Source organism: Myxine glutinosa, chromosome 5, assembly GCF_964187855.1.
Source record: "Myxine glutinosa chromosome 5, kmMyxGlut1.1, whole genome shotgun sequence".
NCBI lineage: Eukaryota > Metazoa > Chordata > Myxini > Myxiniformes > Myxinidae > Myxine > Myxine glutinosa.
The window spans coordinates 24,700,421-24,819,629 of record NC_136265.1 but is presented as its reverse complement, the minus strand read 5'-3'; the positions used below and the strand labels follow the sequence as shown (position 1 = coordinate 24,819,629).

The window sequence follows — 119,209 nt, the reverse complement described above, 5'->3', positions numbered from 1 at the left end:
AACACCCTGCAGGACACTAACCCCGCCCACACCACAAACCCGACCCCACGTGACACTCAACGGGTTAAGATGGGGAGGGAATACAACGGGGAACTCCATCACGTGGAGGATTTCAACAATCACAACGACATCTTGACTCTTGACAAATCCCACAACTTAGAGAATCAACACAACAGCTCACACCCACAACTACCTACAATCAAGTAGCAACACACATAATTACTAATCTCCAACTTTTAGTGAATACAAACTTTGTCATTTTCCAATTTTCGTAATTCCCTTTTTCCCAACACACTTTGTCATTGTCAAGAATTCCCACCTGCAATTCCCCAATATCAATTACTAGGGGGAAATATATATATATTATCAAAGTTACAACGGAATTTCAAATGACTGAGTAAAATTACTCACCCGCATCTATTTTTACTAAAAAATAAAAATTACTAATGTCTCTATTTACACCGATCATGATACAAACATTTATTTTATACAAATTTATTACTTTTTTTGGGGGTTTTTTTTGTATACAAGATCGAGGCTCGTGAAAGAGCGAACATTAATCACACAACAAGACAAACCGACACACAAAACACAAAAAACAAGGGGAGCGGCAGACAAGATGGGGAGAGAGGGGGAAGGACACAAACACAACATTTGAGAGCAGGGACATCGGGAGGACTTGGGGGGAGGTGGGAGAGGAATAAAACATATGAACACTGCAAGGACTCTGGGGTGAATTACCGGGGGTAGAAAAGATCAAGGTTTTCGATGGGGGAAGATAAGAGATGGTGGTGAAGATAAGAGATGGTCCCTATATAGGATGCCCACGTTCTCCATTAACCCCACATTGTCCCCCTTTTTAGGTTGCCCACGTTCTCCATTAACCCCACATTGTCCCCTTATATAGGTTGCCCACGTTCTCCATTAACCCCACATTGTCCCCTTATATAGGTTGCCCACGTTCTCCATTAACCCCACATTGTCCCCCTTTTTAGGTTGCCCACGTTCTCCATTAACCCCACATTGTCCCCTTATATAGGTTGCCCACGTTCTCCATTAACCCCACATTGTCCCCCTATATAGGTTGCCCACGTTCTCCATTAACCCCACATTGTCCCCCTATATAGCTTTCCCTCGTTCTCCAGTATCCCCACCTGCTCCCCCATATAGGTTGCCCACGTTCTCCATTAACCGCACATTGTCCCCCTTTTTAGGTTGCCCACGTTCTCCATTAACCCCACATTGTCCCCTTATATAGGTTGCCCACGTTCTCCATTAACCCCACATTGTCCCCCTATATAGGTTGCCCACGTTCTCCATTAACCCCACATTGTCCCCCTATATAGCTTTCCCTCGTTCTCCAGTATCCCCACCTGCTCCCCCATATAGGTTGCCCACGTTCTCCATTAACCGCACATTGTCCCCCTTTTTAGGTTGCCCACGTTCTCCATTAACCCCACATTGTCCCCTTATATAGGTTGCCCACGTTCTCCATTAACCCCACATTGTCCCCCTATATAGGTTGCCCACGTTCTTCATTAACCCCACATTGTCCCCCTATATAGCTTTCCCTCGTTCTCCAGTATCCCCACCTGCTCCCCCATATAGGTTGCCCACGTTCTCCATTAACCGCACATTGTCCCCCTTTTTAGGTTGCCCACGTTCTCCATTAACCCCACATTGTCCCCTTATATAGGTTGCCCACGTTCTCCATTAACCCCACATTGTCCCCCTATATAGGTTGCCCACGTTCTCCATTAACCCCACATTGTCCCCCTATATAGCTTTCCCTCGTTCTCCAGTATCCCCACCTGCTCCCCCATATAGGTTGCCCACGTTCTCCATTAACCGCACATTGTCCCCCTTTTTAGGTTGCCCACGTTCTCCATTAACCCCACATTGTCCCCTTATATAGGTTGCCCACGTTCTCCATTAAACCCACATTGTCCCCCTATATAGCTTTCCCTCGTTCTCCAGTATCCCCACCTGCTCCCCCATATAGGTTGCCCACGTTCTCCATTAACCGCACATTTGTCCCCCTATATAGGTTGCCCACGTTCTCCATTAAACCCACATTGTCCCCCTATATAGCTTTCCCTCGTTCTCCAGTATCCCCACCTGCTCCCCCATATAGGTTGCCCACGTTCTCCATTAGCCCCACATTTGTCCCCCTATATAGGTTGCCCACGTTCTCCATTAACCCCACATTGTCCCCCTATATAGCTTTCCCTCGTTCTCCAGTATCCCCACCTGCTCCCCCATATAGGTTGCCCACGTTCTCCATTAACCGCACATTGTCCCCCTTTTTAGGTTGCCCACGTTCTCCATTAACCCCACATTGTCCCCTTATATAGGTTGCCCACGTTCTCCATTAAACCCCACATTTGTCCCTCTATATACTTGCGAAAATCCAAGATTTTTTGAGTATATTGGTTGGTCTTGTGCATCATTGTCTGTCTGTTTGTCTGTCTGTCTGTATGTCAGTCACCTACAGGTCTCAATTTTCAACCGATCCTCACGAAACTTCACCAAGTGGTGGAGTTGGTCATAAGGAAGAAGCCTATTGTTTTTGGGGTCAAAAGGTCACCAACTTTGTCAAATTTTTTTAATCCTCAATTTTCATCCGATTGACTTGAAATTTTAAGAGGATTTGCATATCTGGTCACTGAATTCAATCACCAATTATACTTTCGGGCAACATAGGCCAAAAGGTCAACCTCGGGCAAAAGGTCAACATGGGCCCAATTTTTAAAATCCTCAATTTTGATCTGATTGACATGGAATTTTAAGAGGATTTGCATATCTGGTCACTGAATTCAATCACCAATTATACTTTCGGGCAACATAGGCCAAAAGGTCAACCTCGGGCAAAAGGTCAACATGGGCCCAATTTTTAAAATCCTCAATTTTGATCTGATTGACATGGAATTTTAAGAGGATTTGCATATCTGGTCACTGAATTCAATCACCAATTATACTTTCGGGCAACATAGGCCAAAAGGTCAACCTCAGGCAAAAGGTCAACATGGGCCCAATTTTTAAAATCCTCAATTTTGATCTGATTGACATGGAATTTTAAGAGGATTTGCATATGTGGTCACTGAATTCAATCACCAATTATACTTTCGGGCAACATAGGCCAAAAGGTCAACCTCAGGCAAAAGGTCAACATGGGCCCAATTTTTAAAATCCTCAATTTTGATCTGATTGACATGGAATTTTAAGAGGATTTGCATATGTGGTCACTGAATTCAATCACCAATTATACTTTCGGGCAACATAGGCCAAAAGGTCAACCTCAGGCAAAAGGTCAACATGGGCCCAATTTTTAAAATCCTCAATTTTGATCTGATTGACATGGAATTTTAAGAGGATTTGCATATGTGGTCACTGAATTCAACCACCATCTATTTTTGAGATAATCATTGGCCAACAATTTATTTTAGGGATTCTGCAAGTATCGTGCTATGCGAGACATATTTCTTGTTTGTAATATTGGTGATGCTATTTATTTGTAATCTAAAAAGGTCCAAGTGGTCCAAAGCTCTAAATGGTCAATGATCCAAACTGTCTAATGGATCTAAAGCGTTTTACAGGTTTTTAGGCTCTTAAGGGTCTTCATAGTCTTTGTGCCTTTTGGGTTTTTGGGGTATTTTGGATCCTCGAGGTCTTTTGGGTCTTCAAGGTCTTTAATGGTCTTCGGAGTTTTTGAGTCTTCGGGGTATTTTGAGTCCTCGAGGTGGCTTTTTTTTCTTCTTTTTTTTGTATACAAGATCGAGGCTCGTGAAAGAGCGAACATTTATCACACAGAAAGACAAACCGACAAACCGACACATAACCGACAAACCGACACATAAAACAAATAACATCGGGAGCGGTAGACAAGATGGGGAGAGAGGGGGAAGGACACAAACACAACATTTGACAGCAGGAACCGAGAGACATGGAGACATCGAGAGATCTGTGGGAGGGAGAGGGCTTTGGGGGGGAGGCATGGGAAAGGGGGTGGGAGAGGCATAAAACATATGGACACTGCCAGGACTACCAGGAAAGAAGTTGGAATTACAAACAAGGTGGATCTGGGGTGAATTAGTGGGGGTAGAAAAGATCAAGGTTTTGGATGGGGGAAGATAAGAGATGGTGGTGAACAGCTGTTTTAAAGACCTGGAGGGAGGAGTGGGATTGAAGGGAGTGAGGGAGTTTGTTCCAGAGGCGGGAGAAAAGAGGAATGAAGGAGTGAAGGTGAGCAGACAGCCGAGATTTCGGCAGTTTAACCATCAGAGGGTTGCTGGCAGATCTTGTGCGACCTGTAGGAATATTTGGGGGACAGAGCACAGAGAGAGCTGGGGGAGCAAGGCCGGAGAGGAGTCGGTAGAAGACAGAAAGACCACCTACCTGCCTGCGGTGAGTGAGTGAAAGGCCCTCAGAGATAGCTTCATCGCGGGAGATTCCAATGATTCTGAAAGCTTTGGATTCAACAGCGTGAAGTCGAGCCAGGTGTGAGGCAGGAGCACCGGCCCATAGGGGAGAACAGTATTCCATTGAGCTGCGGATGAAAGCCTTGTATGTGGTGAGGAGCTCAGGTGTGCCTAGGAAGGACTTCGCACGACGGAGGATGCCCAGTCGGCGACTGGCTTTGCAGGCCAGCTTGGAAATGTGGTTTTCCCAAGAAAGATCATGGCAGATAGTGAGACCTAAAAGCTTGAGCGACAGAACTTCTTGGAGAGGATTGTTGAGAAAGTAGATGGGAGGGTTGTCCAGTCGATCTTTTCGGAGAGACATAGTAAGAGTGTGAGATTTGTCAGGATTGAAAGACATGTTCCACTTGTTTGACCAGTCTGTGATTTTGTCCATGTTTGCAGAGAGTGAGGAGGCTGCAGACTGCCGATCTGAGGGAAGAGGAATGGAGTGGCAGAGAGTGGAGTCATCAGCAAAGAGATAGAGAGGATTTTCCAGAGAGTCGGAGAGATCATTGATAAAGACCAGAAAAAGCACAGGGTCCAGCACACTGCCTTGGGGAACTCCAGCCTGAACAGGAAGGGGAGATGAGAGAAATCCATTCAGGGCCACACGTTGGCTTTGGGTATTTAAGGGTCTTCAGGGTCTTTTTGGTCTTGTGGGTATTTTGAGTCCCCTGGGTCTTTAATGGTCTTGAGGGTCTTGTGGGGTGGGGGAGTGGCTTAATGGGTCTTCAAAGGTATAAGGGGTCTCACCAGTCAAAAGGGTCAAAAGGTATATTTCAACAGCACCTAATTAATAGACAGGATGCAACCAATGTTCGAACAGGACGTAATTAATAGATATACAGTCACACGGCTTCACCACCTCACTGCTTCATGGACCGTGTTTTTAGATTTTATATATATTTGAAGAAGAAGACGTTTTGATCACAAATATACACACCTAACCCTATATGTTTGTTTGTTCCATTATAATAAGAATTCATATTCACCTTTTTGCTTGCTTGGGTGTCATGGTTGGATCGTCCACTCTGAATCTACTAGGCCAGCAGTCCAAGCTCTGATGGAGTCATACCAACGGTGTTTTTTAATGGGACGAGCTGCTTCCTTGCTTGACGCATATATTTATAAAAGGCTAGAGCACAGACAGCAACCATAGGTTGGCAACCATTGCTCAGGCTTGATGGGCCTAATGGCCTCCTCCTTCCTCAAAGTTTCTTGTAAGGAAACTCTTGTTATTATTACGTCACATGTTTCGAAGTCGAATATGATATGCTAAATAATTTGATAATTTTCAAAGGTCATATGACCTTTGTTGACCTGTTGAACAAGAAATTGAATCGGTTCATCTGTCATCTGTGTATTGCATTCCATACTATTCCATACTTCTATAGAGACCGTATATCCTTCTGGGGGGCCTCCATGCGCTGAATGAGGAGGCAGAGCCACTGGGATTACGGGTCTCCTGGGTCACAACTAAGATCCGTGCTTTCAACGACATCTTCCATTCTGCTATCTTGCCTGTACCTGTCTGTGGTGAGGATGTCGAGATCACAGAGAGATCAAATTACCTTGGCAGTGACATTCATTTCTCCACATCTTGTGAGCCAGAGGTCGATAGACGCCTGGGTCGGGCCGTCTGAGTCCTGAGAAAGACCCAGATGAGATTTGTTACCTGTATAGTCTGTGAGTGTCAGCTGCGGCTGTATGGGCATGTGGCTCGTTTTCCTGACTGATCCTGCTCACCAGATTCTCTCAGCGGGGGACCCTAGTGAGTAGAGGAGGCCAATGGGCTGACCACATGCCTCCTGGTTACAGCCGGTTGATCAGCATCTCAAGGAGATGGGGATGGGCCAGGCTTCTGCCTGGGGAATGGCCAGATGGAGGTCCATGGAGGCCAGATAGAGGATGGAGGCTGAAGGCCAGATGGAGGTCCAAATGGAGGTCAGATGGAGGTCCAGATGGAGGTCCATGGAGGCCAGATGGAGGATGGAGGCCGAAGGCCAGATGGAGGTCCAGATGGAGGTCCATGGAGGCCAGATGGAAGATGGAGGCCGAAGGCCAAATGGAAGTCCATGGAGTACCATCAGAAAGTAGACGCGCTGCTCCGGCACATGCTCCCTTACCTGACCTGACCTGTCTTCGCCTTCGGCTCTGCTGTTGGTGCCCCCCCCTCCCCCTCTCTCTCTCTGCTGTTCCTTTTGTCCTGTTGCATCCTGATTCAGTCAATGTTCTTGTATTACCTCTTCCAAGCATAGACTATGTGTACAAAATAAATAAATAAATAAAACTTCGTCCTGCTCACACGGGCACTTTTAACACGCCATTGCAAGCATAAAATGTGGAGTTAAAATAGGCTTTTAAACAATTTTCAGCATGTAGACAAATGATTGGCAATTTTTAAAATGGTTAACCATAATTGTTGTTCCTGAATGTAAATCAGACTTGCAAAAACATGACGAATATGTGTAGATGAGGTGTCAAGTTCGTACCACTTCCTGTTACGACAAGTAAGCGGTGGCAGTGGATATAACACATATGGACAGAGGCTTCTCCTTTTACCAATAGATGCAAAAATATCGTATAATTTATCTTATATCTACGAACGATACAAACAACAACAACAACAACAACAACAACAAATATATTTATATATCTTACTATAATTCACCAAATGTCCGTCTGTCCGTTCGAAGGTACCGCAAAAACGGCTGAACCAATCGCAACGATATTTTGGGTGGGTAAATCTGGGACCCCCTGGAATAAAATAGGCTATACTGTTTTTCCAATTTTCCAGTTTTTCCAAACACGATGGAATAATATTTACCGATATGACCAGTGATGTGGCTTTGTTGAAATTCCACAAATACTGTTTATTCTACGTACCAGGAGAGAGTAGATCGACTCCTGACGAACTCTTCCTATATAAACGTGCGGCTCCGAAGAAACACGGTAGCGAGTGCAAAGCCACTGAGAAAGACGTGTAGCGGCCGCTTCCGTTTTGCAGAATTCAATCTTTTTTTCAAAATGGGCGCCATGTACTGTTTAGATTTTGATGATTTGCGTGTGATATGATTCCGCGGATGTTTATATGAATCGTTTAAAATTAAAAAAAGCCTTCAATTTCCGATATTTTTCCTTTTCATTTGGGCTTCCCAATTGAAGCGCTGCCCATAGGGCAGGTACCGTTGCTAGTATTTATAAATGCACTTGCAGCCCATACTGCTTCCACTCCCCCCACCCCCCACACTTTCCAATCATCTAACCTGCCATGTTCACACGAGGTAATCCCGCAAGGTTCACAGGCCACTCGCTGGCAGTGAGGGCTGAAGGTTTGGGTTGAATGCGCCCATCTCAACCTTCAGGCTTTGCACCAATCCACATCCTCAGGAGCTTACAGTACAGGAAGCTGCAAGTTACCAGTTTTTTGTTCGAGTTTAGAAACTTCTCCAACTCTTTTGTTGTGCAGAGGGACACTCATTTCTCGCAGGTACATTTCCATGTATTTTGAGCTTATTTTAGAAGCTTTGTGAGCCATTTTAGGTAACAATCCTTATCTCGTACACACCGCTGTTTTCATGGTTTTCTGCACATCCGCACCAAGCATTGTGGGGTGGATTATGTCATTTTAAAAGTTGTGTATTAAAGACATCAGTGAACATACTCGCAGGTACATTTCTCACATCAGTGAACATACTTTCTCGCAGGTACATTTCCATGTATTTTGAGCTTATTTTAGAAGCTTTGTGAGCCATTTTAGGTAACAATCCTTATCTCGCACACACTGCTGTTTTCATGGTTTTCTGCACATCCGCACCAAGCATTGTGGGTGGATTATGTCATTTTAAAAGTGGTGTATTAAAGACATCAGTGAACATACTTGAAGGTACATTTCTCGCATCAGTGAACATACTTTCCCGCAAGTACATTTCCATGTATTTTGAGCTTATTTTAGAAGCTTTGTGAGCCATTTTAGGCAACAATCCTTATCTCACACACACCACTGTTTTCATGGTTTTCTGCACATCCGCACCAAGCATTGTGGGGTGGATTATGTCATTTTTAAAGTTGTGTATTAAAGACATCAATGAACATCATCCTTATCTTTCTTTTCGCTAAAATATCATCCTTGTAATTTTGAGACAAAATTCACATTATTGGCTAATACATATCTCAGAATTTACTTTGCCTTGTCAAGTACGATAAAACCGAAAATTCCTCAGCATCCCCTGTCCATCTCGTGAACGACGCCCCACTGCTACACGACACAAACCATTTCGATCACAATTAAAAGTGATAAAACACGCTAACACGTGACGCAGTGTTGAATATGATTGAGTAACAAAATGGCGCCTGAAAAATCACATGACGTGGCTCGGCCAATGACGTTGCGAAGCAGCGAGATCAAAAAACGACCAGACTTTACATACGGCACAGGGACCACCTGTCTCACTGCACTCAGCCAAGTATTTCTTAAGGATGAATTTGCTCCTCTCCGTGAACCTTGTATGTGAAATTGTGATTGGCTGATTTATACGAAGAAATACCCTCATTACAAAAATCTAATAAAGGTCAGGTATCCTCAGTATAACTGACGGTTCAAATCAGATGAAGAAAATGGTAACTTTCAGGTGTCTGGATTGGTTGGTGTTTTCTAAATCCTTGCAGTAAGAGTTCTGCTTGCACTTGGTGACAGGTGACTTACTCACGTAGGTTGCTTGCACTTGGTGACAAGTGACTTACTCACGTAGGTTGCTTGCACTTGGTGACAGGTGACTTCCTCACGTAGCTTGCTTGCACTTGGTGACAGGGGACTTACTCACGTAGGTTGCTTGCACTTGGTGACAGGTGACTTACTCACGTAGGTTGCTTGCACTTGGTGACAGGTGACTTACTCACGTAGGTTGCTTGCACTTGGTGACAGGTGACTTCCTCACGTAGCTTGCTTGCACTTGGTGACAAGTGACTTACTTACGTAGGTTGCTTGCACTTGGTGACAGGTGACTTACTCACGTAGGTTGCTTGCACTTGGTGACAGGTGACTTACTCACGTAGGTTGCTTGCACTTGGTGACAGGTGACTTACTCACGTAGGTTGCTTGCACTTGGTGACAGGTAACTTACTCACGTAGGTTGCTTGCACTTGGTGACAGGTGACTTACACACGTAGGTTGCTTGCACTTGGTGACAGGTGACTTACTCACGTAGGTTGCTTGCACTTGGTGACAGGTGACTTCCTCACGTAGCTTGCTTGCACTTGGTGACAAGTGACTTACTCACGTAGGTTGCTTGCACTTGGTGACAGGTGACTTCCTCACGTAGCTTGCTTGCACTTGGTGACAGGTGACTTACTCACGTAGGTTGTTTGCACTTGGTGACAGGTGACTTACTCACGTAGGTTGCTTGCACTTGGTGATAGGTGACTTACTCACGTAGCTTGCTTGCACTTGGTGACAGGTGACTTCCTCACGTAGGTTGCTTGCACTTGGTGACAAGTGACTTACTCACGGAGGTTGCCTGCACTTGGTGACAGGTGACTTACTCACGTAGGTTGCTTGCACTTGGTGACAAGTGACTTACTCACATAGGTTGCTTGCACTTGGTGACAGGTGACTTACTCACGTAGGTTGCTTGCACTTGGTGACAGGTGACTTACTCACGTAGCTTGCTTGCACTTGGTGACAGAACTCACGTAGGTTGCTTGCACTTGGTGACAGGTGACTTACTCACGTAGGTTGCTTGCACTTGGTGACAGGTGACTTACTCACGTAGCTTGCTTGCACTTGGTGACAGAACTCACGTAGGTTGCTTGCACTTGGTGACAGGTGACTTACTCACATAGGTTGCTTGCACTTGGTGACTTCCTCACGTAGGTTGCTTGCACTTGGTGACAAGTGACTTACACACGTAGGTTGCTTGCACTTGGTGACTTCCTCACGTAGGTTGCTTGCACTTGGTGACAAGTGACTTACACACGTAGGTTGCTTGCACTTGGTGACAGGTGACTTACACACGTAGGTTGCTTGCACTTGGTGACAGGTGACTTCCTGAGGTAGGTTGCTTGCACTTGGTGACAAGTGACTTACTCACGTAGGTTGCTTGCACTTGGTGACAGGTGACTTACTCACGTAGGTTGCTTGCACTTGGTGACAGATGACTTCCTCACGTACGTTACTTGCACTTGGTGACAGGTGACTTCCTCACGTACGTTACTTGCACTTGGTGACAGGTGACTTCCTGACGTAGGTTGCTTGCACTTGGTGACAGGTGACTTACTCACGTAGGTTGCTTGCACTTGGCGACAGGTGACTTCCTCACGTACGTTACTTGCACTTGGTGACAGGTGACTTCCTCACGTACGTTACTTGCACTTGGTGACAGGTGACTTCCTGACGTAGGTTGCTTGCACTTGGTGACAGGTGACTTACTCACGTAGGTTGCTTGCACTTGGTGACAGGTGACTTCCTCACGTACGTTACTTTCACTTGGTGACAGATGACTTCCTCAGGTAGGTTGCTTGCACTTGGTGACAGGTGACTTCCTCACGTAGGTTGCTTGCACTTGGTGACAGGTGGCTTTCCTCACGTAGGTTGCTTTCACTTGGTGACAGATGACTTCCTCACGTACGTTACTTGCACTTGGTGACAGATGACTTCCTCACGTAGGTTGCTTGCACTTGGTGACAGGTGACTTCCTCACGTAGGTTGCTTGCACTTGGTGACAGGTGACTTCCTCACGTACGTTACTTGCACTTGGTGACAGGTGACTTCCTCACGTAGGTTGCTTGCACTTGGTGACAGGTGACTTCCTCACGTAGGTTGCTTGCACTTGGTGACAGATGACCTCCTCACGTAGGTAGCTTGCACTTGTTGACTTCCTCATGTAGGTTGCTTGCACTTGGTGACAGGTGACTTACTCACGTAGGGTGCTTGCACTTGGTGACAGGTGACTTCCTCACGTAGGTTGCTTTCACTTGGTGACAGATGACTTCCTCACGTAGCTTGCTTACAGTTGGTGACAAGTCATGAACTTGGTTTCCATTCTACTTGAGGATGTTCATCTTACCTGTAATCAATCCACACAGCGGGTTCCTCGTCCCAGAGTAGCTGGTATGCATTGATGGAGCAGCATGGCTTTGTTAACTCGTTCCCTCCCCCCAAACTGGTGATTCTTGGAAGTAACAAGGCGATTTGTGTTCTACAGTGTTCAAGTATATAATTAAATTTCAATAAAATAAAGATAGTAAGAGTCGTACAAATAAATTAATTCCGAAATTTACTGCCGTTTACGCAGTGTCTATTACACCGCCCTATCGAACATGTTACATTGGTCCTTCATGCCTGTTGTATGTGTCCTTTATGACGTCCTTAAAAACTAGGAATAATTTTCAATTTTGCTTGACTGGGGGCGGTTGGGGGGCATAAAACCACTATTCAGCCACTTCTTCTCAACAAACGATCCATTACATCCGTGCATGTATCTCACCAGGTACTCATGATCAGCAGTAGGCACATATAGTCCTTGAGCCAACCGGCCATATTTTGAAGTGAATGCTCCGGCGGGGGGAGTAATTCTCATTATGATTTTCCATTAGACCAATGTCTCAAGTGTCAGAAAAGGTGTGATGGACATCTGAGAACGGTAGCTTAGTGCCCGGATGGACGCCATCTTTGAAACCACCCAGCTCGAAAATGCCCATTTGGTGGGGTACATTGTTGCACGTGTATCTGGACTTCTATACTAGCTATCGATGTGCGGTTGACGACTAAATATACGTCCGATGTGTACCGTCTAAATAAAAAATAATATGAAGCATTTTGTTTTAGATTAATTATTATAAAAATCAATTATCGAAAAAAAATCATATATTTTTCAATATTTTATTATTAGACTTGTACTTTTTTTAGTGAAACAACACTGGTATGATTTTCCAAATTATGCATTGTGCTACACCGTTTATCTGTCTATAAAAATAACTCAAAAACTAAAACATATCATCCACCACGAGTGTACACAAAAAATATATGAAAAGGCATGCACTTTCCACAAACCGAAACTATGTCAGTTGGAATTTCCCGCCGATAATCAACCCACAGAACCCAGTGCCGAAAGTGACGTCAGTCTATTCTATATCTATATTCTATATTCTATATCTCAGTCTGAGATTTGTTGCGGTGACCTGATTAATTTCTGAGGGGGGGGGGGGGGGGGGGGGTGGGTGGCTTAAGAACTAAAATTGAACATGTTAGATGGCGCCACATACAACTCTATTATAGAGTTGTATTGTGGCGCCATCTAACATGTTCACTGACTTGGATGAGTATGTCTATGTAAGCTGGCGAGCTTTTCGGATATCGGAGTAATCTAACGTCAGTCTTTTTGTTCTTTCAGCTGAGATGGCCGGTGTCGAGGCGAAACGGGCGAAGATTGAACCTGAGTCCGGAACGTGCATCCTGTGCAGCAAGAAGTCGCCACTCTCTGAACTAAGCAAGGCAGCGGGCAACAGTTCTTGGAAGACATTGTGTGACGCAGCCGCAGTTAGAAACTTTTATCCAATTCTAAAGCTAGTCCAAGAAGGCGCAGTTGAACTTCCTAATATTCCAATATTATACCATAGGGCTTGTAGATCAGACTTCACTCACAAAAACCACCTAGCTACTTTGACCAATGCAGCTAGAAGTTCTTCAGTTGATACTGGCGATGCGGTGCGACGGCGATCATCACGGGAAGAGACAGGATCAACTTCAACGGTCTACGATGATAAATGCATTTTTTGCCAGCGTGCTTCAAAATTCATAAAAGGCAGTCGTACCCGTGAAACAGTTGTCTTGGCTGTTGAACTTCGAGCAGATAAGACAATAAGAGATGCTGCGACAGCTCGCAATGATGAGAGAGTTTTGGCATTGACTACACGAGATATGGTTGCAGCTGAGGCTCACTACCACTTCTCCTGCTATAGAAACTACACACGGCCCCAAAAACCTCAAGTAGAAACTGACATTGAAGATAATATCGAGAAAAAAGAAATGATACGATGTATATTCAATTTCATTCGCACTGACTTGTTCTTGAACCCGAGGATTGTTCCAATAGTTGATGTTGCAACAGATATCCTGTCTTCAGATACATTTTCAGTTGATGTTCGTGACTCCATCAAGAAGAATCTGCAGCGCACATTACAAAGAGAGTTTGGAGAATCGCTCATCTTCTTCAATGTGAAACACCGTGTATACTTGATGCCCGATAATCTGACAAAGCGAGAGATTGCTGCAGAGTGCGTAAACCTGAAAGCAGAAGTGAAAGCATTTGAACGAACGGACGGTGAAAGTAACATTGTGCGTGCAGCTACTTCACTGCGACACCAGATCAAAGATGCTCATTACAATGAACGTTGGCCGCCTCAGCCAGCAGAACTCACTTCAGATTACGTGAAGATACCAGATTCTCTTCGTGTATTTCTGCATACTTTGATTTGCGGGAGTGGGGGTAGCTCACAGCTATCTGTGATCTACTGGAAAATGACTGGACCAATCCATTCGCCGATGATCCGTCATGTCTTCTCAGTATATCTACCGGAGCGGCTGCGAGGGAGGACGTTTCTAATGACCTACTCAACACCCTGCAAAAGGGGGAAGCGGCGTATCAAAGCTTCCAGAAACGTCTTGAAGAGGGAACAGGCTTTCATGACACATTGAACAAGCTAAACTTGAAGACCTTTGGTAAGATCAAGCAGAAAGTTGTGAAGGGCACAAACAAGGAGATCGTCCTGAGAGCTGACAGACAACTGTTTGCCACCATGATACTCATCGCCAAGACAAGGAACCTCGACATGCAACTTGTCCTTTGTCACCCACTAGGGCCGTTACCATGGTCTTTGGCAAACGTTGATGGGTCAATGAAAAAAACGAACAAAGCTGCACTTGCGAAACACATGGAAGGTCTTGTGGAACCAGCCGAGAACGTTGACAAGCGAAGTGCAACAATAATTGATGCGATGGCTCTCATACAAAAGATGCATGGCGAGAACGACACGTTCGAAGAACTATCTGACCGCATCCTTGCTGCAGCGCTTCACGCTGGTCAAGGCAGTGAGCGCATCGATGTTGTCTTTGACACATACACAGAAGAATCCATCAAAGCAGCTGAGCGTGTGAACCGCGGTTCAAATGAAGGCATCAGTTTCAGCGAGATCAGACCCGCACACAAAATCATGAACTGGCGGCGTCTCCTTGCTTGCAGCCAGACAAAGGAGAAACTGGTTGTGTTTCTGGCGGAGTCGTGGAAACATGAAACAAATCGCGAAAAGCTAGGCAACAGAACACTGTATGTCACCTGTGGTGAAAAATGTCTGGTACTGACCCGCGATAGGTGGAAGTTGGTGCAAGCACTCGAATGTAGCCACGAGGAAGCAGACACGCGTATGTTTCTCCACGCAAAGCACGCCGCTACCCACTACAAGACGATCATCTTAGTGGCAGATGACACCGACGTTCTGATCATCAGTCTTCATCTCAGCAGAACCATCGATAGTCAGCTCTTCATCAGACGAGGAACAAAGGTTCGAGTCAGAATGATCGACGTTGGAAAGTTGGCTGCGGTATTGGGGTCTGGAGTTTGCAGTGCATTGCCAGGGCTTCATGCATGGAGTGGGTGTGACACTGTGAGTGCTCTGGCTAGCCAAGGAAAGATAAAGGCTTTGAAGCTTGTGCAAGCGAATGAGCTGTATCTTCAAGCATTCACAGATCTGGGATCTTCGTGGAATGTACCAACAGACGTCTTCAATAGCATTCAGGCCTTCACGTCTCAGCTGTACGCCAAGAACACGAAGATCGTCGGTGTTAATTCGCTCCGTTATCACATGTTCTGTGCAAAGAAGGGCCAGATCGAATCTGGACAATTGCCGCCTTGTGAAGACTCCTTGATGCAGCATACGCTTAGGGCCAACTATCAGGCGGCTATCTGGCGACGCAGCCTTGAAAACCTACCAGACGTCCCAACACCATCAGCAGGACATGGTTGGGAACTCGATGATGGCGGTTCGCTCACAATCCGATGGATGGCGGGTCTACCAGCTCCAGATGTCGTCTTGAATCTCATCTCATGCACATGCAGAAGGACGTGTCGACCGTCAGATTGCTCCTGCATACTGAATGGGTTGAAGTGCACTGTTGTGTGTAAGCTGCAGGGATGCTCCAACATGGTAGTGCAGCGGCATAGCAAACCAATTGTGCATTTTGTGATGGAAGCACCAAATTTGGCAGAATGATAGAATATTATATGGAGAACATTTTCAGATATGGAACCACTTTGGAATTCACCCCAATGTGGCCGCCATATTGGATTTCAAAATGGCGGCTTAAAAATCTTTAATTACAAATATTTCTGGTTCTATACCAGCTACAGCCTTGATTTTAGTGTCTGGATGTACAAACTTGAGGTCAAGGAATTGAATGGTTCTACTTAGAAGTTGATTTACTGACGCCATATTGGATTTCAAGATGGCGGAAATTGATTTACTGACCGATATCTCTGGTTCTATGCCAGCTAGATACTTGATTCTGGTGTCTAGATGTACATTTCTGAGGTCAATGAATTGAATGGTTGTATTGAAATATGTTTTAATGCACATAAGCAACTGATAATCCCATATTACGTACATTGTATACACACGTTCAGCAAGAGAACTAGCGAGCGTATTGCATCAAGTCATGCCAAGTGTCACAGTTCCAACTCAATGTGAGCAGTCACCATCACAGGCACACAGTGCTGTGCATTTCAGAGCCGCTTTCTTGCACTTGCATCTCCCACTGCAACCGTTTTCGCACCCACAACAGATGAGTTCATAGCAGGATTTGGCAGCTTCTGGTAGTGTTGTCCACAGAGGATCGAACTGTCCGTCATTGTCCACCCACCCCCAGTCGCATGGTGATGGGAGATAGCAGTGTGGGACAAGAGACTGTCCCCAACAATGTCCACCCTGGTAAGTTGCTCTCTTCACGTGTTGTACTAGGGCGGCCTGTGTTGGAGGTATTGCTTCAATGGATCGAGATTTCTTTGCAAAGAGTTTCTTTCTTGCCAGATTCACCTCAGAACATGTGCATGTGCGGTCGTACAGAAGCACTACGTATCTCTCCAGGGTTGCCAGTGTATCCTCAGAGATCTCACTTGGTGCAGATGCCAGGTCCAGGAATGCATTGGTCACTTCTGGAAAAGTTTCCCATACTGCCCATGCTGTTTTCTTGCCACGACCTGCAAAGCTCGAGACGGTATCACACCCTGTGATTGCATGGAAGATTGGCAGTGCCTTGGCTTTGTCTGGTCCCAGGGTAGCAGACAGCTCGTGTGCTGCTATGTAGCAGAAGTTCTTTCCGGTTCCAAACGCTAACCAGAGTTCGTCCACTACCTCATTAAGCTCCTGGGCCATCCACACAGCGAGAACCACCACATCTGTGTCCACGGTGCGGATGAGTACTCTGCGGTGTCCAGATTTCATAGCAGCTGCTGCGTGGAGCATCATGCGTGCGTCTGCTTCCTCGTGATTGCACGGGGCCAAAGCGGCTGTGTCTGCACATGGTGGTACAGCAATGACCTGTTGGTGTAAGCATGAACAATACCGTGATGTAAATTAAATGTGAATTCCTTTGGTGTAGGTGGTCACGAATAAAACCTGACATGAATCTGCATAACATTTATTAATTTATTTCAGTACATTATTTCAAGTACATAAATACAGGGCAATTATTATTATTATTATTATTAGTATTATTATTATTGTTATTTACTTGGCATCAAACACATGAAATCATACAATATGACATTGCACATATAACAGTAGCCTGTTCGTGTACACTCCCCCAAGATGCCAGGAAAGAAAAAAGCAATTCAAGAACACTATGGCCAATAGGCCTTTCTTAACAATTTGAGGGAGTGTACCGTGGACAGCTAAAGATTATATATACAATACAAAATATTCTTCCGAATAGATAATACAAATCGGGATTATATAATCAAAATTAAATTATATGAAAAGAATACACATATGTGGGTAAGAATTTACTCTACAACAGCATAAATCAATAATACATTGTATAATATGTACTGAAACCACAGAAGATTGTACACACACTCTCAAACACACAAGCAGGCACGCACCCACTCTCACCACCCAGACACATACACACACTTTCACTAACACACACTAACATACATCATGCACATTACCTGTTCACCGTCAGTAGCAATCAGCTGTTTGTCTGGCACATCGATGGACTCCGTGACCTGCTTAGACAGAAAGCTGAAGAGTTCCTCCTTGTTCTCGTCGACACGGAGGAAACTGTGCCAGTTGCCTGGTAGGAGGGCAGAGCCAGTGACACGTCTGCGTATTCCCTTGCCTCTGTTGGTCCTTGCAGTTGCCTTCAGGCTGCCTGACTTTGCATAGCGGTCCCACACTAGATCGAGACGAGATCGATGTTGAAGCTGTGACATAATGTATGGAACGAATACTTTTGTGGCATAGTCAAGAAATGTTTTGGTCTGGCCTGGGCTCAGCATTTGAACTATTACAGCTCCATCGAGGATCACAGAAGATACTTGTGGTGGGTCCGACTTTGTTTCGACAAGCTGTTCTAAGGGCTGCAACAAGTCAGCTTTGGAACCAAAGCGGAGCTGTCCATTTTGCGAGAGTGCTGGCGGATGTGCGCTGTTCTCATGTTTGAAGAACTGCTCGAGACCCCCATCTCTGGTTTGGCATGCGATGTATAGTCTGGAGAAGAGCTCTGAATCACTCTTTGCAGAGGCTACTTGTTGTTTGCTCTTCTGGGCAGCTTTGACCTTGATGGATGAAAACAACGGGAGTTTGTTGCGTTTGATGACATCATTGAGTGGCTTGGATCTGTCTCCCAGACGTTCCTTCTCAAATGAATGGAACTGATCTCTCCCAATCTGTAAAGCTGTATGCACAGTATCTACAACAGCTGGGCCCAAGATCTCCAGTGTGCCCAGGACCAGTGTTACATATTTATGTGAATGTATGTGAATTACCATTCAGGTCTTTGCTTATCCGTGTGTAGTATCTTAAGTTGTTGTGTAGTTGTTGTGGTTGGAGGGTCAGGAGCCCTTCTGAGGGAGTGGCCGGAAACGGAAGTGACCGGAAACGGAAGAGGAAAAGACACGAGGAAAAAAGGACGAGTATTATTCTTCCTCGCCCTGCTCCGACCAAAAGGTGGGATCGACCTTGCGCTGCGTGGAAAAGCGGCGTTCCGAAGCCTGTCTGGCGAGAGGAATCACCGGGACGTGTACCGGCCCGGTGGAGACGTCAAGTTGACGTGGGGCCGTGCATCGACCCCGCGTCTGGTATCGTTCGCGGCACCGTCTAAACAGACGCGTGCGGGTCGCACGTTGGGGCCTAACGCGCCTTGCAAGCGGCGTGGGGTTTGGCTTGCTCTACCGTATCCGCTTCGCGTGGCCACGAGGGGCTGCAGCCACGGTGCCTGGTACGATACCTGCCCGGTGGAAACACGTCCACCCGGGGTTCGTTCAACCGCCCGAGTGCGGCGACGGCGACCATCATCTTGGTCAGGAGGGGCCCAGAGACATTGTGCGGGACCGAGACCAAAAGGGTGTCGTGAGTACTCACCGGGACACACATGTATAAGATGGCCATCTTAATCCTAGGGAATTGATTGTGAATTGGGAATTGGTGATGATTGTGTATTGTTGATTGCTCGGGGAAAATCTCCGTGGTTGTGTCATTGAAATTGTATGGTATCATTACCATTGGAAATATATCCTTGAACATCAGTTGTCTCCTGGGTGAAATTCATATGGATTGCGTGGCGAAAGCGCATATATAGTACAGCTTGCTGGCGGAGTTCCTCTCACGGTCCGGGGGTCACCGAGACCAGGTATTCACCGAGGGGACCACGTAACAGAATTGGGGGCTCGTCCAAATTACGATTTGCGGTTTCGCAATTGGGTCTACGTCCGGGATTTAAAATTGTATAAAATAATAAAATAATAATATTTTTTATTAATTAAAATTTATTAATTAATTATTAATTGGTAAAAAAAATTTTGAGAAATTGGGGTAAAGTCTTGGGTGAAGGTTAACAGGTGTTAACGATAGGCACCATGGCGTTTGTGGCACAGAACTTTGGGGTAACCCCGAGTGAGGCACAGTTCCGAGCGTTGCTAAAGTCGGACCTCTTGAAATTGGCCAAACATTTTAACTTGGAGGTCCGAACTAATTTGAGGAAGGCAGAGTTGCAGGCCACGGTGATACAATCTATGGTGGGATTAGGAACATGGGACGAGTTAGCCTGGGAGTGGCTACCCGAAGAACCAGAAGACGTTGAGCTCCGGAAACTGGAGTTGCAATTACGGAGCCAGGAACGGATTAAAGAAGAAGAAAGGAAAGCAGAAGAGAGGAGAGAAGAGAAGCAAGCAGAGGAAAGGAGAGTGGAACGAGAACTCCAGGAAAGGTTAAAAGAAGAAGAAAGGAAAGCAGAAAAGGAAAGAGCAGAAGAAGAAAGGAAAGCAGAAGCGAGGAGAGAAGAGAAACAAGCAGAGGAAAGGAGAGTGGAACGAGAACTCCAGGAAAGGTTAGCAGAAGAAGAAAGGAAAGCAGAAAAGGAAAGAGCAGAAGAAGAAAGGAAAGCAGAAGCGAGGAGAGAAGAGAAACAAGCAGAGGAAAGGAGAGTGGAACGAGAACTCCAGGAAAGGTTAGAAGGGAGAAAAGCAGAGGAGAGGAGAGCTGCAAGGGACCTCGAAGCAGAGGAGAGAAAAGCGGAAAGGGAATTAAAGGAACGTGACATGGAGCTTCAGCAAGAAATCAAATTCAAGGAGCTGGAGTTAATGAGAGAACGGGGAGAGGCACCACCCTTGCTGACGGGGTCGACACCTAACCAGAAAACCTGGGATGTGGGCAGACATGTGAGGCTGGTTCCACCGTTCAGTGAAAAAGAAGTCGCGAAATTTTTCCCACACTTTGAGAAAGTGGCTCGACAATTAAACTGGCCGGAGGAGGCCTGGACCATACTCGTGCAAAGTGTGCTGGTGGGGAAAGCTCAGGAAATTTATTCGGCGCTACCAATGGACCAATGTGCAGATTATGAGGTACTGAAGAAGCACATCCTCAAGGCCTATGAGTTGGTTCCGGAAGCTTACAGGCAAAAATTCAGGAATGCCAGGAAGAGGGAGAGTGAGACCCATGTGGAGTTTGCCAGAGTGAAAGAAAACATGTTTGATCGGTGGTGTGAGTCAAAAGGAGTCGGGAAAGACTTCGAGACATTGCGGGACTTGATCCTGGTGGAGGAATTCCAGCAGGGTGTCCACGAGGACATCAAAGTGTACCTGCAGGAAAAGAAGGTACCAAAGTTGTGGGACGCAGCCACCATGGCAGATGATTATGCCTTAACCCACCGAATAGGGGTCCACGAACCTAACTCCTCGCCTAGATCTCCGCAGGGGAGGTGGGGAACAGCAGGTGCGGAGAACGACCATACATGGCGGCGGCCTCGAGATGATTATGGGGACAACTATGATACCCCACCGGTTCGAAATCAGAGGGATGCGGGCCCAAGACAAACTTATAGTTCGGGGGGCCCGAGGCAGACCCCGAGTTTTTCCTCCGGGCCTACTTGCGCGTTTTGCAAGAAACCTGGACACTTGATGTCCAGTTGTTACCTCCTGAAAAGGGACAACCCAGAGCGGAGTCCGACTATTACAACTCCGAATGCGATGGCTAGCGTAAGAAATCGCCATCAAAAGGGTTACCAACCATTTATTTCAGAGGGGTTTGTGTCACTGGATGGAGCCTCGACTAACCGGAGACCGGTTAGGATATTGAGGGACACAGGGGCCCATCAATCTTTAATGCTTGAAGGCATTTTGCCATGGTCCGAGGAGACGGCAACGGGGGATAGTGTTCGTTTACAGGGGATCGGGGGCGGTGTTAGTGCTCCCCTTCAGGTCATCCAGTTGGAGTCCGATTTGGTGTCAGGACCGGTCACCGTCGGTTTACAAGCCACGCTTCCTGTAGAGGGTGTATCTGTGGTTATCGGGAATGATTTGGCCGGGGGTCAAGTTTATGGTAACCTGAGGGTTGGTAAAGAGCCCAGCAGGGAAAATAACATCACACCAGCTCGGGATGGCGACCAAAGTGCCAAGTTATTTGTAGGGGGACTGAACTTCAAAACAGAGGAAGAAGTTCTGACCTCTGTCTTCAACAGATATGGGCCGCTGGTGGAAGTGCGGTTGGTAAGAGACTGGGAAACGCAACAGTCAAGAGGGTTCGGCTTTGTCACGTTTGCCAGCACAAAAGACGCCAGAGAGGCAGAGAAGAATTGGAATGGCAAGGATTTGGAGGGTCGGACCATAACAGTAGGGAAGGCATTTCGTAGGCGTCGAGAGGTCTACAGGAGAGGACAACTGGGTGGTAGTTTTGGTAGTGGCCGAGAAGGAGACCGCTATTCATGGGACTACAGGGACCAGTGGTCCCACCCTAATTATTAGGGAAGTTCTGAGAAGTTGAAGCACTGAAGGCGGCGGAGCCGCCGAGCCAAGATTCCTACACAAATTAACCGTGAACGCCGTTCCTAAAGGCGTCCATGTAGTGAACTTTCATGCACGGACTAACCGTGAACTCCACGTTCCTCAAGGCGCCCATGTAGAGAACTTTCCTGCACGGACTAACCATGAACTCCGCGTTCCTAAAGGCATCCATGTAGTGAATACTCGGCTTGGCCTCCCGGAAAAAGTGCTATCGAGTTGCTTAACTTTGGATCTTTGATCAACCCCTTAACCTTCATTCCCAAGAAACTGACGGTCAAAGTCAGAGGGTCATGAGATGGAGTTTGATTTGGCAGGGACAATGTCGTTGTTGGTACTTAGTCCAGAGGGAGTAATCTGGAGGGGTTGTGGTGAAATTTTGGTTGCTTTATTTTTAAGTGATAACTGTGCCCGGGGGGAACGGATAATGTGGGGGGGGGTTGAGTTATCTGGTTTGTTTCTCCAAATTGGCCGGCAAAGAAAGTTTTCGCTGGGTTCAAACTTTCTTTCTTGAAGGGGGGGAGTGTTACATATTTATGTGAATGTATGTGAATTACCATTCAGGTCTTTGCTTATCCGTGTGTAGTATATTAAGTTGTTGTGTAGTTGTTGTGGTTGGAGGGTCAGGAGCCCTTCTGAGGGAGTGGCCGGAAACGGAAGTGACCGGAAACGGAAGAGGAAAAGACACGAGGAAAAAAGGACGAGTATTATTCTTCCTCGCCCCGCTCCGACCAAAAGGTGGGATCGACCTTGCGCTGCGTGGAAAAGCGGCGTTCCGAAGCCTGTCTGGCGAGAGGAATCACCGGGACGTGTACCGGCCCGGTGGAGACGTCAAGTTGACGTGGGGCCGTGCATCGACCCCGCGTCTGGTATCGTTCGCGGCACCGTCTAAACAGACGCGTGCGGGTCGCACGTTGGGGCCTAACGCGCCTTGCAAGCGGCGTGGGGTTTGGCTTGCTCTACCGTATCCGCTTCGCGTGGCCACGAGGGGCTGCAGCCACGGTGCCTGGTACGATACCTGCCCGGTGGAAACACGTCCACCCGGGGTTCGTTCAACCGCCCGAGTGCGGCGACGGCGACCATCATCTTGGTCAGGAGGGGCCCAGAGACATTGTGCGGGACCGAGACCAAAAGGGTGTCGTGAGTACTCACCGGGACACACATGTATAAGATGGCCATCTTAATCCTAGGGAATTGATTGTGAATTGGGAATTGGTGATGATTGTGTATTGTTGATTGCTCGGGGAAAATCTCCGTGGTTGTGTCATTGAAATTGTATGGTATCATTACCATTGGAAATATATCCTTGAACATCAGTTGTCTCCTGGGTGAAATTCATATGGATTGCGTGGCGAAAGCGCATATATAGTACAGCTTGCTGGCGGAGTTCCTCTCACGGTCCGGGGGTCACCGAGACCAGGTATTCACCGAGGGGACCACGTAACACCAGCAAATCTGTGCTTTCTTCTTCAAAGGGGCTGCCCATCTCTTCGATGACTGTTGTCAGTGCACGGACATCTTGGACGAACTTCTTCTGCACACTGTCGGTTTGCTCATGGTGGTGGGTGTGCTCTCCCCTTTGGCACAGTTGCTGTGAGGTCTCAAATTCTGTGATGACCCGAGCAACTTCGGGGCCAGCCACCATCCACCGTCGAAGGGCACTTGGATTTTCAGTTAGGCCCACTGCCCCGCCATCGCCTTTGACCGTGGCATTGTTTTGTTCATGAGCCTGGTCTAGGGAGATGGTGGAGAAAGCATGCCTAGTCTTCTTGGATGTGAAGTGCCCCGCATGGAACTTGGCAGCAACATCTGGGTGTTTCTCTGCAATGCCAACCATGTCCCTGATGTGGACTGGTAACCAGCGAGCATAGTGGATATGGCCCAATGCAGCGAACCATGCAGCTAGCTCTGGTAGGGTGTCCATGTACAGCGTGAAGTTGGACTCTCTCAGTGAACGTATGTAGAGGAGTATACAGAGCTCCAGGTTAAGTACAGTGGCCCAGTACTGAAACTGTGGACATGCCGCTGCTCTCTGGTCACACCATGCCTCGAACTCCAATGGTTCCTCACCTCTTGCAGTTGCTCTTTCGTTGTATATGTCATATGCACGATGCTGCAGTATGTGTAGGGCAGCAACAGTTACTTGGTGGGCGCGTCTTGTACGGCTGACGTGAGCTGCACGCAAGAAGGAGTCTGCTGTGCCAGCTGTTGCTATCTCTGCCTGAACCAATGCCTGTGTCCAACCGCTGTCTTGCAGCCAGTCTCCTGCTGTCTTCAAAGCTGCCATCTCTGTGTGTAGACCACCCAGCATGACCACAAAGAGATCTTCACCATGTGTGTCTGGCCAGTTCCATTGCACCTGCTTGGCGATCGCATAAAGTGGTTGGTCCAGTGTGACGACGGGTATCTGTCCAGGGTTTAGCTCATTGATCGCTGCTTTCACGACATCCATGGCATGGCGGATCATTGCCACTGAGTGGGCTTGGTCATGGAAGAGGGGAAGCAAGGCAGTGGGTGTGACTGTGATACTAGTATCCTTGGCCGATTGGTTCTCTGCGTGATGTGCAGCCCAAGAAATGTTTCCTGGATTCTGTGTGTCACCACTGTCACATGCATCCTTCACAGTCTGGAGCCACCTCTTCTCTTTATCCAGTTCAGCTTGTGCAGGATTCCTCTGCAGCGACGCCTGGGTTCCAGCTGGTACAGGGTGGCTTTTGGCAAGTGAACTAACTGGTTGTACATCTGTGTAATACCGTGGAAGGTCCTCCACAGTCTTGACATTTGAGACACCCCCGATGATGACAATACCTCGGTCTGTGCCTTGATTGTCATAGTCTGGATGTTGTATCAATGAAATACCAGTTCCGTGGAAGGAGTCGTGTGCTGTCGTGGAACTGGGATTGTGGTCTATATTATCCACAGCTGATGTGGTGAACACTCCACCATGGAGCTTTGGGGGACAGACCACCTTCTCCGCCCGAAAGCGCTGACAGACCCCGTTCCCCAGCTCTGCAGAGATCCGTAGCACTCTATCATAGGCAATGCTGATCCCTAGTCCAGATAATGTGTCAACCAGTTCCCTCTTTCTCGTATGGGCATGAAGCATCAAGCCAAGATATATTGGCAAAGGAGTCTCTTGACTAATGCTGTGTCGTACGTCTGTGCCTGCACCTCTCCTCTCATGCTTCACACTGTTGTATTTGAGAAGTTGAGCTATTGTCACAGACGCCGATGCCGATGACTGACATGCCTGATCTTTGATGCCTGCGCCCTCTAAAATCATGGAGACCATTGTCAGCAGCAGTTGTGGCACAGACTCTTCTTGACATTTGTTTGAGAAGGACCCATTGAAAGGCTGAGATGACTGGAACATATCCTTCCTTATAATCCCTGCAGCTCGTGCCAGGTGCACAACATCACTGTCAATATCATGTTGACATGCCTTGGCTAATGCACTGCCAATGTCTTCCTGAAACACCAGCAGGACATCTCTTCCCTGCCTGTGCTCCTGCAGATCAGGGAAGTGTGCCAGGATACGCTCCTTGAGTCTGGTTGTATGGACTCGTGTTTCCAGCACAACTCCGAACTGTTCCATTCTCATTGTGTAGAGCTTGGTGAGGTCTGCCATCTTGAATACAGGAGCAGTGTCTTCTTCTTTAGCAGTTTCCTCTATGTACGTTACCAGTTCAGCAAGGACTATTGCTGAAATGACATCTACCGTGCTCTGGCTTTGCTCAGCAAGCTTTTTTGCTGCCCTCACGCGGTTGTATAGGGATGTCAAACATTTCTTATGGTACTTGGCCTCTCTTGCGACCATGTCCCCAGCACTCAGTTGGGCTAACAAAGTGGTATCCTGAAGAAACTCTGCAGCCTTGCGAACGTGTTTATCTAGTTCCAATGTCGCTGCTTGATGAAACTCCAAACCAAGCTCTTGCTGGCAGAAGAAGCACAAATTGTCGCATATGCTATCAACACAAGCTGCCTGAGACCTAGTAAGCTTGTACTTATCTGTGATTGTACTGGGGATAGGGCTTCCCTCTGAATGACTTCTCTTCTGTACCCGCTGTAGCTTGGTAGTGTTATATTTCACCCTGCATGACTTGTGCCACTTGGCTTGGTGGGCAGCTAGAGTGGCAGCTATCCCTTGGCCTTCATCCAGTCGTTGCAAGTCCACGTCTTGTGGCAGCTTGCCTAGTTTATTGAATGCTGATAGATTGTCTTCAAGTGTCTTGTATCCAGCACCTGCATCAGTTCTTTTCGTGACAGCAGGACACTGTAGGGACTCTCCTATATCAACTTGACACAGAACACAGAGTTCCCAGTCCAGTGGCGTCTTTGGCGTTGAAGTTACATGCTTGGTAACATGAACTAACTTGAACTGCTTCGACATGATTGAAACCTGGATGGAGCAAACAAACAAAAAAGTCGTTTAATTAGGGGTTAATCAACGGACCAGCATGTTTTATCTACAGGACAATACACGACCCCCCCTGAAATTTGACACCAAATGACCTCTTTTAGGGGTATTTTTGGCCGAAATTTTCAAATTTTTCACTCCCCAGACCCCTAGATGTTCCCTTGAGCTCAGAATCGCCGCTGTAATGTGTCTACTGATGTTAGAAAAGATATAGGGTGAATGGGGCAATAATTGTGCCTGTAGGATTTGTTTCCGCCACCCCCCCCCTAAGGGTTACAGATTTTTAAAGCCGCCATTTTGAAATCCAATATGGCGGCGACCTTGGGTGAATTTCAAAGTGGTTCCATATCTGAAAATGTTCTAAATATAACATTCTATCATTGTGCCAAATTTGGTGCTTCCATCACAAAATGCACAATTCTTCTTAAATTTTTGCTATGCCGCTGCACTATGGTGCAGGATGATGCTATCGTGGCTCAGGATGCCAATGACTCTGATGGCGACTCTGATGATTAACTTTGTGTGCACTGTATATTGTATAGCATATGTTGTTCTCTATTATAATGCAGGCCAAATTGCCTGAAAATCTTTATAGACAGATAAACGGTTTAGCAAAATGTATAATTTGGAAGATCATACCGGTGTTATTTGACTAAAACATGACATGTTCAATGATACCTCCGCTTGCTTATTAGGAATATACATCGTATGGTGTTAAAATCAGCTCCATACGTCTTTCCAAACTCTAGTAATGAATAATTAATATAATTGGCGGCCATTTTGAAATCCAAGATGGCCACCAAAGTGCAGATTTCCTATGTAACAATTTCCGCCTGCTTATTAGATATCGTATGGTGTTAAAATCCTCTCCGTACGACATTCCTAACTTGCGTTATCGTCAGAATAGATAATGCCAGCGGCGGCCTAAGTCATTTTATGCCTCTTTACATTTATTTGTTGTAAACTCGTGGTGGATGATGTTTTAGTTTTTGAGTTATTTTTATAGACAGATAAACGGTGTAGCACAATGCATAATTTGGAAAATCATACCAGTGTTGTTTCACTAAAAAAAGTACAAGTCTAATAATAAAATATTGAAAAATACGGTATATGATTTTTTTTCGATAATTGATTTTTATAATAATTAATCTAAAACAAAATGCTTCATATTATTTTTTATTTAGACGGTACACATCGGACGTATATTTAGTCGTCAACCGCACATCGATAGCTAGTATAGAAGTCCAGATACACGTGCAACAATGTACCCCACCAAATGGGCATTTTCGAGCTGGGTGGTTTCAAAGATGGCGTCCATCCGGGCACTAAGCTACCGTTCTCAGATGTCCATCACACCTTTTCTGACACTTGAGACATTGGTCTAATGGAAAATCATAATGAGAATTACTCCCCCCGCCGGAGCATTACTTTTGGTCTGGCTCAAGGACTAATAGTGATAAAGGAGTAGCTGATACATTTGTGCATCAGTCCTTGTTGGACATGTTGTGTGTGCGACAAGGAAGAATCGCTCCGAATTTGGTGAAGATCTGAATATAGATTCGGATATGACAATTATTTAATTTTTAAAAGTGATTCTTCACCATTGAGTGACATGGCCACCCAGGTGGAGGTATGCTCTCTACTGAGTGCCGTTCTAGTTATTATTGTTGTTGTTGTTTTACAGCCTCTTATTAGGACGTTTTGGTGCATATTATTACACCATATTTCTAAACATTTCAATTAACTTGTTGAGCACAATTCTGAAAGTGTATAAAGGTGGATAAATAAATAAATAAAAGGGGGAAAAAGATGCTCCAGCAATGTTCAAATGAAATATCAAATAAACAAAATAAATTTTTCATATATTTCAGTTTATTTGCAAAGCACAAATTCACAGTATTTTGTTTAAAAAAAAATATTGCAGTAGAAACTTGATGAACAAATGAATTAGTAAACAAGCAAAAATTAATAAATAAAAACATTGTGGAAATTTGTTGAGACGAAAACTCGTACAATTATAGAGTCCATTTGACTCAATATTGTACGAGTTTTCATCTTAACGAATGATGCATTGAATGAAACCATTCCTTTTAGTGTACCTGGCAGGATGCATTCTGAACAAATCATTTACAGGTATCCCCCCGCTTAAAGAAATTAGTAATGTACAGTGAACATCTGCTCCAAGTATGGCTTCATTTCGGGCTAATCATCATCCTCAGATATGAAATTCAGATATGATAGATATTCAGATATGAAATCTTTCCTCTTCTCCAATGGCTTGATCTCTGACCACCAATTTGGTTTCAGACCTGGTCACTCTACTCTGGACATGCTGCTTCTGCTTTCTCAACAATGGATGAGGGTCCTCAATGCCAAACAGGAAATTAGAGCTGTCTCCCTCGACATATCACGTGCCTTGGATACGGTCTGGCACCCCGCTCTGCTCACCAAATTCTCCTCCTTTGGTATCCATGGAAATCTCCACGCATGGCTGGCGGACTTCCTCTCTAGTCGTAGTCAACGTGTGGCCCTGAATGGGTTTCTCTCATCTCCTCTTCCTGTTCAGGCGGAGTTCCCCAAGGCAGTGTTCTGGGCCCTGTGCTTTTTCTGGTCTTCATCAATGATCTCTCTGACTCTTGAAAATCCTCTCTATCTCTTTGCTGATGACTCCACTCCCTGTCGCTCCATTCCTCATCCCTCAGATCGGCAGTCTGCACCCTCCTCACTCTCTGCAGACCTGGACAAAATCACAGACTGGGCAAACAAGTGGAACATGTCTTTCAATCCTGACAAATCTCACACTCTTACTATGTCTCTCCGAAAAGACCGACTGGACAACCCTCCCATCCACTTTCTGAATAATCCTCTCCAAGAAGTTCTGTCACTCAAGCTTATGGGTCTCACTATCTGCCATGATCTTTCCTGGGAAAACCACATTTCAAATCTGGCCTCCAAAGCCAGTCGCCGACTGGGCATCCTCCGTCGTGCGAAGTCCTTCCTTGGTACACCTGAGCTCCTCACCACATACAAGGCTTTCATCCGCAGCTCTATGGAATAATGCTCTCCCCTCTGGTCTGGTGCTACTGCCTCACACCTAGCTCGTCTTCACGCTGTTGAAACCAAAGCGTTCAGAATCATTGGAATCTCCCGTGATGAAGCTAACTCCAAGGGCCTCTCACTCACTCACCGCAGGCAGGTTGGTGGTCTTTCCGTCTTCTACCGACTCCTCTCTGACCTTGCCCCCCCAGCTCTCTCTGGGCTCTGTCCCCCAAATATTCCTACAGGTCGCACAAGATCTGCCTGCAACCCTCTTATGGTTAAACTGCCAAAATCAAGACTTTCTGCTCACCTTCACTCCTTCATTCCTCTTTTCTCCCGCCTCTGGAACAAACTCCCTCACTCTCTTCAATCCCACTCCACCCTTCAGGTCTTTAAAACAGCTGTTCACCACCATCTCTTATCTTCCCCCATCCAAAACCTTGATCTTTTCTACCCCCGCTAATTTCACCCAAAATCCTAAACTTTTTTTTTTTTGAAATACCAACTTCTGTCCTGGAAGTCTTTGGTCCCCTTGTGTTTTATACCTCTCCCCCCCCCCCCCCCTTCCCAAGCCTCCTCCCCCCAGGCCCTCTCCCTCCCACGCTTCTCCCTGCTCTCAAATGTTGTGTTTGTGTGCTTCCCCTTCTCTCCCCATCTTGTCTTCCGCTCCCTCTTTTTATATATTTTGTTTGTCTGGTTGATTTGTTTGTGAAATAAATGTTAGCTCTTTCACGAGCCTCGATTCAGTATACAAAGCAAACAAAAAAAAATCCTCAGCGAAAGTCTTCATTCGCTACAACAAAGGAACCGTTGTCTGGTGATTGTTCAACATCACCTCACAAAGTGACAGATACATTTTTCCACCGATTACCTTTTCAGTGGGGAGGGCAAGGAGGAGGTACTCCTTTATCACCATGTGTAATTTTCCCATAAGAAATAATGGAAACCGAGCTCCGCATAACGAAGGTTCTCATTACGAAGGTGTATAAAGGTACGTAATCCCTTTGTTAACCGGCGGATACCTGTACTGCAAACATCACACCTATATGGGTTCTCCCCTTGGTTGTAATCGCCATTTACAAGATTGAGAATATGGAAAGGTGTCCTCACAGGGATCGCAGTTTCCACCCCCGTTTCAATCCAAGATCACATTTCAAAGTCCTAAATGTGAAATTTTGTTTTTCTCCCATCTTTGTTCCGAGGGTTATTTTCAGGATTGTCACTGAACTCCGGACAGCATCCATTTGTTGTGTGGATTTGTTGTGGTTGTGTGGATTTCCTAGGATGGATTTTACGATATCGGTGAAGTTTTTCTTCATCACTCCAATTGCTCCAACTATCATTAGCACAATATCAGCACTCTTCAACTTCCAGGTTCTTTTGACTTCATATTTCAGAACTTTGTACTTGGTCATTTTCCAAATTCCACATTATTTCCCTGGATACTGGATACTTCACCTCTATTAGCAATGCTGTCTTTGTCCTTTTTGTATCTTAGTACTATGTCCGGTCATAATGCTTTGTTTTCTACATTCTGTGAGATGGTCAGGTCGTACGTGAACGCAACATCCTAGTTTTCAACGATCGCTTTTGGTCCGTGCTTCCATGATTTTTCCGAGGCTGGTATATCAAAGTTTTTGCAGATGTACCAAAGGATTCAATTTACTTGGTGGACCAGGTCCTTTTTTTTTCTCTTTTTTTTTGTCGATACACAATTGAGGCTCGTGTAAGAGCTAACACATTAAACATGGAAACATGCACGAACACATAAAACATACAATAAAGGGAGCGGGAGACAAGAGGGGGAGAGAAAGGGAAGCACATAAGCACAACAACAGTAAAGAACAAGGACAACGAGAGATCTGTGGATGGGAGAGGGCTTGGGCGAAACTGTATTAAACAAATGAACACTACTAGGAATTTCAGGAACGAAGTCGGAGATTGAAAGAGGTCGATTTGGGATGGATTAACGGGGGTAGAAAAGATCAAGATTTTGGATGGGAGAGGATAAGAGTTGATGGTGAACAGCTGTTTTGAAGACGTGGAGGGAGGAGTGGGATTGAAGAGAGTGTGGGAGATTGTTCCAGAGGTGGGAGAAAAGAGGAATCAAAGAGTGCAGAGGGTCTTGAATTCTTGATTTATTACACATCATGATTACTCTGCATACAATGTTGTATCTTTGTGCGCACATTGTTGTGCCAGAAATTTGGAATCCCATTTGGGCCAGGACTGATGAAATTTAGGAATTAGTTTTCTAATTTTTTTTTTTTCAATTACACTCCAGGCATTTACTTTACATTCTCGATGTTGCTTTTTCTCTTTCAAGTTTTGGAAACATCCCGTCTCCTCGTGTTCTTTTTGGTCTCCATAAATCCCTTTCCAGAATTTTTATAGTTCATCTTTTTCGGGAGGAATCGACTCGGTAGAATTTTTTTGTTTTTTTTTCCCGAAGTATTTTCCAATAGCTGGTTTTGTTTTCTTCTGCTGTCAGTTTCATTGTCGCCCCCCTCCCTCCCCTCCCGGTGATTATTTATATTTTGAGGTTTTTTTTTCAGTGCCCATTTACCCTACCAGGTCTTTCTCTTCAATTTTACATTTATTGGATTCTGTTTAGCTTTGGGCTTCGGTAATCATCATTTTTGTCCTATTTTGGCAGCGTGTAACATTTGATGTTGATATAAAGTTGTGGGTTGATTAAACGTCTTGCCACAATCAGGACAGTTGTGGGACCTCTCCTCCGTATGTATTCTTTGATGTCGGGTTAAATGTGAAGAATATATAAAGGACATGCTGCACATGTGGCACTTGTAGGGCTTCTCTCCCATGTGTATTTTTTGATGTTGATCTAAATACGAAGAAAAAGAAAAAGACTTGGTACACTTAGAACATTTGTAGGGTTTATCTTCCAAATGTATTTTTTCGTGTCGATTTAAAAATGATGGATGAGAAAATGTCTTGGTGCACACAGAACACTTGTAGGGCTTCTCTCCCCGAGTGTGTGTCCGCATGTGCACCAAGCACGCTCTCTTCTGCTTAAATGGTTCATTGCATATCGTGCAATGGTGCAGCTTTTCACGAGCGTGGGCGATCCTGTTATGATTCTTGTAGTTGAATTTATTCGGATAAAATGTATTACATACATTGCATCTGAATGGCGTCTCTCCAGTCTGAATCCTCAAATCTACCTGTTGGGTCGAGTTCTGCCCGGAAGTTTTAATGCATGTGCTACACGTGTACGTACTCGTCGCGGTGTGGGTATCCGTGTGTGCCTGAGGTACTGAAGAGCAACTAAATACTTTATTGCATTGAGTACACGTGTGTGTCTTTTCACACGTGTCACTAGTCACGTGTACCTCGGCACGACTACATTTCTGCTCGTTATCCTTGGACATCCCACAACGACTCTTCTTGTCTTGCTGCAAAGTTCTCTCGGTGAAGTTATGAACATTCTCGGTGGAGGACAACCTGGTCCTTGTCGATTTCTCTGAAGATCATTCACAGATATAGGGTTAGTCAGTGTATCAGAGAGATGCAAAAACAGCAGCAACACAAAGGTATGGATCTTAAAAAGAAAGGAATGATGGGGGGAAAAAAAACAAAAAACATCTCCTTGGTAATCAATTTGTATTTTTCAAGAAGACAATGACCTGATGGTGTACTAGTGGAGACAATGAGGTAGAAAAGCACAAAATTTATGAAAACTTCACTCGCAGACGAACAAGTGAAAGTTCTCCAATGAACAACAACCTGGGACCCTCCACACCTTACTTTAAAAAAAGAAAAAAAATTTTGGCAGGGATATAAAGGGGAATGTGTTCACGGTGTGGGATGAAAATGTGTCACCCTCTCTCTAAAGGAGATGTTAAAAATAGAATCCAAGGTGATATCCATACAACCCAAGGTGATACACAAGACTTTGTTTTAAACAGGAAGTAAAATTACAACAACCGGTTGTGCACACAGAGGCCATTTAACACATCAATGTGTACAATTTAACAATGGAACAAAGCATATTCCGCTTCAAATGAGGGGTTTGTGTGTACTCCAACATCAACCCGCCTGCTGTACGCCTTGTGGACCGAGAATCTCCAAACCTCGATGTCATCTGGCTCAATATGTCTCCCGACCATCACTATTTTTCTCTGTTTCTCTTACTGCTCTCCCAACTCCAAAAACCTTACATCTTTCTTTGACTATCTTAATTCCTGTCACGAGGCCATGACATCCAAACACCTTCAAGCAGAATTCCACCATTTTGGAGACTTCAAAGTACACCACAGGTAGTGGGTGAAATCTTCCTACACGGATATTGGGGGAGTTGAAGCTCTTACATTTTCCATTCCCAATGATTTGGTACAAATTATCACCCACTCTACCCATATCCCAGATCGTCGTGACCACTCTTCCAATACTTTGGATTTGTTCTTCACGTCCAATCCGCTGCGTTACAGCTACACAATTTCACCTCCATTTGGTTCTTCTGACCACAATCTGGTGCAAATCACTTGACTTACCACCACTCCTTCTCCTCCGACTCTTCCAACTAAACGCCAGTATTGGAATTTCAATAGCGCTGACTGGACTGGTTAAACTTCTTTTCTGATTTTCCCTGGAAAGACTACTTCCTCTCCTCGGGCGATGCCTCTATCTCTGCTGAACGTATAGCTGAAGTTACCAATCTACCTACCAATTATTGGTTAAATAATTCCTGCTCTGCAGCCATTCGTGCAAAGGATGTGGCATATCGGACATGGAAAAATTCTTCTTCCTCCGACTCGCATTCAGTTTTCATATCTACCAGAAGTCATTGCAAACATGTTATTCATGGAAATTTATTATCCTGGAATCCACACATTACGCAAATAGCTAAGTCTGCCTCGAAGAAACTGGGAGTCCTGTTCAGATGTCGGAGATTCTTCTTCTCTCAACAGTTGCTTCAACTATATAAAGGATTAATTCGTCCTTGTATGGAGTGCTGCTCTCACATCTGGGGCGGTTCCAGTTCCACACACTTACTGGACAGAATTTAATTCAAAGTAATCCGACTTATCAACTCTCCCAATCTGACCTCAAAACTTGACCCGCTCAAATTACGTCACAAAGTTGGTTCTCTTTCTCTTTTCTACAGATATTACTTCGGTTTCTGCTCCCAAGAACTTGCTGCTTGTGTACCTCCGCCATCAGCGAGACCAGGGAATACTCGACAAGCCACGACATCTCATGATTATTGTGTGGCCATTGGCAACTCAAGGGTGGGCCGACAGGCCGTTATGTTTGCTTCTTCCCCTCCACTGCCAAACTCTGGAAAGACATGTGAAGGTAAAGAGTTCCAAACACTTATGATCTTCCCCTTTTTCAAAAAGCAGATTTTTTTTACTTCCTCAAAAACTCTTAGAGCATTCTCGCTTTCTTGATTTTTCTATCAATGCACTTCTTTAATTTACACTACTCACAATAAGTTAGGGATATTGGCAGGTTCTTCGGTGTGGTTGGTTTTGCGTATTAATTATGTTGAAAAAAGTTGTTGGTCCTAATTCTATGGTTATTAATGAATGTGGAAAAAACACAGCATTCTTGATTTCAATACCCTAACCCAAACCCCAATGAAAAAAATTAACTCACTCCCACAATATCCCTAACTTATTGTGAGTAGTGTAAGGCCTGGCCTCGATGAGGACAAAATAGTCCATGACTGGAGCCTTCATCATAAAAGAAAATACTAAAGGCACGTTCCCAGATGAGCTATGTCATTAATTAGATTCATAAGTTAGATTCCCTCTACGTGTCTAGAGAGGGTCGAGGGACACATGCGTCATCATGGGGGTTTAGCTAGGACGTCCCCTTCTTCATCCAGTATTCATTGATTTATGTACTGGGAAAAAACGGTGGGCACATACATGCTTTATCACTGCTTGATGTACCTGTATATACGTGCCTCTTATTTGGTGAATGGTTTTCCATCCTGCCCGCTTTTGTCTCATCCCATCCATTGGCTCGACTTAGTGTGTGCAAATACATAGCCGGGACGATTTTCCTCAACGAGAGTATGAGCAAACAGTGCCTTCAGAAAGTATTCACACCCCTTGACTTTTTCACATTTTGTTGTGTTACAGACTGAATTTAAAATTGATTAAAGTGACATTTTTTTGGCACTGATCTGTATATAATACCCCCATAATATCAAAGTGGAATTTCTTATTTTAAAATTTTTACAAAATAATTAAAAACAAAAAGCTAAAATGCCTCGAGTCAACAAGTATTCAACCCCTTTGCTATGACACTCCAAATTGAGCTCAGGTACATCCAATTGCCCTTGATCTTCCTCAAGATGTCTCTACAACTTGATTTGAGTCCACCCGGGGCCAATTCAATTATTTGGACATGATTTAGCAAGAAACACACCTTTCTATATAAGGTCCTACAGTTTACAGTGCATAACAGAGCAGAAACTCTACCATGAAGTCCAAGGAACTGTCCGTATAACTCCAAGATATAATTTTGAGGAGGCGTAGATCTGGGGAAGGGTATAAAACAATTTCTAGAGTGTTGCAAGTTGCCAAGAGCACAGTGAGCTCCATAATTAGGAAATGGAAAGAATATGGAACTGCCCCGGGGGGGAAGGGTGCACCCTCCTTTGTCCCTCGCTGACGTCACTGCCCGAGCAATCCTGATGTCCCATTACATCATCCCATGGCTCCTCAACCAGTCAAGAAGCTCAGGGCATGGTTTCTCCATTACGAGTCCTCAAGGCGGAGTCTAGCCGCCGTTCGGGAATGTTCAGATGACGTCGGCGGTCATGGGGTGGGGTTTACTTGCCCGATAGAATGTGCTGTGTTTCTGTCGGGCTTGTCGGTGTTGTTGTAGCAATGGGGTCGATTGCATGGCTGGCCGAGTGAATGTAAAAACACAAGGAAAAATCACAGGAGGGCAATTACACACTGGGGATTATCCTTAAGCCCTACCTAATTAGCATAGCTCCACCCCTTAAATGGAGACACCTATATGATCTTATTCTACACAGATTCCCTACTTATTACATGGAGATTATTTTTATTCACGTCACACGGTCCATGCTAAACTATACATTTCTGACTTCACTAAGGTATTTCATCTCTACCCCCACAAACGTAACAGTATTTTCCTTTATGAGCAACATAGAGTACATCATCCACACTACACGGGCATCATGGTACTCACCATCTGCTGAGAAAAAATCTCCACTCAGTTCTTTCTTCACTTGGACACCATCTGAAGTTGGAAGAGTGTTCCCATGGAGACATCCAGCTTCCACTGGAGCCATTTCACCTGCAGAAAAAGTCCACAACAGGGTCTTGGTGATTGAGTACAGGTGATGTCCATCATATGGATCCAATGATTGTTCCATCTATATAATAATACCGTAAGGACTCGACTTTGTTATCCCTTTTACGCCGCACCCAGTGACCCGATGCCCACGACACGAATGCATTTTCCATCTACGAACCGCGCTCTTTGTTTATCACGTACAGCCATACTCGAAAAATCTGAATTCGCCGAATTTGGGACCCAAAAGCATCCGATTATCGGCCGATACGACGCCATCTTACGACACCATCGTATTGGCGTCTGCTGGGCGAAGGCGATGCAAGCCATCCGCTGATTGGACAGTCGAGTGGTGTGATGGGTGGTGTGAACCAAATGGTCTTTATCGTCATTTTAATAAAGTTAAATGGAGTGACGTTTTGGAAACGTTTTTTGAAGTTTGAAGTTTTTTCGAATCGAAGTGAAGAAGTTTTTGAAGTTTTGATTTTGGAAACGTTAAATGGAGAAACAGTTTCACAGGAAGAGAATGCGATGCGATGAAGAAGAATCCATCTTTATTTTATTTTTTTGAACCACATTGAAGCTCCACGAAGTCAAGAATGTGAAACTACGTGAATGTAATAAAATAAAAATGTACATAAACGACACAGTTCTATGAAACAGTTTCACAGGAAGAGAATGCGATGCAATGCGATGAAGAAGAATCCATCTATTCCGCCATTTGTGCCGGTGTCATCGATGGCGGTGTACGCTAACCTCATCAGGTGGGTTTACCATAATTTCTTCCATATACTGTGATAACAACGAAGTGAAACCGATCAGCAGCCCATCAGTATCTGCTCTATTCACGGTGCTTAAGGTAATCCTTCAAATCATTTAAAAACAACCCAACGTTGACGAAGCATGGCATACGAGGCCCGTTCAAAAAGTTCATGGAACGACGTACTCTCAAAGGTCTGAGGCCAAAATGTTTGTTTTTTTCCCCCCTTACACAACGGAAACAACAACTGGATAGGTAGGGCCGAGGCCTACGCCTACGTTTCGCTCCTGCATCTGCCACCGTTCATGATTATCAAAGTAGGCTTTACCCTGTTCACGATAAGGTAGAAATCAGTGAGGTGTATACGAAGAGATAAAAGGATGGCATTGACTTCGAGACGGTACGTGATAGTTGACTGCGGCTGGCTGATGCCACGTTTTTTTTTCCTAAGTGCCATGGATGCTGATGGACATAATAAAGGTATCGGCTGATCTCTCATCGTAATATTACCCGATGGAAATGAACTGTTTCTTTGTTTGTCATTTCCTGTGCAATAATGTCAAATTGATAAGTCAGACATCCTTTTCTATTGACAGCTGCGCTCCTTTTCAATGGCATCATCTATTGATATGCATGTTCTTCTTTCATATAATTTTACACATGCACAATCAGTATTTCAACTCTTGCAGACATTGGAAAGGAAGTTGACTCACAGGCCAACTCTCTGGCTCAATCACAGACCGACGCACAGGCGATGTCATTGTGAGTAGCATTTTTGCACAAGTGAAAATTGAAAATACACGTTTTTGGTATGTGGCTATGTTATTTAGTGTTTGTTTTGTCTCTAACAATATAAAATACAAAGTCAGGAGGTGACACTTTATACACAGTGTAAGTTGGATTCTACAAAGTGTCGCCTTTTTCTTGATTTTGTTCACACAAATCCAACCCACACCATATAGTCTCATATAAAATGGCCAGAGTGGTGCTATGCCGATTCCTATTACGAATCCATTCATTTTTCATAAGTATATCGTAGCGTTGTCATTTAAGTAGATTGCAATAAATACGTTGTTCATATACGCACTCTTCATTCTCATCTTTCTTCCTAACTCTTACTCGGACAAGCAAATCCCCTATGCCATCCATATTGGTACACTCTATCCATACACCACATCCTCCCTTCCGTGGATGTTCCACGGGTTTCGGCTAGTTGGCACTATTCCAAGCCAACATGATGTTGTTGTATAGCCCCAGACAATTCTCTTGAACAAACCCGCCGCAAGACTTGAACAAGTCTCTTGAACAACCGATTGATCTCCCAGGAGCGACCTAGAGATCCTCCACATCTAGGATGGTGTATCCCCACCTTATGATAGAGAGAGAGAGACAGATAAAGAGAAACAGAGACAAGAGGGAAAGGGCCGGTCCATGAGGACCAATCGGCCGGTCCATGGGGACCAATCGGACTGTGATCACGCTACCCTAACAAATCCGGGCAGCAGGGAAGAATGGGAAGATTTGGCCCCCGACTTGCGTTGGGGGGTACAACCACTGTGAAGAAACGTCCCCGATAGTTGTCCAACATGGTGTTTTCCACTATGAGCAACATATCACGTGCCTAATCCGGCACAGGCAGGTGTTTGACAAGGTATTGAATTTAAGACTTACTCGGATGTTACCATAGAAAGTTTTTCCTTTATCCTGTGTTTGAAAGTGTGAGGTGCGATTGTTAATCAAAGTTTTCCCATTTGTCTTCTCAGGGTTTGATGTCCTGATTGTAAAACATTAATGGAAGACGGTGAATGTCGTTCTGTCACTTCCACAGGGCGGTGAGACTTCTGCTGGCATCAAATTACCATTCCACATTGAAAGTCCATCACCTGTTTTAACTTATTGAATCTTGATCAACTGCTGTACCAAGTTTCAATAACTGCAGCACAATTTTATAAACAACAGGTTGGCTGGTTTACCATGTGAGGGAATCCAGCACGTATATGTGGGTTAGGTGGGTTAGGTGGGTTGCTTTAAAGTTAATGTGTGCTGTCCCAACAATTTTGGAAGTAAAGGTGAAAATACGTCTGAAACTAAACTCGATGCACAATTTAATTTTGAATTGTGATAATTACCTAATAATAATTACTTACTTAATTACTTAATAATGAATGAATGAATGATCGTTTTAAGGCAATTTTTCCCCGCTAGAGTGGTGTTTTTCCCCACTAGAGCGATATTTTTCCCCAACTTAATAATATTGATAATTAATTAATTTTGATAATAAATAGTAATTAATTATTAATATGAATTAATTAATATGAATGAACTTAATTGTGATAATTACCTAATAATAATTACTTAATTACTTAATAATATTGATAATAAATTAATTATGATAATAAATTAATATTAATTATCTAATATTAATTAATATGAATGAACATAATTGTGATAATTACCTAATAATAATTACTTACTTAATTACTTTATAATATTGATAGTTAATTAATTATAATTAATTTATAGTGATTAATTAATTAACTTAATTGTGATAATTACCTAATAATAATAACTTAATAATATTGATAATTAATTATGATAATTAATTTATATTACTTATCAAATATTAATTAATAATTAACTAATTGTGATAATTACCTAATAATAATTACTTACTTAATAATATTGATAGTTAATTCATTATGATAATTACTTAATATTAATTAATTAAATTATATTACTTAATCTATATTATTATATATATTTTAAAAATTGTTTGTTTGTTTGTCTGCTAGAGCATTTGTTTGTCTGCTAATCTCCTGAACGGTGAAAGATACGAGGAAACCTCTGAAACAAAAAATGTCGGGATGAGCCCCGGGAAGGTTGTATGCTATGTGGCGAGGCCGGTCGAAGCCGCCTCGGCCGGGCGGGGCCCATTTCGCAATTAAAAGCCGAGCTGAATTATAGTAGTCAATCTACTACGGCCGCGAGTGAAAGATGAATTATAGTAGTAAATTCATTCAAAAAGAACTAAAAATGTCGGGACAGACCCCGGAAAGGTTATAGGCTAGGTGGCGAGGCCGGTCGAGGCCACCTCGGCCAGGCTGGGCCCATTTCGCAATTAAAAGCTCAGCTGAATTATAGTAGTCAATCTTCCACGGCCACGAGTGAAAGCTGAATTATAGTAGTAAATGCATTCAAAAAGAACCCGGGCAACACCGGGTGCTTTCGGCTAGTTAATAATAATTAACTTAATTGTGATAATTACTTCATAATAATTAAGAATTGTGCATTGTGATCATTGTGATCATTTAAGATGTACAATGTGATAATTGTGATAATTTATTTGTGTAATTAATAGATTGAAATAATTACCTTGTGAGAGAGAATCAGCTGGACATTCTGGTTCAACCTTCACCACCACGATAGAATCTGCAGAAAAACAACCTGCTTGAAACAAAATGCAAAATAACATCTGGAAGGGACAATCAATCACAATAACTACGACTTCACGTTTCAGATTTGTGGAAAAAACGAAAACTTTCACCAAAAACAATCGAAACAAAAAGTGTGACTGAGAAATGAAACTAAAGTCTCTCCTTGAACACTGATCCTCACATCCCAGGAATGTTCCACTGTCCAAGAGCACACTAATCCCAAAAGCAAGGTAGCTGGAATAATTGATGGAAAAAAGGGAAGCCAACGAATAATGGAAAAAAAAAAACAGACTAATTTCCATGGGGCTGACAGGATGGCCTAGAGATACGCACACTCGCCTCCAAGCTGTCTAACCTGGGTTTCAATCCCGACGTAGCTAGAAATTGTCATCGTGGTGTTTCACCGGCTGGGTGATTCATCATGCATCCCTCGGATGGATGTTAAACAGGCGTCCCATCTGCCTACATTATTTGGTGGATGCTAAAGATCCCACGGTGCCCTTCGCAAAGAGTGGGCAAGGTTCTCTCTGCTCACCTTCACTCTTTTATTCCTCTTTACTCCCACCTATGGAACAAACTCCCTCACTCGCTTCAATCCCACTCCTCCATCCAGGTCTTCAAAACAGCTGTTCACCACCATCTCTTATCTTCCCCCATCCAAAACCTTGATCTTTTCCACCCCCGTTAATTCACCACAGATCCACCTCTTTCAATCTCAGACTTTATTGCTGAAATTCCTAGTAGTGTCAATTTGTTTTATACCGTGTACCCATTCCCTGCCCTTCCCCCACCCAGCCCTCTCCCTACCACAGATCTCCCGATGTCCCTGTTCTCTACTGCTGTGCTTATGTGCTCCCCTCTCTCTCCCCATCTTGTCTCCCCCTCCCTTTATTGTTTCAGGTGTCTGTTAATGTTTTTTGTGTTTTATGTGCTAATATGTGTTTAATGTGCTAGCTCTTACATGAGCCTCGATGTTGTATCCCCAAAAAAAATTTTTTTATATATATATATATATATATATATATATATTGTTGTGGATCAATATATATATTGTTGTGGATATGAGAATGTTGTTTTTTTTAATTGTTGTGGTAAAATGTTGTTGTAAAAGGTTGTTGTAAAATATCACCCCTCCTCCCTCCGTTTGTGGTTGTATAAAGGTCAAAGGGCGTTCCCGTAGTTAGTCCATAAAACATACATGCAGGACACGATATATCTTTTTTGACAGTTATATCCTTATTATGTGTATTAGTGTAAGGCTGTGTCTTCCATTAATTGAAATACTCCATTGCACCAAGTGAAATAAGATAGATTCCCTTTCATTCCCATTCCCAAAAACCTCCATTTCCAACTGCGTCATTGCCATTCGCATTGCCAACTGCATTTGCCGCCATTAAGCGTGGTCAGCTCGGGGAAGAAGGGCGTGCCCGCCCATCGTCATAGAGGGGAGGAGTGAGCCAGCCCCGAACAACCAACCAAGTACAAGGGGTTTGGCTTGAGAGGGCGGAGAGAGAACGCTCGGGGAGGTTCGCGAAGGTTCGAGGGTGTGGCCTATATAACCCAGGGCCCCGACGCCCCCCAAGAGAGTTGAGTAAGGGATCCCTGAAAGAGCAGTTTCAGCCACCGCAGCTTCAGCCACAGCAGTTTCAGCCACCGCAGCTTCAGCCACAGCAGTTTCAGCCACCACAGCTTCAGCCACAGCAGCTTCAGCCCCAGCAGCTTCGGGGCCTTGACGGCAGTTTTGAGCAGGGCCGCGAAGGAACGGCGGCTGCTAAACGCGCCGATCGAGAGAAGAACGGCGGCTGCTAAACGCGCCGATCGAGAGAGGGCGGCGGCTGCTCATCCCCGACCAGACCGTGCTGCGGTTCCAGCTGGACCTTCCCCCCCCTCCAGCCATCCACCTCCTGCCATTCCTGTTATCATTCCCCGCGTGAGTCTGTCTTTTGTTCGTTCTGTCCCAGGGTATTAATTAAGACTGTAGGTAAGCTAGCATTGCACTGTGTCTCTGATTTCTTCTGTATATTATTTTATTATCTTTCCTTCTCCTTGGTTTTTTTGGGCCTGTAAATAGTAAATAAATTATATTTGTATTCCTTACCCTTTGTCTTTCTTCTTCTTCACATCCTTCGCTTTAGTCTTTTCGCCATTGAATATCTGTGGCGCGATTCGGCCAACGTTCGGGAATCGGGTTAGTCGGGGTAACTGTTAGGGCCGCGGCGCCATCCGCTCGGCAAAACAACATCCTATCCGCGGTCCGTAACAATATATATATATATATATATATATATATATATATATATATATATATATATATATATATATATATATATATATATATATATACAGTATATATATATATATATATATACAGTATATAGATATATATATATATATACAGTATATATATATATATATATATACAGTATATATATATATATATATATATATACAGTATATATATATATATATACACAAAGAATTAAGTTAAGCACCCCCCCCCGTTTTTTTACAACCTCGCACATTACAAGTTTGTTGTCGTCAAAACAGTGTAATATACCCATGATATTGCTATATTTTCTGGAGAAGTGATATTATGGTCACATAAAAACATAACAATCATGCCGTTTTCAATATTTTATTCTGAATAATTTAAGGTGAAATTTTTTGGGAATTTTAGGCATATTTTCACCTCAATTTAAGTATGGAGCTATAGGTCCATCACGGACAGTGTGGATGACGTTTATGTTTTCTAACGTACAGTCATTGTTCTGAGAAGACCTCTAGCGATCTTTGCGTCAATAACGTGTGTAGGACCCACGTGATCGGATCACTGACTCAACCCTACGTCTCATAGACCCTGTAAGCCGTCGTATGCGTTGCTGTGGCAGGTTGAACCCCCTCGAGCACGTTTGGGACATGTTGGGACGACAAATTGCGAAGATGGTCCCTCCAATAGCCAATCTGGATGAATTGGAACGTGCATTACATCGGGAATGGAACAACCTGCCACAGCAACGCATACGACGGCTTACAGGGTCTATGAGACGTAGGGTTGAGTCAGTGATCCGATCACGTGGGTCCTACACACGTTATTGACGCAAAGATCGCTAGAGGTCTTCTCAGAACAATGACTGTACGTTAGAAAACATAAACGTCATCCACACTGTCCGTGATGGACCTATAGCTCCATACTTAAATTGAGGTGAAAATATGCCTAAAATTCCCAAAAAATTTCACCTTAAATTATTCAGAATAAAATATTGAAAACGGCATGATTGTTATGTTTTTATGTGACCATAATATCACTTCTCCAGAAAATATAGCAATATCATGGGTATATTACACTGTTTTGACGACAACAAACTTGTAATGTGCGAGGTTGTAAAAAAACGGGGGGGGTGCTTAACTTAATTCTTTGTGTATATATACAGTATATATATATATATATATATATATACAGTATATATATATATATATATATACAGTATATATATATATATATATACAGTATATATATATATATATATATACAGTATATATATATATATATATATACAGTATATATATATATATATATTAGTGCAGCGGCATAGCAAAAATTTAAGAAGAATTGTGCATTTTGTGATGGAAGCACCAAATTTGGCACAATGATAGAATGTTATATTTAGAACATTTTCAGATATGGAACCACTTTGAAATTCACCCAAGGTCGCCGCCATATTGGATTTCAAAATGGCGGCTTTAAAAATCTGTAACCCTTAGGGGGGGTGGCGGAAACAAATCCTACAGGCACAATTATTGCCCCATTCACCCTATATCTTTTCTAACATCAGTAGACACATTACAGCGGCGATTCTGAGCTCAAGGGAACATCTAGGGGTCTGGGGAGTGAAAAATTTGAAAATTTCGGCCAAAAATACCCCTAAAAGAGGTCATTTGGTGTCAAATTTCAGGGGGGGTCGTGTATTGTCCTGTAGATAAAACATGCTGGTCCGTTGATTAACCCCTAATTAAACGACTTTTTTGTTTGTTTGCTCCATCCAGGTTTCAATCATGTCGAAGCAGTTCAAGTTAGTTCATGTTACCAAGCATGTAACTTCAACGCCAAAGACGCCACTGGACTGGGAACTCTGTGTTCTGTGTCAAGTTGATAGAGGAGAGTCCCTACAGTGTCCTGCTGTCACGAAAAGAACTGATGCAGGTGCTGGATACAAGACACTTGAAGACAATCTATCAGCATTCAATAAACTAGGCAAGCTGCCACAAGACGTGGACTTGCAACGACTGGATGAAGGCCAAGGGATAGCTGCCACTCTAGCTGCCCACCAAGCCAAGTGGCACAAGTCATGCAGGGTGAAATATAACACTACCAAACTACAGCGGGTACAGAAGAGAAGTCATTCAGAGGGAAGCCCTATCCCCAGTACAATCACAGATAAGTACAAGCTTACTAGGTCTCAGGCAGCTTGTGTTGATAGCATATGCGACAATTTGTGCTTCTTCTGCCAGCAAGAGCTTGGTTTGGAGTTTCATCAAGCAGCAACATTGGAACAAGATAAACACGTTCGCAAGGCTGCAGAGTTTCTTCAGGATACCACTTTGTTAGCCCAACTGAGTGCTGGGGACATGGTCGCAAGAGAGGCCAAGTACCATAAGAAATGTTTGACATCCCTATACAACCGCGTGAGGGCAGCAAAAAAGCTTGCTGAGCAAAGCCAGAGCACGGTAGATGTCATTTCAGCAATAGTCCTTGCTGAACTGGTAACATACAAAGAGGAAACTGCTAAAGAAGAAGACACTGCTCCTGTATTCAAGATGGCAGACCTCACCAAGCTCTACACAATGAGAATGGAACAGTTCGGAGTTGTGCTGGAAACATGAGTCCATACAACCAGACTCAAGGAGCGTATCCTGGCACACTTCCCTGATCTGCAGGAGCACAGGCAGGGAAGAGATGTCCTGCTGGTGTTTCAGGAAGACATTGGCAGTGCATTAGCCAAGGCATGTCAACATGATATTGACAGTGATGTTGTGCACCTGGCACGAGCTGCAGGGATTATAAGGAAGGATATGTTCCAGTCATCTCAGCCTTTCAATGGGTCCTTCTCAAACAAATGTCAAGAAGAGTCTGTGCCACAACTGCTGCTGACAATGGTCTCCATGATTTTAGAGGGCGCAGGCATCAAAGATCAGGCATGTCAGTCATCGGCATCGGCGTCTGTGACAATAGCTCAACTTCTCAAATACAACAGTGTGAAGCATGAGAGGAGAGGTGCAGGCACAGACGTACGACACAGCATTAGTCAAGAGACTCCTTTGCCAATATATCTTGGCTTGATGCTTCATGCCCATACGAGAAAGAGGGAACTGGTTGACACATTATCTGGACTAGGGATCAGCATTGCCTATGATAGAGTGCTACGGATCTCTGCAGAGCTGGGGAACGGGGTCTGTCAGCGCTTTCGGGCGGAGAAGGTGGTCTGTCCCCCAAAGCTCTGCGGTGGAGTGTTCACCACATCAGCTGTGGATAATATAGACCACAATCCCAGTTCCACGACAGCACACGACTCCTTCCACGGAACTGGTATTTCATTGATACAACATCCAGACTATGACAATCAAGGCACAGACCGAGGTATTGTCATCATCGGGGGTGTCTCAAATGTCAAGACTGTGGAGGACCTTCCACGGTATTACACAGATGTACAACCAGTTAGTTCACTTGCCAAAAGCCACCCTGTACCAGCTGGAACCCAGGCGTCGCTGCAGAGGAATCCTGCACAAGCTGAACTGGATAAAGAGAAGAGGTGGCTCCAGACTGTGAAGGATGCATGTGACAGTGGTGACACACAGAATCCAGGAAACATTTATTGGGCTGCACATCACGCAGAGAACCAATCGGCCAAGGATACTAGTATCACAGTCACACCCACTGCCTTGCTTCCCCTCTTCCATGACCAAGCCCACTCAGTGGCAATGATCCGCCATGCCATGGATGTCGTGAAAGCAGCGATCAATGAGCTAAACCCTGGACAGATACCCGTCGTCACACTGGACCAACCACTTTATGCGATCGCCAAGCAGGTGCAATGGAACTGGCCAGACACACATGGTGAAGATCTCTTTGTGGTCATGCTGGGTGGTCTACACACAGAGATGGCAGCTTTGAAGACAGCAGGAGACTGGCTGCAAGACAGCGGTTGGACACAGGCATTGGTTCAGGCAGAGATAGCAACAGCTGGCACAGCAGACTCCTTCTTGCGTGCAGCTCACGTCAGCCGTACAAGACGCGCCCACCAAGTAACTGTTGCTGCCCTACACATACTGCAGCATCGTGCATATGACATATACAACGAAAGAGCAACTGCAAGAGGTGAGGAACCATTGGAGTTCGAGGCATGGTGTGACCAGAGAGCAGCGGCATGTCCACAGTTTCAGTACTGGGCCACTGTACTTAACCTGGAGCTCTGTATACTCCTCTACATACGTTCACTGAGAGAGTCCAACTTCACGCTGTACATGGACACCCTACCAGAGCTAGCTGCATGGTTCGCTGCATTGGGTCATATCCACTATGCTCGCTGGTTACCAGTCCACATCAGGGACATGGTTGGCATTGCAGAGAAACACCCAGATGTTGCTGCCAAGTTCCATGCGGGGCACCTCACATCCAAGAAGACTAGGCATGCTTTCTCCGCCATCTCCCTAGACCAGGCTCATGAACAAAACAATGCCACGGTCAAAGGCGATGGCGGGGCAGTGGGCCTAACTGAAAATCCAAGTGCCCTTCGACGGTGGATGGTGGCTGGCCCCGAAGTTGCTCGGGTCATCACAGAATTTGAGACCTCACAGCAACTGCGCCAAAGGGGAGAGCACACCCACCACCATGAGCAAACCGACAGTGTGCAGAAGAAGTTCGTCCAAGATGTCCGTGCACTGACAACAGTCATCGAAGAGATGGGCAGCCCCTTTGAAGAAGAAAGCACAGATTTGCTGGTCCTGGGCACACTGGAGATCTTGGGCCCAGCTGTTGTAGATACTGTGCGTACAGCTTTACAGATTGGGAGAGATCAGTTCCATTCATTTGAGAAGGAACGTCTGGCAGACAGATCCAAGCCACTCAATGATGTCATCATCCAATATGGCGTCAGTAAATCAACTTCTAAGTAGAACCATTCAATTCCTTGACCTCAAGTTTGTACATCCAGACACTAAAATCAAGGCTGTAGCTGGTATAGAACCAGAAATATTTGTAATTAAAGATTTTTAAGCCGCCATTTTGAAATCCAATATGGCGGCCACATTGGGGTGAATTCCAAAGTGGTTCCATATCTGAAAATGTTCTCCATATAATATTCTATCATTCTGCCAAATTTGGTGCTTCCATCACAAAATGCACAATTGGTTTGCTATGCCGCTGCACTATATACAGTATATATATATATATATATACAGTATATATATATATATATACAGTATATATATATATATATATACAGTATATATATATATATATATACAGTATATATATATATATATATACAGTATATATATATATATATATACAGTATATATATATATATATATACAGTATATATATATATATATATATATATATATACACACTGAAACGCAAAAGAAACATACCACCTTTGAAACCTTTAAATATCAACAATAACACTGCGTGTAGTAAATGTGTGAACTTATTTGTGGACAATAGTGTCCTCACTGTCAGACAAAACGGTCACGGATGGTCACTTGAACCTTCAATGGTCACTTCATAGCACAGCTGTTGAACAGCCGTTTTGACTGTCAGTGATTAGCCAAGGGGTACGGGATGATTTTAATGAGCTGCACGTGATGTCTTGATATTGGCTTTAAAAAGGCCAGTGCAAAATGGGCATTTCAATCAACATGCCACGATTGTCAAGGAATCAACGGCAGTGTGCCCTGGGCATGCTGCAAGGCGGACTGAGCTACCGTGAGGTGGCACGTCACCTTGGCTGTTCACACCAGACGATATCGGCCCTGGTGGACAGAGACACCGTCCACAACTCTGCAGATGACAGACCTCGATCAGGGAGGCCAAGAGTCACCACTGCAAGGCAGGACAGGCAGATGGTCCGAAGTCACCTGCGGGATCGATTCCGTCCAGCATCCCGCACTGCGGCAGAAACTCCGGGGCGTGCAAACCCACGGATCTCCAATGATACTGCACGAAGACGACTGCATGACTATGGTCTGACTGCCAGACGACCATACAGAGGCCCCGTGATGACGGCTGCCCATCGCCGCAACCGACAGAGATGGTGCCAGCAGCATCAGCGGTGGACCTTGGCGCAGTGGAACGAGGTCGCTTTCAGCGATGAGTCAAGGTTCTGTGTGGACAGTCCTGATGGGCGTGAGCGTGTCTGGAGAAGAACTGGCAAGCGATATGCCGATTGTTGCGTGCGTCAAGCCAACAGGTGTGGTGGCCCAAGTGTGATGGTGTGGGCCGCCATATCAGGCCGGTACAGGACGCCACTGGTGGTTGTGGATGGGAATCTTAACGCCCAGCGGTATGTGGATAACATCCTGCGACCTCATCTGCTGCCATTCCTGCTAGACCACCCAGAACTGAGAACCTTTCAGCATGACAACGCTCGTCCCCATGCTGCTCGCTTTACCACTACATTTCTCCAAGGCGAGAACATCAACACCATGCAGTGGCCTGCGCTCTCCCCTGACCTGAATCCCATAGAGCACCTGTGGGATGAGCTTGGGAGACGCGTAGTTGGCAGGGCCAGGACACGGGCAGAACTGCTTCAGACATTGAGGACTGAGTGGGACAGAATCCAGCAGCAATCCATCCAAAGACTGGTAGGCAGTATACGCCGACGATGCACTGCCTGTATCCAAAACAATGGTGGCCACACACGCTATTGAAAGGGGACTGACATTGCACCCTGTGCTGTTCTGTACTGTAGAACAAACTGATGAGATGGTGTATCTTGGTCAAAAACTTGACATGTCATCAATAACATGCCAATGTTTCAATTAGCAATTGTTGGTTTGTTTTATTTTGAACTGTTACAATTTTATTACATTTCAAACAAGTGGTAAGTTTCTTTTGCGTTTCAGTATATATATATTCCCTTTTTAAGGCCATTTTTCCCTGCTAGAGCGGGGGTTCGCCTTGCGGGCCCCATGACAATAATCATGGTTCCCTTTTTGAGGCAATGTTTTTATGGCCGCATGTCCTTCCTGACGCCAACCCTTTAGTCGCCTCTTACGACACGCAGGATACGGTGCGCCTGTTCTAAACCGCTAGCTGGTTCATCCCAGCAATCTGGTACTCAATTTGTGGACCACAGAAGGATGACAGGCTGTCAACCCCCATGGCGTTAATTCAACGATCGACCTGGATTTGAACTCGGGATCCTAGGATCCCAAGCCTGCACCCTAACTGCTAAGCCAACACCAGGCTATTAGGTACCGCCGGAAGCCTGAACAAATTCCAAAATCCTGCTCTAACTACTCCTGGGAAAGCAATGGCAAACCACCGAGTATAACCTTGCTCAGGAAGTTGTTTCGGCAGCACTGGCGCTCTGCGAAGAGTATAGTACATCAGAGAGAGAGATAGGATTAATTGTGGGTTCATGGATCTGGAGTACACATATGAGAGGGATCCGAGGGACATGGAGTGTTACAGCTTGAGGGAAAGGGATGTGACCAAAAGTCTGTGAAGGATTGTTGAGGTGATGGATGAGAGGGTTAACACAACAGAGAGAACTCGCATTGACAGCTCAGATAACGTTTGCTTTGCATTCATCGTTTTTGTGCGTGGTGGAGATGGATGTGTCGAGTAAGAGCGAAAGAAGATCGATAGCGTGCCAAAGATGGCAAGTGACCCGCATTTCACAGGTTTGACCGGTTTTGTTTCTGAAAACCCGCAGACCCGTCTTGGTATCGCCAAAACCCATATTGGATGGAAAGTACAATCAGTTTTTAAAAAACGCAATGTTTCCCTTCCATTCCACTCGAAAAGATTGAGCGAACTCGAACCGATATGCAAGGTATCACACTCTGGTTTCCGGTTTTTCATAATTTTCGTTCATTTCATTTTTACCTCTGCCACCAAAGGTAGATGTAGGTTATGTTTTCACCCCTGTCTGTCTGAGTCTGTTTGTCCGTTTGTGAAAAAAATATCTCAAAAAGTTGTGGACGCATTCGGACGAAATTTGGCAGACATGCAGCGAAATGATTACATTTTGGTGAAGATCCGGATCCGGATCCGGCAACTAGAATTTTTAAAAAGTGATTCTTCACCATTGGGAGATCGGGCCAAAATTGATACATAACAGGATATCTCAAAAAGTTATGGACGGATTTGGACGAAACTTGGTGGACAGGTTGGGTGTCTGACAAGGAAGAATGGATTCGATTTCGGTGAAGATCTGAGTATGGATTCGGATATGAGAATTATTTTTTTTTTTCAGTGATTCTTCACCATTGGGAAGTAGGGCCAAAAACAACACATAGCAGTGGGAATGGGAATCGATTCAATTTTGGTGAAGATCCAGATCCAGCTGGTAGAATTTTTGACGTGATTCTTCACCATTGAGTGATATGGCCAACCAGGCGGTGGTATGCTCCCCACTGAGTGCCGTTATAGTTTCCTCAATTATTTGGGGGTATGAGGACAATATGCAAGTGTTACGTGCTCCTCCCCAAACCCCGGTCACGGTGTACCTCCGAGCCCCGAGAGGAGTCACGGCAGAAAGATGTGTTATTCTGTATGTCAAAGATCAATGGTGAAACCACACCAATTGTTACCAACAAACAAGTATTGTATTAAGATCACACAAGAATAACAGTACAACAACAATAGTAATCAATTGTACAACCAATATATATTTCCTATGATGGTACCATCAGGTTCGTACAATATAACTCACTGTGCTCCAAGGGAGCGAAAAGAAAAACATTCCCAATGTCTCTATTCCGGCATCAAGCCAAAGTCGATCCGCTCCAGTAATCGTCAGAACGATGTCTAATCGACACCAGAATGCCGTTTGGATGACAGTCACAGTCACGCTGTTAAAGCTGCGCAAAGGTGCCCTCAAGGCGACTGGGAAATCACACCCTCGGGTATGGACGTTCCACAGCTCCCGATCGGCGAACCGCAGATTTCCCACTCAAAAGCCACGTTACACACACACACCAGATTAACGTCTGAAGGTGGTGACAATGGTTAAAGCGAGGCGAAAAACCTTGAGCGATGTAAAAATGGCCGACGGCCCATTCTCGTGGCGTAACGGCACTCTGATGATTCTCTCCGGAATCAAATGCAAAACCTGTCACGCAGGTTTATCTGTCACAGCGATGACAACTCTGTCGCAGGAATCCCTTTCCCGGGAAACCCAAAGTTCACTCGTGACCCTCGTTCGCCAATCGTTCGCTCCAGACCTCGAAGCAGCTCGGCTTCTTGTCCGACTCACTCGCTCCGCCTTCTCTTCCTCCTCTTCCTCTTCGTCGTCGTCCGGTTCCAGTTTCATTTAAAACATTAACTTTTTTACCTTTTGAAAATAGTAATCTCTATTTCCCTTAAACGACAACAAAAATAGTGCATGGAATCAAAAATGTTTACAGTGGATGAAAACCACAACAATGGAAGTGACGAATCCGTAACACAAGGCATCATGAGCTTTCCCTCAACAAAAGGTCACATTACAACCCTCAACAATCACTCCACTTCCAATCACGTCGAATAAAAACCACCTATAGAGGCCATTTTTCCCCGCAAGCGGGGGTTGGCCTTTTTCGGGAACTGTGGTTGTTGTTGTTTTTCGGTCCCCTTTTTGAAGCAATGTTTTACGTCGAATAAAGAAATAAAATAAAAACCCGCTTTCGATTCCTACCAAACCGTTTTTCATCACCTCCAACTTGCCACGTACCGGATACTTTGGGAAATATGGTTTGCAGATGATTGTGTGGTGATGTCAGCATTGGTTGTGGTCAGGTAAGCCTTTGATAGACGCATAGGTGCAGTTGAGGTGTAAGGGTGCATCGCTCAGACCAAAATTGAGGAAGAAGGTGGTGGTGGTGGAGATGAACAAGAGGGAATGTTCTGGATCGAGGATGGTGGAGAGGAAAACGCATCGGACCGACTACACTGTAAGGTCGGAATAAATGGGAATTATTCACCGTTTTGAGGGCTGAAGTTTTCCAATTTGAAATTATTATTTATTTATTTATTTTTTAGGCAAACTGAACAAAACGTCTGCATTGTTTATAAGGCAACAATATGAGACAACCACTGGAACAAACAATAGATTGTTGAACAATGACGCGGGCCACAATCGTAGCCAACAACACTTTGTCATGAGGCCACCACAACCGTGGCCAACAGCACGTTCTCATGAGGCCACCACAAACGTGGCCAACAGCACATTCTCATGAGGCCACCACAAACGTGGCCAACAGCACGTTCTCATGAGGCCACCACAACCGTGGCCAACAGCACGTTCTCATGAGGCCACCACAACCGTGGCCAACAGCACGTTCTCATGAGGCCACCACAACCGTGGCCAACAGCACGTTCTCATGAGGCCACCACAACCGTGGCCAACAGCACGTTCTCATGGGGCCACCACAATCGCGGCCAACAGCACGTTCTCATGGGGCCACCACAATCGCGGCCAACAGCATGTTCTCATGAGGCCACCGCAACCGTGGCCAACAGCACGTTCTCATGAGGCCACCACAACCGTGGCCAACAGCACGTTCTCATGAGGCCACCACAACCGTGGCCATCAGCACGTTCTCATGAGACCACCACAACCGTGGCCAATAGCACGTTCTCATGAGGCCACCACAACCGTGGCCAATAGCACGTTCTCATGAGGCCACCACAACCGTGGGCAACAGCACGTTCTCATGAGGCCACCACAACCGTGGCCAACAGCACGTTCTCATGAGGCCACCACAACCGTGGCCAACAGCACGTTCTCATGAGGCCACCACAACCGTGGCCAATAGCATGTACTCAGGAGGCCAACACAATCGTGGCCAACAGCATGTTATGAGGACACCACAACCGTGGCCAACAGCACGTTCTCATGAGGCCACCACAATCGTGGCCAACAGCATGTTCTTATGAGGCCACCACAATCGTGGCCAACAGCACGTTCTCATGAGGCCAACACAACCGTGGCCAACAGCATGTACTCAGGAGGCCAACACAATCGTGGCCAACAGCATGTTATGAGTACACCACAACCGTGGCCAACAGCACGTTCTCATGAGGCCACCACAACGGTGGCCAACAGCACGTTCTCACGAGGACACCACAATCATGGTCAACAGCACGTTCTCACGAGGACACCACAATCGTGGTCAACAGCACGTTCTCACGAGGACACCACAATCGTGGTCAACAGCACGTCCTCACGAGGACACCACAATCGTGGTCAACAGCACGTTCTCACGAGGACACCACAATCGTGGTCAACAGCACGTTCTCACGAGGACACCACAATTGACAATCGTGGTCAACAGCATGTTCTCATGAGACCACCACAATCGTGGTGAACACAGTTTTTCCTCCTTTTCCTCCACAATTAACTTGGCTCCTCAAAGTCAAGGAAGGAGGTTTACGGCAGCTTCCTTGAACCCATCCCGAGTTCCTATTGGTCTTATTTTCTTTCTTCAGATGGTCACCCTGATCAATGTGGTCGTCGTAGTAGTACATGGGTACACTGCGCACGATAATACGTTAAAATCGCAAGATGTCAACAATTTAAAATAATATTTTGTGGCAGACACGATGGCTCGCTGGCGCGGTGACATCATTCCGTCACCTCTCGGCCGTCACACAGCAGCGTCACCTCTCGGCCGTGTCCGATTACACGACGGACATCCGGCACGTCGCGGGAAAGGACAACCCGGTGGCGGATTGCCTTTCCCGGTCTGTCGCCCACGCCGTCCACCTTGGGATCAACTATGCCCGGATGGCGGCGGACCAGACCGCCGACCCCGACGTCCAGGCCTTGCGGACCGCCGTCATGGGCCTCCGCGTCACCGAGGTGCCGTTCGACGGCACGGGCACGGCCCTCTTGTGCGACGTCTCCCTAGGGCGGCCTCGCCCCATCGTGCCCGCGGGCTGGCAGCGCCGGGTTTTTGACGCCATCCACAGCCTGTCCCACCCGGGCACGAAGGCCTCCCAGAGGCTGGTCGCCGACAAGTTCGTCTGGCATGGCCTCCGGAAGGCCGTCCGCGATTGGACCAGGTCGTGCCTCGCGTGCCAGCGCGCGAAGGGCGCACCGCCACACCCAGGCCCCGTTGGCCCCGTTCACGGTGCCCGAACGTCGGTTCGACCACGTTCACGTGGACTTGGTGGGACCTCTGCCCCCCTCGCGGGCGGTCGCACGGGGGCTCGGCGTCCAGCTGCACCGCACCACGGCCTACCACCCCCAGGCCAACAGCCTGTGCGAGCGCTTCCACCGCTCCTTGAAGGCCGCGCTCCGGGCCACCCTCCACGACAGCGGCTGGGTCGACAGGCTCCCCTGGGTCCTGCTGGGCCTCCGGACGGCGCCCAAGGACGACTTGCGCGCATCCGCGGCGGAGTTGGTCTTCGGACAACCGCTGCGGGTGCCGGGCGAGTTCCTCCCCGACTCCACGGCACCATGGTCCGCGGCGCAGCAGCGCTCCGCACTGCAGGAGACCGCCCGGAGGTTCGCCCCGGTGCCGACGGCACACCACGGGTGCCCGCCAACGCACGTCGCCCCGGAGCTTCGCACGGTGGAGTATGTGTTCGTCCACCACGACGCCCACCGGACACCGCTGCGGCCCCCGTACGACGGGCCCTTCCGTGTGCTGGAGACCGGGGCGAAACACTTCACCCTCGACATCGGCGGTACTCCTGACCGCGTTTCCGTGGACCGCCTCAAGCCGGCCCACCTCGACGTGGACCACCCCCCGCCAGTGGCTCGGCCCCCGCGTCGGGGCCGCCCCCCGGCGAGCGGACCTCCGGCACCGCCCAGCCCCGCCGGCACGCCCCCCCCCCCCCCCGGTTCTGCACCCATCCCAGGCGCATCCCAGATGACGTCCCGGCATCCCAGATGCCACCAGCCGCCAGAGGGCGCTTCGGCCGGGTCATCCGTTTGCCCCGCAAACTGACCCTTCAGGTGCGCGGGAATTCTGGGGGGGGGGGGGGGCGCGTGTGGCGGACATGATGGCTCGCTGACATCATTCCGCGCACCAAGAGGGTGTCGGCCACGCCCGAGGGGTAGGCGTGGCCTCGGGATATACACGGGGCACGCAGCCCCGAGCACTTCAGTGCTACAGTTTGAGCTATTGAATAAAGACTTTTGACCCTACTCGTTGTGGCTTACCTTCGTTGGCAAACAAGTTGCGTGCGTAGCACCACGCTACAATTTCATATTTTAAATTGGTTTTAGTTGATACCGTTTCTGAGGAGAACGTGTTCTGAGGTAATTAATCTCCCGCCCAAGCGGTTACTCATTATAAATCAACCTCCGTGAGCGTCATAAATAGATATCCCCTGCACCCAGAACCTCGTACCTGGTACCTGGTCCGGCTCGGCATCGCCAACACGAACATTCTGAACGTACAGGATCCTGAACCCGGAGATCCCAGCATCCCCTCCCGGACCCACGATGTTCCCTCCATCAGAACCTGACATGGAGCTCGGGGGGTCTCGGTTCACGACCCTCAGCTCGAGGAAACACCCCGTTCGGTTCCACGTCCCGGTCTCACTTTCTCTGACACGAACTTAATTAACTCCGATATTCTCAGTTAACGAACCACGTGTCGATGCTCCGGAAGTACAAAACACGATTTCAGTTTGGTAAGATTTTAAATTGATGAACAGACTCCAACCTGGAGACATTTAAAGGGAGAATCGACACCTTCATCTTGCACGATACACACACAGAGATGAACGACCAAATATTTCAAGTGTATGTGGGATGTGACTTCATGGAAATGACGTAATCCATCCCAGAATGCTCAGAACGCATGCGCAGAAACGCCAAGCAACTGTGGTAAATCACGTGTGCCAGAATGTGATTTGTGCCAAATGTGCCAAAATCATCCGCAGCTCAATGGAATACTGCTCTCCCCTCTGGGCTGGTGCTCCTGCCTCACACCTAGCTCGTCTTCACGCTGTTGAAACCAAAGCATTCAGAATCATTGGAATCTCCCGCGATGAAGCTAACTCCAAGGGCCTTTCACTCACTCACCACAGGCAGGTTGGTGGTCTTTCCGTCTTCTACCGACTCCTCTCTGGCCTTGCCCCCCCAGCTCTCTCTGGGCTCTGTCCCCCAAATAATCCTACAGGTCGCACAAGATCTGCCTGCAACCCTCTTATGGTCAAACTGCCAAAATCAAGACTCTCTGCTCACCTTCACTCCTTCATTCCTCTTTTCTCCCGCCTCTGGAACAAACCTCCTCACTCTCTTCAATCCCACTCCACCCTCCGGGTCTTTAAAACAGCTGTTCACCACCATCTCTTATCTTCCCCCATCCAAAACCTTGATCTTTTCTACCCCCGCTAATTTCACCTCAATTCCACTTTTTTGAAATACCAACTTCTGTCCTGGAAGTCCTTGGTGTCCTTGTGTTTTATACTTCTCCCTCCCCCCCCCCCTTCCCACGCCTCCTCCCCCCAAGCCCTCTCCCTTCCACACATCTCCCTGCTCTCAAATGTTGTGTTTGTGTGCTTCCCCTTCTCTCCCCATCTTGTTTTCCGCTCCCTCCTTTTATATATTTTGTTTGTCTGGTTGATTTGTTTGTGAAGTAAATGTTAGCTCTTTCACGAGCCTAGATTCAGTATACAAAAAAAAAGAAGAAAAAAAAAGGACTTTCACCTAAAATGGCTCACGAAGCTTCTGGAAGAAGCCGCAAATACTTGGAAAATCACCCGACAGAAAGGGACGTGTCTCCGCACAGTGAAATATTGACCTAACTTTCTGATCAATTCGGCCAAAAGGTTGATATCTTCCGTTAATATTACTTGTATTAATTAATAAATACTTTCTTACAATGTTATTGTTTTTCTTATTTATTTTGTAATTAGGGGAGGGGAGGGGAAGGCGAGGGAGAGTGGGGGGAATGGGGTTAGGGGGGAAGGGAAGGTGGGGGAAGGGGTGGGGAGGGAGGAGGCAGGGGACTGGCTCACGTTTCTGAGTGAATGTGGCTCACGTTTCTGAGTGAATGTGGCTCACGTTTCTGAGTGATGTGGCTCACGTTTCTGAATGAATGTGGCTCACGTTTCTGAGGTAAGTGTGATGCCGATCAGGAAGAAGAAGAAGCCATACTACCAAATTCGTACACTACCGGAATGGTTTGATTTATTTGTATTCAAATGTCTGGAGATTGTTTTGTATTTATTTATGCGAATGTGTACTTATATATAACTGTCATTAATTTAAAAAGGCTTCGGCACTATCGAGCGATTTATTTATTTATTATTATTAAACTCCAAAAAAACGAAGTTTTTTTTCAATTTTTTTGGCCTAAAACACTCCCAGGCACTCACTGATGAACCTCTGAAAGTTTGATTAAAATCCGTTCAGCCATCTCTGAATAAAACGCGGACACACAAAAACTGGACACACACACACACACACACAGACAACTCGCGTTTATATATACTAGGACGTGCCCGTACGTGGGTGCCCGTTCCTTGCCAAAAAAAAAAAAAAAAATGTCTTCGCCCATGCATGCATGGGCGTGCCCATGGGCCCATGGGCGTGCCCGTAAGTGCGTGATGTGACCGTACAATGAATGTATCGTCCCGACGCCGCAGCTCGGATGGCGCTGCAGTTAATCGGGCCTGTATCGGCAGAGTTATTATAAACGTGTACTACAATCGATCGTACCTTACAGCGTCTGCTCGCCACGTTCAGCATCAGTACGTCGTCACTATGACTATCCGTAAGTCCGGAAGTGACGTCCTCATTTGACTGTCCGGAAGGTCGCATATCGCAGTTACGATGAATCGCAAATTAGTTTTAATTAGTTTTAAAACATAGTTTAACGTCAACATAGCGCCAACATAGTTTGCCAACGTGAAATAAATGAATACGCTCTCAAATGTGCCGTCCGAGGCAGAGTCTGTTCGCCACGTTCGGCACACGTGATAGCTCGCTGCTCTCTGATTGGTTGAACCGTTTTTTGGACATAGCTCGGTAACTACTTCTCCGATTAATATGAAACCTTGAAAAGGCACATCCTCGGGTCCCCAGCAATATACCTGGCAAGTTTAAAGTATATCGGACCCGTGGTTGTCGAGAAACAGCGGTCACAGACAAACACACAGACAAACACACAGACAAACACACACACACACAGAGATTACTGGAATTATAGATAGATATATAGATGGATGTCTGCAATTGGAAAGATGATACCGTCATTTCCAACATTCAGGCAGACTTCCCAGAGTGAGACACCGTATCTGCTTTGGGTGCTACTTAACACTAACGGGAAGGGCATTTCTGGGGCTTTTCAATGCAGGTAAGTTTAAAATGATAATATTTACTATGAATCATGTTTGGGAGGAGGGGAAGATCCGGCCTATCAGTGGGATACAAAACAAACAAAAAAGCCCCTGGTTCGGTTGTCATTGTTAGGTTGCTAGTTAGGTTAGCGTTGCATAACATAACCCTGCGAGGCTGGTAATTCGAAGTCAAGTTATCTTCGATAATTATTTATACCGTGTCGAAGGTTGGGGCGAACTCGAGAGCTCCAATTGTGGTGAAACCCAAAAACCAGACCCATAACAATACAATGCCTTGAGAAAGTATTCACACCCCTTGACGTCTTTCACATTTTGTTGTGTTACAGCCTGAATTTAAATGAGATGTTTTTTGTCAATGATCCACACATAATAATACCCCATAATGTCAAAGTGGAATTTTATTTTTGTTAGAAAATTTTTAAAATACATTAAAAATGAAGAGCTGAAATGCCTCGAGACAAGTATTTGACACCTTTGCTATGACACTCCAAATTGAGCTCAGGTGCATGCAAGTTTCGTGGATCATCCTTGGGATGTCTCTTCAACTTGCTTGGATTCCACCTGTGGCCATTTCAATTGATTGGACATGATTACGAAAGAAACACACCTGTCGATATACAGTCGTGGCCAAAAATACTGGCACCTATTGCACTTTTTTCAAATAAATCACAATTTTCTCTAAAAATAAGCTGAAGTTGACAAAAGTATTTGGTCTCCACAATTCTTTATTTCACTGTTTATATTACATAACCTTTGTTTTGAATTCAGAACGTAATATATCCTTTTAAATCAGAAAATAAAAAGAAATAGCATTGACAAAATTATTGACACCCGAGACTTAATATTTGGTAGCACAGACTTTGGACAAAATACCTGCAGTCAAGCGCTTCCTCTAGCCATGAATGAGCTTCCTGCACCTCTCTATTGGCAGTTTGTCCCACTCTTCTTGTGCAAACTGCTCCAGTTCTCCCTGATTTGAAGGGTGCCTTCTCCCAACTGCTGTTTTCAGATCTCCCCACAGGTGTTCAATGGGATTTCGATCTGGACTCATTGCTGGCCACTTCAGAACAGTCCAGCGTTTGTCTTGAACCATTCCTGGGTGCTTTTTGAAGTGTGTTTGGGGTCATTGTCCTGCTAGAAGACCCATGACCTTCAACGGAGACCCAGCTTTCTGACACCGGGTTGAACATTGCGCTCCAAAATGCCTTGGTTATCTCCTGATTTCATGATGCCATGCACACATCCAAGGCACCCAATGCCAGAGGCAGCATAGCAATTCCAAAACATCACTGAACCTCCTCCATGTTTGACTGTAGGGAAGGTGTTCTTTTCTTTGAAGGCTTCATTCTGTTTTCTGTAAACATAGATGATGTGCTTTACCAAAAAGCTCTAATCTGGTCTCATCTGTAAACAGGACATTCTCCCAGGATTTTGGCTTGTTCAGGTGTGTTTTGGCAAACTCCACTCAGGCATTCTCAGCTGTGGGGTCCTCCTGGGTCTCCTTCCATAGATCCCCCTTCCATTGAGTTGGCAACGGATGGTGCGAGTTGAAACTGTCGTACCTTGTGTCTGAAGGTCAGCTCGAATGTGTTTGGCAGTTGATTGAGGTGCTTTCTCCACCATTAGAACAATCCTTCGCTGCAATCTTCGATCAAGTTTTCTCTTGCGACCACGTCAAGGGATGTTGGCTACAGTGCCATGGACCTTAAACTTCCTGATAACATTGCGTGCGGTGGACACAGGAACATCAACGTCTCTGGAGATGGACTTGTAGCCTTAAGATTGTCCATGCTTGGCTACAATCTTATGTCTGACCTCCTCAGACAATTCTCTGGTTTTCTTTCTTTTCTCCATGTTCATTGCAGTACACACAGTGACACAAAACAGCAGAATGTCTCCTTTTCTCCATTCAAACTGGTTGAATGAGTGATTTTTATATTGCAGGCACCTGCAACTGACGACAGGTGAGTTCAATTCCAAAGTGAAGGAGAATCACCTGTTTGAAATCTAATTGTTTCTAACAACTTATAAAAGGTGCCAATAATATTATCCGGGCCGTTTTTGTATTTCTGTGTGGAATAAGCTAAGATTTAGTAATTTTTTCAGCTTTTTTTTTGTTCCACTGCAAACCAAAGAAATACAAATGTCGATATGCAAAGATTTTTTTATTTCAACAATTTTCTGGAAGAAATGGTGCATTGTTTGAAAAAAGTGCAAGGGTGGCAATATTTTTATCCACGACTGTATAGCTGTTGAACCGTTTCGATCTTATTCATTGTGCTGACGTTCATAAGCATTTCCATTTTAGCTGCTCTCTTTTTTGGGGTTGTTGTTGTTGTTGTTGTTGTTGTATGCAAGATCGAGGCTCATGAAAGAACTAACATTAATCACACAAAAAGTCAAACCGACACAAACCGACATAAAACACAAAACAAATTCATAGAGTTGGCGGTTCGACCAAACTTACCAAAGGGGCAAAAGGAGGACCTTGGTCAGGGAGTTGACCAATAACCCAACAACAGAACTACAGAGTTCCTTGGCTGAGATGGGAGAACCTGCCAGAAGGACAACAATCTCTGCAGCACTTCACAAATCTAGGCTTTATGGGAGAGTGGCCAGACGGAAGCCACTCCTGAGAAAAAAAAAAAACACATGACACACACCTGGAGTTTGCAAGAAGGTACGTGAAAGATTTGGAGCATGAGGCAAAGATTCTGTGGTCTGATGAGACAGAAATTGAACTCTTTGGCCTGAATATTGTGCTACGTCTGATGGAAACCGAGCACAGCTCATCACCCACCCTACCATGGAGCATGGTGGTGGCAGCATCATGCTATGGGGATGCTTTTCAGCGGCATGGGCTGGGAGACTTGTAAGGATAGAGGGAACAATGAATGGAGCCAAATAAAGGGAAATCCTTGAGGAGAACCTGCTTCAGAGTGCAGAAGACCTTAGACTGCGAGGAAGATTTACGTTCCGACCGTGAAGCGCTACTTTTGACTTTTTCAGAAGTCAAAAGTAGCAATCCTAGAATCGTAATGACCTTTAACCTTTAAATTGACCTACTTAATAAGCAATTTTTTTCATGAAACTTTCAAGGCATCGGGAGGAAGATACCTTACATAGTTTGTCCTATCATTGGCAAACATCCAAGGCAAAGGAGAACCGATCGCTGCTAAGTGAAGTGCCCAATCATCCTCTCTTGAATCTGGTGTGAAAAGTATTCACACATTACGAAACCAAAAGGAAAATAGTGTCGCAACAAGACCATCTCATGAACACCGACAAAAATGAAAACTGTTATTATTGGTATTCTACAGTTTTCCCATTTTCTCCCATCACCCATTCTTGGATGATTTTCTGCATATAAAGATCTTATTCTTAAACATTTCAACCATCACTCATAAATCTGCAGGTGCACAGGTACATGGAACTGATCTGAAGATCAATTTTTGCAGAAATTGTTGAAATTGCAGAAAAACTTTTCTAAAAGACATTTATTGATTTGTTCGCTGAGCACAAATTCAGCGTTTTGTTTCGGATAAAATAAATTCTTCTTATACTTTATTAACAAACGAATTGGTAAACAAGAATATTTACAAGATAAATAATGTGAGGATTAGTTGGAATAAAAACTCGCACAAAACGGAGTCTGTTCATCCAATGAAGCAAACCATTCCTTTTGGTGTTCCTGGCAAGACGAATTCTGAACAAATTAAATTACTGAACACACGACACCAAAACCGTTTCTCCTTTTGGTTGAAACCTCCACTTGCAGATGTCATAAGGTGGAATGTCGTCCTCCCAGGGATCATCGTATCCACCTCCATTGTATTCACGGACCAAGTTGTGAAGTTTCCTTGTTCTCATATTTTTGTTCCAAGGATTCATTTCAGTTTCATCGCTGAACCCCGTACACATTCCTGCTGGACAACCTACAATTGCAGTCTGTTTGTAGTAATATTCCCCAGGATAGTTTTCAAAATCTGAGTGAAGTTCTTCTTTATTACTCCTGCTGCTCCAACTCTCACTGCCACAATCTTCGGGTTCTGGGTTATTTCAACATCGTCGTTCAGATCCTGGTAATTTTTCTAATTTCTGGGTCATTCCGACCAAAGTCCCTTGGTCGTGACACATTGCTTCACAATGCCATAATTTCCTTTTTGTATCTGAGTACGACGTCCGGTCGCAGTGTTTTCTATGTACACGCTTCATGAGATAGTCAGTATGTATTCTTAGACGACAGTATAAATTTGTTGAATAAGCAAAGGACTTTGAGTACATGGACACTTGAAGGGTTTCTCCCATTGGTTGTTATCTCCATTTGTGGGTTTCAGAAGGTGGGAGCGCATTCTCCCAAAATCAAATTCTTCACCTGCTTTTTCGGTGAAGGATCATTATTTATGAACCAAATTGTGAAACAACTGTTTCATGAATATTTCTCCTTTACCGTTAGTCCCCGATGATTCATGCACAGAATACGCTTTGCAGTGGAGGATGACTTCCTTCTCCTCTAAGCTCTAACTCTGTTCAATTAATCATCTCCAATTCATCTGGAATCTAATAATTACTGGTTGTGGAACAGTCGACACCTTTTTAGCTTTGTTGTTGAGCTCTGTCCTATCATGAGGCGGGAATCCACTTCCTCACCGCAGAAGGTGCAGTCATTATTCTTTTCAGTGCACATTCCTGCTGCTCGGTGTGGCCACACAGACTTCGGCCTCAGCCTACAAGGGTTCTGTGTCCCTTTAGTCAATTTCTGTCATTGTTTGGCATATTTTGGTTACAGCCAGCCATTTTGCTTTCCCGAAGAAGAACAAACACTTGGAGGTTTCCTCTCCCGTTTGTGTACTTTGATGTTGATGTGAAGCTGATAAATGATTCTAGGCCTTGGAGCACTTAGAACACTTTATACGTTTCTCAGGTTGGTTGTTAGCTCCATCTGCGGATTTTTTTTAGCAGTGTGCATCTTCACGTGTTTGTGGCATGTTGTCCTCTGAGAAAATGATTTATTGCACACATTGCACTTGTACGGCTCCTCACCAGTGTGCAGCCGCATATGATCCAGGCATGTTGCCCTCCGAATGAATGATTTACTGCACATATTGCACTTGTATGGCTTCTCACCAGTGTGTACCCGCATATGTTCCAGGCACGTTGCCTTCCGAGTGAATGATTTATCGCACATCGTGCAATGATGCAGCTTCTCCCCGGTGTGGGTCCTCATGTGTAATTGGTGGCTTGAGAAGTAACAGAATGATTTATTGCACACAGTGCACTTGTATGGCATCTCCACAGTGTGTTCACGCATATGTTCCAGGCACGTTGAGCTCCGCGTGAATGATTTATCACACATCGTGCACTTGTGCAGCTTTTCACCAGCGGGGGCTCTCTTGTGATTCTGGTAAAAAAGAAAAATATATTCAAACAAGGAACTTCATTGAAGGAGATTGTGCCGAGCAAGCACATACAATTGTGGCCAACTAATGGTGCTTTATCTGTACTCTTTATATACTTTCTCAATGCTGAACATCAAGCAAGGAAGCAGCACGTACCATTTTAAAGCCTTTGGTATGACTCGGCTGAGGTGTTCAAACCACAGACCTCTCAGACTCAGAGGAGATGCTCTAACCACTGAGTCTGCTAGATGTAAGTTGAGTTATTCCGATAAAATGTATGACATAACCTGCATCTCAAAGGTGTTTCTCTTGTATGAATCCTCAAATATACTTGGTAGGTTGACTTTTGCCCAAATGCTTTAATGCACATACTGCACCACTTGTACGGACTTGTCACGGTGTAGGTATTCGTGTGTACCCGAGGCGCTGAGGAGCAACTGATATGACGAAGTGCATTCACTGCCCTTGTGTGTCTTTTCACAAATGTCAATATTCAGGTGTACCTGTTCATGACCACATTTCTGTTCATAATCCCTGTATATGACACAGTGACTCTTCTGGTGTTGCTGCAAAGATCTCTTAGTGAAGGCATGAATATTCTTGGTACAGGGAAACATCCTGATGATCCTCCTTGACTTCTCTGAAGATCGTTCACAGAAAGAAAGTCAGAATTTGTATCAGAAGCATATAAAAACAGCAGCAACACAATGGTTTGGATCTTAAAAAGAAAGGAATGACAAAACTACAAACTTCACTTGGTTGTTAACCCTTTGAGTACGGGATTTTTTTTTGATAAAAATACCCCCGGTACAGGATTAATTTGGCATTTTGGTACGGGAATGCAACCACGTACTGACGATCTATTTATATGTATAGTCGATGACGTGTCGTAACGTCATCCATACACAAAACTTTTTCGCGGGTTGCGGCACTGGACGTCATCCGCACTCAAAGGGTTATTTTCCATTTTTGAGTGAGACAAAAACAAAAAACCAAAAAAAAAAACCACCTTTAGAGGCCATTTTTCCCCGCAAGCGGGGGTTGGCCTTTTTCGGGGACCGTGGTTGTTCTTGTTTTTTGGTCCCCTTTTTGAAGCAATGTTTTACGGCCGGATGCCCTTCCTGCCGCCAACCCTTTTTGTCGCCTTTTTACGACAAACAGGGAATTACCAGTGAACTGGTACTCAAATTTGCCGACCTCGGAAGGATGACAGATGACAGATGACAGACAATTACACGAAAATGTGCTAAAAGGGAAAGAGATATAAAAGTGCAAAATTAATGAAACTTTCACCTAAAGATATGTGAGAATTCTGTGATGCACGATAACCTGGGACTCCCAAATAACAGATGGGAACGTTCAACAAAACTAGGGACATATGATGGTCTGTGTTAAAGTTCAAATAATTACCATAAATCACGAGATTTCGTCCTGGATGATGCTATTCACTGTGGCATTAACTGTGAAGGATATTTAACCAAGGGATGTCATAGATGTTTAGTGAAATATGAGGAAATTAATTTACTGTACAAGTAGCAGAACAAAAAACCCAAAGGGGATAATGCATCCATGAAAGGTTGGGAGGCACGCTCCCCCAGGGAAAAGTTAAATATTTTGTTTTCTTCTCTGTGCTGCACAATGACACAGAATATTAAAAACAAAGGTTTTAAAATCTTTCTGGAAGATGGCGATTGTTTATTGAGTCAATCATGCTCTATAATTAATTTGCTTACTTTGCATACCTTTAATTATCTTGAGTAGGAAAAGGATGAAATAACAGGGCAGTTCATCAGGTAAGTACCTTCTCGGTGCTCCACAAGTAACAAGAAAGAACAATCAGAGATTCCAGACCCTTGCCAGGACCCTTGGGTCTTTTGGGTCCTCGGGGTCGTTTTGGTCTTTTGGGTCCTCAGGGTCGTTTGAGTCCTTGGGGTCTCTTGGGTCCTGATCAGGGTCTTTTGGGTCCTGAGCAGGGTCTTTTGGGTTCTTAATAATAATAATAATAATAATACATTTATTTTATATAGCGCTTTTCAAGAAGCCCAAAGACGCTTTGACAGAGTACAAAAAAACAAGTGCAAAAAGACAAAAATCAACAGGTAAATAATCAAAGCAAAAGGAAGGATAAGGAGAAGAGATAGTCAGGGGTTAAATGCTGTGGGTTAAATGTTGAATGCAGTGTTGAACAGGTGGGTCTTGAGTGATGTTTTGAATGTGGTGAGTGAGGAGGAGTCTCCGATGGTGTGAGGTAGTGAGTTCCAGAGGGTGGGAGTAGCGATGGAGAAGGCCCTGTCCCCCCAGGATCTGAATTTGGTCCGCATGGGGGGGGGGGGCGGGGGGGGGGTCAGGAGGTTGGTACCAGCAGAGCGGAGGTTGCGGGTGGGAGTGTGTCTGGAGAGGTCAGTCAGGTAGGATGGGGCCAGGTTATGGAGGGCTTTGTAGGTCAAGAGGAGGATTTTGTACTGGATTCTCTGGGGGATGGGGAGCCAGTGAAGCTTGTAAAGGACGGGGGTGATGTGGTCACGGGTCCGGGAATGGGCGAGTAGACGGGCAGCGGAGTTAGCAGGATCTTTTGGGTCCTGAGCTGGGTTTTTTGGGTCCTCGGGGGTCTTTTGGGTCTTTGTAGTATTTTAGGTCCTTGGGGTGTCTAAGGTATTTGGGTTCTTCATGGTCTTAATGGGTCTTAGGGTTGTAAAGGGACTAAAGGGTCTTCTGGTTGAAAAGGTCTTAGGTAATTAATATCCTTACTCACATTCTGTGTAAACAAACAAACAAACAGACAAACAGACTCAAATGCAATACGCTCTTCTCTGGCGAGGGTTAATATTACCCATGATTATGGTCCATAGAGAGCATATAAAATGTCAATGACAAAGCTTTCATCCGCAGCTCAATGGAATACTGCTCTCCCCTCTGGGCTGGTGATCCTGCCTCACACCTTGCTCGGCTTCACGCTGTTGAAACCAAAGCTTTCAGAATCATTGGAATCTCCCATGATGAAGCTGATTCTGAGGGCCTTTCACTCACTCACCACATGCAGGTAGGTGGTCTTTCTGTCTTCTACCGACTCCTCTCCGGCCAAACTCCCCCTGCTCTGTCTGTGCTCTGTCCCCCAAATTTTCCTGCAGGACGCACAAGATCTGCCAGCAACCCTCTTCTGGTGACACTGCCAAAATCAAGACTTTCCGCTCACCTTCACTCTTTCATCCTCTTTTCTCCCGGCTCTGGAATAAACTCCCTCACTCTCTTCAATCCCACTCCTCCCTCCAAGTCTTTAAAACAGCTGTTCACCACCATCTCTTATCTTCCCCTATCCAAAACCTTGATCTTTTCTACCCCGATTAAAACACCCCAAATCCACCTCTTTCAATCTCCAACTTATTTCCTGAAATTCCTGATTGTGTCAATTTGTTTTATATCGTGTACCCGTCCCTCCTCCCCCAGCCCTCCCCCTTCCGAAGATCTACCGACGTCCGTTCTCTACTGTTGTGGTGCTTGTGTGCTTTCCTCTCTCTCTCCCTCTCTTGTCACCCACTCCCTTTATTTATTGTATGTTGTAAGGGTCCGTGCATGTTCTTGTGTGTAATGTGTTAGCTCTTACACGAGCCTCGACTCCAAACGTCCCGCTATCTCCTTTATTTTCGATCATACGGCTAAATAAAAGTGGCCATTTGTTTTTTTTAAAGTTTTTTGTTTTTCATTGAAGAATTTTCCTTAAAAATTTATGAAAGAAAGAAAGAGTGGGGTGGGGGCCCCAAGGTTGTTTGCCTCGGGGCACGTGCTGGCTCTCAACGCACCTGGCTGTCGCTGTACGTTATAATTCTTGATGCACATTCTCTTTTTTTTTCTTTTTTTTTTAGAAAAGATAGAGGTTCATGGAAGAATTAGGTGACAAAAGGTATGAAAGCAATGTGCTGGCAGTGTGAAAATAGAGCCATAGTTGGATAAAACAAGCAGAGGAGAAATACAGTCTCCTGCAAGTACAAGGGTTGGGGTGACAAGGTCAACAGGGGATTGAAAAGATTGTTGGTAAGGATGACGGATATCCTTGTACATTCGGCAATATCTATAGATATGTCCCCATCAAACTGATGGAAATCTTCATGGAAGATTACATACGAATTAAAAAGGTGGACAATATTAACATACATCACAGACTGACAGCATCTTTTGAGAAACAACCTGCTCTGGAACTACTGTATGTACCGTGAAATGGGGTGAATAGGGACAGCAAGGTCAATAGGGACACAAACTGAAAAAAAGTTCGGAAACTTTCTTCGCTGAAAATTGATAACCATACTGATTTGTTGATATTTGGGTTGAAAGTGTTCTCTTGTTTTTTTAAAAAGCAACTTATAGTCCCTATTAACCCCATATATGGGTTAAATAGGAATAAATAGGATTTTTATGGCTGTCCCTATTCACCCCGTTTTACGGGTGAATAGGGACAGTCACTAATACAAAAAATAATAATCAAGAAACAATCCTGAGTTTCCAACTTATTACTAAATTGATAGCTCAGATGGATGCACATAATATGCACCCATAATATAAACCATGGTGCCAATGAAAAAAAAAATGGGATAAAAAGTTTCTCCAAACTGTCCCTATTTCTTGATTATTATTTTTTTGTATTGGTGACTGTCCCTATTCACCCGTAAAACGGGGTGAATAGGGACAGCCATAAAAATCCTATTTATTCCTATTTAACCGATATTTATGGGGTCAATAGGGACTATAAGTTGCTTTTTAAAAAAACAAGAGAACACTTTCAACCCAAATATCAACAAATCAGTATGGTTATCAATTTTCAGCAAAAAAGGTTTCCGAACTTTTTTCAGTTTGTGTCCCTATTCACCTTGCTGTCCTTATTCACCCCATTTCACGGTACTTAATATCCCCAAGTATTGCACAGATGGTTTGCAAAAAACTTCTGATGCACTGACTATGGCAACCTTGATTAGGTATGAGATATTAAATCGTCTACGTGGTAGTCAAAGGGGTCTCAAATATCACGACAACATTCTGAGCCTGCTGACCAAGGTCTCCATATACACCAAGCAAGTGTGAAGGTTTCCGTTTCCGGATTCTCTTCTCCAAACCATTTTTAGATCCTATCTGTGATCATGGTAAAGTGCCCCTGAGAATATAAAAATCAACTTCACATGGCAATATTGTTGTTGTTTTGTATGCTGTGGCTGCTGTTTGCATCATTTTCTGGAAGTGCGGCTCATTTTTGACTGTCGCTGACAAAGGTTAAGACTCGACTAAAACAAGTCCTAAAACTAAAACCTGAGACTACAGAAATGTAAATGTTAGAATAAGACGCAGGAAAGCATCACAATTAAACGTTCTGGACAACACAAGCCTCACTGTACTCACCATCTGCACATAGAGAATCTTCCTTCAGTTCTTCCTTCACATGGACAGCGTTTGAAGGCCGAAGAGCATTACCAGGAAGACATCCAGCCTCCACTTGACCCGCTTCATCTGCATATTCATATCCAATTATAGCAAACATCAGGATCGTGATTATGGAATACATGTGACGTGTATGTCCTTCTTACTAATGATTATGGACAAAAGCAACGCGGACATGCATTACCCAATATAATAAACGGAGTTCGTCCATTGGGGTCGTGGACATCTTCCAAAGCAAACATATGGCAAGTGTCATCTTGATTATATGCTGCAACAAATTTCAATAACTGCTGAACACTCTAATAAATCGCATGTTGTTTTACATTGTGAGGAGAACCTGCATATGAAGGTTGGATTGGTAGCTTTCTCGATAGCGTGTGCTGTCAAAACACCTTTAGAACTAGAACGGCACTCTTCGACATTGCAGCGTCAACCCATATGCCTCCGCCCACATTATTACATCATTATACATACTTGTACCAAGTTTGATTTGAATCCCTTCAGCTGTTCTCAAGTATCACAATTTTACCGGTCATGACCTCTGACCTTTCATGCTGAAATCGAATCAGTTCATCTTTGCATCATAATATATATTTATACAAAGTTTGGTCGAAATCCCATCAATGGTTCGCAAGTTAGCTCGGTAACAGAATTTTTACTTAATGGGACCTCTAACCTTTGACCTCTTGACCCCATAATCAAATCCGTTTTTCTTTACATCATTCTACATACTTGTACCAAGTTTGACTTAGTTCCTTTAGCCATTCTCAAGTTATAGCAGTAACGAAAACCTGTTACAGACTCTGTCTGACCTTTGACCTTTTGATGCTGAAATATAATCAGTTCATCTTATATAATCACACTATCACTGGTTCATAAGTTAGTTCGGTAACATAACTGAATTAACAAGTTAGCTCGGTGAGCAGCTTAGTAGTGCCAAGGAAGGCCTTCGCAGGACTGTGCATGTCCAGATATCTGATAAATGTTCTTTTCAGCTTCTATAACCAGGTCTGCATCCATTTCCTACAAACACAAGGTTGCAACACACCCCTCCATACAGTGCAGCAATCGCCTGCTCCCTGCTTTACAGGCACCATGTGAAGGACCACCCGCCAGGTGGCCCCAGGAATCATTGTTGGGATGAACGGATGCCCACAGTATCCCCCGGGACCACTCCCAACCCATAGGGTTCCAATTCCAGGTTGTCGGGGGGCAGAAGGGTGGCAAAGGCCTTCTCGGCGAGTTGTCTTATTTGAGTCTGTCTGAAAGATCATACAGTTCACACTCTTGTCCGTCCGGTTTCACGTTTGTCTTCCTCTTTCACTTTTCCTCTCGTTCTTGAGCCTCTTTTGCTTTCACATACACACACATCCTTCACCTCTCGCCTTGCACACCTTTGCCATGAATCTCGATCACTACATTCCCTCCATTTGGCTGCATTGTCCCTCCTCCTCCCCAGCCTTGTACATCTCAAGCGTTTTCCACCAAAACCAGCACCTAGTTTGCACTGCGTACACTTCATTACCAGGCTCATGGAGAAGCACAGTGCATTGGCAACACAGAGGGCTGAATCAGATCTAGCCAGAACTTTCGCACGGCACTAACGTACCCATCTTCTTCTTTCCTTATCTCTCTCTATCATCCATATCTTGCCCCTCACCCATCTCTCCCTTCCATGAGGCGATGCATATTTGGCGCGATGGGCGATGGAATGCATATACATGAAAGGAAGCAATTATGCAACATTGGTTCTGCTCGGCTAACCTATTAAGATCTGTTGCGTAACTGTCGGCACGATATTTGCTCATACTCAGGCTTCTATGCATGGTAACACGACTCTGGGGGTGGGATCCGGCAGGAAGTTCTGGGTCGACTGTCTATCATAGTATTTATTTAAAGACACGCCAACCTTTTTGGAGGTATCCGGATGAGACGTCTATCATGATATTTTGGATTCTTACCTTGTGAGAGAGAATCATCTGTAGGTCCAGGTTCCACCTTCACCACGACGATAGAATCTGCAGAGAAATAAAATCTGCTTAAAACAAAGCTCAAATTAACACCCAGAAAGGACAATCAATCAAAATAATCATGACTTCAACATTTCATAACAATAAGCAAAAACGCATTTCCGATTCAGAAAAAAAAAATTATATTTCACGGGAAAAAATGCTGTTTGTCAGGAAAAAATGTTTTTGGAAAAGTTTTACTAAAAACTATTGACAGAGTATCATATCAACACATACATCCACTGGGCTGAAGGGCAGTGTCGGGTGTTATGACAAGAACCACGAGCACGAGTTAGATCTATAACAATAAATGTCTATCCATCTGTCTGTCTGGTGTTGGCTTCGCGGTTAGGGTGCCGGCTTGGGATCCTGGGTTCAAATCCCGGCCGATCGCTGAATTAACACCAGTGGGGTTGACTCAGCCAGTCATCCTTCCGAGGTCAGTAAATTCAGTACCAGTTCACTGGTAATTCCCTGTGTGTCGCAAAAGGCGACTAACGGATGGTGGCAGGAAGGGCACCCGGCCATAAAACATTGCTTCAAAAAAAGGGGACCACGGTGCCCGAAAACACACCAACCCCTGCTCTGCGGGGAAAAATGGGTTCTAAAGGTGTTTTTTTTGGGGGGGGGGGGGGTTTAGTCTGTCTGTCTGTGTGCTACCTCTTCACTCCTGCACCTCTGAATGGATTTGGACCAAATTTGTCACAGAGGTAAAATGTTGCACCGACCAGTTTTTAGCAGGGATGGCGGTTCATTTGGCCACTGGAAAATCCCTAGGAAAAATGATGGTGTATACGTCCTCGTTCTTACAGTTTGTTTGAATAGCGCCACCTTTGGTGAACTTGAGCGCTACAGGATGGATTGAATTCCCGCAGACAACTGCCTGACTGTCATCTTCTGTGGTTATTCTCGCCGCCACCATGGCGTTATCTGATGTCGGTGCAAAGTGTGAATGAGAAGTGAAGGAAGAACCTCTCCTTGGACATTTATGTGGCACAAACAGCTGATTGAATTTAAGGATCATCTCTGCTCCTTCATTAATAAATATTTTATATTTGCATAGATTGTGCTTTCTTACAATTACAACCTTATAATCATTCACATCTATTGCTTTAAAAACTTATCTGAGGTGAATTTGGATGGATATAACTTCTCCATTGAAGGAAACCTAACACTTGTCTTCGTCGGAAATTGTAAAATTCACACTACATGTGGTTTTGTCAACCCTTCTTAACTCGATATGTGGTTTTTACTGACACATTCACTCCACATGTGGGTTTGTTAAACCTTAACCTCAACCTTATTACTTACTAGTTTCAGTGTTTCATCACCTCCTCTCTCTCTCTCTTTCTTTCTTTCTTTTGCTATTCATTCATTCCCTTATTGGTTGTGCTCAAGTGTTGCCCCACTACCCCACTGTCAGTTAAATCTTGCTCTGCCATTAGCCGCAGTGTTGTATGAAAAAAAAAAAGATGGGATTTATTTATTTAAATAGAGAAGGAGAAGATACCAGAGGATTGCAGGAATAGTTACTTCCACAACGAGAGCGGCACTCGTAGAGCGCATAGTCTCGCTTCGCATGCTCATTCTGAACAAAAATACCATCTTTAATGGAACACGCTACTATTATGGCCTATATACCCGTATCATCCATGCACCTTATTATGTCACATACATTGCCATTATCTGTATCTTTATTGATTAATTATTAGGATATTTAACAATTTAGCACATAAAGGCTAAATTGTGACAATGAAGGTGAGTATGAATTTTTTTTTTTCAAACTATATTCCACATTTCTGTTACATGGCTATTCGATCATATGTATGAAGCTTCGCATCGATCTGTTACATAGCTCCAGAGAAGAAGATTTTTACCTTTTTATTTTCAACCCAATATGGCCACCAGACCACAAGGCTGATGATGTCATAGCTTCAACTAGAACGGCACTCAGCAGAGCGCATACCTCTCTCTGCCAGGCTGAAGAGTTTGTTTTGTATCCCAATGTTAGGCCAGATCTGGATTCGGACCTGAACCAAAATCTAATTGGCTTGTTCTTCTCACCTAACCAATCATACACCTAGTTTTGTCATAAGTCATCTATAACTTTTTTAAATATCATGTTATATATCGCTTTTCGCACGATCTCTCAATGGTGAAGAAACACTTAAAAATTGAATAATTATCATATCCGAATCCATATTCAGATCTTCACCAAAATCAAATTGATTCGTCCTCGTCACACACACCACCTCTCCACCAGGTATCGTCCAAATCCATCCGTAACTTTTTAAGATATCCTACTATGTATCGTTTTTGGCTCTATCTCCCAATGGTGAAGAATCACTTAAAAAATACAAGCCGGATCCGAATCCGGATCCTCACCAAAATCTAATCATTTCATCCTGGTCACATACACTACATCTCTGGCAAATTTCACCCGAATCCGTCCACAACGTTTTGAGATAAATTGTTCACAGACAGACAAACAAACAGACAGACAGGGGTGAAAACAACCTCCATCCACCTTTGGTGATGGAGGTAATTATTCACTCACATCAAGTCGGAGAAGTTTCAGATGAGAATTTTGATTCAACCAATTGTGGCTGGAATACCACTTCACTGACGATGTCATCGTTATCACCCTATATCACCAATGGGGAGTTGATGACATATGCCAAGTTTCATTTTTTCACCGTTGAGCAGTTCCTTTATACCTAATATGTGGGGACTGAACATACAAAGTGCTATTGTTCTACGGTGGTAAAACATATATACATAGAAATACCAAGAAATACAAGCGTTACGCCGAGGTCCCCCGTCGGTGAAGTGATGTGAGTGGACAAAGTGGAAGACGCGAGGCGGCCATCTTGGATTTTGACGTGCCGACCCAATTTTCAATAGCGTTCTCCCTTATGCGTAGATACACCCACACACCAGATTAGAAGTTGGTACTTCGCTTATTTTTCAAGATATTCCGCTCACAAGGTTCAGACATACATGGCGGCGGCCATCTTGGATTTTAACGTGGCGACCAATTTTCGATAGCGTTCTTCCTTAAGTGTAGATACACCCACTCACCAGATTAGAAGTTAGTAGTTCGTTTATTTTTCAAGATATTTCGCTCACAAGGTTCAGACATATATATGGTGGCGGCCATCTTGGATTTTGACGTGCCGACCCACTTTTCAATAGCTTTCTTCCTTATGCGAAGATACAACCAAACACCAGATTAGAAGTTGGTACTTCGTTTATTTTTCAAGATATTCCGCTCACAAGGTTCAGACATACATGGCGGCGGCCATCTTGGATTTTGACGTGGCGACCCAATTTTCAATAGCGTTCTTCCTTATGCCGAGACACACACACACCAGATTAGAAGTTGGTACTTTGCTTATTTTTCAAGATATTCCGCTCACAAGGTTCAGACATATCTATGGTGGCGGCCATCTTGGATTTTGACGTGGCGACCCAATTTTCAATAGCGTTCTTCCTTATGCCGAGATACACCCACACACCAGATTAGAAGTTGGTACTTCGCTTATTTTCAAGATATTCCGCTCACAAGGTTCAGACATACATGGCGGTGGCCATCTTGGATTTTGACGTGGGTTGCACCCACACCAAATTAGAATTCGGTCCTTCGCTTACGCACGCATGCACATACGCACGCATGCACGCACGCACGCCTGCACACACAAACCATAGTCCCCCTTTCGCTCCGCGGGACAAAAATCTCTGCTGCATTGAAGGTTCCCAAGAGCACAGTGGCCTCCATAATTCTTAAATAGAAGAAGTTTGGAACAACCACGACTCTTCCTAGAGCTGGCCGCCCGGCCAAACTGAGCAATTGGGGGAGAAGGGCCTTGGTAAGAGAGGTGACCAAGAACCCGATGGTCACTCTGGCTGAGCTCCAGAGATCCTGTGTGGAGATGGGAGAAACTTCCAGGACAACCATCACTGCAACACTCCACCGATCTGGGCTATATGGCAACGTGGCCAGACAAAAGCCAAACAGTTCAATCTTGGTTTCATCAGACCACAGAATTTTGTTTCTCACAGTCTGAGAGTCCTTTGGGTGCTTTTTTGCAAACTCCAAGCGGGTTTTCATGTGTCTTTTACTGAGGAGAGGCTTAGATGGACTTGTGGCCTTGAGATTGTCCATGCTTGGCTGCAATCTTGGGTCTGACCTCTCAGACAATTCTCTGGTTTTATTTATTTTCTCCATGCTCATTGTGTAGAGTGAGTAGAGTGACGAGAGTGAGTTGAGTGTAGAGTGACGAGAGTGAGTGATAGGCTGATGATGGTGAAAATGATGATTGGAAAGCTCTTGGTAAACGTCATCTCGGGATATGCTCCGCAGGTTGGTCGGAGCGATGAAGAGAAGGACAAGTTCTGGTGAGCAACAGAGAAGCTGATGTAAAATGTGAAAGATGAGGAAGTTGTTGTGGTAGGAGGAGACCTAAATGGACATGTGGGAAGGAGTATGGACGGTTTTGAGGGAGTTCATGGTGGTTACGGATGTGGTGTGAGAAATGGAGAAGGTGAAAGGATTTTGGAGTTTGCTGATGGAGCTGATTTGTTGATTTGTAATACTCAGTTCCAGAAAGAGGATAATAAGCTTGTTACATACACGTCAGGTGGGTCGACGACAACCGTTGACTACCTGATGGTGCGTAGGCGAGATAGGGGGCACCTCCGGGACACAAAGGTGATCCCGGGGGAGGAGGCTGTTTCACAACACCACTTGGTTGTCTGCAACATAAGGGTGAAAGGTGCGAGGAGGGCTCGGCGGGTGAAGTACGAACCGAGAATGAAGGTGTGGAGGTTGAAAGAGGTGACAGTAAGGGAGGCATTAAAAGAGAGGCTGAGTAGGGTAGAGGATGATGTGGTTGAGCTTGAAAATGGTTGGATGTCAATGAAAGATAGTCTGTTGGGAGCCGTTGGCGAGGTATGTGGATGGACAAAAGGACCACCGAGGCACTCGGAAACATGGTGGTGGGATGATGAAGTTGGAAAGAGGATTGACGAGAAGAGGAAGAAGTTCAAGGAGTGGCAGAACGCGAAGGGTACGAGAGCAGAAAAAGCAGAGCGTGAAAGTTATAAGGCAGCCAAGAAGGCTGCAAAGAAAGAGGTAGCAAAGGCGCAGGAGGCATGTAGGAAAATGTTCGGAGAACGCTTGGATTCGGAAGAGGGTCAGAGAGCGCTATTCGGGATTGCAAAGCAGATAGCGAAAGAGAGGTGTGATGTGATGGGGGTGAGTTGCTTGAAGGATGAAGTGGGACAAATCGTTGTGGACCCAGATGGAATTAAAGGAAGATTAAAAGAAGATGGAAGAGATATATGGAAATGCTGTTGAATGCAGAGAATAAATGGGATGGCAACATAGAGAGTAACCCAGTTTTAGGACTGGCAGAGAAGATAACTGAGAAGGAAGTTGAGAAAGCGATAAAAGCAATGAAGAGTAGAAAAGCGGGAGGGCCGACGGGAGTTGTGGGAGATATGTTGAAGGCAGCAGGAAGTTGGGGTGTGAAGAGAATGACAGAGATCTGTAAGCTGGTAGTGAAAGAAGGCGGCATTCCAGTGGATTGGGAACTGAGTACCCTCGTCCCTCAATACAAGGGGAAAGGTGACCCTCTGGACTGTTACTCGTATCGAGCAATAAAGTTATTGGAGCATGGAATGAAGGTATTGGAAAGGGTGTTGGAGAGGAGGATAAGGAAGAAAGTGAAGATTGACGAAATGCAGTTCTGGATTTATGCCAGGAAGAGGAACGACAGACGCGTTTTTTTATTGTAAGACAGTTGCAGGAGAAGTACATGGAGAAGAGGAAGAAGTTGTTTCTTGGGTTTGTTGATCTGGAGAAAGCATTCGATAGGGTTCCACGCGAAGTAGTGGCATGGGCATTGAGGAAGTTAGGAGTGGAGGAATGGTTGATCAGAGTAGTGATGGCAGTGTACAAAAGAGCACGCACAGCTGTAAGGACGAAGGATGGGAACAGTGGTGAGTTTGAGGTGAAGGTGGGAGTGCATCAGGGCTCATTACTAAGTCCACTACTATTTGTAGCTGTGATGGAGGTGCTGGCTCGGAATGTAAAGGAGGGTTTACCGTGGAAGTTGTTGTATGCAGATGATCTGTTGTTGATTGCGCAAAGTATGGATGGACTGAATGAAAAGATAAAGAAGTGGAAGGAATGTATGGAGACAAAAGGTTGAAGGTGAATATCGGAAAGACGAAGGTGATGGCAAGTGGTAAAGCATGTGGGGAGGTGGAAAGAACTGGGAAGTGGCCGTGTGCTGTGTGCAGGAAGGGTGTCGGAGTGAACTCCATTCAATGTACAATGTGTGCTGAGTGGGTTCATCAAAAATGTAGTGGTCTGAGAGGGTCATTAACCAGTGTGGCAGCTACATTCAAATGTAAGGTGTGCACAGAGGGAGCTGCAGATGGAGGAAATGTTGAGTTGGATCTTGGAGACGGCGTGAAGCTGGAAGGTGTGAAAACATTTTGCTACCTCGGAGAAATGCTGAATGGAGAAGGTGGATCAGACTCAGCAATGGTTGCTGGAGTGAGATGTGCATGGAAGAAGTTTCGGGAACTGAGTGGCGTGCTGATGAGGAGGGGAGTGTCGTTGAAGCTGAAGGGAAAGGTGTATGCTGCATGTGTGAGAAGTGTTATGATTTATGGGAGCGAGACATGGGTAATGAACGTAGAGCAGCAACGAAGGCTGGAAAGGGTGGAAATGCGAATGGTTCGGTGGATGTGCGGAGTATCGTTGAGAGAGAGAGGAAGACAAATGATGAATTGCGAAAGATGATGGGAATAGAGCCTGTGATGGATGCTGTGAAGAGAAACAGCTTGAGATGGTTTGGTCATGTGTTGAGGAAGGATGAAAGTGACTGGTTGAGAAGAGTGATGGAAATGAATGCAGAAGGAAGTAGAGGACGGGGAAGACCGAGAAAGACTTGGCTAAAGATGGTGGAAGAAGAAATGCGGGCAAGGGGGTTAACAAGGGGAGATGCCGAAAATAGGGCAAAATGGAGAGGATCGTCTTGGGGACCGCAAGGCTAACCCCTGCTCTAGCAGGGAAAATGGCCTTAAAATGCATGTTGTTGTGTTGTTGTATGCTCATTGACACACAGTGACACAAAACAGCAGAATGACTCCTTTTCTCGATTCAAACTGGTTGAATGAGTGATTTTCTATGTTGCAGGCACCTGCAACTCACCACAGGTGAGTTCAATTCCGAAGTAAAGGAGAATCACCTGCTTGAAATCTAATTATTTCTAACAACTTCTAAAAGGTGCCAAAAATATTGTCCGGACCATTTTCGGATTTCTGTATGGAATAAGCTAAGATTTAGAAATTATTTCAGCTTTTTTTTGTTTTGTTCCACTGAAAACCAAAGAAATACATATGTGGATGTCAAAAGATTATTTAATTTCAACAATCTTCTGGAAGAAATGGTGCATTGTTTGAAAAAAAGTGCAAGGGTGCCAATATTTTTGGCCACGACTGTATGGGGAAAACAGAGGTCATGGTCGGCAAGAAAGAGGGAAGACAGGATATGGATATTACGAAGGGATAGGGATTAAAAATATGTGGGACAATTCAAGTACTTTGGAGGATGCGCTGGTTACAGTGAGGGTTGTATGAGAGAGCAGAGAATGATCAAGGTAGAGTACGTGTAGGAATCTGAGGTGGTCAATGATCAAAATCGGTTCTCTTTGGGCGGAGGCTTGGGTAGTGATAAAAGAAGAAGAAGAGCGATTCCTGCAGATAATGGTGATGCGAATTCGGAGAGAGTCAATGATCTCTTTGAGAGGAATGAATCCGATAGGAACATGAGGAAGAATAAGAATGATTATATCAGGAGGAATTGGAATGATATCAGGACGAATAGGAATGATATCAGGAGGAATACGAATGGTTACATCAGGAGGAATAGGAATATCAGGAGGAATAGGAACATGAGGAAGAATAAGAATGATTATATCAGGAGGAATTGGCATGATATCAGGACGAATAGGAATGATATCAGGAGGAATACGAATGGTTACATCAGGAGGAATAGGATTTATCAGGAGGAATAGGAACATGAGGAAGAATAAGAATGATTATATCAGGAGGTATAGGAATGATACCAGGAGGAATAGGAATATCAGGAGGAATAGGAACATGAGGAAGAATAAGAATGATTATATCAGGAGGAATAGGAATATCAGGAGGAACAGGGATGATGATATCATCAGTAATAGGGATGATGATATAATCAGGAATAGGGATGATGATATAATCAGGAATAGGGATGATGATATCATCAGTAATAGGGATGATGATATAATCAGGAATAGGGATGATGATATCATCAGGAATATGGATGATAATATTGTTGCGGTTTTGAGAACCCACACAGGTAACATCAACATGCATTTTACAACATGCATTTTAAAGGCCATTTTCCCTGCTAGAGCGGGGGTTAGCCTTGCGGTCCCCATGACAATCTTCTCCATTTTGCCCTATTTTCTGCATCTCTCCTTGTTAACCCCCTTGCCCGCATTTCTTCTTCCACCATCTTTAGCCAAGTCTTTCTCGGTCTTCCCCGTCTTCTACTTCCTTCTACATTCATTTCCATCACTCTTCTCAACCAGTCACTTTCATCCTTCCTCAACACATGACCAAACCATCTCAACCTGTTCCTCTTCACAGCATTAATCACAGGCTCTATTCCCATCATCTTTCGCAATTCATCATTTGTCTTCCTCTCTCTCAACGATACTCCGCACATCCGTCGAACCATTCGCATTTCCACCCTTTCCAACCTTCGTTGCTGCTCTACGTTCATTACCCATGTCTCGCTCCCATAAATCATAACACTTCTCACACATGCAGCATACACCTTTCCCTTCAGCTTCAACGACACTCCCCTCATCATCAGCACGCCACTCAATTCCCGAAACTTCTTCCATGCACATCTCACTCGAGCAACCGTTGCCGAGTCTGATCCACCTTTTCCATTCAGCATGTCTCCGAGGTAGCAAAATGTTTTCACACCTTCCAGCTTCACGCCGTCTCCAAGATCCAACTCAACATTTGCTCCATCTGCAGCTCCCTCTGTGCACACCTTACATTTGAATGTAGCTGCCACACTGGTTAATGACCCTCTCAGACCACTACATTTTTGATGAACCCACTCAGCGCACATTGTACACTGAATGGAGTTCACTCCGACACCCTTCCTACACACAGCACAGGGCCACTTCCCAGTTCTTTCCACCTCACCACATGCTTTACCACTTGCCATCACCTTCGTCTTTCCGATATTCACCTTCAGACCTTTTGTCTCCATACATTCCTTCCACGTGTTCATCTTTTCCTTCAGTCCATCCATACTTTCCGCAATCAACACCAGATCATCTGCATACAACAACTCCCACGGTAAACCCTCCTTTACGTTCTGAGCCAGCACCTCCATCACAGCTACAAATAGTAGTGGACTTAGTACCGACCCCTGATGCACTCCCACCTTCACCTCAAACTCACCACTGTTCCCGTCCTTCGTCCTTACAGCTGTGCGCGCTCTTTTATACATTGCCATCACTACTCTGATCAACCATTCCTCCACTCCTAACTTCCTCAATGCCCATGTCAATACTTTGCGTGGAACCCGATCGAATGCTTTCTCCAGATCAACAAACCCAAGAAACAACTTCTTCCTCTTCTCCATGTACTTCACCTGCAACTGCCTCACAATGAAAAGCACGTCCTCTTCCTGGCATAAATCCAAACTGCATTTCGTCGATCTTCACTTTCTTCCTTATCCTCCTCTCCAACACCCTTTCCAATACCTTCATTCCATGCTCCAATAACTTTATCGCTCGGTACGAGCCACACTCCAGAGGGTCACCTTTCCCCTTGTATAGAGGGACGAGGGTACTCAGTTCCCAATCCACTGGAATGCAGCCTTCTTTCACCACCAGATTACAGATCTCTGTCATTCTCTTCACACCCCAACTTCCTGCTGCCTTCAACATATCTCCCACAACTCCCGTCGGCCCTCCCGCTTTTCTACCCTTCATTGCTTTTATCGCTTCCTCAACTTCCTTCTCAGTTATCTTCTCTGCCGGTCCTAAAACTGGGTTACTCTCTATGTTGCCATCCCATTCATTCTCTGTATTCAACAGCATTTCCATATATCTTTTCCATCTTCCTTTAATTCCATCTGGGTCGACAACAATTTGTCCCACTTAACATCATTAAAGGTTAAAGGTTGCACCCCATAGTTAGGCCACATGCAACACGTAGGTCACCTTAAGACGTCAGTTATTTCATAGTATGTGTTTAGGATAAGGCCATTTCCAATAGTTGCATCTGCGTTGTGTAAAACAAATAAGAGTAGGTCCCGTTCCATTGTGCCTCCACCCTCCAAATTCCACCTCGTTGGGCAGAATCCATCCCGCGCCCCATTTTACAACTCGCAGTTTGTTACGCTTGGGATGCTCGCAGTTTGGGATGTTCGCAGTTTGTTACGCTTTGGCTGCCAGCAGCGTTTGCTGCTCTTGGTTTGCTGGAACTAGCCCAGCCACGAGGTAAGGCCCAAAAAGGGGGTGGAGCGGCAGCGAGGCTGAGATCGGATCGGCAGCAGGAGGGACGGTAAGGGCCACCAGCCAATCAGGGCTGAGGCGACATCGCCTGACAGGGTGTGGCTAGAAATTCCAGAGGGTTCGCTGGGCGAGGCAATAAAACCCGTTGCGCGAGGCCCCCACCTCAGTTATGAGAAGGGAGAGGCGCTCGTCAGTTGCAGTATCAAGTTATGAGAAGGGAGAGGCGCTCGTCAGTTGCAGTATCAAGTTATGAGAAGGGAGAGGCGCTCGTCAGTTGCAGTATCAAGTTATGAGAAGGGAGAGGCGCTCGTCAGTTGCAGTATCAAGTTATGAGAAGGGAGAGGCACTCGTCAGTTTTTTTTTTTTTTTTTTTCTATACTGAATCGAGGCTCGTGAAAGAGCTGACAACCGCGAGGGAAAGACAAAGACAGTACAGGGGGACCACGAGGGAAAGACAAAGACAGCACATGGGGACCGCGAGGGAAAGACAAAGACAGCACATGGGGACCGCGAGGGAAAGACAAAGACAGCACATGGGAACCGCGAAGGAAAGACAAAGACAGCACATGGGGACCGCGAGGGAAAGACAAAGACAGCACATGGGGACCGCGAGGGAAAGACAAAGACAGCACATGGGGACCGCGAGGGAAAGACAAAGACAGCACATGGGGACCACGAGGGAAAGACAAAGACAGCACATGGGGACCACGAGGGAAAGACAAAGACAGCACATGGGGACCGCGAGGGAAAGACAAAGACAGCACATGGGGACCGCGAGGGAAAGACAAAGACAGCACATGGGGACCGCGAGGGAAAGACAAAGACAGCACATGGGGACCACGAGGGAAAGACAAAGACAGCACATGGGGACCGCGAGGGAAAGACAAAGACAGCACATGGGGACCGCGAGGGAAAGACAGTACAGGGGGACCACGAGGGAAAGACAAAGACAGCACATGGGGACCATGAGGGAAAGACAAAGACAGCACATGGGGACTGCGAGGGAAAGATAGTACAGGGGGACCATGAGGGAAAGACAAAGACAGCACATGGGGACCGCGAGGGAAAGACAAAGACAGCACATGGGGACCGCGAGGGAAAGACAGTACAGGGGGACCACGAGGGAAAGACAAAGACAGCACATGGGGACCGCGAGGGAAAGACAGTACAGGGGGACCACGAGGGAAAGACAAAGACTGCACATGGGGACCGCGAGGGAAAGACAAAGACAGCACATGGGGACCGCGAGGGAAAGACAGTACAGGGGGACCACGAGGGAAAGACAAAGACAGCACATGGGGACCGCGAGGGAAAGACAAAGACAGCACATGGGGACCACGAGGGAAAGACAAAGAGAGCACATGGGGACCGCGATGGAAAGACAAAGACAGCAAATGGGGACCGCGAGGGAAAGACAAAGACAGCACATGGGGACCGCGAGGGAAAGACAAAGACAGCACGTGGGGACCATGAGGGAAAGACAAAGACAGCACATGGGGACCGCGAGGGAAAGACAAAGACAGCACATGGGGACCACGAGGGAAAGACAAAGACAGCACATGGGGACCGCGAGGGAAAGACAAAGACAGCACATGGGGACCGCGAGGGAAAGACAAAGACAGCACATGGGGACCACGAGGGAAAGACAAAGACAGCACATGGTGACCGCGAGGGAAAGACAAAGACAGCACATGGGGACCGCGAGGGAAAGACAGTACAGGGGGACCACGAGGGAAAGACAAAGACAGCACATGGGGACCGCGAGGGAAAGACAGTACAGGGGGACCACGAGGGAAAGACAAAGACAGCACATGGGGACCACGAGGGAAAGACAAAGACAGCACATGGGGTCCACAAGGGAAAGACAAAGACAGCACATGGGGACCGCGAGGGAAAGACAAAGACAGCACATGGGGACCACGAGGGAAAGACAAAGACAGCACATGGGTACCGCGAGGGAAAGACAAAGACAGCACATGGGGACCGCGACGGAAAGACAAAGACAGCACATGGGGACCGCGACAGAAAGACAAAGACAGCACATGGGGACCGCGAGGGAAAGACAAAGACAGCACATGGGGACAGCGAGGGAAAGACAAAGACAGCACATGGGGACCGCGAGGGAAAGACAAAGACAGCACATGGGGACCACGAGGGAAAAACAAAGACAGCACATGGGGACCGCGAGGGAAAGACAAAGACAGCACATGGGGACCGCGAGGGAAAGACAGCACATGGGGACCGCGAGGGAAAGACAAAGACAGCACATGGGGACCGCGAGGGAAAGACAGTACAGGGGGACCACGAGGGAAAGACAAAGACAGCACATGGGGCCCGCGAGGGAAAGACAGTACAGGGGGACCATGAGGGAAAGACAAAGACAGCACATGGGGACCACGAGGGAAAGACAAAGACAGCACATGGGGACCACGAGGGAAAGACAAAGACAGCACATGGGGACCGCGAGGGAAAGACAAAGACAGCACATGGGGACCGCGAGGGAAAGACAGTACAGGGGGACCACGAGGGAAAGACAAAGACAGCACATGGGGACCGCGAGGGAAAGACAGTACAGGGGGACCACGAGGGAAAGACAAAGACAGCACATGGGGACCGCGAGGGAAAGACAAAGACAGCACATGGGGACCGCGAGGGAAAGACAAATACAGCACATGGGGACCACGTGGGAAAGACAAAGACAGCACATGGGGACCGTGAGGGAAAGACAAAGACAGCACATGGGGACCACGAGGGAAAGACAAAGACAGCACATGGGGACCACGAGGGAAAGACAAGGACAGCACATGGGGACCACGAGGGAAAGACAAAGACAGCACATTGGGACCGCGAGGGAAAGACAAAGACAGCACATGGGGACCGCGAGGGAAAGACAGTACAGAGGGACCACGAGGGAAAGACAAAGACAGCACATGGGGACCGCGAGGGAAAGACAAAGACAGCACATGGGGACCACGAGGGAAAGACAAAGACAGCACATGGGGACCGCGAGGGAAAGACAAAGACAGCACATGGGGACCGCGAGGGAAAGACAGTACAGGGGGATCACGAGGGAAAGACAAAGACAGCACATGGGGACCACGAGGGAAAGACAGTACAGGGGGACCACGAGGGAAAGACAAAGACAGCACATGGGGACCACGAGGGAAAGACAAAGACAGCACATGGGGACCGCGAGGGAAAGACAAAGACAGCACATGGGGACCGCGAGGGAAAGACAGTACATGGGGACCGCGAGGGAAAGACAAAGACAGCACATGGGGACCACGAGGGAAAGACAAAGACAGCACATGGGGACCGCGAGGGAAAGACAAAGACAGCACATGGGGACCACGAGGGAAAGACAGTACAGGGGGACCACGAGGGAAAGACAAAGACAGCACATGGGGACCGCGAGGGAAAGACAAAGACAGCACATGGGGACCACGAGGGAAAGACAAAGACAGCACATGGGGACCGCGAGGGAAAGACAAAGACAGCACATGGGGACCGCGAGGGAAAGACAAAGACAGCACATGGGGACCGCGAGGGAAAGACAAAGACAGCACATGGGGACCACGAGGGAAAGACAAAGACAGCACATGGGGACCGCGAGGGAAAGACAAAGACAGCACATGGGGACCACGAGGGAAAGACAAAGACAGCACATGGGGACCGCGAGGGAAAGACAAAGACAGCACATGGGGACCGCCAGGGAAAGACAAAGACAGCACATGGGGACCACGAGGGAAAGACAAAGACAGCACATGGGGACCACGAGGGAAAGACAAAGACAGCACATGGGGACCGCGACGGAAAGACAGTACAGGGGGACCACGAGGGAAAGACAAAGACAGCACATGGGGACCGCGAGGGAAAGACAGTACAGGGGGACCACGAGGGAAAAAACAACAGTTGCAGTTGCAGTATCAAGTTATGAGAAGAGACGCGCTGTGACAAGCCTTGAAAGGATTGATTGCGCTTTACTAAGGACTGGCGCGCGGCACGCATTGCAGAGGACTGCAGCGTTGAGAAGGACCATTGTGAGGACTCGTGAGGGAAGCCAAGCATTGGCATTCGTACAGAAGGACTATTGTGGAAGGCGCCCGTATTTAATGGTTTACGTGGCATTGCAGAGGGCTTGGGGAAGTGGCGTATTGTACCCAGCGATACCGGGAGCGCGTATAAAGGTGCCGGTACAAGTATTACATACAAAATATAATCGCCAGCTTACCGACCTTTCCCCGATATAATTGTCCGCCTCACGCCTACGCCACGCGGAGAGCTGCCTGCCGTCTTCCACCGCCTGCACGGTACGAGTCGGGGACCGGACAAGCTGTGGAGGCCATCTTTGGACCTTCAACCCGACCATCTACATCCCCGTGTGAGTGAATCTGAGTGTGAACGGGCCCGTGTCCAGGGATAAGTATAAGACTGTATAAGGCTGCCCTGTGTATCTGCTTCTTCCTCTTCATTGTACATTGCTCTTTCTCTTTCCTCTTCTTCCTCTTCCTGTGTAAATAGTTAATAAACCGATCTGTTCTTCCTGTCTTTCCTGATTCGACCGTCTTCGTGATTTCTCAATTGGGTAAGCGTGGCACGATTGACAACCGCTCGAATCGGGGTTAGTTCCCGTTAACGGCCCGAATCGCGGCTCGCAAATCGCTCGGCGTGTCCACCAACGCCGTGGTTCGGGTGGGGTTATTTCCTTGCTTCCCGGAAGGCGCTGGTACTTAGGTAATAGGACCAATTCGACCAACCACCCTATTCAGCGCTGACCGGAAGGAACGTGATAGCCCCGGGATCGCGTCGGCCAGTAAAAGGACAAGGGGATTAATCCCCCCTTGATAAGGGGAAGGCCGACGTTGGAGATCCGCAACAATATCATCAGGAATAGGGATGATGATATCAGTAATAGGAATGATGATATAATCAGGAATAGGGATGATGATATCATCAGGAATTGGGATGATGATATCATCAGGAATAGGAATGATGATACCATCAGGAATAAGAATAATTATATAATCAGAAATAGGGATGATGATATCATCAGGAATATGGATGATGATATCATCAGGAATATGGATGATGATATCATCAGGAATAGGAATGATGATATCATCAGGAATAGAGTTCCGGTCCCTCGAGTGACGGGGCTTGCTTCGATCTCTCCATGGCATCAAAGTTTGAGTGTTTTCCCGTTCGTTTCTTTGTCAAATTTCCGCTGCGTATTTTGTTGTGTATGTGTTATTGTGTGTTTCTATTTGGTTTTGGAGTTGTTGCAAATTTGTGTGTAATTAGTCGTTTCTTTGTTCGCGCCGTGCGCCTCATGCGGCCTTGTGTCTCGTGCGGCCTCCTCGTCTCGACTTTTGCCCCGCCTCCTATATCTCGTTTTTCTTTCACCTCTGCTCCTGCTTTCTCAAATCCACGTTCTCACTTAGAGACTTTTCCCAGATTGTTTTTCATGGTTTTGTTTAAATATTTATTTAAATATGTTTAAACCGCAGCAGTGATGCTGACGCCGCCCCCCCCCCCCAACCCCCCAAAATGTCCATGTTTTAAACGTTTCCCAGTGTGTACCCTGGATAAGAATAGGTACGCCGTATCCCTGCGTGTCGTAAGAGGCGATTAAGAGAGTTGGCGTCAGGAAGGGCATCCGGCCATAAAAAACATTGCCTCAAAAAGAGAACCATGACAATTACAACTACATGTGGGCAGTGTACAGCCCGAAGTGGAGATCGGTTTCTGAGGTTTGGGACATGGAATGTAGGGACAATGACAGGGAGATCAGGAGAAGTGGTGGAAGTATTGGTCAGAAGAAGAGTGGACATATGTTGTGTGCAAGAGACGAGATGGAAGGGAAGTGGTGTGAGAATGGTGAAGGGTAGGCAGGGACAGAAATACAAGTTTGTGTGGCAAGGGTGCCTGGAGGGCGTGAATGGTGTTGTTGGTGTCCTGTTTTCTGAGGAGTTTGTAGACAGTGTGGTGAGTGTGACCAGAGTGAGTGATAGGTTGATGATGGTGAAAATGATGATTGGAAAGCTCTTGGTGAACGTCATCTCAGGATATGCTCCGCAGGTTGGTCGAAGCGATGAAGAGAAGGACAAGTTCTGGTGTGCGATAGAGAAGCTGATGGAAAACGTGAAAGATGAGGAAGTTGTTGTGGTAGGAGGAGACCTAAATGGACATGTGGGAAGGAGTATGGATGGTTTTGAGGGAGGTCATGGGGGTTACGGATATGCTGTGAGAAATGGAGAAGGTGAAAGGATTTTGGAGTTTGCTGATGCAGCTGATTTGTTGATTTGTAATACTCAGTTCCAGAAAGAGGATAATAAGCTTGTTACATACACGTCAGGTGGGTCGACGACAACCGTTGACTACCTAATGGTGCGTAGGCGAGATAGGGGGCACCTCCGGGACACAAAGGTGATCCCGGGGGAGGAGGCTGTTTCACAGCACCACTTGGTTGTCTGCGACGTAAGGGTGAAAGGTGCGAGGAGAGCTCGGCGGGTGAAGTACCAACCGAGAATGAAGGTGTGGAGGTTGAAAGAGGTGACAGTAAGGGAGGCATTAAAAGAGAGGCTGAGTAGGGTCGAGGATGATGTGGTTGAGCTTGAAAGTGGTTGGATGTCAATGAAAGCTAGTCTGTTGGGAGCCGTTGGTGAGGTATGTGGATGGACAAAAGGACCACCGAGGCACTCGGAAACATGGTGGTGGGATGATGAAGTTGGAAAGAGGATTGACGAGAAGAGGAAGAAGTTCAAGGAGTGGCAGAAGGCGAAGGGTACGGGAGCAGAAACAGCAGAGCATGAAAGTTATAAGGCAGCCAGGAAGGCTGCAAAGAAAGGGGTAGCAAAGGCGCAGGAGGCATGTAGGAAAATGTTCGGAGAACGCTTGGATTCGGAAGAGGGTCAGAAAGCAGTATTCAGGATTGCAAAGCAGATAGCGAAAGAGAGGTGTGATGTGATGGGGGTGAGTTGCTTGAAGGATGAAGTGGGACAAATCGTTGTCGACCCAGATGGAATTAAAGGAAAATGGAAAAGATATATGGAAATGCTGTTGAATACAGAGAATGAATGGGATGGCAACATAGAGAGTAACCCAGTTTTAGGACCGGCAGAGAAGATAACTGAGAAGGAAGTTGAAGAAGCGATAAAAGCAATGAAGGGTAGAAAGGTGGGAGGGCCGACGAGAGTTGTGCGAGATATGTTGAAGGCAGCAGGAAGTTGGGGTGTGAAGAGAATGACAGAGATCTGTAATCTGGTGGTGAAAGAAGGCCGCATTCCAGTGGATTGGGAACTGAGTACCCTCGTCCCTCTATACAAGGGGAAAGGTGACCCTCTGGAGTGTGGCTCGTACGGAGCGATAAAGTTATTGGAGCATGGAATGAAGGTATTGGAAAGGGTGTTGGAGAGGAGGATAAGGAAGAAAGTGAAGATCGACGAAATGCAGTTTGGATTCATGCCAGGAAGAGGAACGACAGACGCGCTTTTCATTGTGAGGCAGTTGCAGGAGAAGTACATGGAGAAGAGGAAGAAGTTGTTTCTTGGGTTTGTTGATCTGGAGAAAGCATTCGATCGGGTTCCACGCAAAGTATTGACATGGGCATTGAGGAAGTTAGGAGTGGAGGAATGGTTGATCAGAGTAGTGATGGCAATGTACAAAAGAGTGCGCACAGCTGTAAGGACGAAGGACGGGAACAGTGGTGAGTTTGAGGTGAAGGTGGGAGTGCATCAGGGGTCGGTACTAAGTCCACTACTATTTGTAGCTGTGATGGAGGTGCTGGCTCAGAATGTAAAGGAGGGTTTACCGTGGGAGTTGTTGTATGCAGATGATCTGGTGTTGATTGCGGAAAGTATGGATGGACTGAAGGAAAAGATGAACACGTGGAAGGAATGTATGGAGACAAAAGGTCTGAAGGTGAATATCGGAAAGACGAAGGTGATGGCAAGTGGTAAAGCATGTGGTGAGGTGGAAATAACTGGGAAGTGGCCCTGTGCTGTGTGTAGGAAGGGTGTCGGAGTGAACTCCATTCAGTGTACAATGTGCGCTGAGTGGGTTCATCAAAAATGTAGTGGTCTGAGAGGGTCATTAACCAGTGTGGCAGCTACATTCAAATGTAAGGTGTGCACAGAGGGAGCTGCAGAAGGAGGAAATGTTGAGTTGGATCTTGGAGACGGCGTGAAGCTGGAAGGTGTGAAAACATTTTGCTACCTCGGAGACATGCTGAATGGAGAAGGTGGATCAGACTCGGCAACGGTTGCTCGAGTGAGATGTGCATGGAAGAAGTTTCGGGAACTGAGTGGCGTGCTGATGATGAGGGGAGTGTCGTTGAAGCTGAAGGGAAAGGTGTATGCTGCATGTGTGAGAAGTGTTATGATTTATGGGAGCGAGACATGGGTAATGAACGTAGAGCAGCAACGAAGGTTGGAAAGGGTGGAAATGCGAATGGTTCGACGGATGTGCGGAGTATCGTTGAGAGAGAGAGGAAGACAAATGATGAATTGCGAAAGATGATGGGAATAGAGCCTGTGATGGATGCTGTGAAGAGAAACAGCTTGAGATGGTTTGGTCATGTGTTGAGGAAGGATGAAAGTGACTGGTTGAGAAGAGTGATGGAAATGAATGCAGAAGGAAGTAGAGGACGGGGAAGACCGAGAAAGACTTGGCTAAAGATGGTGGAAGAAGAAATGCGGGCAAGGGGGTTAACAAGGGGAGATGCCGAAAATAGGGCAAAATGGAGAGGATCGTCTTGGGGACCGCAAGGCTAACCCCTGCTCTAGCAGGGAAAATGGCCTTAAAATGCATGTTGTTGTGTTGTTGTATGCTCATTGACACACAGTGACACAAAACAGCAGAATGACTCCTTTTCTCGATTCAAACTGGTTGAATGAGTGATTTTCTATGTTGCAGGCACCTGCAACTCACCACAGGTGAGTTCAATTCCGAAGTAAAGGAGAATCACCTGCTTGAAATCTAATTATTTCTAACAACTTCTAAAAGGTGCCAAAAATATTGTCCGGACCATTTTCGGATTTCTGTATGGAATAAGCTAAGATTTAGAAATTATTTCAGCTTTTTTTTGTTTTGTTCCACTGAAAACCAAAGAAATACATATGTGGATGTCAAAAGATTATTTAATTTCAACAATCTTCTGGAAGAAATGGTGCATTGTTTGAAAAAAAGTGCAAGGGTGCCAATATTTTTGGCCACGACTGTATGGGGAAAACAGAGGTCATGGTCGGCAAGAAAGAGGGAAGACAGGATATGGATATTACGAAGGGATAGGGATTAAAAATATGTGGGACAATTCAAGTACTTTGGAGGATGCGCTGGTTACAGTGAGGGTTGTATGAGAGAGCAGAGAATGATCAAGGTAGAGTACGTGTAGGAATCTGAGGTGGTCAATGATCAAAATCGGTTCTCTTTGGGCGGAGGCTTGGGTAGTGATAAAAGAAGAAGAAGAGCGATTCCTGCAGCTAATGGTGATGCGAATTCGGAGAGAGTCAATGATCTCTTTGAGAGGAATGAATCCGATAGGAACATCAGGAAGAATAAGAATGATTATATCAGGAGGAAAAGGAATGATGACATCAGGAGGAATAGGAATATCAGGAGGAATAGGAACATGAGGAAGAATAAGAATGATTATATCAGGAGGAATTGGAATGATATCAGGACGAATAGGAATGATATCAGGAGGAATACGAATGGTTACATCAGGAGGAATAGGAATATCAGGAGGAATAGGAACATGAGGAAGAATAAGAATGATTATATCAGGAGGAATTGGCATGATATCAGGACGAATAGGAATGATATCAGGAGGAATACGAATGGTTACATCAGGAGGAATAGGATTTATCAGGAGGAATAGGAACATGAGGAAGAATAAGAATGATTATATCAGGAGGTATAGGAATGATACCAGGAGGAATAGGAATATCAGGAGGAATAGGAACATGAGGAAGAATAAGAATGATTATATCAGGAGGAATAGGAATATCAGGAGGAACAGGGATGATGATATCATCAGTAATAGGGATGATGATATAATCAGGAATAGGGATGATGATATAATCAGGAATAGGGATGATGATATCATCAGTAATAGGGATGATGATATAATCAGGAATAGGGATGATGATATCATCAGGAATATGGATGATAATATTGTTGCGGTTTTGAGAACCCACACAGGTAACATCAACATGCATTTTACAACATGCATTTTAAAGGCCATTTTCCCTGCTAGAGCGGGGGTTAGCCTTGCGGTCCCCATGACAATCTTCTCCATTTTGCCCTATTTTCTGCATCTCTCCTTGTTAACCCCCTTGCCCGCATTTCTTCTTCCACCATCTTTAGCCAAGTCTTTCTCGGTCTTCCCCGTCTTCTACTTCCTTCTACATTCATTTCCATCACTCTTCTCAACCAGTCACTTTCATCCTTCCTCAACACATGACCAAACCATCTCAACCTGTTCCTCTTCACAGCATTAATCACAGGCTCTATTCCCATCATCTTTCGCAATTCATCATTTGTCTTCCTCTCTCTCAACGATACTCCGCACATCCGTCGAACCATTCGCATTTCCACCCTTTCCAACCTTCGTTGCTGCTCTACGTTCATTACCCATGTCTCGCTCCCATAAATCATAACACTTCTCACACATGCAGCATACACCTTTCCCTTCAGCTTCAACGACACTCCCCTCATCATCAGCACGCCACTCAATTCCCGAAACTTCTTCCATGCACATCTCACTCGAGCAACCGTTGCCGAGTCTGATCCACCTTTTCCATTCAGCATGTCTCCGAGGTAGCAAAATGTTTTCACACCTTCCAGCTTCACGCCGTCTCCAAGATCCAACTCAACATTTGCTCCATCTGCAGCTCCCTCTGTGCACACCTTACATTTGAATGTAGCTGCCACACTGGTTAATGACCCTCTCAGACCACTACATTTTTGATGAACCCACTCAGCGCACATTGTACACTGAATGGAGTTCACTCCGACACCCTTCCTACACACAGCACAGGGCCACTTCCCAGTTCTTTCCACCTCACCACATGCTTTACCACTTGCCATCACCTTCGTCTTTCCGATATTCACCTTCAGACCTTTTGTCTCCATACATTCCTTCCACGTGTTCATCTTTTCCTTCAGTCCATCCATACTTTCCGCAATCAACACCAGATCATCTGCATACAACAACTCCCACGGTAAACCCTCCTTTACGTTCTGAGCCAGCACCTCCATCACAGCTACAAATAGTAGTGGACTTAGTACCGACCCCTGATGCACTCCCACCTTCACCTCAAACTCACCACTGTTCCCGTCCTTCGTCCTTACAGCTGTGCGCGCTCTTTTATACATTGCCATCACTACTCTGATCAACCATTCCTCCACTCCTAACTTCCTCAATGCCCATGTCAATACTTTGCGTGGAACCCGATCGAATGCTTTCTCCAGATCAACAAACCCAAGAAACAACTTCTTCCTCTTCTCCATGTACTTCACCTGCAACTGCCTCACAATGAAAAGCACGTCCTCTTCCTGGCATAAATCCAAACTGCATTTCGTCGATCTTCACTTTCTTCCTTATCCTCCTCTCCAACACCCTTTCCAATACCTTCATTCCATGCTCCAATAACTTTATCGCTCGGTACGAGCCACACTCCAGAGGGTCACCTTTCCCCTTGTATAGAGGGACGAGGGTACTCAGTTCCCAATCCACTGGAATGCAGCCTTCTTTCACCACCAGATTACAGATCTCTGTCATTCTCTTCACACCCCAACTTCCTGCTGCCTTCAACATATCTCCCACAACTCCCGTCGGCCCTCCCGCTTTTCTACCCTTCATTGCTTTTATCGCTTCCTCAACTTCCTTCTCAGTTATCTTCTCTGCCGGTCCTAAAACTGGGTTACTCTCTATGTTGCCATCCCATTCATTCTCTGTATTCAACAGCATTTCCATATATCTTTTCCATCTTCCTTTAATTCCATCTGGGTCGACAACAATTTGTCCCACTTAACATCATTAAAGGTTAAAGGTTGCACCCCATAGTTAGGCCACATGCAACATGTAGGTCACCTTAAGACGTCAGTTATTTCATAGTATGTGTTTAGGATAAGGCCATTTCCAATAGTTGCATCTGCGTTGTGTAAAACAAATAAGAGTAGGTCCCGTTCCATTGTGCCTCCACCCTCCAAATTCCACCTCGTTGGGCAGAATCCATCCCGCGCCCCATTTTACAACTCGCAGTTTGTTACGCTTGGGATGCTCGCAGTTTGGGATGTTCGCAGTTTGTTACGCTTTGGCTGCCAGCAGCGTTTGCTGCTCTTGGTTTGCTGGAACTAGCCCAGCCACGAGGTAAGGCCCAAAAAGGGGGTGGAGCGGCAGCGAGGCTGAGATCGGATCGGCAGCAGGAGGGACGGTAAGGGCCACCAGCCAATCAGGGCTGAGGCGACATCGCCTGACAGGGTGTGGCTAGAAATTCCAGAGGGTTCGCTGGGCGAGGCAATAAAACCCGTTGCGCGAGGCCCCCACCTCAGTTATGAGAAGGGAGAGGCGCTCGTCAGTTGCAGTATCAAGTTATGAGAAGGGAGAGGCGCTCGTCAGTTGCAGTATCAAGTTATGAGAAGGGAGAGGCGCTCGTCAGTTGCAGTATCAAGTTATGAGAAGGGAGAGGCGCTCGTCAGTTGCAGTATCAAGTTATGAGAAGGGAGAGGCACTCGTCAGTTTTTTTTTTTTTTTTTTTTCTATACTGAATCGAGGCTCGTGAAAGAGCTGACAACCGCGAGGGAAAGACAAAGACAGTACAGGGGGACCACGAGGGAAAGACAAAGACAGCACATGGGGACCGCGAGGGAAAGACAAAGACAGCACATGGGGACCGCGAGGGAAAGACAAAGACAGCACATGGGAACCGCGAAGGAAAGACAAAGACAGCACATGGGGACCGCGAGGGAAAGACAAAGCCAGCACATGGGGACCGCGAGGGAAAGACAAAGACAGCACATGGGGACCGCGAGGGAAAGACAAAGACAGCACATGGGGACCACGAGGGAAAGACAAAGACAGCACATGGGGACCACGAGGGAAAGACAAAGACAGCACATGGGGACCGCGAGGGAAAGACAAAGACAGCACATGGGGACCGCGAGGGAAAGACAAAGACAGCACATGGGGACCGCGAGGGAAAGACAAAGACAGCACATGGGGACCGCGAGGGAAAGACAAAGACAGCACATGGGGACCGCGAGGGAAAGACAGTACAGGGGGACCACGAGGGAAAGACAAAGACAGCACATGGGGACCATGAGGGAAAGACAAAGACAGCACATGGGGACTGCGAGGGAAAGATAGTACAGGGGGACCATGAGGGAAAGACAAAGACAGCACATGGGGACCGCGAGGGAAAGACAAAGACAGCACATGGGGACCGCGAGGGAAAGACAGTACAGGGGGACCACGAGGGAAAGACAAAGACAGCACATGGGGACCGCGAGGGAAAGACAGTACAGGGGGACCACGAGGGAAAGACAAAGACTGCACATGGGGACCGCGAGGGAAAGACAAAGACAGCACATGGGGACCGCGAGGGAAAGACAGTACAGGGGGACCACGAGGGAAAGACAAAGACAGCACATGGGGACCACGAGGGAAAGACAAAGAGAGCACATGGGGACCGCGATGGAAAGACAAAGACAGCAAATGGGGACCGCGAGGGAAAGACAAAGACAGCACATGGGGACCGCGAGGGAAAGACAAAGACAGCACGTGGGGACCACGAGGGAAAGACAAAGACAGCACATGGGGACCGCGAGGGAAAGACAAAGACAGCACATGGGGACCACGAGGGAAAGACAAAGACAGCACATGGGGACCGCGAGGGAAAGACAAAGACAGCACATGGGGACCGCGAGGGAAAGACAAAGACAGCACATGGGGACCACGAGGGAAAGACAAAGACAGCACATGGTGACCGCGAGGGAAAGACAAAGACAGCACATGGGGACCGCGAGGGAAAGACAGTACAGGGGGACCACGAGGGAAAGACAAAGACAGCACATGGGGACCGCGAGGGAAAGACAGTACAGGGGGACCACGAGGGAAAGACAAAGACAGCACATGGGGACCACGAGGGAAAGACAAAGACAGCACATGGGGTCCACAAGGGAAAGACAAAGACAGCACATGGGGACCGCGAGGGAAAGACAAAGACAGCACATGGGGACCACGAGGGAAAGACAAAGACAGCACATGGGTACCGCGAGGGAAAGACAAAGACAGCACATGGGGACCGCGACGGAAAGACAAAGACAGCACATGGGGACCGCGACAGAAAGACAAAGACAGCACATGGGGACCGCGAGGGAAAGACAAAGACAGCACATGGGGACAGCGAGGGAAAGACAAAGACAGCACATGGGGACCGCGAGGGAAAGACAAAGACAGCACATGGGGACCACGAGGGAAAAACAAAGACAGCACATGGGGACCGCGAGGGAAAGACAAAGACAGCACATGGGGACCGCGAGGGAAAGACAGCACATGGGGACCGCGAGGGAAAGACAAAGACAGCACATGGGGACCGCGAGGGAAAGACAGTACAGGGGGACCACGAGGGAAAGACAAAGACAGCACATGGGGCCCGCGAGGGAAAGACAGTACAGGGGGACCATGAGGGAAAGACAAAGACAGCACATGGGGACCACGAGGGAAAGACAAAGACAGCACATGGGGACCACGAGGGAAAGACAAAGACAGCACATGGGGACCGCGAGGGAAAGACAAAGACAGCACATGGGGACCGCGAGGGAAAGACAGTACAGGGGGACCACGAGGGAAAGACAAAGACAGCACATGGGGACCGCGAGGGAAAGACAGTACAGGGGGACCACGAGGGAAAGACAAAGACAGCACATGGGGACCGCGAGGGAAAGACAAAGACAGCACATGGGGACCGCGAGGGAAAGACAAATACAGCACATGGGGACCACGTGGGAAAGACAAAGACAGCACATGGGGACCGTGAGGGAAAGACAAAGACAGCACATGGGGACCACGAGGGAAAGACAAAGACAGCACATGGGGACCACGAGGGAAAGACAAGGACAGCACATGGGGACCACGAGGGAAAGACAAAGACAGCACATTGGGACCGCGAGGGAAAGACAAAGACAGCACATGGGGACCGCGAGGGAAAGACAGTACAGAGGGACCACGAGGGAAAGACAAAGACAGCACATGGGGACCGCGAGGGAAAGACAAAGACAGCACATGGGGACCACGAGGGAAAGACAAAGACAGCACATGGGGACCGCGAGGGAAAGACAAAGACAGCACATGGGGACCGCGAGGGAAAGACAGTACAGGGGGATCACGAGGGAAAGACAAAGACAGCACATGGGGACCACGAGGGAAAGACAGTACAGGGGGACCACGAGGGAAAGACAAAGACAGCACATGGGGACCACGAGGGAAAGACAAAGACAGCACATGGGGACCGCGAGGGAAAGACAAAGACAGCACATGGGGACCGCGAGGGAAAGACAGTACATGGGGACCGCGAGGGAAAGACAAAGACAGCACATGGGGACCGCGAGGGAAAGACAAAGACAGCACATGGGGACCACGAGGGAAAGACAAAGACAGCACATGGGGACCGCGAGGGAAAGACAAAGACAGCACATGGGGACCACGAGGGAAAGACAGTACAGGGGGACCACGAGGGAAAGACAAAGACAGCACATGGGGACCGCGAGGGAAAGACAAAGACAGCACATGGGGACCACGAGGGAAAGACAAAGACAGCACATGGGGACCGCGAGGGAAAGACAAAGACAGCACATGGGGACCGCGAGGGAAAGACAAAGACAGCACATGGGGACCGCGAGGGAAAGACAAAGACAGCACATGGGGACCACAAGGGAAAGACAAAGACAGCACATGGGGACCGCGAGGGAAAGACAAAGACAGCACATGGGGACCACGAGGGAAAGACAAAGACAGCACATGGGGACCGCGAGGGAAAGACAAAGACAGCACATGGGGACCGCCAGGGAAAGACAAAGACAGCACATGGGGACCACGAGGGAAAGACAAAGACAGCACATGGGGACCACGAGGGAAAGACAAAGACAGCACATGGGGACCGCGACGGAAAGACAGTACAGGGGGACCACGAGGGAAAGACAAAGACAGCACATGGGGACCGCGAGGGAAAGACAGTACAGGGGGACCACGAGGGAAAAAACAACAGTTGCAGTTGCAGTATCAAGTTATGAGAAGAGACGCGCTGTGACAAGCCTTGAAAGGATTGATTGCGCTTTACTAAGGACTGGCGCGCGGCACGCATTGCAGAGGACTGCAGCGTTGAGAAGGACCATTGTGAGGACTCGTGAGGGAAGCCAAGCATTGGCATTCGTACAGAAGGACTATTGTGGAAGGCGCCCGTATTTAATGGTTTACGTGGCATTGCAGAGGGCTTGGGGAAGTGGCGTATTGTACCCAGCGATACCGGGAGCGCGTATAAAGGTGCCGGTACAAGTATTACATACAAAATATAATCGCCAGCTTACCGACCTTTCCCCGATATAATTGTCCGCCTCACGCCTACGCCACGCGGAGAGCTGCCTGCCGTCTTCCACCGCCTGCACGGTACGAGTCGGGGACCGGACAAGCTGTGGAGGCCATCTTTGGACCTTCAACCCGACCATCTACATCCCCGTGTGAGTGAATCTGAGTGTGAACGGGCCCGTGTCCAGGGATAAGTATAAGACTGTATAAGGCTGCCCTGTGTATCTGCTTCTTCCTCTTCATTGTACATTGCTCTTTCTCTTTCCTCTTCTTCCTCTTCCTGTGTAAATAGTTAATAAACCGATCTGTTCTTCCTGTCTTTCCTGATTCGACCGTCTTCGTGATTTCTCAATTGGGTAAGCGTGGCACGATTGACAACCGCTCGAATCGGGGTTAGTTCCCGTTAACGGCCCGAATCGCGGCTCGCAAATCGCTCGGCGTGTCCACTAACGCCGTGGTTCGGGTGGGGTTATTTCCTTGCTTCCCGGAAGGCGCTGGTACTTAGGTAATAGGACCAATTCGACCAACCACCCTATTCAGCGCTGACCGGAAGGAACGTGATAGCCCCGGGATCGCGTCGGCCAGTAAAAGGACAAGGGGATTAATCCCCCCTTGATAAGGGGAAGGCCGACGTTGGAGATCCGCAACAATATCATCAGGAATAGGGATGATGATATCAGTAATAGGAATGATGATATAATCAGGAATAGGGATGATGATATCATCAGGAATTGGGATGATGATATCATCAGGAATAGGAATGATGATACCATCAGGAATAAGAATAATTATATAATCAGAAATAGGGATGATGATATCATCAGGAATATGGATGATGATATCATCAGGAATATGGATGATGATATCATCAGGAATAGGAATGATGATATCATCAGGAATAGAGTTCCGGTCCCTCGAGTGACGGGGCTTGCTTCGATCTCTCCATGGCATCAAAGTTTGAGTGTTTTCCCGTTCGTTTCTTTGTCAAATTTCCGCTGCGTATTTTGTTGTGTATGTGTTATTGTGTGTTTCTATTTGGTTTTGGAGTTGTTGCAAATTTGTGTGTAATTAGTCGTTTCTTTGTTCGCGCCGTGCGCCTCATGCGGCCTTGTGTCTCGTGCGGCCTCCTCGTCTCGACTTTTGCCCCGCCTCCTATATCTCGTTTTTCTTTCACCTCTGCTCCTGCTTTCTCAAATCCACGTTCTCACTTAGAGACTTTTCCCAGATTGTTTTTCATGGTTTTGTTTAAATATTTATTTAAATATGTTTAAACCGCAGCAGTGATGCTGACGCCGCCCCCCCCCCCCAACCCCCCAAAATGTCCATGTTTTAAACGTTTCCCAGTGTGTACCCTGGATAAGAATAGGTACGCCGTATCCCTGCGTGTCGTAAGAGGCGATTAAGAGAGTTGGCGTCAGGAAGGGCATCCGGCCATAAAAAACATTGCCTCAAAAAGAGAACCATGACAATTACAACTACATGTGGGCAGTGTACAGCCCGAAGTGGAGATCGGTTTCTGAGGTTTGGGACATGGAATGTAGGGACAATGACAGGGAGATCAGGAGAAGTGGTGGAAGTATTGGTCAGAAGAAGAGTGGACATATGTTGTGTGCAAGAGACGAGATGGAAGGGAAGTGGTGTGAGAATGGTGAAGGGTAGGCAGGGACAGAAATACAAGTTTGTGTGGCAAGGGTGCCTGGAGGGCGTGAATGGTGTTGTTGGTGTCCTGTTTTCTGAGGAGTTTGTAGACAGTGTGGTGAGTGTGACCAGAGTGAGTGATAGGTTGATGATGGTGAAAATGATGATTGGAAAGCTCTTGGTGAACGTCATCTCAGGATATGCTCCGCAGGTTGGTCGAAGCGATGAAGAGAAGGACAAGTTCTGGTGTGCGATAGAGAAGCTGATGGAAAACGTGAAAGATGAGGAAGTTGTTGTGGTAGGAGGAGACCTAAATGGACATGTGGGAAGGAGTATGGATGGTTTTGAGGGAGGTCATGGGGGTTACGGATATGGTGTGAGAAATGGAGAAGGTGAAAGGATTTTGGAGTTTGCTGATGCAGCTGATTTGTTGATTTGTAATACTCAGTTCCAGAAAGAGGATAATAAGCTTGTTACATACACGTCAGGTGGGTCGACGACAACCGTTGACTACCTAATGGTGCGTAGGCGAGATAGGGGGCACCTCCGGGACACAAAGGTGATCCCGGGGGAGGAGGCTGTTTCACAGCACCACTTGGTTGTCTGCGACGTAAGGGTGAAAGGTGCGAGGAGAGCTCGGCGGGTGAAGTACCAACCGAGAATGAAGGTGTGGAGGTTGAAAGAGGTGACAGTAAGGGAGGCATTAAAAGAGAGGCTGAGTAGGGTCGAGGATGATGTGGTTGAGCTTGAAAGTGGTTGGATGTCAATGAAAGCTAGTCTGTTGGGAGCCGTTGGTGAGGTATGTGGATGGACAAAAGGACCACCGAGGCACTCGGAAACATGGTGGTGGGATGATGAAGTTGGAAAGAGGATTGACGAGAAGAGGAAGAAGTTCAAGGAGTGGCAGAAGGCGAAGGGTACGGGAGCAGAAACAGCAGAGCATGAAAGTTATAAGGCAGCCAGGAAGGCTGCAAAGAAAGGGGTAGCAAAGGCGCAGGAGGCATGTAGGAAAATGTTCGGAGAACGCTTGGATTCGGAAGAGGGTCAGAAAGCAGTATTCAGGATTGCAAAGCAGATAGCGAAAGAGAGGTGTGATGTGATGGGGGTGAGTTGCTTGAAGGATGAAGTGGGACAAATCGTTGTCGACCCAGATGGAATTAAAGGAAAATGGAAAAGATATATGGAAATGCTGTTGAATACAGAGAATGAATGGGATGGCAACATAGAGAGTAACCCAGTTTTAGGACCGGCAGAGAAGATAACTGAGAAGGAAGTTGAAGAAGCGATAAAAGCAATGAAGGGTAGAAAGGTGGGAGGGCCGACGAGAGTTGTGCGAGTTATGTTGAAGGCAGCAGGAAGTTGGGGTGTGAAGAGAATGACAGAGATCTGTAATCTGGTGGTGAAAGAAGGCCGCATTCCAGTGGATTGGGAACTGAGTACCCTCGTCCCTCTATACAAGGGGAAAGGTGACCCTCTGGAGTGTGGCTCGTACGGAGCGATAAAGTTATTGGAGCATGGAATGAAGGTATTGGAAAGGGTGTTGGAGAGGAGGATAAGGAAGAAAGTGAAGATCGACGAAATGCAGTTTGGATTCATGCCAGGAAGAGGAACGACAGACGCGCTTTTCATTGTGAGGCAGTTGCAGGAGAAGTACATGGAGAAGAGGAAGAAGTTGTTTCTTGGGTTTGTTGATCTGGAGAAAGCATTCGATCGGGTTCCACGCAAAGTATTGACATGGGCATTGAGGAAGTTAGGAGTGGAGGAATGGTTGATCAGAGTAGTGATGGCAATGTACAAAAGAGTGCGCACAGCTGTAAGGACGAAGGACGGGAACAGTGGTGAGTTTGAGGTGAAGGTGGGAGTGCATCAGGGGTCGGTACTAAGTCCACTACTATTTGTAGCTGTGATGGAGGTGCTGGCTCAGAATGTAAAGGAGGGTTTACCGTGGGAGTTGTTGTATGCAGATGATCTGGTGTTGATTGCGGAAAGTATGGATGGACTGAAGGAAAAGATGAACACGTGGAAGGAATGTATGGAGACAAAAGGTCTGAAGGTGAATATCGGAAAGACGAAGGTGATGGCAAGTGGTAAAGCATGTGGTGAGGTGGAAATAACTGGGAAGTGGCCCTGTGCTGTGTGTAGGAAGGGTGTCGGAGTGAACTCCATTCAGTGTACAATGTGCGCTGAGTGGGTTCATCAAAAATGTAGTGGTCTGAGAGGGTCATTAACCAGTGTGGCAGCTACATTCAAATGTAAGGTGTGCACAGAGGGAGCTGCAGAAGGAGGAAATGTTGAGTTGGATCTTGGAGACGGCGTGAAGCTGGAAGGTGTGAAAACATTTTGCTACCTCGGAGACATGCTGAATGGAGAAGGTGGATCAGACTCGGCAACGGTTGCTCGAGTGAGATGTGCATGGAAGAAGTTTCGGGAACTGAGTGGCGTGCTGATGATGAGGGGAGTGTCGTTGAAGCTGAAGGGAAAGGTGTATGCTGCATGTGTGAGAAGTGTTATGATTTATGGGAGCGAGACATGGGTAATGAACGTAGAGCAGCAACGAAGGTTGGAAAGGGTGGAAATGCGAATGGTTCGACGGATGTGCGGAGTATCATTGAGAGAGAGGAAGACAAATGATGAATTGTGAAAGATGATGGGAATAGAGCCTACTGTGATTGATGCTGTGAAGAGGAACAGGTTGAGATGGTTTGGTCATGTGTTGAGGAAGGATGAAAGTGACTGGTTGAGAAGAGTGATGGAAATGAATGTAGAAGGAAACAGAGGACGGGGAAGACCGAGAAAGACTTGGCTAAAGATGGTGGAAGAAGAAATGCGGGCAAGGGGGTTAACAAGGAGAGATGCAGAAAATAGGGCAAAATGGAGAAGATTGCCATGGGGACCGCAAGGCTAACCCCCGCTCTAGCAGGGAAAATGGCCTTAAAATGCATGTTGTTGTGTTGTTGATATCATCAGAAATAGGGATGATGATATCAGAAATAGGAATGATGATATCAGGAGTAGGGATGATGATATCACCAGGAATATGGATGATGATATCATCAGGAATAGGGATGATGATATCATCAAGAATAGGAATGATGATATCAGGAGTAGGGATGATGATATGTGGAGGAATAGGAATGATGATATCATCAGAAATAGGGATGATATCAGGAGGAATAGGAATAATTATATAATCAGAAATAGGGATGATGATATCTGGAATAGGAATGATGATATCATCAGGAATAGGAATGATGATATCAGAAATAGGGATGATGATATGTGGAGGAATAGGAATGATGATATCATCAGAAATAGGGATGATGATATCAGGAGGAATAGGAATAATTATATAATCAGAAATAGGGATGATGATATCTGGAATAGGAATGATGATATCAGAAATAGGGATGATGATATGCAGAGGAATAGGAATGATGATATCATCAGGAATAGGAATGATGATATCTGGAATAGGGATGATGATATCAGAAATAGGGATGATGATATGCGGAGGAATAGGAATGATGATATCATCAGGAATAGGAATGATGATATCAGAAATAGGGATGATGATATGTGGAGGAATAGGAATGATGATATCATCAGAAATAGGGATGATGATATCAGGAGGAATAGGAATAATTATATAATCAGAAATAGGGATGATGATATCTGGAATAGGGATGATGATATCAGAAATAGGGATGATGATATGCAGAGGAATAGGAATGATGATATCATCAGGAATAGGAATGATGATATCTGGAATAGGGATGATGATATCAGAAATAGGGATGATGATATGCGGAGGAATAGGAATGATGATATCATCAGGAATAGGAATGATGATATCAGAAATAGGGATGATGATATGCGGAGGAATAGGAATGATGATATCATCAGAAATAGGGATGATGATATCAGGAGGAATAGGGATGATGATATCTGGAATAGGGATGATGATATCAGAAATAGGGATGATGATATGCGGAGGAATAGGAATGATGATATCATCAGGAATAGGAATGATGATATCATCAGGAATAGGAATGATGATATCAGAAATAGGGATGATGATATGTGGAGGAATAGGAATGATGATATCATCAGAAATAGGGATGATGATATCAGGAGGAATAGGATTAATTATATAATCAGAAATAGGGATGATGATATCTGGAATAGGGATGATGATATCAGGAGGAATAGGAATAATGATATCATGAGGAATATCATCATATGTTGACGTCTCGAGTATATGACCAACAACATCATTTTTAATGGTATATGGGATGTGTGTTGGTGGTGGTGCTAGTCTTTGGTCTGGTCGACTTCACCATGTGGTGGCCATCTTGGGGAAAATATCAAAAATCAGGAAAATATCAAATGGTAAAGAACCCAATTCCGTCTTTTTGAAATCCCGGACGAGAAACTATCAATTTAATTTATGTGGCCTTAGTACGTAGTATATAGATAAACTGTGCACGATAATGTTAAGAGTCCAAAAAATTATATTAAATTTAAAATGTTATATTAACGGATCGTGTACAAATCAAAGTGAAATATGTAATATTGGTTTTAGTAGTTACAGTATCTGAGGAGAACGTGTTCTGAGGCAATTGATCTCCCGCCCAAGTGGTTAATCATTATAAATCAACCACCGTGAGTACATCATAAATAGATATCCCCTGCAACGAGAAACTCGTACCTGGTACCTGGTCCGGCTCGGCATCTCCAACACGAACATTCTGAACGTCCAGGATCCTGAACCCGGAGACCCCAGCATCCCCTCCCGGACCCACGATGTTCCCTCCATCAGAACCTGACAAGGAGCTCGGGGGGTCTCGGTTCATGACCCTCAACTCGAGGAAACACCACGTTCGGTTCCACGTCCCATGGACTGACCCACTCTCTCGGACACAAATATATTATTATCCCGATACGTTGAGTCGCCAAACACGTGATTCGATCCACGAAAGTAGAAAACTAGTTTAACGTTCCTGAGATTGATCAGAATCACTCGGATTAAGATGAAACCCACGATTGTTGTTTTAGATTTTCATTTTAACTCGAGGAACCTATTCGGTCTGGTGTGGAGAAGGTTAGAGGGAGAATTGACAAGCTCACCTTACACGATACACACACAGATGAAATCGAGCGCAAACCTGAACAGTTTATGTTTTGTATCCACTGAGAGTCCGGATCTGGATTCGGACCTGAACCAAAATCTAATCGCCTTGTTCTTGTCGCCAAACCAACTCATTCACCAAGTTTTGTCATAATCCGTCCATAACTTTTTGGAATATCATGCTATTGTGGCGGTCACGGAAGCTCACTGGCGTGGTGACATCATTCCGCGCACCAAGTGGGCGGCGGCCACCGCCACGCCGAGGGGTAGGCGTGGCCTCAGGATATACACCGGGTGCGCAGCCCGGAGCACGCCAGTGCTACAGTGACCTCTTGTCAATAAAGACTCTTTTGTTTTACCCGCGTTGTCCGCTTCCTTCTTGGTAAGCAAGGAGCGCACGTAGCACCACGCTTTAATTGGTGACCCTACGACGTTCTGGTCAGCCGTCGCTGACCACCTGGCATGGCAACCAACGCGGTAGCAATGAAGCTCCCCGAGTTCTGGGAAGCTCAGGTGGAGATCTGGTTCCTGCAGGCCAAAGCCCAGTTCAGGCTTCGAGGCATCACGGCGGACGAGACACGTTACTGCCACGTGGTCGCCTTCCTCGGGGCCAGCACGGCCGCCCGCGTCGTGTCGGTCCTGAGGACCCCACCGGCCGACGACAGGTACGAGGCGATCAAGAGTCTCCTCCTCGCCACGTTCGGCCTTACGGTGGACGCACGGGCCGATCGCCTTTTGGACCTCCCCGACCTCGGGGACACGCGACCGTCGGTCCGTATGGATCATATGCTGGCGCTCATGGGCGACGAAACCCCGAACGCCCTATTCCGGGCGTTATTTCGACGCCAGCTGCCGGCACGGGTCCGCCTCGCGTTGGCCGGTTCTGCCTTAACGGAACCCCGGGCGCTCGCTGCCGAGGCCGACAAGTACTACGCGGCTTTGGACACGCAGGCGAGTCTTGGCGCGGTCGCCGCGGCTCCCGAGGCTTTCCCTGATGCACCGCACCTCGTGTCCGCCGCCACGCCCCACCCACCACCGCCGCCGCCGCGAAGAAAACCGCGGCCTCCGCCGCCTCAGCCGCCCACCTGGTGTTTCTTCCACGCCAAGTTCGGCCACGAGGCTCGGCAGTGTCGCCCGCCGTGCTCATTCGGCAGGTCGGGAAACGGGCGAGCCGACGCTCGGTGGCAGCTTTGAGCATCGGCAATTCAAACAGCCTCCTGTACATAACGGACACCTTGTCCGGGCGCCGTTACCTGTGCGACACGGGAGCGCAGGTGAGTGTCGTTCCTGCCGGTACGTCCGACAAGCAAACCGCGGGCCGAGGTCCCGCACTGCTTGCGGCCAATGGTACGTCTATACGCACATACGGAAAACGCTGTCTCTCTCTGCGGTTCGGAGGGCAGGTTTTCCGTTGGTCGTTCGTTACGGCCGACGTGCCCATGGCACAGCTCGGCGCGGACTTCTTATGTGCTAATGGATTACTGGTGGATGTAAAGTGCAGAAGGCTTGTCCAGGCTGAGACGTTCAGCTCGCTCGCATGCGCGCTGCCCGGCTCATTGAGCAGCTCACAGAGCGGCTCATCGAGCGGCCCGCCGAGCGGCTTGCTGAGCGGTTCAGTTCCAGCCAGGTTCATATGTACGCTTCCGGCAGCGGACGAATTCACCCGCCTCCTCGCGGGTTTCCCGGCCCTCACGCGGCCCACTTACTCGGCGGGGGCCGTCAAACACGGGGTGGAACACCACATCCCCACCGCCGGGCCACCGGTCTATGCCCGCGCACGCCGCCTCGAGCCGACGAAGCTCGCCGTAGCTAAAGCGGGGTTCGCTATGCTGGAGCGGCTCGGCATCGTGCGGCGCTCCGAGAGCGCGTGGGCGTCCCCGCTCCACATCGTGCCCAAGCCCGGCGGGGGGATGGCGACCATGCGGGGACTACCGGCGCCTCAACGACGCCACCACCCCCGACCACTACCCCGTCCCCCACATCCAGGACTTCTCCGCCCGGTTGGCGGGGATGTCTTTCTTTTCAAAGGTGGACCTCGTACGCGGCTACCATCAGGTCCCTGTCAGGCCGGAGGACATCCCGAAGAAGGCTGTCATCACGCCATTCGGGCTTTTCGAATTTCTTCGGATGCCCTTCGGTTTGAAAAATGCGGCTCAGGCGTTCCAGCGCCTAACGGACAGCGTCTTGCGCGGCTTGGATTTTTTGTACGTCTACCTGGACGACATCCTCGTCGCCAGCGCGTCCCGCGAAGAGCACCTTCATCACCTCTGCACGCTCTTCGAACGTCTGGGCCAGCACGGCCTCATCGTGAACCCCGCCAAGTGCCGGTTTGGCGTCACCGGCATCGACTTTTTGGGGCACCGCGTCACCAGGCACGGGGCCGTCCCCCTACCGGCCAAGGTGGAGGCGGTGAAGGGGTTTCCGCGCCCCCGCACGATCAAGGGGCTCCAGGAGTTCCTGGGCATGGTAAACTTTTACCATCGGTTCCTGCCCCGCATCACCCAGCTCCTGCGCCCCTTACACGAGGCCCTTCGAGGGAAGCTGGGCAAAGGTGACGTTACCTGGACCGAGCAGATGGACGCGGCGTTCTCGGGCGCGAAGCTCGCCTTGGCCAACGCCACCATGCTCGCGCACCCGGCGTTCGATGCACCGATCGCCCTCACCTCCGACGCCTCGGACTATGCGGTGGGCGCGGTGTACGAGCAATGGGTGCGTGGTGCCTGGCAACCGCTGGCGTTCTTCAGCCGGCAGCTTCGCCCGCCCGAACGCCGTTACAGTACCTTCGACCGTGAGTTGCTTGGGCTTCACCTGGCGGTCAGGCACTTCCGCCATCTGCTCGAGGGCCGTGCGTTCACGGCCTTCGTCGACCACAAGCCGCTGGTTTTCGCGATGGGCAAGGTCGCCGAGCCATGGTCGGCCCGGCAACAGCGTCACCTCGCGGCCGTGTCCGAGTACACGACGGACATCCGGCACGTCGCGGGAAAGGACAACCCGGTGGCCGATTGCCTTTCCCGGGCCGTCGCCCACGCAGTCCACCTTGGCATTGACTATGCCCGGATGGCGGCAGACCAGGCCGCCGACCCCGGGGTCCAGGCCCTGCGGACCGCCGTCACGGGCCTCCGCATCACCAAGGTGCCCTTCAACGGCGCGGGCACGGCCCTCATTTGCGACGTCTCCCTCGGGCGGCCTCGCCCCATCGTGCCCGCAGGCTGGCAGCGCCAGGTTTTTGACGCCATCCACGGCCTGTCCCACCCGGGCACGAAGGCCTCCCAGAGGTTGGTCGCCGACAAGTTTGTCTGGCATGGCCTCCGGAAGGCCGTCCGCGGCTGGACCAGGACGTGCCTCGCGTGCCAGCGCGCAAAGGTGCACCGACACACCCAGGCCCCCTTGGCCCCGTTTACGGTGCCGGAACGTCGGTTCGACCACGTTCACGTGGACCTGGTGGGACCTCTGCCCCCCTCGCGGGGTTTCACCCATGTCCTCACCATGGTGGACCGCACCACCCGGTGGCCGGAGGCCGTGCCTTTGGCGGCGACGACGGCGGCGGACGTCGCACAGGCGTTCATCGCCACCTGGGTCGCCCGGTTCGGCGCCCCCTCGGACATCTCGTCCGACCGCGGCCCCCAGTTCACCTCGGAGCTCTGGGGGGCGGTCGCGCGGGGGCTCGGGGTCCAGCTGCACCAAACCACGGCCTACCACCCCCAGGCCAACGGCCTGTGCGAGCGCTTCATAAGCTCCTTGAAGGCCGCGCTCTGGGCCACCCTCCGCGACGGCGGCTGGGTCGACAGGCTCCCCTGGGTCCTGCTGGGCCTCCGGACGGCGCCCAAGGACGACAGGCGCGCCTCCGCGGCGGAGTTGGTTTTTGGACAACCGCTGCGGGTGCCGGGCGAGTTCCTCCCCGACCCCACGGCACCATGGTCCGCGGCGCAGGAGCGTTCCGCGCTGCAGGAGACCGCCCGGAGGTTCGCCCCGGTGCCGACGGCGCACCACAGGCACCCTCCTACACACGTCGCCCCGGAGCTCCGCACCGCGGAGTACGTCTTCGTCCAGCACGACGCCCACCGGACACCACTGCGGCCCCCGTACGACGGGCCTTTCCGCGTGCTGGAGACCGGGGTGAAACATTTCACCCTGGACATCGGCGGCACTCCTGACCGGGTCTCCATAGGCCGCCTCAAGCCGGCCCACCTCGACGTGGACCACCCACCGCCGGTGGCTCGGCCCCCGCGTCGGGGCCGCCCCCCTGTGGGCGGCCCACGGCACCGCCCAGCACCGCCGGCACGCCGCCCCCCGGTCCGGCACCCATCCCGGGTACAACCGGGGGTATCCCAGCTGGCATCCCTGCACCCCGGACGCCGCCGGTCGCCAGAGGGCGCTTCGGCCGGGTCATCCGTTTGCCCTGCAAACTGGCCCTCCAGGTGCGCGGGAATTCTGGGGGGGCGCGTGTGGCGGACACGGAAGCCCACTGGCGTGGTGACATCATTCCGCGCACCAAGTGGGCGGCGGCCACGCCGAGGGGTAGGTGTGGCCTCAGGATATATACCGGGCGCGCAGCCCGGAGCGCGCCAGTGCTACAGTGACCTCGTCAATAAAGTCTCTTTTGTTTTACCCGCGTTGTCCGCTTCCTTCTTGGTAAGCAAGGAGCGCGCGTAGCACCGCGCTTTACTAATCTATATATTAGACCAAGCGCCAGCGAAATTTGTTCAACCGGAAAGAGACAGAAGGTTTAATTACATGAGGTGGTTGATCGTCCATCACTGACTGAAGGTCGGGATTGCTGCCGGGTCATAGCCTGTACCTTAGGCCTACAGGTGACCTTTTCGGGTCACCAAAAATGCACTTATTCAACCCAACAGCGACAAGGAAACTAACTGCACCATGACATTTGGTAGGGACCGTACGTAGTTCACCAAAAGTACCGTGACAGCAATTTTATACTGTACATTTTCGAGAACAGCAGCTTTTTTAATAGGTCACGTGACCACATTTATTCAACCCAAGAGCGACAAGCATCAAACTTGGTTCATATAATGCAATGGTTATTGCCAAACACGAAAATACCAATGACAGCAATTTTCTCCTGTACTTTGACCTTGACAGCAACCTTTGACCTCGACACACCCACAACACAGATGCTTATGCAATCCAAATGCGACAAGTATCTGACTTTTTAAAACGCGATATGGAGATATTTTCAAATACAAAAATACCAATGACAGCAATATGTTCTCCTGTAGGCCTAATTTGACCTTGACCCACTTGAGCGACCCGGATGCGGGCAACCTACTTCCGGATTTCAATCGCTGGTCAACGTCTGTAACATGACGTACATATCCTAAAGCGATTCAACTCTCACTGGCCGTATTGAATAAGAGGAAAGAGGAAGTGGGTTGAATCAATTACCAGTGACCAATAATCAAACAAAAACAAATAGCGAGTACCGTTAACCGTCAATTTTAAATGCTAACCCAAAAATATGGAAATATTATGTGGCGATACCAACAATGACGTCATCCAAAACCAATACCGACAAGCAAATCCCAACCTACTCAGTTTATCCGAATATGGTACGGACTGTATTGACAGTAGTTCCATAAGCATAAGGTTCCTGCCGCATTGATCACAGTGTATAAACTGTGTTGATCACTCCGTTTCGGATTCGCTCCCGCTATCCCCACTCCAGGGTTCACCATCACTATCAGGTGAGAGCGTGTCTATGGGCTGGTCTCGGTCGGCCTCGTCCTCCACGTCTGTGTCGCATTCGTAGGGATCCTCTACAAACTCCTCAGTCTCTGGGGCAGCAGGCTTTTTCAGCTCTTCAGGCAGTACAGGTCCGAGAAACCACTGGAATGTGTAGTTGCCAGTTGCATCCACTTCCCAGCCATTGTTGGTGGGATACATTCCGGCCGTTGGATTCACTTTCGAAGCCGATTTCCACATCAAGGAGACATAGTGAGCCCTATGGAGATGCTGCAGAAGCGTTCTCCTGCACGGCGGCAGCGAAGCACAGTTCATCTTCCTCACTTGGTCAGAGAACTTTCCCGCCCCTACCATATTGAAAAAGGCCTCTGCTCGCGCCTCATCAACACATTTGGCGCTTTTATTGCCGTACACGTGGCAAACGAATCTTTCCAACCCCACGACATCCATTTCGTCATCAAACAAAGACTGCAAAGCCTTGACATGCCCTTTCTCCATTATTTCAAAGGGTTTCTGTTTACCCTTTCTGTAGAACGCCGATGTGTAGTTGCATCCTGTTAGGGCGTGAAAACCAACGACAGCCTCTGTTGTACCGGCTTCCCTGTCCTCCAGTACGTGTGCAATTTCGGACACGCTGATGAAGCGGCGACTGTTTACGCTTCCGTAGTCTAGCATTATGCGGTGGGGATGCTGTGCAGCGATTGGCAACAGTATCACTAAAACATCAGTGTCCGAGGAGCGCACGGTTATGTCACCTGACATCGCCGTCACGGCATGATAAGCAATTAAAGTGTCTGCCTCTTCATGTTGGCCTTGATACTGTGAGGGAACGGACACCACCAGCAACCCCTTACTGTTCACCTTTAGTTCTATACAACTTCCCCCGTGGGAAACATACACTGTTTTGCGGTCAATGATACTAGCGTACTGCTCGTTCTGGACTTCTTCCATCATGAATTTCAGAAATGCATTCTTGAAATGATAGTTTTTCAGGAGTTCACTGCCATTCTTCTTTTGCCTCTGTTCCGGCCCTGTTATCACAAAATCCTCATGTCCACCACCCCGGTTCCTCCTCTCCAGATCTTTTATTGATGGCGTCAGGTACTTGTCAAGAAGCAGGTGCACCTCAATTGCGGTATCGGCGTGCGAACAAATGTGCACCATTATATCTCTAGCTATCGAGCGATACGTTGATTGTTTGTGGCGAGTCAAAACCTCGTAAAGAATAAGGCCACCATCAACGAGATATACCGATGGCCTCACTGAGAGGGAGATGTCCATGTCGCTGGAAGGTTCTTTCTGTTTTCTTTCCAGAACTTTCGTGAGCGCTGACTTCGTCGTCTTCGTCACTGACCCATCACTGTGTGCGATTGACAGGGGAATCGGGGTGATTGGATGGCTTAGTAGATCTCGGAGGTCGATAGCTTCTCGTACCGCATCCATCGCCAGTATGTGAGCGAAGGCGTCTCTCACACCTTTGGTACCAACTTTTTCACATTTGGTCGCTTTTCGAGCGTTCTCGGATGCGGTTTTGCACTTTGATGTGCTTCACCGTTTTTACAAACCTTGCTCCGTCTTCTGCACACTCAAACAGAAACTCCGATCTAACCGCTTTCCCCCGTTGAAGAGTTGTGGTGAGGTAGGTGGTCGTCGCCTCTTCGGCACTTTGTCCCGTAGCCAAGTTGACGAGGGTGTCTGGTGTGGCGGCATCGAAGGGGTTGCATGTTTCAATGAACTGCTGCTTGAGACGGTCGGTGCTTTCTTTGTCTTTCCACAGACGTTGTGTGCGCAACTGGTTTGCCGGTGTTTCTCCCCTTTGGATTCCACACATCTCTTTCAACTCAGTTACGGCCATGCTACGTTGGGTAAGGCTGACACACCACCGCCGAAAAGCCTTCTCTGAATTTGCGAAGTGAACGACTCCGGAGGCTGCAGATGCGGCGTCGCGATTCGCTGTTTGCTCCAAAGTTAGGTCAATCGCACTGCGGGAGTACGACTTCTTCGTACGTTTTGTGCTGAAGGCACCGACTTTCAGTACATCCATTGCAGCTGAATCTAGGTGACACAGCTTGTCCAGATAGAGTGAACCCCACCGAGAAGAATTTGGTCTGTTCAATGCGAAGAAAACGTCCATCAGATGAGGCAGAACTGTCACATACAGGTCGACATCGTTGGTTCGTACAGCCCTTTGCAGCTCTCGGTAAATGCGATTGATGAGATAGATGTACACAGCCCAATATGCCACTGTCTTGCCTAGGGAGCCGTTCATGGTCTCGTGAAAATACTGCTCATAGTCACTGACAAGCCGATGGAAACATTCCTGTGTAGACAGTTTGAGCAGCTTGTTCGTATCATGTAAATCAGACGACATTATCTCGGCGAGTACTTCTTCATACTGATCACTTCGTTCTGAGAGGAACCGTTCATACAGTAACTGCTCCAGGACCCCAGCCGTTATCTGGTGAATGCGGGTACATCGGTTATAAAATTTACCCTTCACGAATCCATTAAAAGAACCCTCGGCAAGAACATCGCCCTCGGTCAACAGATATTCCAAACCGGAATCAGATATATAAGTTCCAACAGCACCGAAAAATGCTAGTTCTATGTGGAATGCTAGTTCTATGTGGAATGCTAGTTCTATGTGGAATGCTAGTTCTATTTCAGTAAAATGATGAGCTTATCAAATGTGGGCGCACGGAGAGCTTGAATGGCGAACGCCTTCATGGCAATGTTCAGATCGTACGTGACTGGGTTCCATATTTGACCAGTTTCTTCAGCCACTTTAAGGGATCGTTCCATGGTCGCCTGGACGACTTTGCTAAGTGTTGGAGACTCATTTATGGGGTCCATATAGGCTATCACTGTCATTGGAAGGCGATCTTCCACGAAGAAAGAGTAAAATCCATTGAACTGGGGTACCGTTTCATACATGGATTTGATCACCCACAAAATATCCAATGCGCGCGCTCCAATATAGTTGTCGCTGTCATTTGTCGACAGTGGGAATTTGGCTGCTCGCAAATTTAAACGGAAAGCGGGGCACTCTTTCACAATACCTTCAAATGTTCTCCTGGCTCTCCCACTGAGATTTGACGTCTCCCTTGATGGTCCAGCAATGATTTCGGTGGGATGTTCATCTGGCACGTGTTGATTCTGGTAAGCTATACCCACGGTCACGTGTAGATTGTTCTTGCCATCCAGGGTTTCCACGTTCAAGTCGAAGTTGTCCCAGGCTGTACCTGAAGCAGAAATTTAGAAATAATTATATCCTGCCTGAATAATATGGGCTGTGGACTGTCTCAGGTTTTAGCGCATTCAACCGAATATAATATTCATCACGTTCTTTCTCATTCGACCCTAATTTCAGAGACATATTTTATCATATATGAATATATAGGATTATTTATACAATATAAATTACTTATAGTCAGATGTTTATAATCATATTTACTGAAGTATTATATACATACCAGTTGCAAGTTGTGAATCGGTCAGCAGTCCCGCCGGCGTCTCCTTCTCACCTGAAGCACAGGTGTAGGCGATTTCGGAAATCAGTCTTTTGCACTCATCGTCGCTCACAGAATGTCCAAGTATATTCAGTACTGTTAGTGCACTCTTGCTTCCCAACATCGAAGAAAACCCAACACCAAGCGCTGTGGTTTTCCAAGGTTTCACATTCCCCTGTGATACAGTGTATACTGCATCTGATGAGAGCGCTTCACACTTCCTTTTCTTAGCGGCTGATGGTGTGTCGCCGACTCCAGAAAGTAGGGTTTTGTAGAAAAGTTTCGTCAGCGGAGGTATTTCCGGGGCGTTTTTCTTCAAAGAATCAATGGTTGTATGGCTGGGAATTTTGGTCTTCTCCATTGGGAGAATTTCCGCTCTCAGTAGCATTGCAGTGGATCGTACCTCCTGTTCATCTCGACTGGTGTTTTTCAGAGCCGCGACTGCGTCATCAAAACTGAGAGATGGCGCGTAAATGAAATTTCCTGTTTTGTTCGACTCTTTCCCGTGGCATAAGTTGTCCTTGTAGGTGTTTTTTATCTTATCGAGTAATTTCTGTGTGGTGTATCCTTCTATATCCTCGGAAATCCCACCGTTGGCCAAATATTCTGATCTGTATAACTCCATTACAGATGCAACAAGGACGGGATTACGCTTTGCCACAACTTGCGAGTCTATGAAGCCTTTCATCGCGTTGAATGCTACCTTATGAACAGCTGATGGTGCAGCGAAATTGTAGCCGCCGCCGTTTTCTGCACCGGAATTCCGAAGGAATTTCAAGCGACATGTATTGTGGTACATGCCCTCAGGAGCCACAAGGTCGTCCGTACCGCCAGCAAGCACCAGAATTTTCTGACTGGAAGCAGAATTTGGGTTCGCTCTTGCGCAGGCCACAACTGTTTTGCTACCGTTCATAGTTAGCATCGCACTCAAAGGTTCAAATGATTGTCCACACTTGGATCGTTTCTTTTCTTTTGAACAGAAAACGCAGCGTTTCTCCACTATTACACCTCGAGGAGTGGATTTTAACATGCCAGACAATGACCGTGTCTTTTTAGCTGGGCTGGACGGTTTGCTACTTTCATCCTCAGCCTTGCGTTTTTTTACAGCACTGAATTTGCTTAGACAGGCCGAATGGTATCGCAAGTATGAAATGTCTCGGCAATTTCGAATCCGTTCGGTCGTTTCTTGAAACATGTCCGTTTGCAGGCACTTTCGTCGATCCGCAGCATTTTTCACTCTTGCCCACTGTTCGTCATCCTTGATCTGTTTGAGCGCACCATCACCTTTCATCGAACACACGAAACAAATCTGAAATAGAAAAATAAAGCAAACTGAATTTGGTGTCGTTCTCGAGCAGACTATTCATGCAAACTGCTCTTTTTACACTAACAAAAGCCAAAAGATGAAAAAGGGGCGCCAACTATCCTTAAATATCGATATTAGCCCTATAGGCACGACGGATTCACATAGGCATCCAGGCACCCCCCGCTATTCAAATTTTAACGACCACAGTGGCAACCAAGTCGCTGGTCAGCCTGTACAATCTAATACCTGTGGAGTCTGTTGGGACACCATACACACACCTGCCATCTTTCGGTCGTTACTTGAAGTACAAAACCAATTTCAAACAAAACTTGAACTTTGTATTCAATGCCTATAGGGTTAGGACATGCCACAATCGAACAATGGACTGACATGAGTTATTTCAGGTAATACAGACACACAGACGAGAAAAACATACGTGAGAAAAAGGATCGCTAGTCCGCGAATCAGTAAGACACTCACCTCATTCTCCATGATAACACGTCTAGTCCCAAGCAAGCCTTCAGACTTTCATGTAAACAGCTTCAGTAGTGATTTCTGTCACGAGCGAGTTTCTCACAAGTGGAAACACCTGCAGGGGCGGTTCTAGGGGGGGCCCGGGGGGCGAGTCGAAAAATGTATGGGCTGTGTGGGCTGCCGAATACAGGGATCGGTTTAAAAAGGCGGAAGCATGGAAATCGATGGCAGAATAGTTAGATAAAGATCGCGTTTTAAAAAGTTCGATACTTGTCGCATTTGGATTGCATAAGCATCTGCGTTGTGGGTGTGTCGAGGTCAAAGGTTGCTGTCAAGGTCAAAGTACAGGAGAAAATTGCTGTCATTGGTATTTTCGTGTTTGGCAATAACCATTGCATTATATGAACCAAGTTTGATGCTTGTCGCTCTTGGGTTGAATAAATGTGGTCACGTGACCTATTTAAAAAGCTGCTGTTCTCGAAAATGTACAGTATAAAATTGCTGTCACGGTACTTTTGGTGAACTACGGTCCCTACCAAATGTCATGGTGCAATTAGTTTCCTTGTCGCTGTTGGGTTGAATAAGTGCATTTTTGGTGACCCGAAAAGGTCACCTGTAGGCCTAAGGTACAGGCTATGACCCGGCAGCAATCCCGACCTTCAGTCAGTGATGAACGATCAACCACCTCATGTAATGAAACCTTCTGTCTCTTTCCGGTTGAACAAATTTCGCTGGCGCTCGGTCTATATCGTCTTCGGCCCTATCTCTCCTTCCGTGATAGATACAGAATATCCGAGAGAGAAGGAAACCTTGGGAATTGTGGTTTGTAGATGAGTTTGTAGATGAGGTGATGTCAGACACACAAGGAGTTTCAGGATGTATAGTTTGTGTGGCAGGAAAAAGTGGTCATTTTACGGATTGTCATCACATCTTTTGACATTTCTGTTATCGGTGACATTAGTAACAATAATTATATTTCAGAGGTAGTTGTAGATTTGTAGTGTGGGTTGGTGTAATTGTGGATTTTATTTGTTGTGGGATTGAGACGGAAAATGTCAAAATATGTCGTGATGGCAATCTGCAAAAAGAATATGGTGTCATTCCTACATACTTTGGATGGTTGTTTTTATTTGGGGGGGATGGGGGGGGAGAATTCCCTCCCTACATGTTTTTTTCTGACTTTTTCAACTCTATTTCCCCCAATCTGGATGACAATGTATTATTGTTGTTATTTCTTATTTTATATTGTTATTTTATTTATTGTTACTGCAAAGTCGAGGAGCCATTACTTAAGAATTTTACTGCCTTATATTTGTATGGGACAATGGTACATGTAATAATAAAGACTCTTGAATCAATAACATCATAATCGAGTAAATTATTTTGAGGGGCCTATACATGGGGAACATTATTATTTTATACATTATTATTTTTTATTATCTATATATTACATTATCATTTTATACGGCATCAGCCCACGGGTCCTAAAATCCTGTTCTTCAGCTCTTTCACTCCCTCTCTCTGTTCTTTTCACCCTCTCTTTTGCTCAAGGTCATCTGCCATCTGCTTGGAAATCTGCCAACATCACCGCTTTGCACAAAAAAGGTGCAAAAACAGATCCTAGCAACTACAGACCAATCAGCCTTCTCCCATTTATCAGCAAAGTCATGGAATCCATCATTGCTTCGGATATGAAATCTTTCCTCTTCTCCAATGGCTTGATCTCTGATCATCAATTTGGTTTCAGACCTGGTCACTCTACTCTGGACATGCTGCTTCTGCTTTCTCAACAATGGATGGCGGTCCTCAATGCCAAACAGGAAATTCGAGCTGTCTCCCTTGACATATCACGTGCCTTCGATACGGTCTGGCACCCCGCTCTGCTCACCAAACTCTCCTCCTTTGGTATCCATGGAAATCTCCACGCATGGCTGGCGGACTTCCTCTCTAGTCGA

General features: G+C 46.6%; 2 protein-coding genes across 5 annotated transcripts; both read right to left on the bottom strand.

The window, feature by feature from the left end:
- Positions 1–10,293: 10,293 nt before the first annotated feature.
- LOC144892089 (uncharacterized) lies at positions 10,294–31,031 on the bottom strand. Its single transcript, XM_078777258.1, has 4 exons — positions 31,019–31,031; positions 17,681–17,805; positions 16,285–17,048; positions 10,294–10,411 (listed from the first exon to the last, which is right to left on the bottom strand). Exons 1-4 carry the CDS (start codon positions 31,029–31,031, stop codon positions 10,294–10,296), a joined length of 1,020 nt encoding a protein of 339 aa, XP_078633384.1.
- On the bottom strand, positions 30,065–116,817 carry LOC137428699 (uncharacterized). Of its 4 annotated transcripts, none has more exons than XM_068118602.2 (7): positions 115,439–116,817; positions 115,025–115,207; positions 72,266–72,322; positions 70,266–70,373; positions 40,897–40,953; positions 36,660–36,767; positions 30,065–32,946 (listed from the first exon to the last, which is right to left on the bottom strand). In XM_068118602.2, exons 1-7 carry the CDS (start codon positions 116,763–116,765, stop codon positions 32,096–32,098), a joined length of 2,691 nt encoding a protein of 896 aa, XP_067974703.2. In that variant the 5' UTR covers positions 116,766–116,817; the 3' UTR covers positions 30,065–32,095. The 4 variants fall into 4 exon arrangements, with proteins under 4 accessions (XP_067974703.2, XP_078633855.1, XP_078633854.1 ...); XM_078777729.1 differs by lacking the exon at positions 30,065–32,946 and adding an exon at positions 33,053–34,763; XM_078777728.1 differs by lacking the exon at positions 30,065–32,946 and adding an exon at positions 35,490–36,346.
- Between the last annotated feature and the right edge of the window lie 2,392 nt (positions 116,818–119,209).

Excerpts from the sequence above, each read along its gene's own strand:
- LOC144892089 (XM_078777258.1), bottom strand. Across the intron at positions 17,049-17,680 it reads TTGCTACTGACGGTGAACAG|GTCATTGCTGTACCACCATG; the intron begins GTAATGTGCATG and ends TTACACCAACAG. Across the intron at positions 10,412-16,284 it reads TATGAACTCATCTGTTGTGG|TGCAAGCAACCTACGTGAGG; the intron begins GTGCGAAAACGG and ends CTTGTCACCAAG.
- LOC137428699 (XM_068118602.2), bottom strand. The coding sequence starts at position 116,765 with ATGAAAGGTGATGGTGCGCTCAAACAGATCAAGGATGACGAACAGTGG. Across the intron at positions 115,208-115,438 it reads CGATTCACAACTTGCAACTG|GTACAGCCTGGGACAACTTC; the intron begins GTATGTATATAA and ends TTTCTGCTTCAG. Across the intron at positions 70,374-72,265 it reads AGATGATTCTCTCTCACAAG|ATGAAGCGGGTCAAGTGGAG; the intron begins GTAAGAATCCAA and ends ATGAATATGCAG.